The 128,323-nt window shown below is 56.8% G+C and overlaps 17 protein-coding genes and 1 non-coding gene across 40 annotated transcripts in view; 9 read left to right on the forward strand and 9 right to left on the reverse strand.

Annotated features, from left to right (window-relative positions):
• Nucleotides 1–2,235, forward strand: part of Lst1 (leukocyte specific transcript 1) — a 2,908-nt gene extending 673 nt beyond the window's left edge. Inside the window, exons 2-4 of the mRNA XM_021655844.2 lie at nucleotides 651–752; nucleotides 1,099–1,121; nucleotides 2,011–2,235. Coding sequence (XP_021511519.1) covers nucleotides 651–752; nucleotides 1,099–1,121; nucleotides 2,011–2,160 — 275 coding nt within the window. The 3' untranslated portion in view covers nucleotides 2,161–2,235. The remainder of the gene's footprint in view (nucleotides 1–650; nucleotides 753–1,098; nucleotides 1,122–2,010) is intronic.
• Nucleotides 2,236–14,988: 12,753 nt separating this feature from the next.
• Nucleotides 14,989–16,618, forward strand: Aif1 (allograft inflammatory factor 1). The gene is made up of 6 exons (XM_021655894.2): nucleotides 14,989–15,143; nucleotides 15,295–15,356; nucleotides 15,441–15,507; nucleotides 15,803–15,844; nucleotides 16,033–16,195; nucleotides 16,438–16,618. Exons 1-6 carry the CDS (start codon nucleotides 15,131–15,133, stop codon nucleotides 16,520–16,522), a joined length of 432 nt encoding a protein of 143 aa, XP_021511569.1. The 5' UTR covers nucleotides 14,989–15,130; the 3' UTR covers nucleotides 16,523–16,618.
• Nucleotides 16,619–21,002: 4,384 nt separating this feature from the next.
• On the forward strand, nucleotides 21,003–36,083 carry Prrc2a (proline rich coiled-coil 2A). Its single transcript, XM_021655897.2, is given in 32 exon segments — nucleotides 21,003–21,183; nucleotides 22,815–22,989; nucleotides 23,435–23,612; nucleotides 23,931–24,030; nucleotides 24,118–24,190; nucleotides 24,285–24,428; nucleotides 24,602–24,753; nucleotides 24,932–25,011; nucleotides 25,146–25,288; nucleotides 25,560–25,650; nucleotides 25,762–25,972; nucleotides 26,298–26,772; nucleotides 27,072–27,262; nucleotides 27,397–27,688; nucleotides 27,972–28,182; nucleotides 28,360–29,311; nucleotides 29,313–30,205; nucleotides 30,503–30,771; nucleotides 30,966–31,096; nucleotides 31,312–31,441; nucleotides 31,546–31,631; nucleotides 31,832–32,065; nucleotides 32,207–32,335; nucleotides 32,449–32,520; nucleotides 32,788–32,955; nucleotides 34,300–34,379; nucleotides 34,475–34,685; nucleotides 34,853–34,951; nucleotides 35,055–35,267; nucleotides 35,405–35,499; nucleotides 35,594–35,684; nucleotides 35,772–36,083. Coding segments are annotated over 31 exon segments (6,447 nt in total). The 5' UTR covers nucleotides 21,003–21,183; nucleotides 22,815–22,877; the 3' UTR covers nucleotides 35,913–36,083.
• Nucleotides 23,107–23,237, forward strand: LOC132648457 (small nucleolar RNA SNORA38). Its single transcript, XR_009586856.1, has one exon. It is a non-coding gene; the product is annotated as a small nucleolar RNA SNORA38 (small nucleolar RNA).
• Nucleotides 36,084–38,118: 2,035 nt separating the features above from the next.
• Bag6 (BAG cochaperone 6) lies at nucleotides 38,119–52,811 on the reverse strand. 10 transcript variants are annotated; one of them, XM_021655854.2, is made up of 26 exons: nucleotides 52,552–52,811; nucleotides 51,769–51,889; nucleotides 49,318–49,435; nucleotides 49,027–49,223; nucleotides 48,735–48,788; nucleotides 46,714–46,788; nucleotides 45,109–45,347; nucleotides 44,643–44,772; nucleotides 44,065–44,262; nucleotides 43,639–43,891; nucleotides 43,327–43,404; nucleotides 43,111–43,218; nucleotides 42,869–42,981; nucleotides 42,699–42,786; nucleotides 42,006–42,349; nucleotides 40,971–41,262; nucleotides 40,656–40,825; nucleotides 40,428–40,481; nucleotides 40,203–40,305; nucleotides 39,996–40,120; nucleotides 39,706–39,852; nucleotides 39,537–39,596; nucleotides 39,289–39,432; nucleotides 39,104–39,211; nucleotides 38,562–38,708; nucleotides 38,119–38,281 (listed from the first exon to the last, which is right to left on the reverse strand). In XM_021655854.2, exons 2-26 carry the CDS (start codon nucleotides 51,874–51,876, stop codon nucleotides 38,186–38,188), a joined length of 3,549 nt encoding a protein of 1,182 aa, XP_021511529.1. In that variant the 5' UTR covers nucleotides 51,877–51,889; nucleotides 52,552–52,811; the 3' UTR covers nucleotides 38,119–38,185. The 10 variants fall into 10 exon arrangements, with proteins under 10 accessions (XP_021511529.1, XP_021511526.1, XP_021511525.1 ...); XM_021655851.2 differs by lacking the exon at nucleotides 52,552–52,811 and adding an exon at nucleotides 52,378–52,543 and having other exon boundaries at nucleotides 42,699–42,783; XM_021655850.2 differs by lacking the exon at nucleotides 52,552–52,811 and adding an exon at nucleotides 52,378–52,543.
• A 3,776-nt stretch (nucleotides 52,812–56,587) lies between these two features.
• Apom (apolipoprotein M) lies at nucleotides 56,588–58,984 on the forward strand. The gene is made up of 6 exons (XM_021655896.2): nucleotides 56,588–56,811; nucleotides 57,082–57,236; nucleotides 57,505–57,584; nucleotides 57,847–57,945; nucleotides 58,111–58,209; nucleotides 58,875–58,984. The coding sequence occupies exons 1-6, from the start codon at nucleotides 56,698–56,700 to the stop codon at nucleotides 58,898–58,900; spliced, it is 573 nt and encodes a 190-aa protein (XP_021511571.1). The 5' UTR covers nucleotides 56,588–56,697; the 3' UTR covers nucleotides 58,901–58,984.
• A 142-nt stretch (nucleotides 58,985–59,126) lies between these two features.
• Nucleotides 59,127–61,806, reverse strand: C16H6orf47 (chromosome 16 C6orf47 homolog). The gene has a single exon (XM_021655832.2). The coding sequence runs from the start codon at nucleotides 60,698–60,700 to the stop codon at nucleotides 59,825–59,827; it is 876 nt and encodes a 291-aa protein (XP_021511507.1). The 5' UTR covers nucleotides 60,701–61,806; the 3' UTR covers nucleotides 59,127–59,824.
• A 1,068-nt stretch (nucleotides 61,807–62,874) lies between these two features.
• On the reverse strand, nucleotides 62,875–65,642 carry Gpank1 (G-patch domain and ankyrin repeats 1). Of its 3 annotated transcripts, none has more exons than XM_060369034.1 (4): nucleotides 65,400–65,642; nucleotides 64,668–64,831; nucleotides 63,654–64,248; nucleotides 62,875–63,441 (listed from the first exon to the last, which is right to left on the reverse strand). In XM_060369034.1, exons 3-4 carry the CDS (start codon nucleotides 64,244–64,246, stop codon nucleotides 63,000–63,002), a joined length of 1,035 nt encoding a protein of 344 aa, XP_060225017.1. In that variant the 5' UTR covers nucleotides 64,247–64,248; nucleotides 64,668–64,831; nucleotides 65,400–65,642; the 3' UTR covers nucleotides 62,875–62,999. The 3 variants fall into 3 exon arrangements, with proteins under 3 accessions (XP_060225017.1, XP_060225019.1, XP_060225020.1); XM_060369036.1 differs by having other exon boundaries at nucleotides 63,654–64,350; XM_060369037.1 differs by having other exon boundaries at nucleotides 63,654–64,353.
• A 222-nt stretch (nucleotides 65,643–65,864) lies between these two features.
• Csnk2b (casein kinase 2 beta) lies at nucleotides 65,865–70,863 on the forward strand. Of its 2 annotated transcripts, none has more exons than XM_021655892.2 (7): nucleotides 65,865–66,002; nucleotides 66,585–66,664; nucleotides 67,224–67,326; nucleotides 68,340–68,455; nucleotides 68,810–68,885; nucleotides 69,005–69,194; nucleotides 70,644–70,863. In XM_021655892.2, exons 2-7 carry the CDS (start codon nucleotides 66,593–66,595, stop codon nucleotides 70,732–70,734), a joined length of 648 nt encoding a protein of 215 aa, XP_021511567.1. In that variant the 5' UTR covers nucleotides 65,865–66,002; nucleotides 66,585–66,592; the 3' UTR covers nucleotides 70,735–70,863. The 2 variants fall into 2 exon arrangements, with proteins under 2 accessions (XP_021511567.1, XP_021511568.1); XM_021655893.2 differs by lacking the exon at nucleotides 65,865–66,002 and adding an exon at nucleotides 66,191–66,330.
• Nucleotides 70,864–71,862: 999 nt separating this feature from the next.
• Ly6g5b (lymphocyte antigen 6 family member G5B) lies at nucleotides 71,863–72,222 on the forward strand. The gene is given in 3 exon segments (XM_021655876.1): nucleotides 71,863–72,020; nucleotides 72,022–72,116; nucleotides 72,119–72,222. Coding segments are annotated over 3 exon segments (357 nt in total).
• A 2,505-nt stretch (nucleotides 72,223–74,727) lies between these two features.
• Nucleotides 74,728–78,285, reverse strand: Ly6g5c (lymphocyte antigen 6 family member G5C). Its single transcript, XM_021655875.1, has 2 exons — nucleotides 78,168–78,285; nucleotides 74,728–74,870 (listed from the first exon to the last, which is right to left on the reverse strand). The coding sequence occupies exons 1-2, from the start codon at nucleotides 78,283–78,285 to the stop codon at nucleotides 74,728–74,730; spliced, it is 261 nt and encodes an 86-aa protein (XP_021511550.1).
• A 4,774-nt stretch (nucleotides 78,286–83,059) lies between these two features.
• Nucleotides 83,060–98,177, reverse strand: Abhd16a (abhydrolase domain containing 16A, phospholipase). 5 transcript variants are annotated; one of them, XM_060369038.1, is made up of 20 exons: nucleotides 97,929–98,177; nucleotides 96,965–97,021; nucleotides 96,305–96,371; nucleotides 95,788–95,874; nucleotides 91,389–91,474; nucleotides 89,633–89,706; nucleotides 89,352–89,465; nucleotides 87,003–87,117; nucleotides 86,811–86,912; nucleotides 85,547–85,610; nucleotides 85,267–85,316; nucleotides 84,973–85,096; nucleotides 84,669–84,773; nucleotides 84,428–84,491; nucleotides 84,095–84,259; nucleotides 83,947–84,009; nucleotides 83,783–83,859; nucleotides 83,597–83,695; nucleotides 83,472–83,518; nucleotides 83,060–83,365 (listed from the first exon to the last, which is right to left on the reverse strand). In XM_060369038.1, exons 1-20 carry the CDS (start codon nucleotides 98,088–98,090, stop codon nucleotides 83,282–83,284), a joined length of 1,806 nt encoding a protein of 601 aa, XP_060225021.1. In that variant the 5' UTR covers nucleotides 98,091–98,177; the 3' UTR covers nucleotides 83,060–83,281. The 5 variants fall into 5 exon arrangements, with proteins under 5 accessions (XP_060225021.1, XP_060225022.1, XP_060225023.1 ...); XM_060369039.1 differs by having other exon boundaries at nucleotides 97,959–98,174; XM_060369040.1 differs by having other exon boundaries at nucleotides 84,095–84,151; nucleotides 97,929–98,172.
• A 2,484-nt stretch (nucleotides 98,178–100,661) lies between these two features.
• On the forward strand, nucleotides 100,662–113,530 carry Ly6g6f (lymphocyte antigen 6 family member G6F). 3 transcript variants are annotated; one of them, XM_060369044.1, is made up of 6 exons: nucleotides 100,662–100,794; nucleotides 102,531–102,860; nucleotides 102,937–103,200; nucleotides 104,531–104,686; nucleotides 111,010–111,132; nucleotides 113,137–113,530. In XM_060369044.1, the coding sequence occupies exons 1-6, from the start codon at nucleotides 100,734–100,736 to the stop codon at nucleotides 113,334–113,336; spliced, it is 1,134 nt and encodes a 377-aa protein (XP_060225027.1). In that variant the 5' UTR covers nucleotides 100,662–100,733; the 3' UTR covers nucleotides 113,337–113,530. The 3 variants fall into 3 exon arrangements, with proteins under 3 accessions (XP_060225027.1, XP_060225026.1, XP_021511524.1); XM_060369043.1 differs by lacking the exons at nucleotides 111,010–111,132; nucleotides 113,137–113,530 and adding exons at nucleotides 104,841–104,907; nucleotides 105,051–105,255; XM_021655849.2 differs by lacking the exons at nucleotides 100,662–100,794; nucleotides 102,531–102,860; nucleotides 102,937–103,200; nucleotides 104,531–104,686 and adding an exon at nucleotides 110,863–110,917.
• Nucleotides 106,817–108,792, reverse strand: LOC110560144 (lymphocyte antigen 6G6e-like). Its single transcript, XM_021655912.2, has 3 exons — nucleotides 108,346–108,792; nucleotides 107,615–107,740; nucleotides 106,817–107,507 (listed from the first exon to the last, which is right to left on the reverse strand). The coding sequence occupies exons 1-3, from the start codon at nucleotides 108,404–108,406 to the stop codon at nucleotides 107,284–107,286; spliced, it is 411 nt and encodes a 136-aa protein (XP_021511587.1). The 5' UTR covers nucleotides 108,407–108,792; the 3' UTR covers nucleotides 106,817–107,283.
• Nucleotides 113,531–114,725: 1,195 nt separating the features above from the next.
• On the reverse strand, nucleotides 114,726–118,166 carry Ly6g6c (lymphocyte antigen 6 family member G6C). The gene is made up of 3 exons (XM_021655840.2): nucleotides 117,232–118,166; nucleotides 115,646–115,756; nucleotides 114,726–115,343 (listed from the first exon to the last, which is right to left on the reverse strand). The coding sequence occupies exons 1-3, from the start codon at nucleotides 117,284–117,286 to the stop codon at nucleotides 115,129–115,131; spliced, it is 381 nt and encodes a 126-aa protein (XP_021511515.1). The 5' UTR covers nucleotides 117,287–118,166; the 3' UTR covers nucleotides 114,726–115,128.
• Nucleotides 118,167–118,191: 25 nt separating this feature from the next.
• Nucleotides 118,192–121,779, forward strand: Mpig6b (megakaryocyte and platelet inhibitory receptor G6b). 4 transcript variants are annotated; one of them, XM_060369052.1, is made up of 6 exons: nucleotides 118,192–118,438; nucleotides 118,717–119,058; nucleotides 119,189–119,279; nucleotides 119,578–119,681; nucleotides 119,787–119,884; nucleotides 120,001–121,779. In XM_060369052.1, exons 1-6 carry the CDS (start codon nucleotides 118,381–118,383, stop codon nucleotides 120,079–120,081), a joined length of 774 nt encoding a protein of 257 aa, XP_060225035.1. In that variant the 5' UTR covers nucleotides 118,192–118,380; the 3' UTR covers nucleotides 120,082–121,779. The 4 variants fall into 4 exon arrangements, with proteins under 4 accessions (XP_060225035.1, XP_060225033.1, XP_060225036.1 ...); XM_060369050.1 differs by having other exon boundaries at nucleotides 120,065–121,779; XM_060369053.1 differs by having other exon boundaries at nucleotides 119,808–119,884.
• A 656-nt stretch (nucleotides 121,780–122,435) lies between these two features.
• Ddah2 (DDAH family member 2, ADMA-independent) lies at nucleotides 122,436–125,371 on the reverse strand. 2 transcript variants are annotated; one of them, XM_021655833.2, is made up of 7 exons: nucleotides 125,137–125,371; nucleotides 123,969–124,327; nucleotides 123,748–123,847; nucleotides 123,559–123,632; nucleotides 123,340–123,459; nucleotides 122,843–122,992; nucleotides 122,436–122,729 (listed from the first exon to the last, which is right to left on the reverse strand). In XM_021655833.2, exons 2-7 carry the CDS (start codon nucleotides 124,263–124,265, stop codon nucleotides 122,613–122,615), a joined length of 858 nt encoding a protein of 285 aa, XP_021511508.1. In that variant the 5' UTR covers nucleotides 124,266–124,327; nucleotides 125,137–125,371; the 3' UTR covers nucleotides 122,436–122,612. The 2 variants fall into 2 exon arrangements, with proteins under 2 accessions (XP_021511508.1, XP_021511509.1); XM_021655834.2 differs by lacking the exon at nucleotides 125,137–125,371 and adding an exon at nucleotides 124,470–125,117.
• Nucleotides 125,372–125,646: 275 nt separating this feature from the next.
• Clic1 (chloride intracellular channel 1) overlaps nucleotides 125,647–128,323 on the reverse strand; it is a 7,045-nt gene continuing 4,368 nt past the window's right edge. Inside the window, exon 6 of the mRNA XM_021655867.2 lies at nucleotides 125,647–126,034. Coding sequence (XP_021511542.1) covers nucleotides 125,873–126,034 — 162 coding nt within the window. The 3' untranslated portion in view covers nucleotides 125,647–125,872. The remainder of the gene's footprint in view (nucleotides 126,035–128,323) is intronic.

A 128,323-nucleotide genomic window follows, 5' to 3' on the forward strand; every position in this document is an offset into this window, starting at 1 on the left:
GTTTGAGAGTGGCCAAGGCTGTAACAGACACTGGGGGGAAAAAAAAGGCAGCCAGTGGTGGTGCACAGCTCTAATCCCAGCACTCAGGAGCCAGGCAGATTTCATGAGTTCGAGGCCAGCCCGGTCTATAGATGGAGTTTCAGGACAGCCAAGGTACACAGAGAAACCGTGTCTCAGATAAAGAATAACAACAAAACCTCCCAAACCCCCAAATCTCTTAGAGTATATTTTCCTGCACCTAAAATTGTTGGAGGATGGTGGAGCCCTGGCTTTGACCCCAGAGCCACATAGAACAGGTGTGGTCGTACATACTTGTCAGCTTAGTGCTGAAGGGGTGCAGGCACCAGGAGCAGTTCAAGCATGGCTGCTGCATAGCGACTGTGAGGCCTCCAGGGACACCTGAGACTGTCAGCATAGCAGGGAAGAGGCAGAGGCAGGAGAGGCAGGAGGGGGCGGCAGGGAGGGGATGAGGGTGGATACAATCAGGAGACTTTATTATATGAATGTAATTGTCAGAAGAAGACCGTGGGTGTGGGGAGAGGAAGAACAGGCAGAGAAAAGGGGGGAAACTAGAGCAGGTGTGACACTTACATTTAACCAGGGGTTTGGGGAAGTGAGGGGAGAAAGGCCTCTGGCAATCACCTCTCCAGGCCTTTATCTGTACCTGCTGTTTGGGAGCGTGGGGCTGGAAGGGCTCCTCCTGCTGCTCGTCATTGTCCTGTTCACCTGCCTGTGCCGGGTCCAGCAGAGAGGTAAGCCCTCCCACAGCCCTCGCAGCCACCACAGCCTGCCTCCACACCTCTCCTGCGCTGGGTCCCAGCAGATTCTGGGAGGGAGAGAGGGAAGGAGTGTCCCAAAGGCCCAGGCTTTGGGCGTGGTTCCCCTGGCAGTCAGCAAGTGAGCATGGGGAACCAGTGGTTTGTGGAAGGCTGGGCTGGTGGGCTGGGGAATGGTGTGTGTGTGTGTTCTGGAGCTGGGGACCTGGGGTGGGGTGCTCTTCTGGGGTGGGAGATCCAGTGTGGATGAGACAGTTTGGGGTGCCATTCTGGTGGGGGGATGCTGGGTGGTCATGCTGAGTCACTTCTTGTTTTCTTCTAGTGAAGAGACTGGAAAGGAACAAGGTGAGTCTGGGGGCGAGGGGAAACCCAAGTGGGGAGCGGAGTGAAGAGGGAGGTAGGAGGGGGGAGAGAAGCAAGACAATGGGACAGGGAGGATGGTGTTTATCAGAATATAAAGCAACTCCAGGGGAAGGACCGAGAGAGGAAGAAGTGAGAGAGGAGTTCCAGGACAATCAGGACTCCATAGAGGGGCCCTGTCTCAAAAGAACCACAGCAAAAACAAGGAGAGGGAAGTGGTGTGCGTGGCCAGCAGCGCGGCCAGTCAGCAGCCTCGAGCGTGTGTGGAACCCTGAGCTTGGTTCCCAGAACAGCACACAGCCAGAGCGGTTCACAGCTGAAATCCCAGGCAGAGGCAGGGAGGTCATGTCAAGTGGAAGGCTAGCCTTAGCTACATGAGACCCTGTCTCAAAGGAGGGGGTTCTGAGAAAGCGTTTGCTGCGGCCAGGCGTGGTGCCTTGTACTTGGATCCGGGGCTCTGTGGGGGTTGAGGCAGGCAGGACGTGGGGGCCCTCTGGCCAGCCAGCCTAGTAGAAATAGCAACTCCAGTTTTAGGGAGAGACTCTGTCTCAAAAATAATAATAATAATAAAATAGATGTTGTCCAAGCCTCATCTTCCGGACTACATATGCAAGCTCAGACAGTCACACTTACGCCATATATACAAAGAAAGAAAAACAGAAAGAAAGAGACGGGGCTGGGGGGGGAAGCACAAGAGAGAGTAAGAGTGAGAGAGTAAGAGTCAAAGAGCATCAGCGGCGAGAGAAAGGAACGCTTGGATGAACAGGAGCTTCAGAAACAAAAGGAGACAAGAAAAGCGAGGAAAGGCGGGGGCTGGGGCGGGGAAGGGCGGAGGGCAGCGCGCCCCGGCCTCAGCACAGTCCCGCCCCGCCAGGCCCAGATGCCCGGGCAGGAGCTCCACTACGCGTCTCTGCAGAGGCTGCCGGTGTCCAGCGGTGACCTCACCGACAGAGAGGAGGGCGAGGGCCTGAAGGACGATCCCAGCACCGACTACGCCTGCATCGCCAAGAACAAGCCCACCTGAGCCCCGATGCCCCCCGGCCCTGGGCGGGTGGTCGGAGCCGCCCCGAGTTCCCCCAGTAAAGACTGTGGCTCCCGCCTCCGCGTCGGCTTCTCTGTGCATCCAGCCGGAGGACCACCCTCCCCCGGCCCACGCTCCCACGGGGCGGGGCGGCAGCCGCCGCGCGGGCAGGGCCTCAGGGAGCCGCTGGGCAGCCTCTGGGAGCCCGGGTCAGCTCCGACAGGCTTCTCAGTCAGCGCTGAGGCCGCCCGGACTGCGCTGGGCCGCGCCGAGCCGGCCCGCGGGGAGGGACCGCGCACAGCGCAGTGGGGGGAGGAGCAGGAGGGAGGAGCCGGCTAAGGATTTAGCCACTGCTGCGCTCTTGGGCGCGCTGGAGGCCGCAGACCCCGGGGCTGGGGAGGAGGGGGTGTTCCCGCGCGGCAAGGGCCTGGGGAGAAACGGCAGGGGCTGCTCAGAGGGTGAGGCTGTCCTCCCGCAGTCTGTCCCCCATCCCGCCGCTGCGCCGACACTCACATCACAGAGAGAGCCGAGGCGTGGAGGGCCGCCCGCCCGCGGGAGGATGCTCGCGTGGGCTGCTCCCCTGGGGCGGCGGCTGGCCGAGGCGCTGCCGCAGGACGCGGGGAAGGGTCGGGAGCTCAGCGCTGCGGACAGCCCCTAACTCGCAGGACCACTGTGGCCTGGGGTGGCACCCCTCACCTTCCTCCAGCAGCGGGGTCCCGCCGCCACGCCCAGGCCCCGCACCCCCACCCTGCACACTAGATCCCGGTGTCTCGGCTCTGGGTGTTGTGGGAGCAGCTCTGCCCTGCTGTCCCTGGTGAACTGGGAGGCACAAACAAGGAGGCCACGCGGCCCCGGAACTTCGGGGTCCCCCTGCTCATCGCCATCCCCGGGGCCACTTTATCTCGGTACCATGTGACAGAGCCAATGGCCGTCTTCCCTCGGCTGGCATTGAAGGAGCAGGGCAGGAGGGCAGTGGCGCCCTCCTGGGCACGAATCTCGGGGGGCTGAGACACCCAGAGAACGCAGGACCCTGGGAAGAAAGCAAACATCCAGACACCCCCGGCCAGTTATTCCGAAAAGAAAAGCGTTTGGAGGACGCTGCCGCTTCCCTTCCTCGCGGGCCAGGGGAGGTCGAGGCAAAGGCCGCGGTGCCTCGCTCAGCCCTTCCTCTTCGCTAGCTTAGTTTGCTCGTTTTCTAATCCTTTCACCTGCCGTCCCCGGCCCCGTACAGCCATGCCCTCTAGAGACCCGCTCTGCCCTGTCCCTCCAGGACCTGGGAGCGGGCGAAGGAGGAGCGGCAGTCAGGGAGGCCTCCCTCCCGCACTCCAGGCTTTCTGCCGTGGCGGGAGCTGCTTTTGCTTTGTGTTAGGGAGGGTTTGTCCGGTTTTGATTTTTATCTTGCCGTATTAGGGCTTTAAGCTGGACCTCACAAATGCTAGGACCCGCTCTAGCCGAACCACCTCTCCAGCTTCCGGTACAGTTAGACCTTCCTGGGCGCCATTCTACGACAAACCATTGTCCACGCTGTATTTCCCTCGGTTAAGAAAGTATTTTACTAGACGTGTGTGGGTGTTTTTACCCGCACGCTAGGCCTGGGCGCTGTAACTACTGAGCCACCCCTCCATTCCCCCTCATCACAAAGCTGAGATGACCTGGAATTTCTGATTCTCTGAGGGCTGGATACAGGCATGCGCCCCGGTGCGCAGGTTGTGCAGGCCTGGCATCAAGTCCAGGGCTGTGTGCTTGGCGGGCAAACACCCCACCACTGATCCACCCCCAACCCAAGTCTTCTTAGCCCCGACCTTCACCGTGTAGCACAGGCTGGCCAGGAACCTCTGGATTTCTAGTTTCATTCATTAGCAGCGTGAATTCCCAGGTGACGGTACAGCGAGAGTTGGCTGAGAGCCACCGTGTCCACACCGATGAGCTAAGCCAATCGTTTCAAATCTGTGGTTCACCTTTTTAAAGCCAGGTACATTTGCTGGTCATACAAACGCAGTGGTCCTCAAACTAGAGAACACTTTGAAATTATCTCAAAAACTGTTAGTTTGGGACAGAATCCCACGATGGAGGCCGGAGCTCACTATCCAAGCTGGTCAACTCACAGGAGTCCACCTGCCTCTGGGATTATGGGCTCCTTGCACCAACACCACCCGGCTTGCTTTCCTTTCTTCTTCTTTTTTCTATTACTTTTCAAATTACATTTTTATTTGTATATTAATTACAGTTTATTCACTTTGCATACCCAGCTGTAGTCCCCTCCTTCATTCCCTCCCAATCCCATCCTCCCTCCCTCATCTCCTCCCTGCCCCTCTCTAAGTCCACTGATAGGGGAGGTCTTCCTCCCCTTCCATCTGACCCTAGTTTTTATCAGGTCTCATCAGGGCTGGCTGCAATGTCCTCCTCTGTGGCCTGGCAAGGCTGCTCCTCCCTCGGGGAGGGGGAGGAGGTCAAAGAGGCTGCTACTGAGTTCATGTCAGAGACAGCCCCTTCCTTTCTTCTTAAGGCTAGGGTCTTGCTGTGGTGTCATTGCCGGCATGATCCCCAGTACCGACATGGTGGCTCACAGTCATCTATAACTCTAGAACTTTTTAGAACTTTTAGGGCACCAGGCATACATGTAACACATAGACACAAATGTAGGCAAAATACTCATGCACATAAAATAAACTAAAATAAAAAATTATAGTAGCAGGCCAGGCATGGTGGCTCGTGCCTTCAGTCCCAGCACTCAGGACGGAGAGACAAAAGGATCTCTGTGAGCTTGAGGCCAGCCTGGTCTACATAGCAAGTTCCAAGACAGCCAGGGCTACACAGAGAGACCCTGTCTCAAACTACACCCCCCCCCAAATCATAGTGGCTCTGTGTGGATGCTTACACCTATAATCCCAGGACTTGGGAGATGGAGGCAGGAGGATCAGAAGTTCAAGATCATCCTGGGCTACACACTGACTTAATTTTCCCGAGACTTTATTTTTTAATTTAAAAATATTTATTTTTATGTGTATGGGTGTCTTACCTAAATGTTTGCCTGTGCACCACATGCTTGGTGCCTGTGGAGGCCAGAAGGTGGCATCAGGTCCCCAGACCTGGGTTACATGGTTGCTAGCCACCACCTGGGTGCTGGAGTTGAGCCTGGATTTATGGGAGAGCAGCTGAAAAGGGAACTTCCAGCTCTCTCTCTGCAATGCCCCCAAGTGGCTTCCCTTTCCTCTTTCTTCTCCTGAGAGCTGGGCGTATCCTATTGTCAAATCTTCTCTGACCTCTGACTCGTCACTTTCTTTTCCTGCTTCTCAGTTAGGCATCACTTCCAAAAATGGGCGTTTTCTGCTGCAAGCTTCACCTTCATCGTTGGGACTAAAGGTGTGCGCTACCACTTAAGCTCTTCTTTACCTGAAACTTGCTCTGGACCAGGCTGGCCTTGAGCTCAGATCTGCTTGCCTCTGTCTCCTGGATTAAAGGCGAGTTTGTATCCAGCCAGATCACACAGACCTGGAAGGTCTTTGGATGTGATCTCTTGCCAGAGCAGCCGTGATCTAAATTAAAATTCTCGTACAAGCAGCCAGTGCTTTTAACTGTGGAATGATCTTTCTTTCCATACCCTATGTGCTAATTTTAAAAGTAGCCTGGGCTTTTTGAGGTCCCGTCTCTCACATAAACAATTAAAAAAATACCTGTGAGCATAATATGATGATATAAGCCTATAATCCTGGCAGTTGGGAGCCCAAGTCACAAGTACCTCCAGCGTTCGAAGATCAGCCTCAAGTGCATAGAGAGCTGTAGGGTACCCAGGATAGCACAGTGAGGCCCTCAGTCAGAAAAGAAGAAAAAGGCCAACAAATCAACTGTCAATCAGTAGAGCATTACCAAGGGCCAGCTCACGAGAGAGTTACAGAAGAGCCTGAGTATTTCCCAGCATTCCCAGTGTTGACCATCTTGGGTCTGCGAACTACGGTTTGAAAAGCGCCGCATGTGCCCAACAAACGTAGCTTTTTATGTTCTCCATTAATTGAAATCAGTTTCAGTAAAAAAGAACATGAACTTAGACTTAAGTCCCTCAGACTTTATATTTGTGTCCTTCCTAACAAACTTAACAATCCAGTAGACTCCAGACTCTGTATGCATCCAATTAAACCCTCAAGACAGAAAACCAGACTGGCTAGGTGGCTTAGCTGGTCCAGGCCCTTGCCACACAGCGTGAGGCCAAGCCCGGGCACCCACGGAGCAACAGGAAAGAATGGGCTCTCACAGGCTATTCTCCGATCTGTGTGAGCCATGACAGGTGTGTGCGCCACCCCCAAAAGAAGTTGATGTGATTTTAGTAACTAAAAATGTTGAAGAAAGAACACCAGCTGAGGATGTGGGTACAAGCCTGATCTCTCAGCACCCAGAGGGCGAAGCGGAGGGGACTGAAAGTTCGGAGCCGGGCTGGGCTACACAAGCCAGGGCTACGGGATGTAACTCAGTCCTAGCACTTGGCAGGTGAGCGTGAGAGCCAGTTCAAGGTCACCCTTGGCCGTGTGCGGGAGTTTGAGGTCAGCCTAGGCCACTGGGGGCAACAAACAGAAGAAGCTAACCCTAAGCTTCCTTCGTTTTCAGAGTCCATCTGATCTCAGGGAGAAACCAAGTTCAAGGTCCCTGGGGACTTCCTGATAGCTGAACAGCTCCTGTTTAAAGAGACAGTTGCCTGCGTCCAGACTTGTCAGGGAGACATTGTCTGAGCCGAGCCATCTCAGACAGCTTCTCCGTCTTGCTGGCGGGTCGGCTAAATTCCTGTTCCCAGCCCCAGAACCAAAGCCTATCCAGATTGATGGGAACTCCCTTGCCCCCCCCCCCCATGCCCAAACACGACTGGAAGATGCTACAGCCCTCCCCGCTGCTGCCCCTTACTTTATGCTTTCATCCTTTAAATATGCCAAAGGCGTCCCTCCAGGGGGGAAGTCCCGCCTCCGAGTCTGTGCTGCAGCCCTGACTGATCAGTGGTGGCTTTTTTACAATATTTTTTAACTTTTAATTTCTGTTTTCCGAGACAGGGTTTCTCTGTGTAATAACCCTGGCTGTCCTGAACCCGCTTGGTAGACCAGGCTGGCCTTGAATTCAAGGAGATGCGCCTGCCTCTGCCTCCGGAGTGCTGGGATCCCAGGCAGGCCCCACCATGCCTGGTGATTACAATAAAATTTTGTCGTTTGCGTTGATCTGGTGTTTGCATTATGTTGGCTTTAAATGGAGCCCACAGCAGCTAGAGACCCTATCTCAAAAACAACACCGATGGCCGAACTCAGAACCCCAGCCCTTCCATCCCTTTTTCTGGGGCCTTTTGGTTTTATGAATGTCAGAAATAGCCTTTTTGGGGTGGCAGGCGACCAAGCAGGTACCCGTCAGCGCACAGTGCTCAGCCCCCGCCAGGCAGCCACTGCGGCATCTAAATCCCAGCCTCTTCCCTTCCTCCTCCTACCCTCACACTCCGGCTCCTGAGCAGACCCCGGTCACCTGGATCGACCGCGCTGAGGGCGAGCAGCGGCACCGGGCCATGCCTCCGGCTGGCGACGGCACAGATGGGGTGCCTGGGGCGCTCTTAGCAGGGACAGGCCGTCTGGCCCGAGCGGGTTGGTCACCCATTGCAGACCCCAGGAGCCCTCCCCGAGACGCGGGGCTCCTTCCCCGCCTCGGTGCGTCCCGCCCAGCCTGGCTCTCCCTCTGGGGCTGCCCTATAAACCGGGCAGCCGCGGAGCGAGCTGGTGGTGGGTGTGAGGTTACCCAGGACAGTGTCCGGAAGCTCCACGAGCAGGGGGGAGACCTCTTCTCCCGGCAGCGTTGCCAGGGGGATGCGTTGGGAAGGAGCGTCCCGCAGAAACCGGCTTGACTGTGCCCCCTGCTGCTGGAGCACCAGGAAACCCCTCCATTGTTACTTCACCCACCGGTTAATCACCTTGGCTTGTCTGTTCTGGTTTCTGAAGTCAGGGATTCTCTGTGTAGCAGGCCTGGCTGTCCTGGAACTCGCTGTGTAGACCAGGCTGGCTTTGAACTGACAGGGATCTGCCTGTCTCTGCCTCTCCAGCGCTAGGACTAAAGGCCTGTCTACTTAAACGCATTTATTGGGAACTACAGAATGACCTCTGTCTTCCACAGGAACAAGCGGTAGACATCTTGTTACCCGTAACTCCAGGCCGCACCGGTGCCGGCACACGCTGGCACGCGCCTCACAGGCCCGGGAGGGGACGGAGCCCCTGGAGGAGAGGCCTGCCAGCAGGCTCTGTGCAGACCGAGGCCAGCCCACCACTCACGCTGCGGCTTTTATTTCCTTAAAGATTCTATATGTTCGTTTGCGTGCGTCCACTCAGGAGTGTGTTACGGCACTCGTGTGTACACGTGTGAGAAGACAGCCCGTGGGGGGGGTGTCACACGGGCCCCAAGGACAGAAGGCAGGCCGCTGGTCTCGGCAGCAAGCACCCCATCCACCAAGCAATCTCGCTAGCCCGCCTTCTTCTTCCTTCTTCCTCTTCTTCTTCTTCTTCTTCTTCTTCTTCTTCTTCTTCTTCTTCTTCTTCTTCTTTCTTCTTCTGTCTTTTTGGAGGCAGGGTCTCTCTGTGTGGCCTCAAGTGCTGGAATTCCCAAGTGCTGGAATTACAGGCTTACACCACCGAGATCGGCTAGCGCCATCTTTTTTCTTAATTAATTTATTATTATGTATACAGTGTCTATCTCCACGTGCACCTGCACGCCAGAAGAGGACGCTTGATCTCGCTGTAGAGGGTTGGGAGCCACCACGTGGTTGCTGGGAATTGAACTCAGGACCTCTGGAAGAGCAGCCAGTGCTCTTAACCTCTGAGCCGTCTCATCTTTCTAGGTTTGGTGTTTTAGGAACATTCTCAGCTTTCCGTGTGTGTCGCCTGTGTACAGGTGCATGCCTGTGCCCACGGCGGCCAGGAGAGGGCGCCGCCAGACCCTCTGGTCCCCGGGCTCCGGACGGTGTGACCCGCCTGTGGGGGAAGCCGCGCTCTGTAGCCCCACCCCGCGCTGTAACCTGTACCCGCGGGGCCCTTAACCCCACGTTTTAAACTAATACATTTTTTCGCTTTGTGTCTGTGTGTAGCTCTGTTCTGCAACAATGTTTCTACGCTGCCAGGTGCTTCCTGCGGTGAACGGGCACCTGGGGCTTCCTGAGGCAGAGGCAGGCGGATCTCTGTGAGTTCGAGGTCAGCCTGCGGTCTGAGCCAGCCCAGGACAAAGCAAACAAACAAACAAAAGATGCCGACCGGCTGGGAGCACTTCCCGCGCCAGCTCCCTCCCAGCCTACCCTCCCGGCCCCCCGGACAGCTCCCCCACCCCTCTGCCCGCCTGGGCAGCTAAGCGGAGGGTGCGGGACCCAGGCGCCATGGGCAGGTGTGTGCTGCCCCCTGCTGGCCGCGGAGCCTGAGACCCGGGGAGCTGTGGGTCTTCACGGGGCTTCGAGTCCACCTTCTCCCCGAGCCCCTCGGTTCCCAGCCGGCGGGGCGAGCACTGGGTCTCCACAGGGAGACACAGCGGCCCTCTGACCCGAGACGAGGGCTCTAGTCTCTCGTCTTTCCTCTTGCGTCTGGGTGTTTTGTCCCAACGTCTGGCAGGTCACCCGTCGCCCGGTGTCCACAGGGACCAGCAGAGGGCGCGGGATCCCTCAGGCTGGACTTAGAGGGGGCTGGGAGTTGCCGTGCAGGTGCTGGTGGTCAGACCCGGGTCCTCTGGAAGAGCAGAGGGCTGTACCCACCCCTCTCCCCTCCCCCTCCTGGGCTGGAGATGCTGCTGCTCTCCCCTCCCCCATGCCACCTAGCATGCCGACCCTCTTGCTATGGCTTCTGGAGACATCACTTGTCCGCGCCACTCGGGTTTCTGTTGCTGTGATGGAGCACCGTGACCACGAGGAACTCGGGAAGGTTTATCTGCGTACAGACCCTGACTCTCGGGGTCCGGAGGGAAGCCAGGGACTCAGGCAGGCAGAAGCCTGGAAGCCGGTGCAGCGGCCATGGGGGGCTCTGCCGCCGCCTTGCTCCCCACGGCCTGCCCAGCCTGCTTCCTTACGGAGCCGGGGACCGCCAGGCCCCACCCACAACGGGCGGGGTCCTCCCCATCCATCCCCAGTTAAGAAAATGCCCTTCAGGATCGTCTGCTGACAGGTGATCGGCAGGCATTTTCTCAGTCCAGGTTCTCCTCTTGCGTCAAGCTGACAAAGCCTTCCAGGGCACTCCATCAAGAGTAAATCATGTGTACTCAGGAGCAACTTTCATTATCTCTGAGACCTTCTAGGGACTTCAGTCATCTTTTGCTTTTGCTTTGTTTTGTTTTTTGAGACAGGATCTCAACTTTGTAGTTCTTGGCTGGCTTGAAACTCTTTGTGTAGACCGGGCTGGCCTCGAACTCACAGAGATCTACCTGCCTCTGCCTCTTGAGCACTGGGATTAAAGAACCACCACACTCAGACTTCATTTCTTATTTTAATTAATTAAGATACATCCCACTCTGTAACACTGGATACTTGAAAGTTGAGTATGTAGACCAGCTTAGCCTTAAATTTCCAGTAACCTCTTGAATTAAAAAAAAAAAAAAGTTATTGGGCGGGAGAGATGGCTGAGAGGTTAGTAGCACTGGCTGCTCTAGAGGACCTGGGTTCAATTCCCAGCACCCACATGGCAGCTCACAGCTCTAACAGAGGATCGGACACCTTCACACAGACATACATACGAGCAGGCAAAACACAAATGCACATAAAACACATGTAGGTAAATCATTTGAAAGATTAGTTCTGGGGATCAGAGAAACAGCTCAGCCAGTGAGTGCACTGGCTGCTCTTCCAAAGGACCCGGATGGTCCACAGCAGCTCACACCCTCTGTGACTCTGCTTCAGGCATTCACCACCCTCCACTGGCCTCTGGAGCAGAAGAGGCGCGCGCGCGCGCGCGCACACACACACACACACACACACACACACACAGAGAGAGAGGCAGGCCAAGACTCCATACACTTTTTCTTTCTTTTTTTTTTAAGATGTATTATGTATACAGCGTTCTGCCTGCATGTGTGCCTGCACACCAGAAGAGGGCACCAGATCTCACAATAGATGGCTGTGAACCACCCTGTGGTTGCTGGGAATTGAACTCAGGACCTCTGGAAGAGCAGCCAGTGCTCTTAACCTCTGAGCCGTCTCTCCAGCCCCCATACACATTTTTTAAAGTTATTATTCTGAAAGACCAAAAGATAGCAGCGATCGTTAACACTATGTAGAGTAGGCGTGGTATAGCAAGAGCTACCTCGCTGCATTCTTTCCCGCCTTCCAGTTCCGGGGGGGTACGTGACTTGGCTCACAATCTGCCTTCCCGCCTTCCCTGTTCTGGGTACGTGACTTAACTACGGCTTTGTTCAAACCACCCAATCAGAACCCTGTAACTGCTTCTCGCTTCTGTAACCGCGCCTCCTGCTCCCGAGCCCTATAAAAACCCGTCACCCTAACCGAGAGGCGCGCAAGTCCTCCGATAGGCTTGGTCGCCCCGGGTACCCGTGTATCAAAATAAACCTCTTGCGGCTTGCATCCGAAGGCTGGTCTCGCTGTTCCTTGGGAAGCGGGGTCTCCCCGTCTAGATAGGCTCCTGGCAGTCTTTCAATTCAAGACAAGCAATGGTACTTTGTCTTTACTAAAACTGATCTTTGAAGTCAGGCATGGTAGCGCGGGCTTCAAATCACAGCACGTGGGGAGCAGTGGCAGGAAGATCAGCTGTTCGCGGTCGTCTTCGGCTACACAGGGAATTCCGGGGCAGCCCGGGGCTACCTGAGGCCCTGCCTCAAGGTGAAAAGACAGAGACGGCTGTACAGCTTTTTCTTCACAGAGCCCTGGAGACCTAGCCCACGGGCTGCGCGGCCACTGAAAGGAATCTCGGCAGGCGAGTGCCTCAGAGGAGGCTTGGGCTGCGGTGACCTGTCGGAGCAGACACCCAGTGTCACCGTCCTACTGTGTCCCCGCCCACTCCTCCAGAGCCCCAGACCACCTGGAAGCCAGACACACCCTCGGTGTGGTCCGGTGGTCTCCTGGGCAAGGGGGAGGGCTGGACAGGGAGAACGAAAGGCAAATAGAAGACTCTCAGGACAGACACACGCGGGCACACACGCACACACGCGCACACGCACACACGCACGCACACACACACACACACACACACGCACACACGCACACACACACACACACACACTCTCTGGCCAGTGCACTGTGGCAGCACAGCGGCCGGCCTTAACTCTAGCCATCTCCCCTGAAGAACACAGAACCACACAGCAGCCCTTAGCAACAGAAAGCTCCAAGCTCACAGGGTTCTAACAGCCCCCCTCCCATCCCAAGCCTCTTCTGGTACATTTGGGGTTTTTTCTTAAATTTATTCCTTCTGTGTCCGTCTGTCTGTCTGTGTGTAAGTGCATGGCCAGCGGGGTTGAGGTGACTTGTGGACGGGGCTTGGCTTCTGGCTCAGGTCTTCTTGCTTGGCGGCAAGCGCTGTTCCTCACTGGGCGGTGCCCTCGCCCCTGCTTTTGTTTCCAGGCCCGGCTCAGGCAGGAGAACCGCCTTAAGGCTGCTTGACACTCCGGACTCCACCTCCCCAGTGCTGGGAATACAGTCCTGCACCGCCATGGCTGCCTTCACCTCTCACTACGCTCCGGCCTGCCCAGCTTCCGTCTGGCTGCGCCTGCAGCTGCCCCAGCACAGCCCGCCAGGCAGGCTGCTCTCGCCTCGGGCTCTTGAGCTTGCTGTGGCTCACACACTCCCCACACTAAGCTAAGATAGACAACCTCAGTCACTCTCTGGGCAAAGGTCCTAGAACCCTTGAAGTTTCCTGCCTGATAAAAGTTCACAACGGCATCTTCTGTCTGCAGTAAGACTTCTAACTGGGTTTCTGTAACCTCTGAAAAGTACCTGACGGTAGGAAGGTTGTTGTCAAGGGCGGGGGGGGGGGGCGGCTCTCTAACTTACCACCTAACTGGTCCTTAGCCAACAGCTAATGATTTAATGGGCCATCCCAGCTCCCAGCATGATGACACCTTAAACACCCAAAAAGATGGGGCAGAGAGTGTCCAGGGAGGCTAGCACCCACAGGCACGGGGCATCTCAGTGCTCCTCTGGCTGCCCTGGTGTTGATGCGTTACAGCGAAGCAAGAAGCAATAAACGTGGGAGGTGATCTGCCTCACGGATCACCAGATCTGAGGAGGGTCTTGGAACGTTCTTGATTTTTATAGCTGACAGTCCACAAGCACAAGAGGCCTGGACTTGAGGCCAGCACCTTGGCCTGAGGCGGTCTTGTGGGACCGAGGTCCTGCTCGGGGAGGGTTGGCAGGCAGCGTCAGAGCTGACCTCACTGCAGGTGCTCGCTCGGCCAGTTTCCACCAGGAACCGGGGAAGCACACAGCGTGGGAAGAACCCCCCATGAAGTGCCGTCATGAGGGAACTGGTCCACCTCCTGCAGGCCATCCTCTGACCTCTACACACACCCTGAGGCATGCACACACAGGCAGACCTAACAAGCAGAACGTAAACTAGAAGAAAAACTGTGTTTTCTCCTTTTACTCACATATCTCTTGCATCACTGAGAGTCAGTTTCTCAGAGCTCTCTCCCTTGACCGTGTCAAAACCTGCCCTCAGCATTCGGTGCTATTTCTAAGACCCCAAGAGCAGACTTCTCGTTTGCTGGTTCCCAGGCCTAGCAAGGAGCCCTGCAAAGAGGAAGCACCCAGTCTTCGCCTGTTGCAGGAACATGGCTAGAGAGCTGTCCCCACCAGACACTGAGAGCACGTTGAGGGCAGGGCTGAGGAGCTGCCGCGAAGAAAGGCAAGAGGCCGGAGTTTCTTCCAGCATCTCCCTCCAGCTCGGAGGAGCAAGGCAGATATGGCCTGCAGTGCAGGGGGACAGTGTGGGGGAGGGGAAAGCAGGAGAGGCCTCTGACCACACCAGAGGCACAGCCCCTGCCTCCCCTGCCATCCCAGACTGAAGGGGAGAATGCTACCCCTGGGGACGCCGTTTAGTTTAGATGACAGCCCCTGCTCTGTCTGCGGTGGACGTGGGAAGTGGCTCTGTCTGCTGTCCCTTTCGGTCTCACTTTCTGATCCTCCAAGTATCTCTGTAAATTCTCAAGGCCTCTGGAGATTCTCCCAAAGACCTCAAAGCAGGTGAAACCGCAGGGCAGCACAGCCCAAAGTCCTTCTGAACGAGTCTCCATGTGTCCGGGCGCTCCTCTGCAGCTCCTGAGAGAGACGTTTCTGTTTCCAGGCCTAGGTTCAGCTCACCCCACTCCTGGAGCTGCCTACACACTTCAGGCTCCACCTTCCACAGAAAGCCAGGCAGCCCTTGCCACTGTCTGTCTTTACCAGCATCATGAAGCCTGAGGAGATTTCAAGTGACAGCCCCGCCCCTAAGCTGAGGATCTGGAAAAGCCTTGTCTATTGCTGCTTTGGTTTTGCTTCAAGACAGGTTCTTAGTATGTAGGCCTGGCCAGTCCCCCCAGCCTCAACCTCTCTCAGGTACTGGGGCTGTAGGCCCTGGGGTACCGTGCTTGGACGGCTTCCCCCGCCCCCGCCCCATCCTGGTGCCCTTCCACATCTCCTGAGGGACCCAAGTCTTTCTCCTATGTACAAGCTGATCTTTTGGGGGAAGTGTGTGAACTCCCTGTGGAGCAGGCCTGAGGCAGAATGGCTGCTTGAACTCAGACAGCTCGCCCCAGAGCAATTTATCAGGACGTTATTTTCATCTCCCTTTGAAGCCGTCGCTGCCCTCTCCTGGGGTGCTAGTGTCAGCAGAAGTTGGTGGGGAAGTGATGCCTGGGAGTTATCTAAAGAGGCAATTTGTGGAAAGGGGAAGTATGAGTGAGGTCCCAGAAGGGACTGGAGGAGCTAGTGGGGAGAAGAGCCAGCGGACAGAGAGACGACCCGTCTCCTAACACCACCAGCGTCTGTGGAGACCCGAGCCAAAGCATGGATCTGCAGGGTAGGGAAGGTGGACCACACAGAGGCATGAGCCAGCACGAGGCCGGCCTCTGGGCTGCGGAGCCAGGAGGCCTGGCGGATCTCAGAGGGCGGCACTTACATGGGGGGAGGAGGAAGGGAAGGGGCAGGTGGTTAACCTCTGGGCCCCTCAGGAGGAAAAGCTTTTGGACTGCGGAAGGCCCAGCAGGAAGAGTGGCTGGATGGGATCAACAAGGTAAAAAGAAAGAAGAGAGAGGGAGAGCCTGGAGGGGCCCCAGGCCGAGAGGGGTGACCCTAGCTCTTATCTGCCCCTAAACAGCAATTCCTCAGTGACCCCAAATACAGCAGCGATGAGGATTTGCCCTGCAAACTGGAAGCCTTCAAGAGTGAGGACTGTGGTGGCGAGGGGAGCCGGGGGCTGGGAGCACGGGGTGCAGAGGATCACAGAGCAGAGCTGGTGGAGGAGGGAAGGCTGCCTCTGTGATTCTCCCTCCTGTCTGCGCGGTCCTTCCCTGCCCTCCCCATCTCAGCACCCCCATGGGCTCCCTCACAAGCCTCTACCCCTACTTCCTCCGCCCGCCCCTCCCCCACACCTTCCCTGCTACCCTGGCACTGGTCAGCCACCTCTTCCTCAAACCCCCATCAACAGCACTTACTTGCTTTGCTCTTGTTCTCATCCAGAGAAGTACATGGAGTTTGACCTGAATGGAAATGGAGATATCGGTGAGAAATGGATGATTGGGGGGGTGGGGCCCTAGCAGGGAGGGATCCTCGGAGGGATCCTCTACGAGTTCTGTGCACAGGAAAAGGTCCCACCACAGTCAATAATACAAGGGTGGGTACATGGAGGTACAAGACGGCGGGTGGGGGGAGGGATACCCTCTTTTCCCACCTTGATTTCCTACCTTCAGATATTATGTCCTTGAAGCGAATGCTGGAGAAACTCGGGGCTCCCAAGACCCACCTAGAGCTAAAGAAATTAATTAGGGAGGTGTCCAGCGGCTCCGAGGAGACATTCAGCTACTGTGACTTTCTCAGAATGATGCTGGGCAAGAGGTCCGCCATCTTGAGAATGTGAGAGTCCAGTTCCAATGACCTCGGACTTCCCTGTCCTCTCTGTCCCTAGCCCCGGCCTTGTCCCCCGCAGCCACCCTTCCGTCTTAGAGACTCTTTCAAGATCCTTCCCCATCCCCAGCCCATGCGCAGCTCTGGTCCCCTCGGCTGGCCCCAGCACTGTGCTCCCTGCCCCACTCTGCCTCCCCTTCCTCACTCTTCCAGCCTCCCTTGAGTGGCCATGGTGTCTATGTCTCTTCCAGGATTCTGATGTATGAGGAAAAAAACAAAGAACAGCAGAAGCCAACGGGTCCCCCAGCCAGGAAAGCTATTTCTGAGTTGCCCTAATTAGAGGCGAAGGGGCTTCTAATGACAGCAGCATGGAAAAGAAAAAGTCATGAGCCAGAGCCAAACTAAATAAATGATGCTCCCGCACCAGGCTAAGACCGCCTTGCTTTTATTGGGGGACCCCTAGCCTGGATCTAGGGGAGAAGGAAGCATCTCTGAGGGGAGGGCAGTCAGCCCAAATAATCCATCCATCCAATACTAAAAGGGTTTGCTATGGTAGACAGCGCTTTGTACTTTAAAAGTCTTCCAGAGTTTTAAGACAGCTTTGACCTCAAAGGATATAGGCAGTTGGTGGCACACGCCTTTAATCCTGGCACTTAATCTCTATGAGTTCAAGGCCAGCCTGGTCTACAAAAGGCCAGCCTGGTCTACAAAGAGAAGCTCTGTCTTAAAAAAACTAAACCAAGCCAATAAGAATATAGGTGTGATATCTGTGCAGGCTCCTGGGAGCTTCATGAGGAGTCAAGGTCATCTTGCCCAAGTCTTCATCTCAACATTTGTGACACTGACAAATCCTTCAGCCTCTCAAGCTTTACTGAAAGTAGAAATGACAGCTGAGCTGTTTGCTGTTTGTTTTTTTGGGACAGGGTTTCTCTGTGTAGCTTTGGCCATCCTGGAACTCTATACCAGGCTGGCCCTGAACTCAGATCCACCTGCCTCTGCCTCACAAAGGCTGGGATCAAAGGCGTGCACCAGAGCGGCTCTGCTGGGAGCTAAGCTGTTGTACTTGTCTGAGCCCTGACTGAACAGATGCTTGGAAGAAGGAACCAGCACCACTGGATGGAGCGAGGGTCTCACGACCCTGTACAGCTAAACAGGACATTGGGATCCTTATGAGGAAGAATGACAGAAGTCTGGTTCAATTCCCAGCACTGCCAAAAAGCAAAAGCCCTGTCTACTAATGAAGGGAGGAGGCATGTATCATGTATCGGAGGCCACCTGGGCATATACAATGTCTAACTGATAGAAATGGTGGAACAGCCAAGCAAACCAGCCAGCCCAAACTCTCTGTGCAGCACAGACTGCCCTTCTGCTTTAGTATTGAGGTTACCGGCCGAATCAGCATCCTTTTGTTCTCCCCAGATAATTACCCTTGCCAGCAAGCTCTTTAAGTGCCCGTCCTGGCTCATTTTGCCAAGGGGCGCCCTCTAGTGTAGAAGTCTCATGCAGGCAGGGGAGGAATGGGGATTCTTCAACCCTTGGCAGCGGCTGGAGCCGCAGCTTTTGCAGGTGAGCTAGACTCTCCAACCCTTGGAGCAGGCAGTTTCCTGTCCTGCGGTCTTGGCGGTTGTCTGTAACCGTGAAAGCCGTGACTGCGGCCTGCAGACTCTCCTCTCCGCTTCTTTTATTCCTTTAGTTATTACTTTACAAATATGAACGCTTTGCCTTCGTGTAAGTCTATGTCCACATGTGTGACCGGAGCCTGTGGGGGCAGAGAGCGAGCAGCAGATCCCTGCAGCTGGAGTTACAGACTGTTCTGAGCTACTATGGGGGTGCTGGGACTTGAACCCTGGTCTACTGTAAGAGTGTGGCAAGTGTTCTTAACCTCTGAGCTATCCTTCCAGCCCCTCCCCCCCTTTTTTTTCTGAGGCAGCATCTCAGACCAGGCTGTCCTGGAACTCCGGAGACCTGCTTGCCTCTGCTTCCTGAGTGCTGGGATTCACGGGTGTGCCACCAGCTCCTCTGTTGTTTCAGTCTAGTCTTCCATCCTTCAGCCTCAGCTCTCCATCGTTCTCCTGCTCTTCCCCTTGTGCAGCCCACATGCTCTTAGGCTGACCTGCTGCCTCCTCTGCAGTTGTCCGGCAAGCTGCCGTCTCAGCGCTGCTTGCTTCGCGCTGCCAGCTCAGCCCCCACCACCGAAAGCAGGCAGGGGAAGGTCATCAGAGAGAAGGCTTTAACTGGGCCCAGGGTCCTAACATCAAGGAGGGTACCACAGCAGCTACCCTGGCATCTCCCAAGTGAGCCAGACGTCGGCGCTTACACACCCAGGAACGCGGCAGCGCCAATCACAGCGAACCCCTCATGCAAACATCTCAAACTGTAAAACTGACAGAACTGTCCCTTCAGCAGTAGTCTCAGCAGCACCTCTGCTGGGCCACGAAAGGTGGCCCTCTCCTTCCGGCCTGTGCGGAAACAGCAGAAGGTACTGTACACTTATGGGTGCCTGTGCAGTAAAAAGCTCAGTACAAGCTACGTGAACTGCCCCAGCCGAGGCTGTCCCTGCAGGGGCTGGTATGCTCAGCTGCCATTATCCTTTCTCCACTGCTGTGGAGTGTTCAAAAGAGTGCATGTTGCAAAGAGTGGCTGTCTCGCTTTGACCAACTTCCTCTCAAGGAAGCCAGTGAACATAGGAAGGGAGGGTCCAACGGGCACCATCCAGGCAGCAAACTGTCCCATGCTCCAGTGTCTTGTTTACATGGCAATGGTTAGAACGTTCAGGTGCTTACCATAAAACGTCAAGAAATCATTGTTAGTAGTTTATAACAACTTTAACAGATTTTAACAGTACCTAGCGCCCACTGCTGCATGAAAGGTGGTTCAAGATCACAATCACAGGCTAATTCTTAACTGTGTTCTGTTAACTTTTCATATTCATTGTCCCTGTCGGACAAGTGATTCCTTTATTTACCTGTATCAGCCAGACACAGGCCTGCCAACCTTTGCTTCTGCTCACTTGTCTTCTGGACCTGAACTGTATATACCCTTTGAAGACTAAGATTTGTATCATATTTCTGTGTATGTGCATGTGCAAGAGAGAGAGAGAGAGAGAGAGAGAGAGAGCGGAAGGTACATACAGAGGCCAGAGGACAACCTTGGCTATCATTTCTCAGATGATATCCACCTTGGTCTGTGTGTGTGTGGCTTTGAGATGGGTTTTCTCACTGGGCTTAGCCTAACAGGTGAGGCAGGCCCAGCGAGTGCTAGGGGATCCATGTGTCTCCTGCTTCTGCAGCACTGGAATTACAAGCAGATGCTAAGTTCTCCGTTTCATCCCTCTCTTTTCATACTTCTTGAAGGATTTTTTTGTTGTTTGTTTGTTTTTTTGTTTTGTTTTGTTTTGTTTTGTTTTAGAGCACTATTCCTCTGCCTCTGCAATATCTCATGCGTGTCTCTGGCACTTCAAACTGTTACCGATGGTCGCTGGAGAGACAGCTCAGCACTTGCTGTTCTCTCAGAGGACCTGGATTTGAGTCCCAACAATCTGGGAGCTCACAACCACCTGTAAGTCCAGTTCCAGGGCACCCAACACGCACTGGGAACATCTGATTACATGCAGATAGACATCACACCCCTTAAATACAAATAAGTAACATCTGAAGAATGTTTTTCTGGGGCTGGGGAAATGGCTCGGAGGATGAGGTACTTGCAGGCATGAGGACCTACGTTTGGATCTCACGGCGCTTCACAAGTGCCTGTAACTCCAGCACGGGGGCACGGAGAGGAAGATCCCTGGCTCATTGGCCAGTCCACCTGGAATCTCCGCTCACCCACCCAACTATCCGGGTTCACTAAAAGAACGTGTCTCAAAAAATGAAGTGAACCGTCCGGGGGAGACCTCCGGACGTCAACCTCTGGCTTGCACAAGCATCCACGGAGCCGGTGCATAAAGGAATTAACAAGAAAATGCTGAATGGGTAGTAAGCCTGGTGAGAGGCGAAGGACTAAGAACTAAGAAACAAAGGGGAGGCAGGTACGACCGGTAAAACCGAAATTCACTGTGGAAAGAGCAACGTGTCAACAACATTACCCATAAAAACCCGTTTTTTAAAATTACAGAGCATGAAACTAAATGTCCACCTTAGTTCTTGGCTGCTAAAATCTGGAAGCGTAGATCATTCCTGGTCTTTGTTCCAATTATTTGCATATATTATGCAAATGTCCAGAACTGCTAGAAGGCCTCCTCAGCGAACGCCCAGGATTCCGCCTCCGGACCCTCTCATTGGCTTGCCTAGCCACTCATTTGCATGACGTGATTTGATCACGGGAAGCCCCGCCTCCCGGACGCGTTCAGCTCTCCCGAAAGGACGCCGGCCCCAGAGTCTCCCAGGGTCTACGTAAGCTCCGCCCTCGATCAGCTCATCCCTTCGGTTCGTCGCAGGCCTTTCGGTCTTCTCCGCTGAGAGCGTCGGGGGCCCGGCACCGTTTCCCTGCGTCTCTCTCCGCGGCCATCCTTCCGCGGACGCAGCGCGCATGCGCCGCCCCTTTCTCCCACCCTCCGTCGTGTAAATTCTGCGCCCCAACGGCCCGGCGTTCCGCCCGGTCTACGCGTCTCAACTGCCGACGCCGCGGCGCCTCCCTAGCCAACCGGCGTCCTAGCGTCTGTAAGTCCCTCCCCCTTATGCAAATGCAGTCCGCACACCCCGCCTCTATTTTTAAAGCAGGGACGGCCCTGAAGTGCGGAGGGACGCGGAGAGCCGGGTCCCGCCCTCTATGCAAATCAGGGGGCGTGCCCGGTCGCGCAGGGAGGCGGGAGGTAGGGGGTGCTCCCGGGGGCGGCGGTTGCCCGGATGGGCCGTTAGTCGGAGCCCAGCCGCGGAGTGAGCGAGGGAGACGGGAGGAGCCGAGCGCGGCGCCATCCGCCGCCATCCGCCCCCGCCCCGCCGCCATCCGCCCCGGGGAGCCTCTCAGCCCGGGTCCCGGACCCCCGCGCACCCGGCCAGGTGAGTCTGGTCTAGCCGCCGGGCGCTGACGCCCTTTCCGGCGCGGGGCGGCGGCGGCGCCGGCGGCGGCGGCGGAGGAGGCGGAGGCGGCGGGCCGGGGGAGAAGCTGCCATCAGCCGCCGCCGCCATCTTGTCGTCCTGCCGCCGGCGCGCCCCTCCCCCTCGGCCGGCGCCGGCCGCTCCCAGGCCGCCGTGGAGGGCCGGGGCCCGCCCGCAGCCCCCGCAGCCCCGGCCTCCGGGCGCCAGGCCGCCCGCCCTGGCCGCGCCGCGCGCCCGGGGCCGCCCGTCGACGTCCCCTTTGAGGCTCTGTCGTGTTACCGGACCCGTCCTCCTAGCTCCCTGCGTCGAGGCGCCCCCGTCCCGGCGCCCCCTTCGCCCCGCGCCTCCGCCCCTCCGCGTTCTCCAGGCGGTTTCCTTTTCCCGGCTAGCCCCGTGGCCTCCATTCTCTTTTCCTCCCGGCCCTCCTGACACTGCCCCACTGCAGCCTTGCCCAGCCGCTCTCTTCTGATTCAACTCGGCTGCCCTGCCGTCCCCCTCCCCCCTTTCCATCTTCGTTTCGCGGAGGCCTCCTTAGGCGCCCGGAGAGCAGCCCCCGGCCTGTAGTCCCGGCCTGTGGTGAAGTTCTCTCCCCGGCCGCGGCTTTCCTCCCAGGCCTCCAGGCCTTCTTCCTGTCTCCCAGCGCTTTTCTTCACACCGCTCCCACCCACTGATGAGTGCCTGGTCACTCGAGAGTGCTCCTAAGATGGAGAGCGCGGCCTGCCCGGGGAATAAGGGCTGCTGAGGAAACAAAATGACTGCTTAGGGAGAGGTCCGACGAGGACAGAAAACCGAGTTGGTTCTGGTTTGGCCTTCCGCGGCCTGGCCCGTGGTTGCAGGGTAGTTCCATGATGCTTTGTCTGACCTCCGTCTTACACAGGATATACCGGAGTCCACTAGTTTTTGTTGTGGTTTTTTTTTTTTTTCCCCTGCGAGCAGAGCCGTTTCCAAGAGCCGGGGAGGGGGCAAGTTAGGGACGGATGGAGTGTTCTGCTCACAAGCGTTTTGTTTTGCCTGGGAGTGTGTGGAGCCCCTGTTGTTTAGTGAGGCCCATTCTGGCACCAGCCCCCAGCCTGGCAGAGCAAGCTCATAAAAATCCTTAAGCTCCGCTTGCCTTCCTTCAGGCCTCCCCAGATGGGACGGGAAGCTGCTGGGAATGGGCCCTGGGAGCCAGGGCCCTGGGGTGTGATTAGGGAGCTGGTGTCTAAGGGGCTGGCAGTCTGAAGTTCGCCTGCTCCCTGGAGTTATGTACCTCATTCTGGTTCTCTCTGGGGTTCGGCCGTGGTTGTTCAACTTTATCATATATCTCTGAAATTATTTTGGAGTGAAAGATGATTGCTCTCAGAATAGGAGAGAAGCTGCTGCTGCTCAAAAGTGGCACAAAGGATGGAGCTTGGTTTTTATTTGCCTTTCTTTGTCAGGATCTGTCAGAAAGGGTGACTGCCTGTGGAGGCTGAGTGCAGTGTGGTTAAGCTTGTAGTCGTTTCCACAAGCTAGAGAGCCGCCACACACCATTCCCCAAAGAGAGTGAAGAGGGCTTCTAGGCTTTTGTCTGCGGAGGAGGCAGAGCCTGAGCTGCCCTTTCTGGCCCACAGGCACCGGCTCGTTTTGGGGGAGGTGCCTGCAGGACCCAACGTACTCAATGAGCTTCCAGCGCAATGTCCGATCGCTCGGGGCCGACTGCCAAGGGGAAGGATGGAAAGAAGTATTCCTCGCTCAACCTGTTTGATACGTATAAGGGCAAGTCCTTAGAGATCCAGAAACCCGCCGGTGAGGGTCTTGCAAAGACGTTCCTAATGTTTCCAGGCTGAGCGTGCACGGGCTTAGGCTTTAGAGCTCTCAGCAAAGCCGCTGACAGGCCAGGAACACTGGGTAAAACACCAGTCATCCTCCTGCAAAGGCGTGTTTCTGGTTGCCTGTCCTTGGACACGTAAGAATCGGAGGCAAAGAAATGTGGATTTGGAAAGATCTGGGGCCAGCTTGCTCCCCGCAGGCCCAGGATCAACCATCCCACACAGAAGCAGGGATTAGAATGTATCTCCCTTTTCCCAGGAGAGTGTAGAGATTACTCCTGAGTAATGGAATGGCTTCTGAGAAAAATGCACAGTGAGAAGCTAGTAGGATATTGAGGACTGTCCACATGGCTTCTGTGGATGGGAGACTGTTAGTTCTCCTTGGTGAGGCATTTTTGACCCTTTCTCCACCTTTTCTTCAGTTGCCCCTCGACATGGCCTGCAGAGTCTCGGAAAAGTTGCCATTGCCCGGCGTATGCCACCCCCAGCCAACCTTCCAAGCCTGAAAGCCGAGAACAAAGGCAATGACCCCAATGTCTCACTAGTGCCGAAAGACGGAACAGGATGGGCAAGCAAACAGGAGCAGTCCGACCCCAAGAGGTAGACAGCGCCTGGGGCCTGAGTGATGAGGCTGTTGTCTTTACTTGGGGAGTATGCTAAGGCGTAGTCTGCTTCCGCCTCGGAAGAGGCAGGGAGTCGCCTGAGCCCTCGTTTGCTAGATGACAGAGGTGAAGCCTCGAGCACTTACACAGGTGGAGAGAGCGTGAAGCAGCGGGCAAAGCCCGTCTGGTGGCTTACTTTGTCCTAGTGTTTGTAGATGGGAGCGACAGGCTAGGGTCAGTTCCAGCTTTTACCGTTGGAGAGCTGAGGGAGAGTCACTTCACACTGGATAACCTTTCCACCCTGCTGTGCCCCCAGTTCCGATGCCTCAACCGCTCAGCAGCCGGAATCGCAGCCACTGCCGGCTTCACAGACGCCTGCCTCCAGCCAGCCGAAACGACCCCCACCAGCCCCCGAGGTACCTGGAGAGCTAGAGGGGTTAGAGGAAGAGTGGCGTGGCGCTTGCTCTTCCCCCTCACCACTACTGTCACCTCTGCTTCCCCAGAACGCTCCTTCGGTTCCAAGCGGGGTAAAGTCCTGGGCACAAGCCAGTGTCACCCATGGAGCCCATGGAGATGGTGAGTGCAAGAGTGAGTGAGTGAGTGGGGCCCTTGGGTGGGAGGAGCCCTGCACACCTAGATCCCCAGTCTGCTTTCACCCTCATTGCAACAGGTGGAAGGGCATCAAGCCTACTGTCGCGATTCTCTCGAGAGGAATTTCCGACCCTGCAGGCGGCTGGCGACCAGGACAAGGCTGCCAAGGAAAGGGAGTCTGCCGAACAGTCGTCTGGGCCCGGACCAAGCCTCCGCCCCCAAAGTGAGTGGCCACCTGTTTGAGTAAGTGGCTGCCTCAGGACCAGGATAGTGCCTGCTCTGAGGGAGAGCTCCATGTCGTGGGACTCACCTTCCTCTCCCATCGTTTTTGATGCACCCCTTTCCCCAAATCAGTAGTAACGTTCCTCTTCCCCTCTTTGTATTTTCCAAATACAGATTCTACCACTTGGAGGGATGGAGGTGGGCGTGGCCCTGATGAGCTGGAGGGCCCCGACTCCAAACTTCATCATGGTCATGATCCCCGGGGTGGGCTGCAGCCTTCGGGCCCACCCCAGTTCCCTCCCTACCGCGGAATGATGCCGCCCTTTGTGAGTTTGGCTCTCTTACTTGGAGTGGTCGCACTGGAAGCCCAAGTGTTCAGAGTCAGGACTTAGTCTTTGGAAGACTCAGAAAGTAGAGCCTAGTGTGTGTGGGGGGAGATGGTGTGCTCACGGGGCTTGCAGGCTGTTTCTCCATCCCAGCAGCTGTTGTTGGGCCCTTTTGCAGATGTATCCCCCATATCTCCCGTTCCCTCCACCATATGGACCCCAGGGGCCTTACCGTTACCCGACTCCTGATGGGCCCAGGTGAGCAGTCAGTTGGATTCTGGGTTGTTACTGGGGGCAGGGTAAGGCTGCTTGGGGAGAGGTTCAGATTGGCCTGTGATTGTACTACATGTTGTATCTGACGCCCTCCCTCTCTGTTTTTCCCCAATGCACAGCCGTTTTCCTCGTGTGGCGGGCCCCCGGGGCTCAGGGCCACCAATGCGCCTTGTGGAGCCTGTGGGCCGGCCTTCTATTCTTAAAGAGGATAACCTCAAAGAGTTTGACCAATTGGACCAGGAGAATGATGATGGCTGGGCAGGTGAATATAAGTATTTCCATCTTAAAAAGTAAAACCTGATGAAGAAATGGTGGGTCATGTGAGAGAAAAGCAGATGTGCAAGGGCTGAAAGAGGGATGGATGGGTGACAAAGCTAAATGTCGGAGTCCTGAGAGGAGTGAGAGTGACAGGACCCAGGTACTGATGGCTGAGCCTCCTGTTCCAGCCTGTTTGCTGCTGTGTTCTGGGAAGGTGGCTGAGGCTGGAGAGCAGACCAGTTTGTCTACTTACTGTCCATTTTCTTTTACCTCAGGGGCCCACGAGGAGGTCGACTACACTGAAAAGCTCAAGTTTAGTGATGAGGAAGACGGGCGAGACTCTGATGAGGAGGGAGCTGAGGGCCAGTGAGTTAGGGCACCAGGGGAGATGAGGGCCCCGGTTTTACTCGTGGTGTAATGAGAGTCCTAGAAGGGCTAGGTGCAGCTGCCCTTAATTGTACTGTGATCTGCCTACAGCAAGGATTCCCAGCCAGCTGCTGGAGAGGAACCTGAAGCAGATGGCAAAAAGGGCACCTCCCCTAGCACTGAGCCGCCCCCTCCCAAGACGGCCTGGGCAGAGAACTCTCGGCCTCCAGAGACGGAACCAGCACCTCCTACGCCAAAGCCTCCCCCACCTCCACCTCACCGGGGTCCTGTCGGGAACTGGGGACCCCCTGGGGACTACCCAGTAAGTACCTACAGTGAGGGTGAGAGGGCCAGCTGTGGGAGGGGCTGCTGAATAACTGAGGGTAGTAAGTAACAGGAAGCTAGAGCAGAGCCATGCTGTATCTCAGAAAAGCTTGGGAACCTTTGGTTCTCGGGGGTTGGAGACATGAGGGCCTGGGAAGGAAGGCTTTCATGTTTAGGTCGCTGAAGGGAAAAAGGAACAGAGGTAAGGGTGAAGAATTTGGTCTTTGGTGCTGTAGCTGTGGACAGTGTGTTTGATCTTTGAAAGAGGTGGCAGAAGGTGTAGTGACTGACAGGCCTGGCCTGCTGGGTTTGCCCATTGCCAGGATCGTGGGGGTCCTCCCTGCAAGCCCCCAGCACCCGAAGATGAGGACGAGGCATGGCGGCAGCGTCGGAAGCAATCTTCCTCAGAGATTTCTCTGGCAGTGGAGCGGGCACGAAGGCGGCGGGAGGAGGAAGAACGGCGCATGCAGGAGGAGCGCCGGGCAGCCTGCGCCGAGAAGCTCAAGCGGCTTGACGAAAAGTTCGGGGCGCCTGACAAGCGACTCAAGGCGGAGCCGGCCGCCCCACCTGCTGCCCCTCCTGCCCCTGCTCTGTCACCTGCGGTCCCTAAGGAACTTCCTGCAGCTCCAGCTCTGCCGCCAGCACCAGCCCCGACACCAGAGAAAGAACCCGAAGAGCCAGCACAAGCCGCTCCTGCACAGCCCACCCCCAGCCCAGGAGTGGCCGCAGCTCCCACTCTGGCGAGCGGTGGTGGCGCTGCCGGTAGCGCCAGCAATGGCAGCTTCGAGGCCAGCCCAGGTATGGAGGGGACACTGGGTGGTAAAGATAGTGTCGGTGGAAGAGAGCAGTGCTTTATTTCATTGAGTGAGCTATGGGTCGGGGATGTCTGGAGGAAGAGCCAAAGACCGTTCTTGTAGAACAAGACTTTCCTGTTTTCTGCCCTTCTTGTTTCCCGGGGGTATCACGGGGATAAGAGTATTTTCGTGGGTCTCGATGGGCGTTTCCACAGCTGGTGTGTGATTGAACCTTAACTGCAGCTGGGCTTTCTGGGATAGTGACTTCTGTGATGGACCCCGTCACTTTGTTCTTCCATGCAGTGGAACCTCAACTGCCTTCCAAAGAGGGTCCTGACCCACAGGAAGAGGTTCCTCCACCCACCACACCCCCAGCCCCCAAGGTGGAGCCCAAGGGTGATGGAGTCGGTCCTGCTCGGCAGCCTCCCAGCCAGGGCTTGGGCTACCCCAAATACCAGAAGTCATTGCCGCCTCGCTTCCAGCGGCAGCAGCAGGTGAGCTCAGACTCTCCCTCTCCACTCTGTTTGCGTCTTCACCATCCTCAGGCCTGTGTTTGCCTTAACTTTTCTGCTGATGCCTTTGGGTGCGTGCTGTGGCGCCCTCTTCCATCCTGTCTTGTTTCTGACAGGAGCAGCTCCTGAAGCAGCAGCAGCAGCAGTGGCAGCAGCAGCAAGGCACTGCCCCTCCTGCCCCAGTGCCCCCGTCACCACCACAGCCTGTCACCCTGGGAGCTGTACCTGCCCCACAGGCGCCACCCCCGCCCCCCAAAGCCCTGTACCCAGGGGCTCTGGGCCGGCCGCCCCCAATGCCTCCAATGAATTTTGACCCCCGCTGGATGATGATCCCTCCTTATGTGGACCCCCGGCTTCTCCAGGGCCGCCCTCCTCTGGACTTCTACCCTCCTGGTGTGCATCCCTCAGGTAAGGGTCCATAGGCACCGGGGGCCCCCTCAGCCCCAGATAGCCAGGGAGCCAGCTGGTCTCCCCAGTCAGCACTTAGGGGTCTGTGCGCATAGCCGTGGGGGACAGGTAGTAAACAGTGTCTCACGCTTCGGTGCAGTTTATTTGCATGAAAGCCAAGTGGCTGCCTGTTTTCACAAGACCAAGCCCGCACATAAGGAAGAGGAGGTGCTGGTTGCTCATTCAGAGAAGGTGTTTCCGATGTGGAAGGCTTGTGGTTGGATGATTTTCTTGTTTGTTATAGGCCTGGTTCCCCGGGAACGCTCAGACAGTGGGGGCTCAAGCTCAGAGCCATTTGAACGCCATGCACCCCCTCTGCTACGGGAACGAGGCACCCCACCAGTGGACCCCAAGTTGGCCTGGGTAGGAGACGTCTTTACCACCACACCCACTGATCCGCGCCCTCTTACTTCACCACTGCGCCAGGCAGCAGATGAGGATGACAAGAGCCTGAGGTGAGTTGCTGGGAGGAGAGTGGTGGGTTATCTGAGGTGATAGGGTTGAGCCTAAGGTGAAGAGACAGATGTAAACCGCCCAAGAGGGAGGGAGTTTCCAAGTCAGGACTCAGCGTGGGCCTCTCTTGGGTTGGTGGCCCCCTCATCCTCACAAACTTCTTTTCTGTTTCTCTTCAGGAGCGAGACTCCTCCAGTCCCTCCCGCACCACCGTATCTGGCTAATTACCCAGGTTTTCCTGAGAATGGAGCTCCTGGGCCTCCGATGTCTCGCTTCCCTCTGGAGGAGCCAGCTCCCCCTACACCTCGGCCACTACCCTGGCCCCCGGGGAGTGATGAGGCTGCCAAGATACAGGCTCCGCCATCCAAGAAGGAACCCCCCAAGGAGGAACCGCCACAGCCGTTGGGGCCAGAAGCAGGCAGAAAGCCTGGCCGAGGAGGAGGTGGAGGCCAAGGCCCACCGCCACCACGAAGAGAAAATCGTACGGAGACTCGCTGGGGCCCTCGCCCGGGCAGCTGCCGCCGCGGAATCCCTGCAGAGGAGCCAGGTGTCCCTCCTCGCCGAGCCGGGCCCATAAAGAAGCCGCCGCCGCCTGTGAAGGCCGACGAGCTGCCTGCCAAGTCCCTAGAGCAGGGGGATGAGACCCCCAAGGTCCCAAAGCCAGACCCACTCAAGACGGCCAAGGGGAGGGTGGGCCCCAAGGAAACGCCGCCGGGGGGGACTCACTCTCCTGCGCCGAGGCTCCGCAGGGACTATTCCTATGAAAGAGTAGGCCCTTCATCTTGCCGGGGTCGGGGCCGAGGCGAGTATTTTGCCAGAGGAAGGGGTTTTCGGGGAACCTATGGGGGCCGGGGTCGGGGAGCCCGGAGCCGGGAGTTCCGAAGTTACCGGGAGTTCCGAGGAGACGATGGTCGCGGGGGTGGAGCGGGGGCACTGAACCACCCCTCCGCCGCCCGAGGCCGCACTGCCAGTGAGACGCGGAGCGAGGGTTCCGAGTACGAAGAGATCCCCAAGAGACGCCGCCAGCGCGGCTCCGAGACCGGCAGCGAGACCCACGAGAGCGACCTGGCCCCCTCCGACAAGGAGGCCCCACCACCCAAAGAGGGGGTGCACGCTCAGGTCCCTCTGGCGCCCCCCGCCGCCAGGGGCTCCCCTGTCTCCAGCCCCCGCCCGGTTCTCCACTGCCCGGGGCGGGCGTGTCTTCACGCCGAGAGGAGTGCCGTCGCGCCGGGGCCGCGGTGGGGGGCGGCCCCCTCCGCCGGTCTGCTCGGGCTGGAGCCCTCCTGCCAAGTCCCTGGTTCCGAAGAAACCGCCGGCAGGTCCCCTGCCCCCGAGCAAGGAGCCTTTGAAAGAGAAGCTGATCTCGGGGCCCCTGTCCCCCATGTCCCGAGGCAGCAACTTGGGCGTCGGCACGGAAGATGGGGAGCGACCCCGGCGGCGGCGGCACGGCAGGGCGCAGCAGCAGGACAAGCCGCCTCGATTCCGGAGGCTGAAGCAAGAGCGAGAAAATGCCGCCAGAGGAGCCGATGGCAAGCCCCCTCCCCTCGCCCTTTCAGCCTCCGCCCCCGGACCCGAGGAGGCTCTGGCCACGGTTCCCCCGCCGCCTCGACGCGCAGCTGCTAAGTCTCCTGATCTGTCAAACCAGAACTCAGACCAAGCCAATGAGGAGTGGGAGACGGCGTCAGAGAGCAGCGACTTTGCCAGTGAGCGCCGGGGCGACAAGGAGACGCCCCCAGCAGCACTTACGACCTCTAAAGCCGTGGGGACTCCGGGGGGCAATGCAGGTGGGTCCGGACCCGGCATCTCAGCCATGTCTCGGGGAGACCTGAGCCAGCGAGCCAAGGATTTGAGCAAGCGGAGCTTCTCCAGTCAGCGTCCAGGCATGGAGCGGCAAAACCGGCGCCCAGGCCCCGGGGGCAAGACTGGCGGTGGTGGTGGCGGTGGCGGTGGTGGTGCAGGCCCTGGGGGACGGGCCGGCCCAGGACGAGGGGACAAGAGGAGCTGGCCCTCTCCCAAGAACCGCAGGTGGGTATGGCAAGGTGCTCGTGTTCTGGGCTGGGGGTGGACACCGGGGAGCTGGGGCCCTCGGGGTGTGTCAGCTTCAGGAAGGCACTGCAGACCCTCTTTCTTGCTAAGGTTGGTTGGCGGAGGAGCTGGCCATCCCCATGCCTGTTCTCTTCCCACACCTTTGTAAACAGACTCTGGAAAGTTTTCTCGGGAGAGGACAGGGTGCCAGTGGAGAAGCTGGAAAATAGATGCTTGACTTGTAGGGGACAGACTAAGCGTTTAGTGAGCCTGGAGCTGATGCTCTGCTTTCTCCAGCCGGCCTCCTGAGGAGCGGCCCCCGGGGCTGCCTCTGCCTCCGCCACCCCCCAGCAGCTCTGCTGTCTTCCGCCTGGACCAAGTGATCCACAGCAACCCTGCCGGCATCCAACAGGCTCTGGCCCAGCTTAGCAGCCGCCAAGGAAATGTAACTGCACCAGGGGGCCACCCAAGGCCTAAGCCTGGCCCTCCCCAAGCCCCTCAGGGCTCCTCCCCTCGGCCCCCAACCCGTTATGACCCCCCGAGGGCCAGCAACGTCATCAGTTCTGGTAAGCTGGAGGCAGGCGGGTGGGAATGACTCGATCCCCAAAGGTCAGGTGCTGGAGTGGGTAGCAGAAGTTTGGTCTGGGGGCCCTGCTGTTGGGGTTCTGCAGAGCTGGACAGGCTGGGGGTGGAGCTGGGAGAGTAAGCTAGGGTCAGCGGTAGAATGAGGTAGATGCTGACAGTTTTCCCTTTTCCCCAGACCCCCACTTCGAGGAGCCAGGGCCGATGGTGAGGGGGGTGGGCGGGACTCCCCGGGACTCTGCCGGGGTTAATCCCTTCCCCCCGAAACGGCGGGAGCGGCCTCCCCGAAAACCGGAGCTGCTGCAGGAGGTGAGGGATGGGGCTGGAGATTGGGCCTCATTGCACTCCCACCTTTGAAGGTTCTTGGTGTGCTTTCTGTGTGCTTCTGCATTCTGTTGTGCTCTCACCCAGACTCCCATTAGCGACACCCACTTGCCTCCCGTGTGTGTCTCCCCTGTTGCTGCTGCTCCTCGCTCTGCCCCGGCTAATTTGCGTTTTGCCCTTCTGGGTTTTCTCACCTGCAGGAGTCGGTGCCAGTTTCTCATAGCTCTGGATTCTTGGGCTCTAAGCCTGAGGTCCCAGGCCCTCAGGGAGAATCCAGAGACTCGGGCACAGAGGCCCTGACTCCCCACATCTGGAATCGTTTACATGCTGGTGAGCCAGGCTGCTGGAGGGCAAGGGTTGGCATGAGGCGTAGTGCTGGGCGGTGGCCGAGCACTGTTGTCACTGCCGGCCTCACGGTGGGTGTTCTCCTCCAGCCCCGAGCCGGAAGAGCTATCAGCCTGGCTCCATAGAGCCCTGGATGGAGCCCCTCAGCCCCTTTGAGGACGTAGCGGCCACAGAGGTGCGTGCACCCTTGAGGAGGAGGTGGCCTCGAGGCCGGGCCTTTGTGGAGTGCTGGTCTGTCTTTACCGGTGGGAATGGGTGCTGCTCTGCAGGCGGTGGGCAGTGTTTCTCCTTGCCTCGCTCTGGGGCGGGGGGGTGTGCTCCTGTGGGTGCAGGTGTTCTCTGCTCTAACCGCCTGGTTCCCTGTGCACTCCTCAGATGAGCCAGTCTGACAGTGGGGTGGACCTGAGTGGAGATTCCCAGGTGTCATCGGGTCCCTGCAGCCAGCGGAGTTCCCCTGATGGGGGACTAAAGGGGTCAGCAGAGGGACCTCCCAAGCGGCCTGGAGGACCCTCACCCCTGAATGCTGTTCCTGGGGAGAGTGCATCTGGCTCTGAACCCTCTGAACCTCCCAGGAGACGGCCACCTGCTTCCCATGATGGGGACAGAAAGGTAAAAGAGCGAGGGTGGATGAGGACTGTTGGTAGAGCTCGTGCCTGGGTCTGTCTGTGTGTGCCTGCCCCTCCTTTGCCTCTTTATTGTGGTATTTCTTGGTTTGTTTCTTTGTCACTCAACCCTTGTTCCCCAATCTAGGAGCTGCCCCGGGAGCAGCCTCTGGCCCCTGGTGCCATAGGCACAGAACGCTCGCAGCGCACAGATCGGGGCCCAGAGCCAGGCCCCCTCCGACCAGGTTCTCAAGTTGAGTTTGGCACTACCAACAAGGTCTGAATGGGCTATACTGGACGTGTTCTGGTTGGGTATGGAGAATGGTGAGAAGTAGGTTGGAGGTTTGAATTGTGTTATAATCTCTCCTCCTCTGTTTCCCCATGTTACAGGACTCAGAGTTGTGCCTCGTGGTAGGGGACACCTTAAAAGGAGAAAAGGAGTTGACGGCATCCGTCACAGAGGTAGGTGGAGGGCCGGGGAGTTGTGATGAAGGCAGTATCTACCACAGTGGTTCTCTCCTTCCGGATGCTGTGACTGTGACCCTGTGGTACAGCTCCTCGTGTCTTGGCAACCCCCAACCATAGGTTATTTGGTTGCCACTTATAAACATTTGATAGGGGACCCACTTGAAAGGGTGGTTCACCCCTTAAAGGGGTCGTGACCCATAGGTTGAGAACCACTGACGTGGACCGTAAGGCTTCGATCTTGACAAGGCTTCTTTTGCTCAGGCCATTCCCATATCCAGAGACTGGGAGCTGCTCCCTAGTGCTTCTGCTTCCGCTGAGCCACCGTCCAAGAGCCTGGGTGCTGGGCAGTGTGGTCCAGAGCCCAGCCCTTCAGGTCAGCGCTTGTACCCTGAGGTCTTCTATGGCAGCCCCGGACCTCCCAGTTCCCAGGTAAGCCTTTTTTTTTCTTTTTTTTTTTTGAGCCAGGCCTGGAACTTGGTGTGTAGATTCACCTGCCTCTTCCTTCCAGGCTGAGATTAAAGATGGCCCCACAGCCGTGGTTTCTTTGTTGTAGTTGTTTTGTGTCTGTGCCAGGGCACGTGCTACCTCTGCAGGTGGAGGTCAGAGGTCAGAGGGCAACTTGGTGCAGTCCTCCCTCCACTACTTCCGGATTCCTGTAGACCAGGCTGGCCTTGAACTCAAAAAGCCCTGCCTGCCTCTTCCTCCCTGAGCACTGGGATTGCAGGTGTGTGCGCCACGGCCCCTGGCTCTCCCTCTGTACCGGTTCTGGAATGTCAGCAGCGCCTGTCTTTACCTGCTGAGCCCTCTCACCTAAAGTTGGTCACTTATAAAACGTGTCACTGTTCCAGGTTTTTCCTGCAGTGGTTTTTTTTGTTGTTGTTGAAGAGGTTTTTCTGTGCATGGGTGTTTTGCCTGTGCGCATCTGTACCATGCGTGCACAGTGCCCTCGGGAGCCAGAAGAGGGCACTGGCCGCCTTGGCCCTGGAGTCTCGGGTGGTTGTAAGCTTCCGTGTGGTGCTGAGGATAAACACGATCTTCTGGAAGAACAGCTAGTGTGCTTAATTTCTCTAGCTTTTTCAAATTCTGTGTGCGCAGCGGGTGCGTGCACAGGATTTCAGGTGCTCACAGAGGCCAGACGTGTCTGCTCTTTCAGGAGCTAGTCACAGATGGCTGTGTGCCTGTTCTTAACTGCTGAGCCGTCTCTGCAGCCCCAGTCCATGCCCTGTTCTCATTTTGTCTTGAGAGTCTGGCCAAGTTATCCAGACTGGCTTTGAATCTGATGTTTGTCAGCTTTGACGCCTGCCTTTCTAGAAACTGAGATTCCGCTGGGCTCCGTTATTACTTTTTACTTTTACCCTGTCGAGGCTCGCTTTCAGGTAGGTGTTCTCCCCTTGTTTAACCCCAAAGAGAAGTGTTCTTCACCGTCTTGTATATTTCTCAGTATTCTTATTTTAAGATTACTTATTACATATACAATGTTTTGCTTTCACGAGTGCCTGCGCACCAAACAGGGCCGCAGATCTCTCTTTGTGAGCCATCAAGTGTTGGTGGGAACTGAACTCAGGACCTCTGGAAGGCCAGACCTCTGAGCCGACTCCAACCCCCGCCTGTGTGTTTCTCAATCTCGTTGACAGCATTACCCATCAGCTGTGCGAGATGAGACATGAGGCTCCTGTGCCAGTAGAGCCCTCTGACACTGTGCTGTATCCAGCCCATGCCAGCTTCTCTTGACCAAAGACACTGGACTGTTCCCACCTTGCTTTTCTCCGGCAGGTCTCTGGGGGTGCCATGGACTCTCAGTTGCATCCCAGCAACGCAGGCTTCCGCCCCGGGACACCGTCGTTGCAGTACAGGTGACACTGGGTGCCTGCGCCTCCAGCGGGAGTGGGGGAGGTTAAGGCATCACTCGCGCCAAGGAGTAACACCTCTCCCCCCAACTTGTTTTCAGGTCACAGCCCCTGTATCTGCCCCCAGGTCCAGCCCCTCCCTCGGCGCTGCTGTCTGGGGTGGCCCTCAAGGGCCAGTTTCTGGATTTCTCAGCACTGCAAGCCCCGGAGCTGGGGAAGTTGCCTGCGGGGGGCGTTCTCTACCCACCACCGTCCTTCCTCTACTCTGCAGCCTTCTGCCCCAGCCCCCTGCCTGACCCACCCTTGCTTCAGGTATGAGCTGGGCAGCTGCTAGGGCAGCAGAGAGGCTGGTCTTGGCCGACTTGTCCTGTTCTCGCTCTGTAGCCCAGGAGAGCCCGGAGTTAAGTCATTGTGGAGTCCGGATTACAAGTAGCTGTCAAACCCACCTGAGAACTGACCTTTCCCCCGTTTCCCAACAGGTCCGCCAGGATCTGCCGTCCCCTTCAGATTTTTACTCTGCTCCTCTGCAGCCTGGTGGCCAAGGGGGCTTCCTTCCCTCGGGGGCCCCTGCTCAGCAGGTACTCTGACCGTCCCACTCCCGTCATGTTCCTTCTCTGGTTCAGCCTGGATTTCCCCACGCGCCTCCTGCTGCAGTGAGCTCACTGGGATTTCTTGTTGCAGATGCTTCTGCCTGTGGTAGACTCACAGCTGCCAGTGGTGAACTTTGGCTCCCTGCCACCAGCGCCACCTCCTGCTCCACCTCCTCTTTCTCTGTTGCCTATGGGTCCTGCTCTCCAGCCCCCCAGCCTGGCTGTGCGGCCCCCACCTGCTCCTGCGACTCGGGTCTTGCCTTCACCTGCCAGGCCCTTCCCCCCTAACTTGGGGCGAGCAGAGGTGAGGTGTAGGGGATTCGCACTTTCAGGTTTGCTGGGTTGGAACAATGGCTTGGTGGGAGGGCTCGTGGTCGGCATGTCCGAAAGGACCTATGGTTCAGACAGGAAGTTCATAGGGTGAACTGGTTTTCTCTTCAGCTGCACCCAGTAGAACTAAAGCCTTTCCAGGATTATCGAAAGCTGAGCAGCACCCTTGGGGGTCCTGGGTCATCGCGGACTCCCCCATCCGGAAGGTACGTAGGGATGGAGTGTAAGCTCTGCATCTGGGAGTTTTCTTTGAAGCCAGGGCAGGTCTAGGGCTTGCGCTAACCACCTTTCCTCCCTTAGGCCCTTCTCTGCTCTCAATTCCCGTCTCAAGGCTCCACCTTCCACCTACAGTGGAGTATTCCGGACTCAGCGCCTGGACCTCTACCAGCAGGTGAAGGGAACTCTGACCCCAGCCTGAGGCCGGGCTCCCCTCTCCGCCACTCCCGGAGGACTGCTGACTTACTCTTGCTTTCCTTAGGCTTCCCCACCAGATGCCCTGCGTTGGATGCCGAAGCCTTGGGAACGGTCAGGGCCACCTTCTCGAGAAGGGCCTCCCCGAAGAGCAGAGGAGCCTGGGTCCCGGGGGGACAAGGAGCCTGGATTGCCCCCACCCCGCTAAGGGAGTTCCCCTTGACCCCATCCCCGGGGCTTGTATATAGATTATAAATATATAAGGGGGAGGGGTGGGTGGGGAGGGGTGTGGGTCTGGAGCCTCACTCCCCTCCTCTCTTCCCCTAGTCCCCTATCCCTGGGGCCGTTTGTTAAAAAAGAATAATAAAAGAATTTAAAAAAAAAGAAGGAAAGGGAAAGTCCTGGGGGCCAGGTAGCTGTAATGATGTCTGCAGTAGGCTTGATAAGCTACCTGTTAATGACTTCAAGGTTCCAGAGTTAAGGAATTTGGGATAGACTCAAATAAGAAAATCTGCTTGTACCTGTGGATGAGGCCAGTGGGTACATGTTTTAGTTAGGGTTTCTATTGCTGTCTCCATGGCAGCTCTTAAAAGGGAAAGTATTTAGTGGGGGCGGGGGTCCATATTCGTGGTGGGAAACACGGCAGGCAGCATGCTGGAGGATGGGTGCCGCGTCCGCGTCTGCAGGCCGCAGGAAGACGGTGCTGCTTGGCCTGCGCTGCCCAGTGTCAAGGCCACCCCAGTAACGGAAAAAGACTCCTAACGATCCCTGTGAGCCCGTGGGGACCGTTTCCACTCAGACGGACCCGCCGCATCCATCCCGCTCCTTAGCCCCACAGGCTAAGGTGAGACGCGGTCAGGCCACCTGCAGAAGCCCCCAGTTTTGTCAGTCTGGAGCCTGTTTAAAAGCCTCTTTGGAGATCACCGCTTTAAAACCAAAAGGCATATATCATATACTTTAACATACAGTGGCATTAAGATAGACCCTGCCATTCCAAAAGGGAACATAGGAAATACTGGACCACAGAAAGAAAATCGCCAGACTCTGCCTCCAGTGTCTGGCGTCAAAGCCTCTTCAGCAGCACACTTTGGTGACTCCTGGGCCCGTTCCATTCACTCCCTGTTGGCAGGTACCCCACGTTTTGCCATCTCCAACACGCAGGCAATCTAGGCTTCGCTTTCACAGCTTTACACAACGACCTGTAGGCCTCCATGCAGAGGACCCCACTCTTCACACGCCCGGAGGGAGATTCCAGAGGGCAGAACCAAATCTGCGACGTTCCACTGCTTGCTGGGGCCGGAACATGGCTTTGTTCCGTTACATCTTTACCATCTTCCTGGTTTTGATAGTTTCCTTCACTGTCTGGAACGCCAGAGATGTGCCTGCCTCTGTCTTCCAGAGTCTGGGATTGAAAGTGTGCCCTTAAGCTTCTTAATTCCTTTTCACAAGTTGGGGGTTTAGCTGGGTGGGGTCTTGCCGAGCCGCCACTCCCTTTATTCCACCTAGCATCTGGCTGTTACCTGCTTGCACTTTCTCATCCCCCTTTCTGTCGGGAGTGGTTGGTTTGTCCTTGCTCAGCCGGTTTCCTTTTCAGTATAGATCTGCATAAGCGAGGACACTAATAACCAAGCAACATGGTCAACACAGGCTGTCAAAGCCGTTAATCCATGTCTTAAAATTTAGGCTCAGGAAGATTTTTTTTTTTTGGACAAGGGCAGAAAACCACATCCTTCACTAAAATGCCACAAGAATGATCTCTATGCCACAGATTCATCCCAATATTCTATGAAACTTCTTGAACCAAACTCCCACAATTCAAATCACCCTCAGCAACCACTCACCTGCTCCTAACACGGCCCATTAAGCCCCACTTTTAAGGCATTCAGCTGCTTTCCTAATGCAAAACCCACATTCCTCCCAAGAAGCTCCCGGCCGTTTGTCAGCAGGGTGGCTGGCATGCGGACATGGTGCTGCAGAGCTACATTTGTCCAGCCAGGCAATTTGTCCAGGGACACTTGAACAAGGTCCCACCTGACAATGCCACTCCCCATGGGGCCATTTTCAAACCACTTCGGTCCCATACTGAACTCGGGTGCTCGGCAATGAGGCCTTTCCAGCTCCAGACAGCCGAGGTGGAAGCTGCGGAACTCGGGAGGCGGCCTGAGCTTAAAGCGAGGGCAGTAAAGTTAGCAAGTGCACTCTTGGGAGCACGGCACTGGGACGCGAGACGCTCTCTAAGCGCCAGCCACACCGATAAATGCACGTTTCTGCCAGTACTTCAAGCACATCTTCACAGTAAAGCACTGACAGGCTTGCATCAGTCCACAAGGAGTGCGATCTGTACCCGTAGCTGGGTTCCCAGGCTTTATCTCAAGCAGTGTGTAAGAAGGTACTCCTCACTACCAGACAACGGAGCCAGGAAAATCCGACTTTTATTTCTTAAATACTGTGAAGGGGGGGGCTGGTCCCCTGGTGAGAAGGCTAGGGGTCATCAGCAAACGCCCGGTGGGCGTTGGGGAAGCGTTGGGGGCTGTAGTTGGGATCTTCCTGCAGTCGTTTCTGGATATCAGACCGGAGCTAGAAAGAAAGCACAAGCAGGGCGAAGGAGCCCTGATTTAGCCCTGAGACCCCAACCAGCGTGAAGACCAACCCTCTGCGAACACTTCCCCCAGCAGCCATGCTGGCGAGCCCAATTAGAGATTGCTGAGCCTTCCCAAATGCCACAGTGAAAACCCTGACGTCAGTCAGCGGGCAGCCCCCACACTACCAGTTCATCTCTGAATACATCCAGGGAAGCAGGAACCTGGCCCAACCCCTCCCAGTAGACCATCCCTATTCTGCTGCAAAGTGGGGGCACCTGCTGCCTGTAGCTCTCCTGAACCTCTGGTGCCTCCAGGTCCCGGCTCAGGCTCTCGGGGCTTGTCAGGGGCCGAGCTCCGGCTGCCTTAGCTGCCCGGCTTACTGCCTCTGAGAGTAGCAGCTGGGGGCCCTCACCCTGCATTGTCTGGGGGACAGGTTGAGAGGGAAAAGGGGATCAACATGAGGCCCAGCGCACCACCCAGTTCACCCTTTCCGTTAGGTAAGCAGTGTCTAACCAGCACAGGGAGCAGCCTGCACGCAGTCCGGACAGCAAAGAAGGCACCAGCAGGTCAACTTGGGATTCGAGCTAGCTATTCTTCAAGGCATGGGCCACCTTAACAGACCCTAACCACTTGGGAGATGACAGGTGAGAACCAGAAGAGCCCGAAAACAGAAAGGTGAAGGCCCATGTGGTCACATGGGCCAATCAGGAACAAGCCTGACTCCCAAATAGGCTTCCTAACTAGATGAAGACTGAACTAGCAAGCAAAGGCCGCTAGCTCAAGGGTACCGGAGAGAGACCTCCTAGCAGAGACCAACCTTGCGTCTCTTGGCAGGCATACCACTGAGGTAGGCATCACTCAGGGGCGGCTGAGGTTTCACCTTCCGCTGGCTCTGAATGTCCTGCTGGATAATAGGGACCCATTCCTGGGGAGGAAAGGGATTAGAAATAATTCCCACAACTTACAGCTCTTTAGCCCACTGGATCACCTCCTGCCACTTACTGGGGGGACTGCGGCTGCCCAAGGTTCTGCATCGGCGGAAGCTCCATCCTGCTCCTCTCGGGAACCTCCTTCAGGAGCAGGGGGTGGACCCCGGGACATAGCTTCTTCTGCTGTTGTTCCAGGAGCTGGGGAAGCATTCTCTCGCTGGAATGGAAGGCAGACGCAGAAGGTCCAGACTTGAAAACCTTTTGCCCCAAAACCCCTTTCTTCCAGCCATCTACCCCCATCCCCTGGCCTCTCAATGGTACCTGAGGCTCAGGGGAAGTTCTCTCTGCTCCCTGAACTTCCATTGGCTCTTCAGGAAGTGCCTGTGAAATTGGTCAAACAAATGAAAGGGGCCGTGGTGGGCAGTGTCAGCCCAGTCTAGCTCTTTCGTTTCCTCACATCCCGACCCCAGAGCCTATCAAGTTCCCTTACCTGGGGGGGATCGCCGACTCTGCGCACATATCTGAGGATGGCATCAGGGCCCACAGGCATGTGCTCCAAGACCACCTGAAGCCTCAGTCCCATCATTGTTGTCAGCCAGCTCACCAGGGACGGGTTCACGCCACGAGACATTCGACGCTGAGAAAAAGAAAGCAGAGTTAGCATACACCTTCAACCTGCTCGTGCAATCTTGCACATCCAGGGCAACAGGTGGAGAGTCAGAGAAGACAATAAAGACCACAGACACAGAACAAAAAAGCCTAAACTTGGGTGTCACTTACAATTCGGCCATTTATAACAGCAGCAAGCTCCATCTGCTGGCCCCCCAAGCAGTGGAGGTTCAGGGCCAAGCACTCAAACAGGCCCTGGTTACACAGCTCCAGCAACCGGGCTCCAAAGCCACTGTCTGCAGGGAGGACATGAGAGGCCCGTGTCTCCGGCAGTCCTGCCCAGCCACCGCACCCGTCCCGGGCTGGGCCCCGCCTCACCTGTGCAGTGCAGGACATGGGCGGCGATGCTATTAAACTGCTCTTGGAGAAACTCTAGGTTTGTCCGGATGATGTCCACACCTGGCTGGACCTGCACCAATGACTGAAACAAGAAACACAAACACCTCCACATCAGGGCCTCAAGGCTCTAGAAGCCAAGGCAGCAGGGAGCCCAGCTTCCCCACGCAAACCTAGACAGGAAGAAAATAAGCAACGGGCACTCACGAAACTCTCCCGCACATACTCCTCCAGCCCGGTGATCAGGGTGTGGGTCGCAATCTGTAGGGAACATGCCAGGTCAGGTTCACCCACAGCCTTCGACAGCCTTAGCCCTGGCCCCCGAAGCCCAAGCTTGAGCGGAAGCCCAGATTTCACCAACAGACAGGACTTCAGCCAGTGTTAAGGAATGGGGTGGAAAGGAGGACCGCTCTTGGGCACCGGGCCTTCGCTTACCCGGATGTTGCTGGGTGTTGGCTCCTGGCCACCCAGGTAGTGCTGGTGGAAGAAAGAGCGAAGCTGCGGCTGCAGCCGCTGCAGTGGCTGGAAGTGGCCGTGCAGAAGCATCACCACGTCCACCATGGAGAAGTTCTGGCACAGGAGGGAGAGCAGAGCTCCAAAGAACCCTAGGGAGAGGGACAGCGTGAGCACCCCCTTCACCTCCTAGCCCAGCCCCACACGCCATCAGCTAACCCCACCTTCCCAGGGGAGAGCGGCCGCTACCTCCCGTGGCTTCTACTTCCCGAGCCTGTAATACCCCATTTTGCTTACCAAGGGCCCCATCAGCCCCAGGCTCAAAGATGTTGCTGGATCCACTGAGGCGCTGGATGAAGGCAGCGATGCTCTCGCTGCTGCCAGCCCGAGCCCCCAAGGAGCCGAGGAGGGAGCTCAGCACCCCCTGCACCACGGAAGTGAAGAACTCTGGCGGCAGGCTCTCGGGACCCAAGCCTCCAGGACTCCCTGCTCCACCAGAAGGGGACCCTGGTTGGGGTGTGCTCTGCTGTTCTGGGGCAGGGGGCGGGGGTGGTGGAGGCGGAGGGGGGGGAGGGGCAGTCTGTGATGCCTGGAACAGAAGACAAAGACCACAGGGTGAAGAACAGAAAACTGCCTCGCAGGCACAGAACAACAGGCCGGGAGAAGAGAGAGCGACAGACTCTGACTTGACTTCAAGTAAAAAACAACTCGTTTATCACTGTGTTCAACGTTTACGGGCATTTTGCCTGCCTGTGCGTCTGTGAAATGTATATGCCTGGTTCCCATGGGGACCAGAGAGCATGCTGCATCGCCTAGAGCTGGAGTTACAGAGGGTTGTGAGCCACCATGTGGGTGCTGAGAATAAACCCAGGTCCTCTGTAAGAGCAGCCAGAGCCAGCTCCGACTGTAACTGTTTTCCCCCCTAGACTGGGTTTCTCTCTGTAGCCTGTCTTGGAACTGGCTCTGTAGAGCAGGCTGGCCCCGAACTCACAGAGAACCACCTGGGTCTACCTCCCTGAGTGATGAGACTAAAGGTGTGGCCACCGTATCTGACCTTCTTAAGCTGGAATGCGGGGGGGGGGGGGGCGCAGACACTCAACAGAGTGCATGACAGCAAACAGCGGCTGCCCCGCTCTGAAGGATGGGTTAGAGCACAATCAGCATTCACCCACTCTCCACCGCGGCATGCGAGCAGCACCCACAAGCTTCCAGGCCCCTCTCCCGCTAATGTCTGCCATATTCTAAGAGCTGGGACTCCGTAGCTACGGAATGGCAACTGGACCACTGCACTACCAGGCTGGGACACAAACGGGCAGAAGGGCAGCCACTCACCTGCAGGAAATCAGTCATGCCTTGGAGAAAAGCAGGAACACCGGGCATTGCCACAGTGATGGTGGGAGAAGCCATGCCAGGCCCGCCAGCCCCTGGCCCTGCAGGCCCTAGCAGGTTCCCCAAGAGCTGAGAGAACTGAAGGTCAGCGGCAGAGGGCTGAGGGGGTGGAGGCTGGGCAGGGCCCCCAGGGGCAGGGCCAGCTGTGGTGGCTGTGTTGGTAGTGCCAGCACTAGCTGAAGCAGTAGCTGGAGCTGGAGCTGGAGCTGGAGCTGGAGCTGGGGCCGGGGCCGGAGCTGGAGCTGGAGCTGGAGCTGGAGCCGGAGCCATTCCTGGAGTCCCCTGAGCTGTCAGGAACCAAAAACAGTACATTTGGACAAAAACCAGATTATAGTTGCCTCATTCTGGTCTTTCCAGCAGGAAAACAAGAACTAAGACATTCTACGAGGACTAGGAGGGACCAGTGAGCAGGATAAGGAGGGTCAACAAGAACAGTGGGACAGATGCCCCTTGCCCCAAAATCTTACTCAGCAGCCCAGGCTAACTTAGAAGTCTATAGTCTATAGTCCAGGATGTCCTTGAACTCAGGTAACCTCCAGTCTCAGCCTGTCAGGCTCTGGGATTACAAGTGTGCACTATCATCCCCAGGGGCAGCTAGAAATACTGAAGTCTGATCTAGGGAAGAACAGGACTCACCCACAAGGACAGGCTGCATAAGAAGTTGTCCCACGAGGCCACTCACCATCTGGGCCAATGAAGTGTTTGTGCCCAGTCCAGTGCCCTGCTGGGGACAGAAGGGCTCAGTCTTGTCCTTCCCACAATTCACCAGGATCTTCTCACAGCTACTTTTCCCAACCCTTGCTCACCAGAGCCCCAGAGACTGGAGGGCCCCCAGGATGGGAAGGCCGAGCCTGTGGAGGAGTGGGCCGGGCAATCACCACCCGAGTTGGCGCTGTTGGGAAGCCAGGCACCTGCTGTCCTGTGGACGGCAAAGAGAGAGAGCTGAGGGTTCAGCCCGTGCCTGGACGAAGACAGCACACCCACGAGCTGGGCCCCGCCTCCCACGAGCTGGGCCCCGCCTCCCGAGCCACCCCTTCCATGTCATTACCTGCGGCCGCGGAGGCAACAGCTGCCACCATGGCCTGATGAGTGATCTGGTGGGCGACGGCGTGCATGAACTCAGGGGGCAGGGAGGGCAGCTGGATGAGGGTGGAGCCTGGGGGGTGGGTCTGATGTAACCTTGAACCTGACCCCTTCAGCCCACCCACTCAGCCCTACCCCTCTCTCTAAGCAGAGCTCTCAGCTCTGATGACCTCATTCTTACCCAGGGTCTGTCCGTGACCAGGAGGTCCTAGGGGACCGGTGGGAGCACTCGGGACACCACCAGGCTGTGCTCCAGAATCTGAGCAGCGAAAACAGACAGAAAATGTCAACATGGCAGGGCCAAGGCATGGCTGCTCCCTCCTGAGATCTCATCTACCCTCTGGGCCTCCAGAAACCCTGCCCTTTACCCCACTGCAACAGAAGGCTGTGTCTCAAGGACAGCGCGCCTCCCTCCTGCTCCTTTCCACACGGCAACTGCAGCGCTGGCCCTCCCGCCCCTGCCGGCACCTCTGGAGGACTGTGCCTAACTCGCCTTGAATGTTCATGTGCATCATGACCACGGGCTCCACGCTCTGGTGGGAAATCCGGATGACCCGGGGGTGGCTGGCAGCGGGTGGTGGAGCTGGCCCCGGTGGGGGAGCTCCTTCGGCTGATGAATCAACAGCGGTAGAAGACGGAGGCAAGGATGAGGCCTGGCCAGAGCCTGGAGTTGCCGCCTCTGCACTGGGAGCCGTTGGAGGCCGAGCCCCATTGCCTGTCATGGTCACAGTAGTCCCCACATTGATCTAGAGAGACGGACAGGCAGACGTGAACGCCCTGAGAGGCACCTCTGGAGACTCGACCTGCTTCCCCACAGGTTTCTTCCCCAGTCCTGCTTTCTGGCCTCCCAGCAGCCGCCTGGGTCACCCTACTCTAGCATGGTCCTCTGTTCCCCTCCACCCAGGCCCCCTGAACCCACCTGAATGGGAATGGCCGCCTGCTGGAGCACCATGGGCGTCGTGTAGTGAGACATGGGCCGCACCACATGCAGGTGCCGTGGCGGTGCACAGGCCAGATTGCAGCGCAGATCAGACAAGGCCACGAACGTGTTGCCCAACAGCCGCAGGCTCTCTCCAACCAAGTTGATCAACCTCTGGTCCTCCTCACGGCCCTCATGCTGTACCCGGGTCAAACCCAGAGAAGCACAAGATTAAGAACAGGGACGATGCCTTCTGAAACTATGCCATGTCCTCTGTCTTTGGAAGCTTCTGCATGGACCAAAGCTTTTGAAAGCAAATTTCAAGTAATTCTATTCAATATAGAGAACAAATTGTCTACAAAACCCAGCAAGGGTTAGGTAACCGCCTGTTATTTTCCACTCTGCACACTTCCTGAATAACTACGGACACACCAGGCACAAAGCCTGCCACCGTCCTCACCCCAGAAGGTCGTATCGAGAAGGGCTCTGAGCTAACTCTGAGGACAGGGGAGGGCCGTCTACAAGTCAACCTGCTGCTTCAAGCTCCGAGAAGGGGAAAAGGCCATCAAGAGGCTCACGTTGTTGTTGTAGTCTGTGGTGGCAGCAGCGCCCAGGACCTCACAGTAGCGCTGCAGGAAGGGCTGAAGACGGCGCTGCAGGCGCTGCAGCTCCTGGAGCACCTCCACATGCTCTGCAGGGGAAGGGTGGCTGTGGGAAGAGCAGGGTGATGAGCTGAGGCTCTCCTCAGAGAACAGAGGGGAGAAAGCAAACTGTTCCATTTCCCAGCACAGTCCTGTGCCCAGGAGGCAAGGAGCTCCAACCAGAGAGGGCCTCCGCCAGCCGCAGCTCCAGAAGCATCTGGTCGCCCTGCATCAGAGACCTAGTCCTTCTGCCGGGCTGCCCGCCCTCACCGCCCTTTGCCCTCCTAACACCACAGCCCTAACGCCCACAGCAGCCACTTTCCTCCCTCATCCTGCCTGGTCCTTGCACTGCACCACGCCCACTCCTCCCGCCAAGTCCCCAAGGGTTCCCTGCATCTCTCACTTGGGTGCATTTGTCTCTGGCGCAGGTGTTGGGCCTGCTGGAGCTGGGCCAGAAGGGGTAAGCTCTGGAGTCTGAGCTGGGGCACGGTCCTCCATCTCCTCTGACTCCATGGGCTCTCGAGGAGGTGCTTCACCTTCCACTGGCTCTGATGTTTGTGAGTTCAAGGCTCCTGCCTCCGAGGCCACAGGTGGTGTCTGCGGGGGTGGCTGACTGGCCTGTGCTGGGGTTCCCCCTCGACACTGAAGGTGGAGGAAGAGTCAGGACAGCAAAGGCAGGGTGAAATTACTGCTGCTGAGGGTTATGCAGAGCAGAGAAGTCAAGAGTAGAGATGCTGCCCCACCCAGACTTCCTGAAGGCAGGGCTGTGCAGTCCTGTGACTAGCAGAAATTAGATGCACAGTAAGCACCTGTAACATTTACAGAGTAAGGACTACGTGTTCCTAACTCCCACAAGGACAGGAAATGGTCACAGGTTGCAGCTATAACAAAACTGATAGCTAGATACCCCAGTACTAAGCAGGACAGTGAAGAATTTTGAAAATTAATTTATTTATTTACTATTTATACATATTTCATTATAGGTGATTATGAACCACCATGTGGTTGCTGGGAATTGAACTCAGGACCTCTAGAAGAGCAGCCAGTGCTCTTAACCTCTGAGCCATATTTCCAGCACCCTAAAAATTTTAAATTTAAAAATAGTGGCATACCATCTGAGGAGCCATCATCTTGGCCAAGCTTTCCACTGTCCCTGTGCAGAGAGGCACAGGACAACAAGACAACACCGTTCCATGAAGGGGACAGGCCACTGTGGCTGTTTTGGTGTGTCTCATCCCTGCCCCCAGAGGCACTGGCATCGTCTCTGCTCCTGTGCCCAAGAAGCTACTGATGATGGCCGGTATTGATGACTGCTACACATAAGCCAGGGGCTGCACTGCCACCCTGGGCAGCTTTGCCAAGGCCACCTTTGATGCTGTCTCCAAGACCTACAGCTACCTGACCCTTGACCTCTGGAAAGAGACTGTTCACCAAGTCTCCTTATCAGGAATTCACTGATCATCTTGTGAAAACCCACACCAGGGTCTCTGTTCAGAGGACCCAGGCTCCAGCTGTGGCTACCAAATAAGGGTTTTTATACAAAAAAATAAAGTGAATTAAATCTGAAAAAAAAAAAAAAATAGTGGCACATGCCTTTAATTCCAGCACTCAGGTGGCAGAGGTAAGAAGATCTCTGTGAGTTCAAGACCAGTTCTACAGATTTATTTCCAAGACTGGGCGGGGGGGGGCACACTACTTCTTTAAATGAAGACTCTACGACATTATCTGGTAAGTCTGAAAGGAACTCTTCAACATCTGGCTTCAGGACTGGCGGCAGCACAGAACAGTGGCACACACCTGTAAGCCACGCTTGAGTAGCTTGTTGCAGGCCGGCTGCAACAAGACAGCCTCACAAGCACACTTTCTCTGCCTAAAAGAACAACTACAGACAAAGCCCCAGACAAGGAAAGCAGATTCCTGCAGCCAACGTGGATGTGGCCAGAAATGCTCCTACTGCAAGGCCAGGAAAGGACACACACGCTCTGGCCCGACGGCCTCGCCCACTCACCTCCATCCGGGACAGCAGGGTCTGTATGTCCCTGATCATGTGCTGGGCCATCACCAGCCGCACCCGGGGCTCACTCTGTAAGACAAGACGGTCATCAGGGCGGGTCTGAGATGAAGTTGTGAGCTCCACAACATACTAACCCAGCCCTCAGGCGTCTCCTTGGCTGGGCCCTCCCCCCCTCATGGCCTCCTCCCCAGACCCCCTTCCCGGCCTCCCAGGCCCCTCATGGCCTCCTCCCCAGACCCCCTCCCCGGCCTCCCCCCTCATGGCCTCCTCCCCAGATCCCCTTCCCGGGCCTCCCCCACTCATGGCCTCCTCCCCAGATCCCCTCCCCGGCCTCCCCCCCTCATGGCCTCCTCCCCAGATCCCCTCCCCGGCCTCCCCCCCTCATGGCCTCTCCCCCAGATCCCCTCCCCGGCCTCCCCCCTCGTGGCCTCCCCCCTCCCCGGCCTCCCCCCTCGTGGCCTCCCCCCTCGTGGCCTCCTCCCAGACCCCTCCCCGGCCTCCCCCCTCGTGGCCTCCTCCCAGACCCCTCCCCGGCCTCCCCCCTCGTGGCCTCCTCCCAGACCCCTCCCCGGCCTCCCCCCTCGTGGCCTCCCCCCCAGACCCCCTCCCCGGCCTCCCCCCTCGTGGCCCCCCCCCCAGACCCCTCCCCGGCCTCCCCCCTCGTGGCCTCCTCCCCAGACCCCCTCCCCGGCCTCCCCCCTCGTGGCCTCCTCCCCAGACCCCCTCCCCGGCCTCCCCCCCTCATGGCCTCCCCCCAGACCCCCTCCCCGGCCTCCCCCCTCGTGGCCTCCTCCCCAGACCCCCTCCCCGGCCTCCCCCCTCGTGGCCTCCCCCCCTCGTGGCCTCCCCGGCCCCCCAGGCCCCTCGTGGCCTCCCCCCTCGTGGCCTCCCCCCTCGTGGCCTCCCCCCTCGTGGCCTCCCCCCTCGTGGCTCCCTCCCCGGCCCCCCCCCTCGTGGCCTCCCCCCTCGTGGCCTCCCACCTCGTGGCTCCCCCCTCGTGGCCCCCCCCTCGTGGCCTCCCCCTCGTGGCCTCCCCCTCGTGGCCCCCCCTCGTGGCCTCCCCCTCGTGGCCTCCCCCTCGTGGCCCCCCCTCGTGGCCTCCCCCCTCGTGGCCCCCCCCCTCGTGGCCTCCCCGGCCTCCCCCCTCGTGGCCTCCCCCCTCGTGGCCTCCCCCCTCGTGGCCCCCCCCCCTCGTGGCCTCCCCGGCCTCCCCCCTCGTGGCCCCCCCTCGTGGCCTCCCCGGCCTCCCCCCCTCGTGGCCCCCCCCTCGTGGCCCCCCCCTCGTGGCCTCCCCCTCGTGGCCTCCCCCTCGTGGCCCCCCCTCGTGGCCTCCCCCTCGTGGCCCCCCCTCGTGGCCTCCCCGGCCTCCCCCCTCGTGGCCTCCCCGGCCTCCCCCCTCGTGGCCTCCCCGGCCTCCCCCCCTCGTGGCCTCCCCCTCGTGGCCCCCCCCCCTCGTGGCCTCCCCGGCCTCCCCCCTCGTGGCCCCCCCTCGTGGCCTCCCCCCTCGTGGCCTCCCCGGCCTCCCCCCTCGTGGCCCCCCCCCTCGTGGCCTCCCCCTCGTGGCCCCCCCGGCCTCCCCCCTCGTGGCCCCCCCCCTCGTGGCCCCCCCCTCGTGGCCTCCCCCCTCGTGGCCCCCCCCCTCGCGGCCCCCCCCCCTCGCGGCCCCCCCCCTCGCGGCCTCCCCCTCGTGGCCCCCCCCCTCGTGGCCCCCCTCGTGGCCCCCCCCCTCGTGGCCCCCCCCTCGTGGCCCCCCCCCTCGTGGCCCCCCTCGTGGCCTCCCCCCTCGTGGCCCCCCCCCCTCGTGGCCTCCCCCCTCGTGGCCCCCCTCGTGGCCTCCCCCCTCGTGGCCCCCCTCGTGGCCCCCCCTCGTGGCCCCCCTCGTGGCCTCCCCCCTCGTGGCCTCCCCCCTCGTGGCCTCCCTCGTGGCCCCCCCTCGTGGCCCCCCTCGTGGCCTCCCCCCTCGTGGCCTCCCCCCTCGCGGCCCCCCCCTCGTGGCCCCCCAGGCCCCTCAGCACCTGAACCGGGGCCTGCTCCATGTTGATGTGAACGTCCACCGCGGAGCCGTCACTCTGGGGAGAGCAGGAAGTTGCTCTGGGAGAAGCCGCAACCTAAGGCCTCCGCGACCCACACTGCCAATTCCTTTCCTGGCCCAACCCCTCTTCCTTGAAAACTGAGGCCAGTACAGGTCAGAGTGTTCCCAAACCCAATGCAATCACTCAGAGCACCCAACTCCCAAGCCTGCTACAGCTGCCATAATCAGAAGCTGCTCTTCCCGACCAAACCCTCCCGCGAGAAACACAGGCTCACAGGAAGATTGAAGGTTCCAACCATGACATAGCTGTTGGCATTCCGGTCATGAACAGAGGCCCCAGGGCCCCGAGTGCCAGAAAGGGATCCCCCACCATGAGCAGCTGAGGCAGACCCTGTCCCAGAAGACACTCCAGAAGGGAGCTGGGTCTGAGGAGGAGCCCGTTCCACCAGGTGAATAACCTTTCCCCCAACATCTGCAGAAAAAAGAGACACACAGCAAAACTTGTAAGCAGGTGAAAGCACGGCCTCTGCAGCAGCCTTCACCTCAGCAGGCCCCTAGCCCCTTACTGTATTCCTGGAGCTTCTTATCATCTTGCAGAACCCGGCCCTGGTAGATGAGCCGTTGTTTCTCGGAAGGGATGCTAACAGAGGCAGCTATATGCTCCTTAAACTCCTTTACATTCATCTGAAAGGAGAGTCAGGCATTGAAATCAGAAAACTAAAGAACGTAAGAACAGAGAGGGATGGCTGACTTTAGGAGCAGAGGTCAAAAATCAGTATCACTAGCCAACTCTATCAATAGGCAGGGATTTACTGAGTCAAGACAAAACAAAACAAAAAAAACAGACAATAGGTGTGGGGGGTGGAAGGGAAGTCACCAATAAGAAAGAAACAAGCAAGCCAGCAAGCGAGGCAAGCTAGGGAAGTGGCTCAGTGGTTAAGAGCTCACCCTGTTCTTAAAAAGGACCTTGGTTCAATGCCAGCACCCACACTGGGCAGCAGCTCACAGCTGCTGGTAAATGCAGCTCTAGAGGACCCAGGGTCTCTAAACTCTATGAGCGTTTGTACTAAGAAGCACATAACCTGCACACAACCAATACATAATCAAGAAGAAAAATAAGTGGGGCATGGTGGAGTGGGCCTCCAGCACTTGAGAGGAAGAGGCAGGTGATCTCTGTGAGGTGGAGGCCAGCCTGGTCTACATAGTGAGTTCCAGGACAGTCACAGCCATGTAGAAAGACTCTGTCTCAGAAAAGAAAAAGAAAAGAGCCAAATAATAAATAAAATAATAATATATCTTACAACAAGGCAAGCCTTTCTCATTCTTCACTTAGTATCTAGAGAGATTGGTGATGCTTTTCTAAATTTAAAACCATAGCAGGAAGGCAGGCTCCGTGGCACACGTCTTTAATCCCATCATCATTCAGGGAGGCAGAGGCAGGCAGATCACTATGAGTGCAAGGCTAGCCTGGGGCCAGCCCGGTCTACAAAGCGACTCTAGGACAGCCAAGGCTACACAGAGAAACCCTGTCTTGAAAAGCCAAAAGCAAAAAAATAAAATTAAATTAAAAAAAAAAAAAAAAGGAGTTCACAGTTCTAATTTTAAAACTAAATACAGGTGGGCACTATGGCACACACCTCTAAGCCCACAGACAGAGGCAGGTGGATCTGATTACCAGGCCATACAAAGCGAGACCCTGATTTAAAGCACAAATGAGAGGCTGGGGAGATGGCTCTGTGGTTGACAAAACTTGCTGCTCTTGTGCAGGTCCAGAACTCAATTCCTAGACCCACAAAGTGGCTTACAGCCATCCGTGACAGAGCAAGGACTATGACTCCCTGACTTCCATAACAAGAGGAAAAGGCCACAGGTTGCAGGATCTCATGTCTTCGCCTTTCTGGGCACCACTAAGCACACATATGGTGCACATGAACACTAGCACACAAAACACTAACACATAAAAGAAAAATAAAATCTGAAAACTGAAAACACCCCTCCCCCCAAAAACCAAAAACAACCATCACCACCAATGCTTAAGTAGTACAGGGCTGGGAACCAAGGCCTGGAAAGATTAACTAAAGAAGAAGGTCAAAAGGGAACACAAGGTTATAGACAGTTCAGGAGTAAGTACTTTGTGCTAAGTCCTAGGTTCAATGCCCAGCAGGACACACACACACAAAATAAGGAAAAAACAACAACAACAACAACAAACCAATGTGACAGCACACACCTGAAACCCTAACCTTGGAAAGCAGAGACAGGAGGATCACGAGCCCAAGACCATCAGTTCTAACACATATTGAACTAAGTAAGACCCTAATCTTAAAAAAGGGGTAAAAACAAGTCAGGTGTGATACACAAACCCACTGTCTTAGCACACATTAGACAATGGAGGCAAAATGGTCAGGAGGTTAAAGCCACCCTGAGCCATGAGATATTGGTGTCCTCACACCAAAAGAGAATGTTCCTAATTAGACAAGGCCCAGAATTAACTATCACATATACCTGTGTGTGGTTTTTAAAATATATGCTTCAGAAAACCAAGAAAATGACTTGCTCATGATTGCGTCTCAAGAATCATGCAGTAAAAAGCAAGGATAATTGTGTTTACACGGCTCTAAGCTCAAGAGACTGAAATTCTGCCTCAGACATTGGCAATTCTACTTAACAGTGTGTGGAAGCAGGTTTCTGGAATTTACAGACGTAGCCTGCGAATGATTTGTTTAAAAAAGAACAAACACACTGTACTTGTCTGAGGTCACTGTGTTGAGTGTCCGGTCCCAAAGGCCAGAGCCATGTGTGTCCCTCTGAGCTGGGGTCTGCCCAGGATAGGCAGAGATTCCTCCATATTTCCCTTCTTCACTGAGTTCCATCAAGGTGAAGACACGCAAAACAAAACCTGCCTCACTCAACAAGAACATCAGATGTCCTATGCGGTAAGGGACAAAGGAGTCACTGACAAGAAAATCAGGCACCAGCCAAAGGGGCGTCATCTCTACAGAGCACTGCTGTCTCACCTGGGCCCCCACAATAAACGTCCGAGTCTGGGAGTCCAGGGTCTTCACCAGTACCTCCAGGCTGGCAGGCTCCTCCATAGCGGTACTGGCACTATCACTCGGCTCCATGGCCGACAGCTCTCTGAGGAAGAAGGGGGGGGGAATGGTTCGCTGTCGCTCGCACTCTAGTTCATACTCCCGGAAGCCTCCCTGGATCCAATCTCCGCCCCAACCCCTTAAAACTTCCCCATACACAAGCACATATATTCATCCTCGCCCTCATTGCCCCGTTTTGACTCGGGGCCACAGGAAGAGAAACACAAAGGGGCAGGAGATCGGCGGCGGCATCGGGAGATGAAGGACGGGAGGTGGGAGGGGCTCCACAATGCCAATCACAATAGGGAGAGCCAGTTGGGCTAGGAATCAGGGAAGCAAGCACGAGACCGACCGGAGACCAGTGTCATCACCGGTCGCGACCGAGCAAGCGCCCGAGGGATCGGGAAATCCTAGGACAACGCGAGCGGGGGGAGGGTCGCGCTGGACTCGGCGAGGAAAGTGGCTCCGCGCACGCGCGCCCACCACAATCGAACCCGCCTAAATCACCACAGACCCCAGGCCGCGGACACTCACGGGAGGCTGGACCGGCTCGCTGACAGCCCCCTCCTTCCGCCTCCGCCTTCCGTCGGTGTTTCAGCGACACGACTCAACCGACACCGGGCCAAACACATACAAACACACATACACGCACATACATACACACACAGCCCACCACCCTCCGCTCCGCCCCCGACGTCCCCACGGTACCGTCACTTCCGGTCTCCCCCAACCAGGCACTAAAGGCCACTTCCGTTTCCCCGATCGTATTTGGGGCTCTCGAGGCGGTACTTCCGGCTTCCCCAGGCTCCCCCCAATTTACTTTTGTGGGGCGCGATGAGAGAGTCCACAGCCCCAAGCAGTGAGTTTCTGGGGGGCGAGACGGGCTGGGGCCGGCCTAGATGGGAGGGAGCCGACCACCCCGAGGAGCCGCCGCCGCCGCCGTCGCCCGGGGGACCGCACTGCGCCTGCGTGAGCCGCGCGACGCGTGCGCACACCTTAAGTGGCTCCCCGCCCCCCCCCCCCCCCCCCGGGCTGGGTGCGTTTGTTCCGTGCGCGCGCCGGGGCGCTGCACGGCCGAGGCAGCTGCCGCGAACGCCTGACGGGAGCGCACGGCGCGGAATGCCGGCCCCTCCGCGAGGAAGCCGCGGACGCCCGTGTGGGGATGGGGGCTTGCATCGAAACGCGGCCACGGTTGGACGGCCGAGAAAACGCTCAGGCACGACCCTGGCCAGCTAACCGCGCTGGTCCTCTCGCCGGCCTGCGCTTCCGGAACTGCTCTTCCCCCTGGACGGTTGGGGGCGTTCCGCGGGCCGAGTTCGAGCCTCCGTCCCGGGCGTGCTAGGCCGCTTGCGTGGTCTGCGGACCCTGGGTGTCTTAATCGGGTTTTGGTTGAGAGCGCCCGAGGCAAGGCCGTGTTTTAGAACATCTAAGCATTCTGGTTTTCTTCTCGACACATTAGGCTTCTAAAAAGTTTTTGTAAAGGGGGCTGGAGAGATGGCTCGGCGGCTAAGAGCACCGACTGCTCGTCCAAAGGTCATGAGTCCAATTGTCGGCGACCGCATGTAAACGGATTCCCTCTTCTGGCAGGTGTAAATGCAGATAGAACACTCATATACATAAAATAAATAAATCCTATAAAAAACAGTTTTGTAAAACAACAACAACAACAAAAAAAAAACCTTGTGCCTTAGGGATCGGATCAAAGGATAAGACTTCAAAAAGGTGGATTGAAAGACCCGGGGAGTTAAGCAGGGTTGGGTGGTTACTGTCTGCCCTCTTCCCCACTCCTAGAATGCCGCACTCAGGAGAGTTCCAGTAGGCCTTGCTTTGTGTCAGCCAGGGAGAGGAAACTTACATACTATCTCACTGTGCTGTCCTGGATTGCCTGGAGCTCAGAATGTTCCCCACCCCATCACCCAGGGCTGGGATTGAAGTGTGGCACCCTGCCAGACTATATTTAAGGGGTTTTGGAGGTGATTTTTGGTTTGGTTTTCGAGACAAGGTTTCTCTGGACTCGGTTTGTAGACAGGCTGGCCTTGAACTCTCAGCGATCCTCCTCCCTCTGCCTCCCTGAGTGCTGGGACTAAAGGCTTGCTCCACCACACCCGGCTTTGTTTTTGTTTTGTTTTGTTTTGAGACAGGGTTTCACCTTGAACCTCTGGTTCTCCTGGAACTCACAAAACTCTACCTGCCTCTGCCTCCTTATGCTGGAATTAGATATCTTAACCCTTCTTTGTAAACACTTTTTTTGGGGGATGGGCGAGGTACCTACCCCAGCACAATGTGGAGATGAGCGGAGAAATATCCCTTCCACCTTGTAGGGACCCGGGGATCAGAGTCAGGGCCTCAGGCTTGGCTTGGCATCTGGCACCCTCACGCGCTGAGCCAATTCCCTAAACCCACATTTTAGCTTTGTTATTATAAAAATTTCACCGGCTTAGGAGGTAGATCAGTTGCCTGGCAAACCCAAGGCCTTAGGTTTGATTCCTTGCCTCCCCCACCACACACACACACCAAATCCTAGCATTACCACAATAGACTATTCATGCCTGTCATCATCCTTTTTCTGATTGTTTCTAAGCAAGATAATATTGTAGCCAAGGGTGGCACGAATGCCAGTCATTCCTCGGATTTCCCAGGACTGAAGACCTGCACCATTATTCCTTTAAATAAATCACAAGCTCCTAGCATGTCTCACTTCTGAGGAGACTTGTTTCTAAAAACAAAAAAAAAGAAACAAAAAAAAAAAAATGGAGTTTATTTTTATATGTTTTTTAAAAGTTGGAGTTTATATTTTTTAATAATTTTATTTTATGTGCATTGGTGTGAGGGTGTCAGACCACCTGGAACTACTTATGGACAGTTGTGAGCTGCCATGTGGGTGCTGGGAGTTGAACCCAGGTCCCTTGGAAGAGCAGACAGCACTCTTAACCACTGAGCCATCTCCCCAGCCCTTAATGTTTTTTTTTTTTTTTAAGATTTGTTTATTTAGTATGTATATAGTGTTCTGCCTGCATGCTAAAAGAGGGCATCAGATCTCATTATAGATGATGGTTGTGAGCCACCACGTGAGGTTGCTGGGAATTGAACTCAGGACCTTTATTAAGGGCAGCCAGTGCTCTTAACCTTTGAGCCATCTCTCCAGCACCCCAGCCCCCTTATTTTTATATATGTTTAATCATGGCCTTAAGGCAGGGAGACAGGCACTCAGGAAAAGGACACAGGTACTGGCTTCTCAAGAGCGTCACCAGACAGAATTTTTTGAGACAGCTCATAATTTATGTAACTAAGCCCCGCCTCTCACTGCATTGCCAGCTCCACAAAGCACCATGCAGTGACTGTTGACATTGCATTCAGATCTTGACAATCTATTATTTAAAAATTATTACCAGCAAATGCAGTGTGCGCTTTGCAGATAGGGGATATTTATTTCTGACTTGGTGTTCATGTGATCTCATTTACTCCTCTGAAACTAAAAAGTTGCACATGGGGCTGGAGAGTTGGCTCAGAGGTTAAGAGCACTGGCTGCTCTGCCAAAGGTTCTGAGTTCAATTCCCAGCACCCACATGGTGGCTCACAGCCATCTAAGGTGAGATCTGGTGCCTTCCTCTGCTGTGCAGGTAGACATGCAGGCAGAGCACTGCTTACATAATAAATAGACAAAGAGTTGCACATTCCACAGATGGAAAAAAAAAAGAGAGAGAGAGATAACAGTTAAATCAATTGTCCCAGGAGCCTGGGAGTGTGGGTCATTGCTGCCACTGAGCCTGCCTGGCCTGCATGAGGCTCTGGGTTTGATCCCCAGCATCAGGAGAAAAAAACCTTTCCCAAGTCTACCAAGTAGATGTGTTCCCACAGCCAATCGTCAAGTTAGGATTTCAGCCTGTGGGCAACACTAGTGTTAATGCTTTTTAACCATTAGAGTCTAATAGAATGTCCTCACTAGTGAGCTGGGCATAGTGGCGCACACCGGTGATCCCAGCACTCTGGGAGCAAAGGCGGGCAGAGCTCCATGAGTTCAAGGCCAGCCTGGTCTACAAGCAAGTACAGGACAACCAAGAATGTCTTCACTATTATTGAAGTCTGAGTAAACACGTGACTGAGTCCACGTGTCGGTGAGCTTTTCCGTGGTGTGTTCTTACTGCTCCCTACAGTGAGCTCAAAAGAGGAATCCAGCCTGGCGAAGCGGAGCACGCCTTCAATCCCAGCACTCCGAAGGCAAAGACAGGCAGAGCTCTGTGAGTCCAAGTTCAGCCTGGTCTACATAGTGAATTTCAGGACAACCAGAGCTACACAATGAAACCCTGTACTAAACCAAAAAGAAAGAAATCCACCTTGCCCCAACAACTGGCTGGTGCCTGTTCTAACACCTATCAGCTTGTAATGCAATGGGTTGTTTGCAAAGCTGTTTTTCCATTTAAAAAAAAAAAAAAAGTCCCCCTGGATTAGCTAGTTCCTGGCAAACAACGGAAATCCCAATATTTGCCAGGTGAATGAATGAAAGACCTAATCCAGTCACTTCAGCGCTGCATAACGCAGCACAGTCCCATCTCAGATACAGTCAGGAAGACATCTACTGCAGGGCTCAGCTCTCCTCCTAAGGCCTCAGAGCCACTGGACGTGCCAGGGTCTACTGTAGGGTAGTTCCATCTGAAGAGGGTGAGGAAGGCCCCAACAGTGTAGCTGATCCAGGCTTGGGTTGGAAAACAAGGTTGGAGTTACTTATTAGCAGGTTCAAGGGTCAAGGGTCGAGGCGGGGGGTGGGGGGCTGGAAGCAGAGTGGACCGAGTGGGCGGCAGAGATCAGCCAAGGCAGCCGTCCCCTCACCCCGAGCACCAGCTCTCTCCTCCTGAGATGTTCCACCAAGTTTGGGCAGCTCTGCTCTACCTCTATGGCCTTCTCTTTAACTCCACGTACCAGTGCCCTGAGCATGGCCACCTGACAGCGCTGGGAGTGGACGAGACGCAGGTACGGGCTGAGGCCCACAGGGAGAGTCTGAGGTAGAAGCTGAAAGTCTTGGGTGGGTAGCTCAGGATGACCAGAAGGCATGCTGGGAAGGGAGGGAGGCAGAGGTTGTGTGGAAGGCAAAAGGTGAAAGTCACCGGTGGCTCCTCGTTACAAACGAGCAGGGCCGCCGAAGCCTCTACCCTGTGCCTTGCTTGAGTGATGGGGTCTCGGGTGGATTTTGTGATGCAGCGATACGTAACTCATCCTTTTGCTCCCTTCCTGCCGCTCCAGTCCCCAGAGCCCCACCTGGGCCTGTGGTACTTTATTGCGGGAGCAGCCCCCACCAAAGAAGAGCTGGCCACGTTTGACTCGGTAGACAATATTGTCTTCAACATGGCCGCCGGCCCTGCCCCAAGGCAGCTCCAGCTTCGGGCTGCTGTCCGAACGTGAGTGTGAGAACACCCCTGGGCATGTTCTCTGCCCGAACCGTGAGCAGTCACCCCACCCAGAGCCGGGCTCCCACCCACTTTGCCCACTCAAGCTGACCGCTTTACAGGTCACTTTCTGGAGGCAGAGCAGGGCCTAGCTATCTCTTGGCAGCTTGAAACCCAAAGAGCGAGGGTGTGGGAAAGAGTAAGATGGGATAAACGAAGGCTGGTGCTGTGTGGTTCGGATGACGCCCCATCTTTCTGCCTTGCCCCACCACCTCTGCAGGAAAAATGGGGTCTGTGTGCCCCGGAAATGGATGTACCGCTTGACTGAAGGGCAAGGAAACACAGAACTCAGAACTGAAGGTTGGTTCCCACCGGCCCTCCCCTTCCCTGTTTTCCCTGAGCTGTTCCCCTCATAATTGAGGGCTGAGCCTGGGGCCTCTCGAATGCCAGGGAAACATGTCATATTCCCAGGCCCTTTCTAAGCTTTTTGTTTTTGAGACAGCGTTTCACTGGGGTGCCTGATGGTTGCTGAATGTAAAACCCTCCTGCCTCAGCCTCCTGGGATCACTTCCTGGGATGACTGCTTGGATCTGTCTCTATGATCCTCTCTTGATCCTGACAGGCCGCCCTGACATGAAAACAGACCTCTTCTCCAGCTCATGTCCAGGAGGGATCATGCTGAAAGAGACGGGCCAGGGTTACCAGCGCTTTCTCCTCTACAGTGAGTGGGGGACAGGGCAGGAAGTGCCCAAGGGAACTGGAAGGCTGAAGAGCCTCGCCTGCTGGGGCCCTGGAATGCCCTCCCAGAACAGGTCTTTTGGGATGTGGGAGGGCGCCAGTGAGAAGCAGGAACACTGACTGGCCTGGCTGCTCCCTGTCCTTCCAGACCGATCGCCACACCCTTCGGAGAGGTGTGTGGAGGAATTCCAGTCTCTGACCTCCTGCTTGGACTTCAAAGTCTTCTTAGTGACTCCCAGGAATCAAGGTAAGGGGTTGAAGTCTCCCAGTAGAGGGCTGGGGTGACTAGGTCTCCTGTGGAGATTGTAAGGAGCTCTGTGCACCGTCAGCAGAGGCCAGGGCCAAAGCTAGGCATCCGAACAGGTACCCTGACCCCACTAATTCTTCTGGGCTATGATGCCACCAGAAGGACTTGGCTAAGAGCTGTGGAGTCACTTGTGGAGACCAGCAGGGGCTCTGGGAGTCTCTGAGAGGCTTTTGGCCCACACTTGTAATGTCAGCACTCCGGGGCAGAGGCAGAGGAATCGCCACAGCTCTGAAGGCAGCCTCTCAGAAATTAAAATGAAAAGAGGGAAAAGATAGGTTTCTGATCTGCAGCAGTGTCTCAAGCTCCCTCACTCGGTGACCCTTTAACAGTTTCTCACGTTTCGGCAACTCCCAACCATGAAAGTATTTTGTTGCTTCCTCATAACTGTTAATTTTGCTGCTTTTATGAATTGTAATGTAAACATCTGATATGCAACTTTTGTGAGAGGGTCCTTTGACCCCTCAGAGGGGTCATGACCCACAGGTTGAGAAGCATGGCTTTAGACAAGAGGGAGGAGAGGCCCAGATCCAGAGAGGAGGCGACTCTTACCCCGACTCCCTGGACTTCCATCCCATCCTCTCCCTCTCTCCCTCCTCCCACCACAGAGGCCTGCCAGCTGTCCAGCGAGTGACCAGACCCACGGTGGGAGCTGAGCCTGGAGGGGGAGCTGGGGACCCTCACCCCGCCCACGGATAATAAAGATGATTTTCCAGTCCTCATCGTCTGGGTTTTGTCTGTAGGCATCAAAGTTGTTTCTCCCTCCTGAAGAATGAAACCTCTACCACCTAGCGATCCCCCCACCCCACCCACACACACACACGGTGTTCGGCACCAGGAAGGACACTGAGCGGCACCTCTCACATTGTACTGGTATATTTAGGATTTAGTGTGGCACATTTATTGCTGAGTGAGCAAATCCCTAGGCCGAGTGGAGATGGCAGGCGCTGTGATAACCTCCACTGCCCGTTAGAACCGCCAGCCCTTCCGAGCTGGTCCTCCGGCCAGTAGGGCCCGCACCACCCATGTCTTCTGGGTCCCATGGAGTATCAGACCCTCCTGGCAAGTGTTACAACCCCTGTAGCCCCTTCTAGAATCCCAGCTCCTCCTACCTCACAGCCCCACTCTCTTCCAGATGGCTCTGGTCCTTGAGCCCAAGGGACAGACGCCATGGATCTCCCGTCACCTCTTAGTGCAGAGATCTCTGTCCTGCTTCTGGCCTAGTCCACCCCTGGGGTTGGAAAGGACCCTCTGGCCTTCATTCTCTACCATCGCTTTTCTTGTCTTTGCTTTTGAAAAGTGGAGGTGAAAATTTTAAGAACTGGTGGATAGATGTAAAAGCAAGAAATAACCATAGCTGGTGACTCCAGGGTGATGCCCACTGTCCATCACTGGACACCCTAAGCAGCCCCTCGCTTGTATGACAGGGGCCCCTGGGCCTTTGTGCTCCTGAGTCTCCCTCCCCATCCCTGAGGTCACTGTGCTTACAATCGGGTTTCCCCACCTTCCTCCTAAAGGCCACACCACTATCTTCACCCTTTGCCCCCGCCTCACCCAGTCACAGCACCCTTCCCGGACCTTCCCTCTGTTCCTCGGTCTCCCTCCCCTGCCCCTCACTCTCCCAGCCAGCGGCCTCCTCATCCTCGGCAGGTTCTCGGAGGCTGACAGCCAGCACCAGGGCCTGCAAGAGGCCAAAGAGGCAGGCAAAGTGCAGGGGGTGGGCAGTGAGCAGGCTCAGCACAGCATGGAGCCCGTGCAGGGCAGCCAGGAAACACAGCAGCCCGTGCAGCCAGAGGCCCACAGGTCCTCGAAGGCCCAGGGCATCCAAGACAGCTCGAAGGGGCCGGGAGCACAGAGCCAGCAGGGCGGAGGCCAGGAGCTCCAGCAGGTGCAGGGTCAGGTTGGTAGAGATCTGCAGATACTCCTCTGGGTCCCGCAGGTGATGTGAGGGGGCCCCTGGCTCGCCCCGCAGCCAACGCCACAGCTTCTGCCGTCGACCAGCTTTCTCCAGTGGGGCTTCTGGTCCAGCGCTGTCTAGTCTCCCTTGAGGGGACATTTCAGGGTTCTCCATGCCACCTGAATCCACAGGGTCCCATTCCGGTTTGGGAATGGCTCCTCCAGTGTCCAGTCTTGCAGGCTCTTGAACGCTAGAGACAGTCTTGTCCCGCCTGAGCCTGAGGGAATCCGTTCTTTTGCTCCCCAGCTGATCCTTTCTGGACTCTGAAGAGGTCCTAGGGGTCTTCTGTATCCCTGAATCCTTGCTCTTCAGAGGCCCCACATCTCCCATTGACTCTGGGGCACTGTCCCAGTCGCTCCCTGAATTCTCGGGGGAGCTGTCCACCCATCTGGGTTCTGGGGCAGGCGAGTCAACCTTTGCTGATTTCCTGCGGCCCCAAGGTCGAGGTAGCCAGCCACCAAGCCGTCGAAGGAACATGACTGGGTGTAGAATGAGCTCCCCGAATCTGCGACCACCTCCTGACTCTGCTTAAGCCCCTCAGGATCGCCTCAGAAGCCAGAATCTGTTGCGGTTCAGAATAGGTGTCTGCTTGGTGGGACCCTCCTCGGAATTCAGAGAGGCCTCACGCAGCAGCCCCAAGTATGGTAAATGGCCTGCTTCCTTGTCAGTTCAGGGGCAAAGAAATCCATTTGCCTCCCCACACACTAAAAGACTCGAAGGGCCTGACAAGGCCAGGGTCACCCCCACAATGTTCTGTGTTTTCAGAGTTCTTCCCCAGCAGTCGGCACCCCGATTTTCACTCACCGAGGCCACACCCCGAGGTGTCCCACAAAGGGGAGGGGTGGTGCTCCATCCAAGCAGGAAGGAAGGTGGCCCAGGGTCCTTCGGTCCTAAAGTTGAGGAGCCTTAAAGCGCTGCTGCCCAAGGGAGCTCAAAGAACAGGAAGCCTCTGTTGAGAGGAAGACGGGATGGAAGTGTCCAGCCAACTCCAGTTCGTTACATGCATCCCTTAACTTGGGAAGCGATCGTTCCACAAAGTGGCCCCACTGTCCCGTGAGGGCGCAGCTGAGACGCGGCCTCCGCAAGGTCAGAACAGAGATGTCCTTGGAGATCGCAGTCGCGAGGCTCAGCGCCGGCCTACCTGGGGACCCAGGCGCCGGGTGTTCCGCACGGCGGGTGGCTCTGGGGCCCAGCGTCCGGGGAGCGGCCTCCTGGAGCCCTGGAGCCCGGAAGCAGCTGTACCGGCCGCGAGGAACCGGCGGGGGCGGAGCCCCGCACCTCGTGAGGCGGACCGACCGAACGACCTCCCCCGCAGCCTCCGCGATCCACTAGCGCAGGCGTAGAGAGAGGACCACCAAAGCCAGAACCTGAATACAAGCCCGAGGCTGGGCTTCCCCATCCAGGGCCTTCCACCTTGGACTCTGATTCGCCAGCAGCTCTTGGTCTTTATTTTGGGTGTCTTTCTTTCGGTTTTTGAGACAGGGTTTCTCTGTGTAGCCTTGGCTGTCCGGGAACCAGCCCTGCTAGACCAGGCTGGCCACGAACTCTGAAAGCTTCTTGCCTTCTTGGCTGGGACTAAAGCGTTTGCCACCACCGCCCGGCTTTGTTTTTAAAGACAGCCATCCTATCCGTGTAGCTCAGGAAAGGCCTGGATATGTATAGCCCAGGCTGGCTCTGCTGCTTTTGCAATGCCGGGCTCCTGGCTGCCCTGCAGTTCTGCACTCCCCATCATTTCCCACCTAAGACTGGATGTAATTCTGGTCCAGAAAGGTAAATAACAGGAGCCGCTGACTTAAGCAGCAGCCCTTTGCCCTTCCAGATAGATACTTGAAAGCTTTCGCGTTCCTAGCACTCTGTATGAGCATCCTGGAGTGGAGGTGCCAAGTAGGAAAGAGAAATGTAGAAAAACACAACATGCTGCCTGGTTCTCAGGGCATGAAATGGAGTCTTAGGACCAGGATGCAACTCTCCGTAAGCAGACACGGAGCCCCAGGCTGCATCCCCCTTACTGCAACAAAACCCAGTGTGGTGGTGCACATGCCTGTAATCTTAGTGCTCCAGAGGCAGTTGGGTCTCTGGGTTCGAGGCCAGCCTGGTCTACATAGCGAGAAACTGTGTCTCAAAACAGAAGAAGGAAATCATCTTAAATTTCGTATCTGGGAGGTCGGAACTCTGGTGCCAGCTAAGATGGCACACTGGTTGGATGACGTTAGGTCACCCTGGCCAATCAGCCGGACTTGCTGGTGGGTTTTGACATCCCTCTCACAGGGGTCACATGCAACCACAGCTGGCCTCCTCACACAGTTCAGAAATCAAGGGTTTGTGGTGTCTGTTTTCAGCACATAGCAAACTTACTTTAAGACACACATCACTGAACTGACTGGAATGGCCAAGAGACCCAGGAAGAGGAGTGTATTGCAGAGCTGGGGCAATTCCCTGCTGGGGGGGTTGAAGGAGCAGGAGGAGCGCAGCCAGCGGGGCGGGAATTCTGTGTGTGTGTGTGTGGGGGGTTGAAGGAGCAGGAGGAGCGCAGCCAGCGGGGCTGGGATTCTGTGCCACCTGCAGCTTGTCCTTTCGGCTCAGGTGAGAGTTCATGTGACTCTCAGATCTGCTCCAGTTCCCTGCTACATCATGTAGGACAGTAAAGAAGCCACAATGAAGGACGTTTATTCATCAGCCTTTTCTCTAAGAGCACAGCCCAACAGCCAAGGCCGGAGGGTCTGGAGGTCCAAGTGGTCTAGGTGCGGCGGTGACAGGCCAGGGCCAGGCTGCCCAGTCAGAAGTCAAGGTTCATGTAGAGTCTCAGGTCCCGCTCCCAGGCTCTGTCCTTCTCTGCTCGCTTTCTGTTCTCCCTCTGACTCAGGGTGGAGACGCGAGGCACCCTCTCTCTCCCGGACACCGCGCGGGTGTCCCCGGCCGGGAAGTGTGTGACTCGTGGCTGGGGCGTGCATCTGTAGCCCAACCCTTCCTGGTCCCTCTTGAGGACGGTGGGAATAGGATTGGCACGGCCTTCGCCCCGGGGTCCTAGCCCCATCCCTGGTTCCCAGCCACCCCTCAGCAGCAGCCTGAAGCCAGGGCTGGAGGCGGGCACCCCAAGGGCAAGGCTGGAGGGCTGGGGACTCCTTGACAAGGACAGCAGGTGAGCTGTAGATGTTCGGTGGTTAGCGTCCTCAAAGTGGGCACCGCAGTCCTCACAGAACTGGGCTAAGCGGGGAGGCCTGCGGAAAAAGAGAGGTCACCGGGACGAGGAGAGACCACGAGGACCCCAGGGCCTTCCCAGTATGAGGCAAGTACTCTACCACCACGCTACACCAGCCCCTCTCCGCTTGTCCAGAAGGGACTATCTGCAGACTGTTGGGTGGGCCTCCCGCTCTGGGGAATGGTGGGCAGAATACAACGAAGACGGCATGAGCTAAGGCTCCCTCCTCACCGGCTTGGGCTCTCGGAGCTCCTTGTCTCTCCGTGACTCTCTCTGACCACGCGAGCCACCTCAGGGAAGCCTGCCTCTTCAGCCAGCTGAGCAGCATCTCTGCCTCCCAGCTCACACACCCCTACCCAGGCAGCCCCGCGGCCCAGAAGGTAGCGCACAGCAGCCTCCTGGCCCGCTCGGGCAGCGCACATCAAGGGTGTCCACCAGAAGGCATCGCGGGCGTTGATGTTCCCGCCAGCTCCCCCTGCCTCCCGGGGCTCCAGCAGCCGTCGGAGTTCTGTCAGATCCCCATTCTGGGCTGCCAGCAGGATGCACTGCGTCCTCTTGTCTTCATCCTCAAGGGGTCCTCCTGGTCTCGAGACGCCTGCTGCCACCCTTCTCCTCTTCCTCGCCCTCTCCCTCACAGGTTCAGGCCTCTGGGGCTTACAGGAAGTGCTCTCCTCATCCGCGATCAGCCCCTCATAGAAAGCCCGGGCTGCAGCCCCGTCCAGGGCAGGCTCTGGCCTCTCACACTGTGACTGGCGCTGCCCATCCTTCCAGAGGTCGCTGTTGCCAGTGGCTGGAGTAAACGTGATGAGGGGGGGTCTGGACATGGCTTTGGGGAGACGGAGGAAATGAAGACTGGGCAAAGGATGTGGCGAGCAACCCAAGCTTTCAGGCAGCCACTGTGGTGATGACCAGCACCACCTCCAGGGGCCTGCTGGGGTGAGAAAGCAGCCTAGAACGAACACAGGCCTCCCACCCCAAAACTGACCTCACAACCTAAGATTCTGCAGAACCCTGGAATACCAGACCCTGCCCTCGATGTTAACAGAAGTTCATGAGGGCACCGTAGACACAGCTGTGTGGAATGCTTGCCTCAAATTTGGGAGGCTGGGTACTATCTCTAATATAGGAGAGAAACAATATTCTACCAGACAGCTGTCTAGGGGTCCTGCATTACACGCCCACCTCCCTACAAACAAAAAACAGCAGGCTCTCTCCAAAAACAGTTTTCCATCCTGTAACACATACCGTTAGGAAATATCAGCTCCACCTTTCAGATCTTGCTCGATCTTAATTAGGGGTCTCCTTTTCCCAGATAAAAAACAGGCGTGACATTATTCCCAGAGGTTTTGGGAGGGGAGGGGAAGGTGTCGCACTGTCACTTCCGTACCACAAAATGGCGCTCTTGTAACCTGTAAGAGTTGACACAACCAAATAGCCATAAGGACGCATGCTCAGCAGCAGCAGCAGCAGCAGCAGCAGCAACACCACCACCACCAAACCCCACAAGCTTCAGTTTCCCGCGCTGGAACCTTTCCAAGAATCCACATAAAGCTTCGCGTGCCCGGACAGCGTGAGGACCCGGGGTGACCTGCCGGTTGGGGTCTTGCTTTTACATAACGCCCCCACAATGCCCTTCGCTACCGTAGACGTGGTGCCTCCCGCTGCAAGCTCCTTTCCCGGGAGGAAAAGGAGGCCTTCCTGGGAGGCCACGCTCTGCGTTAGGAAAGGTCCCGGGCCAAACAGGGAGACTGTGGCATGCTGAGGAGCTGGGAGATGAAATAACAGCCCGGTGCCCCTCTCCACTACCCTGAGCAGGTTTCGGAGAACACACTTAGGGCCCGCAGCAGAACGCCCCACTCAAGCCCTGAGGAAATGGGCAAGTACAAAGAGGCGAGAGGCAGAATGGTTGGAGCCACCTCAGGTTAGCGCGCAGGGCAGCCTAGCGCAGCCCAGGCACACCCGACTTAGGTTCCTCACCACCGAGCCACGCCTCTACGCCTGCCTGAGCCCGAGCGAACTCTGCTGCGGGCCTGACAGGAGGACCGGGATCCGGTGGGTTGGCCTGGGACGGGGTCAGTCCCCGGGGCGGCAGGGAAGACCGAAGCGGAGCGATGAGGGAGCGCAGCAGGGACGAGCAGGACCGCCGACGCCAGCCCCGCAGCCCGCTGAGCCTGATGAGCATTAGACTATATTTCCCAGGCTTCCTGGTCAGGAAGACGCTGTACTCGGCTTCCGCTTCCGGTGGTTCCTCCGTTCGCCCCGCCCCCGGGAGGCTGCCGCTATGGCTTCGCGACCCCAGAGTCGTGCGCGGGGCCTCCTGGGATTGGTAGTTCATCTTCCCTTCAGTTCGTCAGTGTCTCTGTCCTGATGGGACTCCATCTCCCGACGTCCACCGAGGTAGGGGGCGGTTCTTAACGCCTGCGCATTGCCCTATTTCCCTCCCCCTTCACCAGTCTCCACTTTCCCCCTCCCCACTTCGCCTGCCGCGGCCGGGTCGGCTTCCTGCGCTGTAGCGGTAGCTGCTGTTCCTTCGAAGTACAACTCCCCTTCCCCGCCCCAGTCCCAGTCCCCGTCCGGCCGGTGAGTCTGGGGTTGTCTCCGCGCCGAGGCGCCCGTGCTCTGGGCGCGGCGCTCGGGTCTGTGCTCCTAGATGTGGGGGCGAGGAAGGAAGTGACCGGGTCGGTAGCCGGAGGAGGTTGGGTGGCCTGCGGGGAGGAGGCGGCTGGTGGGGACGGGACGGTCGTGGATCGCGCAGGAGTGCGGTGCTCTCGCAGCCCCGCGAGGGCGGGAGAGGCCGGTTCTGTGGGGAGGATGAACTTCGCAAGGCTCGGGACGGGCGCCAGGAGCGTGCGGGCACCTGCGGTGGTGGGGAGCCGGAGCCGACGGCCCTGTCGCCGCTGACGCGGGGGTGAGAGGGCCTGGCCTTCAGGATCGCCAAGAACTGGGCTAACGCTAGTGGATCGGGACCTGTCATTTTCCTGGAAAGTGATGCCGCTCATTCTCACCACGCCGAGAGGGGGCTGGGGTGAAGAAGGGAAGCTTGGAGAGGGGTGCCTCAGAAGCGGGGATCCTTTAAGCCTCCGTGGTTGGGGAGAACGCGTGGGGGCAGGGAAGAGACCAGAAACAGCCTGGTCTCCGCTTACTTATGCTCTTCTTCATCAGACGTAAAGATGAGTAGCTCTGAGGAGGTGTCCTGGATTTCCTGGTTCTGTGGGCTCCGTGGTAATGAATTCTTCTGTGAGGTGAGTTTTAGCTTCCCTATTGACCACCTCCACTTGCCCTCGATGTTTTAATTTGTGTTCTTTGAGATCAGACTGCGATCGAGTTCCCTGTGCAGTCTAGACTGGCCTTGAACTACTCCTGGCAATCCTACTCCCTCCGTTTCCTCCTGAGTGCTGGGCTTCCAAGGGTTTATCAGTATGCATGGCTAACAGGTATCTCTGCTGGTGACTGTTAGGAAGACATTTCATGTTAAAAGTTCTGTACTGTCCAAAGCACTGCGTGTTAACATGGAAAACTGTAAATGCCTTTCAGAAACTAAACTGCTTAGCCTTCATAATTTCCAGATCTTCAGTTCAGAGAGTCCACTGTTCCCCAGGAGATGGCAAATCCAGTTCCCAGAGAGGAGGGGCAGAAGTGCCACAGCTGGTTAGCCTCAGATGAAAAGAGCCTCAGTTTTTGAGAGACCCCCTGCAGGACTAGGGACAGGGAGCCAGAGGAGCAGACGTGGCAGCTCTTGAGCCCCCGTGAAGGAAGGGGGTTCCTGTACCAGTTCAACCCCTAGACTTCCCTGTCTCGCAGGTGGACGAAGACTATATCCAGGACAAGTTTAATCTCACTGGCCTGAATGAGCAGGTGCCTCACTACCGACAAGCTCTAGACATGATCTTGGACCTGGAGCCTGGTAATGTGCCGCTAGGGTTTCGGCTGAGCGTGGGGTGGTGAGAATATGTGCACATGCGTGTTTGGAGCCTGGTAATGTGCCCCTAGGTTTGCCGCTGTGTGTGGAGTTGGTGAGAATGCGTGCACTTTGTTTTGGTCTCTGCTCACTTCTTGAATTTCTTTCTTTTTTTTTTTTTTTTTTTTTGTTTTTTTGAGACAGGGTTTCTCTGTGTAGCCCTGGCTGTCCTGGACTCACTTTGACCAGGCTGGCCTCAAATTCAAAGAGACCCGCCTCCCTCTGCCTCCCAGAGTGCTAGGATTACAAGCACGTGCCACTGTACCCAACTGGTTTTTCAAGACAGGGTTTCTCTGTGTGACCTAGAACTCACTGTGTAGTTCAGGCTGGCTCCCAACTCACAGAGATCCACTCGCCTCTTTCTCTCCCCTGAGTGTTAAGTCAAAGGCATGTACCACTACTGCCAGGCTTGCTTCTTGAATTTCCAAATTTCCTTTTGACTCTCCAGCTCTCCTATCCCCAGATCCTTCCGTGCTTGCTTCTGTGTGTCCCCCTCCTCTGTCCCTTCCATGCACCACCCAAACTGGACTGTTCACCTGTCCTTCCTGCCGTGGCCTTTGGGTGGGGGAGCTGTGGCACGTGCAGCAGTGCTTGGCTTCTTCCTTGTCCCATTCCCTGCCTGACCCTTGCCTGGGCTCCATGCTCTCTGAGAGTAGCTCAGCTCTAGTTCATATGACAGTTTTGTGTGCTGCCTCCTTCCCCTTGCTGGTCTGCAGTGCCACCCTCTGCATTTGTGTGTTTGCATTTACGTAGCATGAAAGCAGAGAAGCAGGCATTGACTGCAGAGGTGTGGAGAGGAAGCAGTGTGAGTGGCCTTGGGTGTGTGGAAGACTTAGAAGCCCAGGTTTCTGGGTCAGATGTATGGATAAGAAACAGGTGCTAGATAAAGCGTAGGCGCCACCTTGGGGTAAGGTGGGGTTACCTAGGAAAGCGAAACAAGTGGCCACCCCACCTTTCAGATGAAGAGCTGGAAGACAACCCCAACCAGAGTGACCTGATTGAACAGGCCGCCGAGATGCTTTATGGATTGATCCACGCCCGATACATCCTCACCAACCGAGGCATTGCCCAGATGGTGAGGCTCTGCTCCTGCCACTTGGGAGGCAGGAAGGGAAACAGGTGCACGAGTCAGAAGTCACGCTTCACGCCTGCCAGGGAGTCTGCCAGAAGAGCGGGAGAAGCCCCTCTGAAGTGGTGTTTTAGGCAGGGAGATGGAAGCATGAATAGGAAGGAGTTTGCGGGGAACAGATAGAAATGGCTGTCACGCTTTGCCTCCTGTCTGGCTCAAGAGAAGGCAGTTGGGGAGTCTGAGAGCGTCTTGACCGAGAAGGGGCTTCTAGTCAGAGATGAGAGGCGTGGGGGATGGTGGAGCGAGTGAACGAGAAGGAATTGCCTCTTCACACTCACCAGTCCTTTCCACCTTGTACAGTTGGAGAAGTACCAGCAGGGGGACTTTGGCTACTGTCCGCGAGTGTACTGCGAGAACCAGCCGATGCTGCCCATCGGTGAGTGCTGAGGGGGGCGCGGCTCTGTGTGGCAGAGCAGCCGGGCTAACCTAGTCGGTGCCCGAGTCCTGGGGCAAGGGGGGGACCGCTGTGCCACGGGCGCCGCTCTCTGCCCCCAGGCCTTTCCGACATCCCGGGCGAGGCCATGGTGAAGCTCTACTGCCCCAAGTGCATGGACGTGTACACGCCCAAGTCGTCGCGGCACCACCACACAGACGGCGCCTACTTCGGCACCGGCTTCCCCCACATGCTCTTCATGGTGCACCCGGAGTACCGGCCCAAGCGGCCCGCCAACCAGTTTGTGCCCAGGTGGGGAGCCAAGACTGGCTCAGAGGCTCAGAGAGCCATCCGAGGTCTAGAGAGGGCTGAAGAACAAGCGCAGGCCTTTGTCGAGGCCTGTCCCAACGGCAGCGCTTCCTCCTGTGGGGCGGCTGGGGAAGTGGCTTCCCTGCCCATGCCTCCCTCCTCCTATCCTTCATCTATCCGTCTACCTCTGTGGTTGGTTGGTTGGTTTCTCAAGACAGGGTTTCTGTGTGTGACACCTCTGACTGTCCTCAAACTCAGAGAGATCCACCTGCCTCGGCAAGATTTTGTTTATTATGTCTTCAATACTCCATCTGCATGTACACCTGCAGGCCAGCAGAGGGCGCCAGCTCACTGTAGATGGTTGTGAGCCACCATGTGGTTGCTGGGAATTGAACTCAGGGCCTTGGAAGAACAGACAGTGCTCTTAACCTTTGAGCCATCTTTCCAGACCTCCTAGCAATATTTTTAAGTACATGGCACTTGACTGTTTAAGCAGTGGCTGTTGCTGTGGCCATGTTGGCTGTTCAGCCTTTTCCCAAAAGTTTCCGGTTCTGTGGTTCAGCATGACTTACCATCGTGGTGTCTTATTTTTACTGTATGCCAGGAAGGATTCCATTTTGTACAGGTACTAATCTGTACTCCTTAAATGTGAAATTTCAAGTGTGGTTTGAGGGGTTGGGGATTTAGCTCAGTGGTAGAGCACTTGCCTAGCAAGCGCAAGGCCCTGGGTTCGGTCCTCAGCTCTGGGGAAAAAAAAAAAAAAAAAGACAAAACAACAACAAAAAAGTTGGGTTTAACTGGCCTCATGACTGCTAAGCTCCTACTCTTCCTGACTGTACTCTCAGTTTGGGTTGTTGTTTGGTTGGTTTGATGTGTGTGTCAGGGATGGGGTAGGGAGCATTTAACAAGGTCTTCGATGGCTGAGTTGGTTTTAAGCTGTAAATGAGACTATTTACCTGGCCTGGAATTTGAATTTTAGTGGATGTGTAAGTTTTTTTTTTTTTTTTTTCAAGACGGTTTCTCTGTGTAGCCTCATGTGTCCAGGACTCGCTTTGTAGACCAGGCTGGCCTCAAATTCACAGTGATCTGCCCGCCTTGCTTCTCTGAGCCCTGGAACTAAGGCTATGCGCCACCACAGCAGCTTAGCGCGCATTCTTACAATGGGCATGGTGGCGTATCATGGAAGGCAGAGGCAGGTGGATGTCTGAGCTCGAGGCCGAGGCTCTCTTACAGAGGAATTCTGTCTCGAGAAACCATCCCTCCCCCCAAAAAACAAAAACCAACCAACCAAACAACAACAAAAATAAAAACCAAGGAGAGACAAGTTTTCAGGAGCAGGGAGGTTGGGGGACTCCCGAGGGGCCGAGGCGGGGGTGGTGGTGGGGTACTGGCCCCTGGCAGGGTAGAATGCTCACCAGTAGTGCTCACCTGCCGCCCCGACCCCCCGCCCAGGCTCTACGGTTTCAAGATCCACCCGATGGCCTACCAGCTGCAGCTGCAGGCCGCCAGCAACTTCAAGAGCCCCGTCAAGACGATCCGCTGATCCCGCCCCGCCTCCCCCGCCCGACGCCACCGTCTCCTCGCCGACACCCTGAGGAAGTCTGGTTTTTAGTGTAAATTAAAGGAATTGTTATTGTGGTGGGAACATGAAATAAAGTGGAAGAAAAGGCCACGCGCTCGTCTGCTGGTGTGCGCTGCCGGGGCAGGCTGAGGAAGGGAAGGGGCTGTGGTGTGGACTCACCCCTGCGTGGGGGTGAGCAGGCTGAAGAAGGCCTCGGAGGCTGCTGTCCTGGCTTGGCTATGTGTGCTGTCGGGCTTCAGGAGAAGGACCCCTTTCGCTGTTAAAGGAAGCGCAGTCCTACGTAAACAGCTGCAGAGGGGGCGAGAGCCCCGGCGTCCACTGCTCTGAGGTGTCTGCTGTCTGCCCCTGGCTGGGAAGGTGGCGCAGTGGGAGGCTTCCCTCCGGCAGACCTCCCCAGCACCTCGGGGATCAGCCCTGTTGTGCAGGCGGAGAGCAGGTGGTGCCAGACACGGTCACTAACCTGCAAAGACCAGGTTCTTCCTGCCGACCGAGGACTCCTCCTGTGCTCAGTGTCAGGCCTCAGGCGGGAAGCAGCCCTGTCCTCACAGCAGGTGCTTACACGGCCTGTCAGAGGGTGAGCCGGGTGGGTGGGAGTTGCTCGTCCAGAATTTCGGGGTGAAGGCCTGTGTGCCGGCAGGCGTGCTGGCCTTGCCGGGCTTTGCTGTGGGAAACAGTAAGCAAGGCCAGGGTCTGGGAGGAAGGGGGAAACTGAGTCCTGAAAGGGCAGAGCCGGGACCTGCCCGCACCTGAAAGGGAGCAAGTCCATGTGTGCCAAGCTCCGGTTCCCGCGTCCACACCTGCCGCTGTGCCTCTTAGAGGCCCTTCCCTGGGCTGCGTTTCCACAGCACTGTCCACAGGACCCTGCCGTGCATGGGATCGCCATCTACCGGCATGAGCCAAGTGCAGGGTGGGGACTCAGTCTTCTCTGCAACACGAGGGAGGGTGTGCGGGCCACACACGTGCAGACGAGTGAGGGGATTTTTCCTCTTCTGAGATCACAGGGATAAAATCAGGTCTGTGGATGCTGGGAAGTTAGGTTTGGGGACCGTGGGAAGCTTCTGATGGGCTGGAGCTGTCCCTTCTCCAGGCATGAAGGTTCGCTTCCACATGCCAGGCTGCGGACAGCACAGTCCCCTCCGCCGCCGGGAGAGACCCGGCACCTTCCACACACAGTACTATTACGAGGCTGGCTGCTGCCCGTACGGTTACTGCAACTCCTGGTCCTCCCCGGCCCCAGGACTGCGCCCGAGTCCCAGACACTGCTGTTGTGCCAGCCCTGAGCCTCTCCCTGGCCCTGGCTGCCCTCCGTGCTCACGGGGGCTCTGAGGGCCCGGACCCTCTCACCCGCCCCTGGAGCTGGGCTTGTCCCTTGCCCACCTGCAACAAATATACCTGTTCCTCAATAGTTCGGGACTTCTAGAATTAGAAGTTCCCCAGGCTAGACCCTGACTCGTTCCCCAGATCGGGCTCTGTCCGAGAGCCTCTTCCTTTGAGCAGCCCAGCAGCCCGCTCTGCTGTCCCCAGACGCCGCAATCCTCCGGTCCCTGTGGTCTCAGGTCTCCTCTGTGTGGCACCGGGATCCAGGCACTGATTTGGCTTCCTTCTCTTCAAGAACCTTAAGCAGGGTTTCCATGTAGGCTGACCTGAGAATGGTTCCCACAGTGTCGTCCTGTACCCTCAGACTGGTTCCCACGTACCGCCATCATGTAGCCTCAGTCTGGCCACGCGCCACCTCCAAGCCTCAGTGCCAGGCTTCAGCAGGAAGGGCAAAGGTGGGCTCTTGTGCAGATTTCCCAGCATGGCAACCTATCTCTCCCCACCATCCTGGTCGGCTGTCTGACCTCATCCCTTCACCTGACTGCGGGGGTGGAGCAGCTGTCACCTTCAAAGCTGGAACACTAAAGCCACGTGCTGTGAAAAGGGACTCAAGCCTGTGACCACCTGTGCTGGTTCCTTTCAAGGGTCCAGGCGCCCCGCAGCGCGAGCTGCAGGCTGCAGGTGTGGGATCTTCAGCATCCTCAAGTAGCCTCAGTCCTCAGCAGACCTTGAACTTTGTTCGTTTGTTTTGTTTTTCAAGACTGGGCTGGCCTCAGACTCCCAGAGATCCACCTGCCCCGCCTCTGCCTCTGAGATAGATTAAAGACTTGTGCCACCGGGCCTGGCTGACCTTGAATTCTTGATCCTCCTGCCTCTACCTTTCAAGAGCTGGAATTAAGGTGCGTGCGGCCACACTGTACTGACTGAAAGCTTTTGGCCAAGCCTGGTGGCACACACCTTTAATCCCAGCGGAGGTAGTCAGTCTGTGGGTCTGAGGCCAGCCTGGTAATTCCGGGACGGACAAAGCTGCCAATTTGTCTCAGAACAAATAATAAACTGAAAATTTTCAGGCCCTCCCAGGTGCTTTGTGCTTTGCTCTGACGTCACCAGCACTTTCAGGTGAGGCAGGCAGGCTCGGGCCTCAGCCCAGTACAAGAGCTCTGCAGAGCAACAGGCGTGCTCCCTCTCCCCCGCCGCCTCGCAAGTCGCCCCGTAGTCCGAGGTGGGTGCACGCACAGGGACAAACGGACACCAGGCTTTGGGGTTTAGTCTGGCCTTGGGTCTCACTCTAGTCTGTGCTGGCCTCGGTCCTCCTGCCTCTGCCTTCTGAGAGGTGGAGTTGGGCACAAGCCGCCATGCACAGCTGCCTGTGGTAGGGCACGCCACAGTCTTAATGCTGGGAGCCTGAGGAGGGAGGCCAGCAGGGAAGGGGCGTGTGGCGAAACCCACACTCACTCCCAGATTTACCCCGCTCCAACTGGTCGACCTGGGAGCCGGGCTAGGAAGGGGCTCTAGCCCCGGAAGTCAGAGCAAGGCTCCCTGGAGTGACGGTGCTGGAATGTTGGTTTCTTAAACACACACACAGAAATGTGAGAATGCGATTGATTTTGTTTTAGTCCCAGGTGTGGGATGTGGGCCGCTCCTCAGCAGCTGGACTGATTTGCCTCCTGCTATTGCAGAGCTGTGATTTTGCCACCTGCAGATAGTTTCTGCGCCTGCGTGATGTGATGTTTGGAATTCTGGGTTTTTTTTTCAGAGGGTTCATAAATGCTAGAGCCCCGAAGTGGGGGCCCTGTTGGTTTGTTGTTGGCTGCGCTTTGTTAAGTTGGTGACACCCCTAGTCAGCAGGAAGTAGTCTAACAGTACCCTAAGATGTTACCACCTTTCCAGCCCCTGGCATTTTTTTTTTTTTTTTTTTGAGACAGGGTTTCTCTGTTCTGGACTCACTGTGTAGACCAGGCTGGCCTTGAACTCACAGCGATGCGCCTGCCTCTGCCTCCCTGCATGCTGGGATTAAAAGCCTGCAATACCACGACTGACTTCAAACTCCTGACTTTATTCAGAGATCCCTTTCCTTTCCTCTCCATCCTTTTTCTCTCTTAGTCCAGTGTTAGGTGGTTGAAAGGGAAGAAAAGGGGGTGGAAGAAAGAACCCACAAAGTAGGAAAAGTTCAGCTCCAGTTCCCTTGCTTCCTGGGCCTTCTGTCCCTCCTCGCGGCTCTCCCTTAGTGCTCATATCGCGTATTCTGCCTGTGTGGCCTGTGGGCCACACACAGCTCTGGTCTGACAGCGTCGACTAGCCAAGCCAGCCCTCGCCAGGTAAGGGCAGCCAGTCCCTCTTCAGCTTTCTACAGCTGAGTCAGAGTTGTCCAGCCCGGGCGGTAGAGACACCCAGGATGGGGCAGTCTGGCCCAGCCCCAAACCTTCACCTCCACCAGAGGAGACAATCCGAACACTTTGCATACTGGTCTGTTTGGGGGCAACACCTGGGGACGTTGGACAAGAGAGGGGGCTGGACAAAGTGGAGCTGGGAGAGGCCAGCTCGGGGTCGCTGGCGTGAGAGGCAGGGAGGCAGAGGCAGGGCTCAGATGGACATCCCTAGCGGCTGGACGCGGTGGCGGCAAGGGTTCCTGCTGCCCTAGTGCACAGCGGCCTCTTTGCTTTTCGGATTGTTGCAGAAATCCAGGCAGCAGCACTGACAGAGTATCCGGAAGCCGGACACCGGGGAAGCTCGGGTGTAGGAACAGTCGGACGTCTGCTCCCGCCTCCTCAGTCGCTCGCCTCAACGTTAAAACCGCTGCCCGGGCAGGGGTACCTCCCGGGTCCCCCACTCAGAAGAAAACCCCCGAAAACTGGCTGGGAATGCCCAGTGAGCCTTCAGCGATGGCCCTTGGAAGCTGTGCATGGAAGGTTTGAAGGATGTGACGTGGGGGATGGTTGAGGGGAGTGCTGAGTCAGGGCTCTGGGAGAGCAATGGGGGAACAGCATCGTGGGCAGTGACGAGAAAGCCGTGGAGTGCGGTGAAGGCCGGGCTGCAGAAACAGAACGGTTGTTTCCACTGTAGAAGACGGTAGAATGGGAATGTGCGGCTCAGGGACGCAGGCACGAAGTTCAGCTCGTAGCATCACGGGGAAGGTGGCTCAGTGGTCAGGGCTGCTTACTGCTCCTCCAGAAGATCCAGGGAGCTCGGGCTACGGAGACACTGTCTCCAGAGAGCAGATAAAGTGTAAACAAGCCAGGTGAAGCCTAACACCTGGGAGGCTTCGTAGCGGCAAAGCGCTTGCCCAGCATCTCCGGCCTGGCTCCGCCCACAAGCAGAAGAAGGAAACTGTGGAAGGGAAGGTCATCAATGAAGGTGGCGTCTGACACTGACTGTTAAGAGTGCTGTCCCAGCTGGGTGCAGAGCACACACCTGCAATCCCAGCACTCAGGGAGGCAGAGGACAGCAGGGCTACACAGAGAAATCCTGTCTCAAAAGCAAACAACAAAAACAAACAACAACAACAACCCCCCCCCAAAAAAACAAAACCAAAGCCAAAACCAACCAAACAAAGAACAGTGTTCCTAGCCAGGTTTTGTGGTGCACTCCTGTGATCACAACACTCAGGAAGAAGAGCAAGAAGCAAGAGGATCATAAGTTCAAGGCTAGCCTGGGCTACACACTGTGATTCTGGCCCTAAAATAAAAGAAAATAGAGCCCTTTCTGGAACGACTGCTAATTCTGACAGCCTGTGAGATTCCGGCCAAGCTTTCCATCCTTCTGCGCTGGCTCTTTCTGTTAAATGGGGCAGCCCTGCCCACGGCAGAGGGTACCTCAGCTCTGGCATGCCTCTGTCTAATCCACACGGAGCGTCTATCAATCGAAGAAAGGTAGGGGGTTGGGTGGAAGCCGAGGCCGGAGGGAATGCCTGTCATCTAAGCTGGGAATGAGGGCCTGGACTTGAGGAGAGCGCTTTGTTGAACCATGCTGACCTAGGAAGAAGTGTGGGTTAAACTGCCTGTTAAACCAGTGAAGCAGACAGGGTCCTCTGTGAGGCCAAATCTCTCTAGGAACATGAGTCCTTAAGGGTCAGGAAGACTGGGCGAGGAGCAGCGTGTGTGTGTGTGTGTGTGTGTTCATGTGTGTGTGTGTGTGTGTGTGTGTGTGTTCATGTGTGTGTTCATGTGTGTTTGTGTGTGTTCCAGGAGAGCCCCTGACAGCAGGGAGACTGACGGCTGAGGGCAGGCCTCTCTGTCACACCGGAGGGCCGCCTGACTTCACAGACCTCACTGAGAGGCTCCGCTCTTGTCAGGGGTGGTGCTGTCCCTTTAACCCTGTGCTCAGGGCCAGGGCTGGGCAGATCTCCGAGTCTCAGACCAGCCTGATCTACATAGCAGCAGCCACAGCCAGAGAGAGGTCTTTAAAAAGTTATCAAAACAAACCAAAAGCATCAGAGTTCCATTCCACGTTACAGCCCGAAGAAACGCTTTCGATTAGTGTGCATTTGGAGGGCTAGCCTGTACCCAGCCCTCCGTAAGCCTAATTTACATTTACAGATGAAGCTGAGCCACCCAACCGACCTCAGAGTAGCCTTTCCTCTGTGACTTAGTTAGCCAGCATCTCACACCGTCAGATTAAAGTCACAAGCTCCGTGTTGTCTTTTAAACAGTCCATATCTGCCCGCTAGATCTCGCTATCATGGCCTCACCTGGCCTTCAGCCGTCCTGAAGTGCTGGGATTGCCACTTGCTTTCTTTTCCTCTTCTTCTTCTTCTTCTTCTTCTTCTTCTTCTTCTTCTTCTTCTTCTTCTTCTTCTTCTTCTTCTTCTTCTTCTTCTTCTCCTTCTCCTTCTCCTCCTCCTCCTCCTCCTCCTCCTCCTCCTCCTCCTCCTCCTTCTCCTTCTCTTATAAGTTTAGGAGTGTTTGTTTGTTTGTTGACTTTGATTTTGCTGTTTCGAGACAGGGTTTCTCTGTGTAGCCCTGGCTGTCCTGGACTCACTCTGCAAACTAAGCTGACCTCAAATTCACAGAGATCCATCTGCCTTTGCCTCCCAGAGTGCTGAGATTACAGACGTGTGCCACTGTCCTGGCTTTAAATCTAGGTTTCTGAGAGTTCCTCTGTGTAGTCCTGGCTGTCCTAAAACCTGCTCTACAGAAAAGGCTGGCTTCTAACTCAGAATGATCCCCTTGCTTCTGCCTCCTGAGTGCTGGGATTAAAGTCATGTGACCCCGCCACCAGGCTTGAACATGCTGTGGTGTTCGGAGGTGAAAACAAGAGCCCACGCAAGACAGGGAAGGTCTGTGTCCTGAAGACAGGAGTCCTCAGGTAACCTCACGCTCCACGCCTTAATCTGCGTCCAGTCCCTGGACAGGCTCAGTTAAAGGCAAGCTACTGAAGGTCCTGTGGGGTCTCCCCCAGACTGCAAGCATGCACAGCGCCCTCTTCCCTGGTCCTTGGTCCACACCACGTGTGAAGAGCCCAGGCCTAACAGCAGGTGGTTTAGTGTGTAGAGGCGTGGCCTCCAGCTGAGGCCAGCCACCGAGGTCAGTGTCATTCCGCCCCATGGGTCCCAGCTTTCTCTCTCTGCTTCCACTCCAGCCCTCTGTTGTGTGTCACACTTGGAGCTGGAGAGGGTCCCTGGGGGTCTGCCGAACACTCGCTGACATGGCAGTGAGGCTGAGTCCCCAGAGCCCTCCTCTGGGGGACCATTAGTCCTTTGCAGTCACTGGACATTCCGTAATAGCATGGACAGCTGCCCATGATGTCATGCCTGCCGCTGGCTTCACCTGTGCGTCCTGGACACAGGCACCCAGACCCTTGGAGAAACCAGTTTCCCCACCTAGCTGGCCTGACCACCCCTCTGACCCTTTGGAGCAGTGGTTCTCACAACCCCTTTGAAGGCCAAATGACCCTTTCACGGGGCCACATATCAGATGTCCTGCGTATCAGCTACTTACATTATGACTCATAACAGTAGCAAAATCACAGTCCTGAAGCAGCGGTGGGATAATTTTATGGGTGGGGTCACCACAACATGAGGAGCTGTGTTAAAAGGGGCAGTGTTAGGAGGGTGAGAACCCTGCTCTGGAGCCGCTTACCAAGAACCAAGTTCCCCAGGGCAGCTGTAGAAAGGACAGCAGACAGGGCTGGGCTGGCCCTGTGGAGACTCAGGGGCCCCGGAGTCCAGCTGGCCGCAGGGCCTACCATGAAAAGCATGGCTCCCCTCCAGCCTGGGCTTATGCTGATGGGAGAGAGGCTGGCCAGGAGGTGGGGGGAAACACTCTGAGGTGGGAAACAACCCCGGAACAGCCAGTTCTGGTGTCCTCAGCCCACAGCCACTCTGGGCCCTAATAGCCCTAATAGCCCTAATAGCCTGGCCTGAGGCAGGATTTGACCTGTTCGTTTCCTTTTCTGGTGCTCTGATAAAATCCCAGACAAATGTAAGGGAGGATGTAAGCAATGTGAGGGAGAAGCACTTATTTTGTGTACTTTATTTTTATTTATTTGTTTTGTTGTTACTATCATCTTCATTGGCACCACCGTCATTATTGTTTTTTTTTCAAGACAGGGTTTCACTGTGTAGCTCTGGCTGCCCTGGAACTCTTTATAGACCGCTGGCCTCGCAGAGATTCACCTGCCTCTGCCTCCCAAGTGCTGGGGTTCAAGGGTTGCGCCACCACGCCCAGCAAAAGGGTTTATTTCAGCGCGTTATTTCCAAACACGCATCCAGCGTGGCAGGGCAGACACATTGACAGGAGCCACATCGTAGCTGAGTCAGGAGCAGAGAGCAATGGATGTGTGCATCCATGGTCATGCTTGCTCACTGAGTGTTTGTGTGTCCGCGTATGTACGCACACACGTGAATGTGGGTGGTCCTATCTGACCATGAGGGCTAGCAGAGGGCGCCACAACTGCTGAGCTGGAGTTTTGTTGCCATCATGAGCGAGCAGCAAGTTCTCTTAGCCTCTGAGCCATCTGCCCAGCCTGGCCTTTTTCATTCTTCTAGAGTTCAGAGCCCCTTCCTAGGGAACTGAGCAGCTTACCTCCACTAGTGAAGATAATTCCCCACTGAGGCTGCTCCAGGCCTCCGCAGACCGTGTTGAGCTGACAGTTAAACCACGTGCTGTGCGTTCCATACTTCCTGGCTCAGTGCATCAGGTGCTGGAGATGCAACCGTGCAGAGACCCTGTTCTCCCTGGAGGAAGTCTAACGGGGAGACAAGGCAACAAACACTGATGAGGGCAGAGTGTCAGGTCCTGAGCGATTGGGGTGTGTGTGTCAGGGACCTGAGCAATGGGTGTGTGTGTGTGTGTGTGTCAGGGACCAGTGAAGCAGGACTTCAGCAGAGGGGTGATGTGTAAAGTCTTTACACTGGAGAATAAAGGGTTAAGACTGGAAGCCAGACTGAGCCTGTCATTCCAGCTCAGGGGATTACAAGTTCAAGACTTGACTGAGCTCAAAGTGCGCCTGGATGATGTAGTGTAAAGTCTCAAAATAAGCTGGCTGTGCTGGGACACACCTTTAACTCTGGATCACTGTGAGTCTCCGGCCATCCTGGTCTACTGAGGGAGCTCCAGGCTAGCCAGGACTGCATAGTGAGCTCCTGTGATGGATGGGTGGGTGGGTGGATGGATGGATAGATATAGACAGACAGATGGACAGACAGACAGAAAGAACAGAGGAGGAAGGAATGCCAGTTGTGTGGCAAGGGCTGGGTTCAATCCCAAGCACAGGGCGGAAGGCAGGCTAGAGCGAAATTCCCACATTTCGCCAAAAGATGGCGACAAAGGTTTTTGGAAGAGAAGTGAGGACTAGGCCGGTAGAACATGTTTAGTGTTTGTTTGTTTGTTTTTAAATCAGAGCAGTTCTCGCTCTGTTCTGTATCCCTATCTGACCTGAGTAGACCAGGCTGCCCCAGAACCGACCCTCCTGCCCCAGTCTCCCTGCTCTGGGATGACAGACAGGCGCCACCACCCCCAGCGTCACGGCAGGTTCAGAGGGAAAACTGACGGGCGGGCGGGCGGGCTTGGTGTCAGGGCACCGTGGGGAGAAAGAAGCAGGACAGACTTGCTCAGAGGAGTGACCAGGTCCCACGTCACCTTCGTGGCTGCCCCGCTGAGCTTGGCTGCGGTCGGTGCGCCTGGTCTCTGCACCCACAGACTCGGTGTCCACGGCGGGCTGCACCGTCGGCCCCCAGCAGCTCCGAAGGGGACTGGCATGGGCACAGGGGTTTGCAGGCAGCGCCAGCGGGCACTCAGCGATTGATGCTGCATCCCCAGGTGGTGCCGCAAGTTTGTCCTCGTGTCAGGCCCGGGGACAAAGGGCTGGCTGCCAGCGCGCTCCTTTCCTTTTCCCCAGGAAGGCTGCAGGCTTGAGAGCTTTTCTTTTACAAGCCACGTTGAGCTACAGGAGACACCCCCTGCCCTAGAGTCTGATGTTTGAGGCAGGATCCTGCCATCCAGGCTCCGCCTGCTGTCAGGACATCAAAAGAATCACCACATCCCAGGACTGTGGGGAAAACCAACAGGGAAGGAAGAAAGATGCCTGAGCCTGAGAATGGAACTGAAGGGGTGGGAGGACTCGGGGAGTGCCTGGCACCCACCGATGCAAGATGCGAGTGACAGTGTGACAAAGGAGCACACAGTGACAGAAAGCGGAGTCCTTGAAGAGTGCACAGGGCATACTTTTACCTGACCCGCTGCGGGATGAAGCTGCAGAGGCTGAGCTCCTCTTGCAAAGGGAGACAGGGAGCCACCCTGGAGGTCAGGGCCTTTTGACAAGCCGGGAGTGGACACAGCCCTGGGATGATTGAAGGGGACTGTGGACGAGCATTTCTTTGGGGTGTGGTCTAGAGCCCTGTTTCTTTTTAGTAATTTCTTTTCTCTTTTTGAGACAGGGTTTCTCTGTGTAGCCTTGGCTGTCCTGGACTTCCTTTATAGACCATGCCGTCCTCCAACTCACACAGATCTATCTGCCTGCCTCTGCCTCCCTGAGTGCTGGGATCACAGACATGTGCCTGGCTTCTTTTCAGTGATTTTTAAAAAGTTTGTGTGTGGATGTTTTATTACAGGTCTGTCTGTGCACAGGATGACCAGTGTCTGTGAAAGACAGAGGAGGACGTGGAGTCGTAGGCACTGTGAACCACCAGGTGGATGCCAAGAACCCAACCCCGGGGGGTGTGGAGTCCTCTCCGGCTCCTGTCAGCTGCTGGAGCTGCCTAGTGAGGGTCTGGGCCCTGAAGCCGTTTCTATGACAACCGCTTCCCTGCCGGGGTTTTCCTAAGGTAAAGAGGGCTTTGTAACACATGACCACACCCAGGCTGAGTGACAAGGAACACCAGAAGGTAAACAGCATCTGAGGACAGGACGTGTGACCTCACAGACCCTGAGACACACACACAGGGGCAGGCCAGGAGAGCCAGCTTCTGTTAGGGAAGTCACCCAGAGAAACAGCCCTTAGCTGAATGTGAAAGCATGACTGTTCATAGGATCCGAGAGACAGATGGACAAATGGAGACCCTGCTTTCTGGAATAGCTGGGCCTCCACCCTCAGGGCCCTTGCTTATTTTTGACAGTTTCGGAGGGAACATGTGCCCCTTCTTGGGTCTTGGAGTAAATCTTCAACCTACCCTGGAAACAGTGCAGGCCTACGCCCTGGTCAGTGGCTAGGATAAGGTGTGTTCTCGCTCAGGGACCGGGCCTTTTTGCTCAGTTTCTCCCCCCTGCCCCCCAGCTATCCTTATAGAGACTTTCTCTCCATGGCCTGGCTCTCCAGGTGCCTGGGTGTCAGGCCTGGCTCACTTGGTGTCCAGAGCAGCGGGGCCCGGAGCCCCCAGAGCTGGAGCCTGGGTGTGCAGGGTGAGAAACGGCAGACGGCTAGTGTCTGCTGGAGTTATGGGATAGGAGCTTGGTCTCCGGTGGACTGCAGCCCTGGGTGGGGTGGTCCAGAGTCCACGCGGTGTGCATCCCTCTCCATCCCTCTCCCCTCCCATCAGATACCCAAGGCTCCTCTCCCTCTCTACCTTTTAGGAGGGAGTGGGGTACCAGTCTCTATGGCTGTCTAGGAGCGGGGAGCTCTTGGGTCCCAAGGTAGGGGACATAGAGGGTCCCTTGGCTGAACAGACTAAGCTCCAGGACCTCAGCTTCCCTGGCTTTGGCTGTTGTTTTGGATGGGGTCTTGCTATGTAACTGTCTGACCTGGGACTCACTCTGTCCGACAGACAGGCTTTGAACTTGGTTTTGCCTGGCTCTGCCTACTGAGCACGGGGAGATCAAGGGTATGTGCCCTGCGCCAGGCTTCCAGGGTAGCTGCTGCTGCTGCTTTCTCTTCCTCCTCCTCCTCCTCCTCGGTTTTTCATGACAGGGTTTCTCTGTGTAGCCTTGGCTGTCCTGGAGCTCCCTTTGTAGACCGGCTAGCCTTGAACTCACAAGCCACCTGCCTGCCTGTTTCCCTGAGGGCCGGAGTGCAGGTGTGCAGCTCTAGGCCGGCTCTCAGGGCGGCTTCTTGCTGCTCACTTTCCACCATCTGCCTCCTGGGCAGGGCAGCAAGGGCACCAGTGCCAGCTCTCCACCTACTGTCTGCCAAAGGCAGAGCTTTCAGAGACTATGGCTGCCTCCCCTTCCAACCCCAAACCTTCGCCACATCACCGTCAGTCTCGGCATCATCATCATCTTCATCATCATCTTCATCATCATCATCATCATGATGGGCATTGGTGTTGTGCCTGCATGTCTGTGGGAGAGTGGTGAACCCTCTGGAATTGGAGTTAGAGATAGTTGTGAGTTGGGTGCTGGGGCTTTGAACTTGGGTCCTTGGGAGGAGTAGCCAGTGCTTTTAACCACTGAGCCACCTCTCCAGGGCAGCCCTCCTCTCTGGGAAGATTCAGCATGCCGTCACTGAGCCTCTGCCCCATGGTCAGAGGGCCCTGCACTGGGGTCGGAGGCCACACAAGCCAGCCAGACATCTGGAAAATCACACAATCAGCCAGACAGTAGAAAAAATACGTTTTTATTAATTATTAGGAATAGATCGTTCATTTAATGCAGGGCGTGTGCTGGGGAGAGCTAAGTGCTTCCTGTGGAAGAGGGAACGTGCAGGAGGACGGCGGCCAGAGCGCCCCACTGTCCGCACCAGCATCAGCAACGCGGAGAGAGCGCCACGGGAGTGTCCCTCACGCCCTCCATCCTGCCCTCCCGGCAGCCGACTGTGGCCCCTAGAGGTGCCAGGGCATCTGGAAGTGCTGGGCCGGGAGGGGGGTGCAGTGTGTGGCTTCAAAGTTGAGCAGGTGCTTCCGGGCCTGCGGAGGAAGGGGCAGGTAGGTGCAGGGCGCCTTCCCCCGGAACCCCGTGACTCTGGGATCCACGCTCCTCCTTCGGGCCTCCCCTCACCCGCCCGGAGCTCACCAGAAACAGCGCCAGCTGCCGCCGTCCTTCCGCACTCATGTCCTCCCCTGCAGAGAAGGGGCCCTCAGAGCCGGGCGGGGCGCCCCTTCCCGGCCCCCCAGCCCCCCCACGCCCAGCCTCCTTACCCACACTCCAGGGGAAGCCAGGCCCGTGCTCTGCCTGGTAGGAGCGCAGCACAGACACGCACCAGTCCTCTTCCACCTCGTAGCGACTGTAAATGGAGGCTGGGGGAAGGGCGGCCATCAGCAGGCCGTCTGTCTGTGCCAGGCCCTGCCCACCAGCCCCCCCCCCCCCCCCCCCCCGCTGCTCACCTTCCTCCAGCTGGGAGGAGGCCTCCAGCCACTGCCTCACCGCTCTGAGCCCCTCGTCCACCATCACTCGGGGATACCTTGGGCAGACAGAAGGTCCACGTCACTCCCCAGCCCCACCTCACTCCTCCCAGGGAGCACCGAGGCACGTGCTCCCCAGCTCTCACCGGAACTGCAGCAGCTTGAGCAGGAGGTCATTGCCTCGGTTGGACATGATGTCCTCAGGAACCCTGCGGGCAGAAAGAGTTACCCTGGTTTGGAAGCTGGGCCCGTGGTGGGCACAGGGGGAGGGGACGGCAGAGCCCAGGCACTCACGTGGTGGTGATGATCTCGTCCTTGGTTCTCCGGATCAGCAGCACGGGGCCCTGGAACCTTCGGAACAGAGCGGCAGGGACGCAGAGCTCAGACAGCCAGGCCACAGCTGAGGCCCGAGTGACCCGGTGTGGCCCTGGGGCAGCCCCTTCTGAGCCAGGCTTACCCCTTCATTGAAGGTCATGAGTGAGCAGACTCAGGGTCCCATAGACCTGGGGAGGACTGAGCCAGCTGAGGTATTGGCAGGGTACCTCGGGCCATGGGCCTCCAAAGGACCAGTGGCTGCCCTCACCTGCACACACACCTGGGCACCCCAGGGGGCCTAGCTGCCCTCACCTGCACAGCTGCTCTGAGTTGTTGAGGTTGAGATGCTGCCTCACAGTCCTGGTCACCAGGGCTCCTAGAGTGGGACCATGGAGAACAGCCGATTTGAAGACCTTGCCTAGCATAAAGGTCCCCACTGGACAGGGGAGGCCCTGCTTCTCAGCAATGGGGTGACCATCTGGGGTCCCCTCAGGAGAGTCCCCTGATCTGGCCACTCCTCCCCTGGAAGGACAGGCATGGGAGCTGCACTCACGCCAGCTGTCCGGCATGACCTTCAAGGCCAAGGGCACCAAGTCATCGAAGGAGGCATCCAGGATAACGGCACTGATGTCTGGGTAGGACATGGCTGCCCACGTGGCTGCAGCAGGGAAGGGAAGGGGATGGGGGGGTCAGAAGAACAGATGGGCACTTTCACGCGGGTCCAACTTCTCCACATCCAACCTCTCTCCGTAAAGCCTCCACCCTTGGGAGCCACCAGCGAGTGCCTGTGGCACAACTCCTGGGCGGGGACAGGAATCTGTCGGGGGCCGTCGGGGGCCAGCAGGGGTGGCAGGTACCCGTGAAGCCTCCAATGGACCAGGCGTAGATGGCAATGTCCTGGGGCTGGAAGCCCAGGCGGTGGATGGCAAACTGAACCACCACATCCATGGCGTTGGCCTCATTCTGCGGGAATGGCACCCCCTGCGGGAAGACGGGCAGAGCAGGATGGTCAGTGGAAGATGGCTCGCCGTGCAGCCGGGCTCCTGAGCCCGGCACTCAGCCCCCCGGCACAGGGAGGCCATGCACAAACAGGCAGCATGGCGGCCAGAGGAAGACACGGGGACAGGACAGGTCTCCAGAGAGGGTCTCACCGTGCTTCCTGCAAAGCCAGGATGATTCCAGCCCAGGACGGAGTATCCAGCTGTAACACAGACGGTAGAGAGCTATGACTGCACGCGGTGGGGCCGGGGGTGGGCGGGACAGCAGGACAAGGACAGTAAAGCCACGGGCAGCCCAGGGTGAGCCGAGCGGGAGTGGACTTTTCCTCAGAAGTGAGAGGCGTGGCCCACACCCGGGTGAACGGAGGCCACGGTCGCGTGGGAGGGGGCACATCCGTCCAAAGGACAGAGAGAGGGAGTGAACCATGCCTACCTTCCAGGGGCGTGGAGACACAGCCCACCTCATAGAATCCTGCATTCCCCTCACAGCAGATCACCTGGGGAGGGAACGGGAGGGCTGGGAAGGCGCTGGTTGGGGCGGTTTGTGCAACAGGGCCCTGGGGGGGGGGACCACCGAGGCCAACCTCAAGCCACGAAGCAGTGACCACAGCCCCTGGGATGTCACCAGGGAGACCTCTGAGAGGGTGGGATGTGGGGGTTTGGGGACAGCTGTGTGTGTGTGTCCCAGAGCGCAGGCTCCAGCACCCGTGATTCTCCAGTGTGCAACATTTTCCCCTCCCAGTGCACTGCCAAGCTGAAGCTCAGAGATGGCGGCAGGGGCAGTGCCAGCTCCAGAACCCGGCCCTCTGAGCCAGGGCCGCCGTAGGATAGAGTGCTGGGGCCTGGGCCTGCAGCAGCACCCGCTGCCGTCCGTTGCTGTGGGACAGGCCTCCTGCATCCTTGTTAGGTCCTGAACTCTGTGGCAATCGCCCTAGACTTCAGGTCCTCTGCTCTCAGGGCTGGGACGAGTGTGCACCACGCCTGGCCTTGTGTGCACACCAGGCAGGCTCTCTGCTGCCCATGCTCAAGTCACCAATCCCTTTCTGTCTCCCCTTCCTCCTATGACGTTCTGATCTCTCAACCTTTACTCCTTTTTCCAGACACGGGCTGGCTGCAGACTCACTGTAGCCAAGGAGACCTCACTGTGTGTGTGAGCACGCACGCACTACAACATGCGTGTGGAGGTCAGAAAACCTCCACTGTCCCTCCTGGCCTTTGACTGCGAGGGAGCGTCTTCTTGATACTGTGCTGCATGTGCCGGGCTGGCAGAGAGCTTCCAAGGATGCTCCTGCCTCCCACCCCACGGGGGCGCTGCGATTACAGCGTCCACCACGCCAGGCTTCAGGCACTTCCATGGCGACCTCTTCACCCACTGACCCATCGACCTAGGCCTGGCTTTGACCTGCTGATCCTCTCGCTCTCACTCCTGGGATTACAGGCGTGCAGTTCTCCTATGTGTGTGTGTGTGGGGGGTGGGGGGCTGGGGAGGAAAGCTCCCGGCATGCTGCGTGTGTATCCACCCAGCAAGCCCGGCCCCAGCACCCCCTCTGCCTTCTCCCCTCCCCCGTGCAGAGGTCCTGGGGGCAGCCGCAAGGTGGAATTAGCTTTAATGAGGTTCCCCAGGGAGGTTCTAGAGCACTGGCCCCAGAGTCTCTGCTGTCCTCTCCAATCCCCTTTGGCTCCCTGTCCCTTCTCACCAGCTTCTGCCCTTGGGGCTCAGCTGTCCCCCGCCGGTCCACAAACATGGTGTCAATCTCGTTACCATCACAGGCCAGCAGTTTCGCCCGACGCCCGTTACACTGAGCAGGGGAGACGCAAAGACCTGGTCATGAGGGGCAGGAGGCCACCTCCCGTCCGAGGGCAGGGCCAGCCGCAGGCAGGGGCCTCACCTCCTCCACCAGTCGGGCCTGGCCCTGCAGCAGCACAGGCATGAGGGCCTTCTGGAGCAGGTACACAGAGCCTGGGTACAGCATCCGGCGCCCCAGGGTGTGTGCCACCAGATAGCTGCGGGGAGACAGGTTAGTGAGCCCAACCCAGCATGGCCCAGGGTCTGCGCGCAAGGGCCGACATTTCCCCTCAACACACGGGAGCCGGCATTTCCCAGCTCTGCTGTTACTGTGAGGCGTCCACTCGAGGACTTTAGGAACGGGCACAGCTCAGTGGCACGGTGCTTGCCCAGCATGTGTGAGCCCCCCCCCCCCCGTTTGAGCCCCAACATTATGAAAACAACCCAACAGCATTTTGTATTGTGGCCCAGGACAAGACAGTTACACAGATGTCCCTAGGCACACAAAGGCTTGTCTCCTGAAAAAAAAAAAACAAACCGTAAGTTGGAAACAAGAGGCTGCAAATGCGTTTGACCCCGCAGCAGGGGAGCCGACCCTCCTCACGGACTGTGGCTCACACAACATGCTGCCCATCGCAGGGTCAGACAAAGAATCCCAGACCCAAACTCTACTATGCCAATGACTGCGTGGGGGCAATTCTGAGAGTTTTATTTACTGGCTACAGTAAATAAATGTAGTTTTCAGCTAGGCACGGTGGTGCACGCCTGCAACCCCAGCACTAGGGAGGCAGAGGCAGGCAGATCTCTGTGAGTTCAAGGGCAGCCAGCTCTACACACACACACACACACACACACACACACAAAAAAAAAAACCCTGTCTCAAAAAAAAAGTAAATGCAGTTATCAAATATTTTGTTAGTGCATAAAAATACAACTTACTAAAAGTTGTCAAGGGCCAGCAAGGTGGCTCAGTGGGGTGAGGTGTCTGCCGCCAGGCCTGACAACCTGAGCTCATTCACGTGGCGGAAGGAGGCAACTACCAAGTGAGCCCTGGCATCTGAGCGCCCCACACAGGCACACATGGGCCACGTCTCGGCCGCACACAGGTGACAGCTGCTCAGCGGTGCACCGCTTGCCGCTATGCACAGAACCTGTCCTGTCCCCAGCACCACTGAAAACAAAACACTTACGGTTCGTGAATGGCTAACGTGACTGCAGACTGACTAACAGAGCCAGGTACCTGACTCCTGGCGCATGGGAGGAGCAGGAACTCGGGGCAGCCTCAGCTATACCACAGGTTTAAGACCAGGCTGGGCTGCATGAGGACATGTCTCAAAAAATGAAAATAAGACTCAGCAACAGGTCAAGCTCTGTAGCCTGGAAGACACTGACCTGGATCTCACTCAGGGCAGAGATGTGACTGCCATGCTCACAGTGACAATACTGCCACAGCTGCCCAAGGAGCTCAGCCACTTCACGCCCCGAGCATCGGCCTGCATCACCCTGCTAGCACCCTCAGAGGCCTCGAGTCTGGTTTCCCTTTGGACCAATCCGGGATGTCAACAGCCAGAGCCAAGTCCATCCCTTCCTTGGTGCTCACTCCCTATATCTGTACGGATGAGTATTCAGCAAGGCCAGGAGGCGTGTGTGAGCCTAAGGCTGGTCTAGCGCCATCAGTACCCATGACTGAGTTCTCTGGCAGCAGCTAGAACGGCAGCCTGTGGTTGAACAGGTATGCCCCAGCCCCACAGACTCGTGTGTGAATGTTTGGCCCGTGGGAATGACACGTGTCACTGTGGGGGAAGGCTTTGAGGTCTGATATGCTCAAGCTGGGCCCAGTGTGGCACAGTCTCCTGCTGCTGCCTGTGGAACTCTCAGCTTCTTCTCCAGCGCCAAGTCTGCCTGCACGCCGCCATGCTTCCCGCCGCCATGCTTCCCGCCATGATCATAACAGACTAAACCTCTGAAACGGTGAGGCAGCCCCAGTTAAATGTTCTCCTTTATGAGAGCTGCCGTGGTCATGGTGTCTCCTCACAGCAGTGGAACCCTAGCTAAGACACAGCCATTCCCGGTGTTGCTGGTTCTCTCAACAATCCCAGTGAGGCAGGCTATTGAGATGGAGAAACTGAGGCACCGTGGGAAATCAAGGAGCAGAGGGCCCAGGACAATCACACAGCAGCACAGGAGAACCTGTGGCCGTAATGGCGAGGGGCTTTCTCTTCACGCAGTGCCTGCTGCCCCCTTCAGCTGCTAAGAGCTTTGCACCAGCAGACCCATTGCCATTCGGGGCCTCCACATGGCCCCATGAGGCCTGAGCCCCACAGAGCCTTTCCCCACAGGAGACACGGAGACCGCACAGCCCTAGGCCCCCGGACGACAGCCACTCCACACAAAGTTCACAGGCCCGTGGCCTTGGCCTGCGCCCCCGCCTCCACCCAGCCCGGTCTCCCACCTGGTGATCTGACAAGGCAGCTTCTTGACCCTGTTGAGAAACGTGTCTGCTGTGCCCCGGTGCAAAGGCTCTGGTCGAAGCAGGGCCACACCCCGGCCACCACGGGACCCCTTCCTGAGGAAGAGAAAAAGGTAGCGTTCAGAGCCAGGAGCAGCAGGCTAGCCCCAAGTTGTCTGGAGGATGCGGAAGCAGCAGTGGAAGGCAGAGGCCCTCAGAGGGGTGAGGGTGGAGGGGTGAGACCATGCCAAGGAAGGGCAAGAGCCAAGTAGCTGCTGTCTCACCGGCTGCTGGGCTCTTCCCAGTGGAAGTCGACGGGCCAGCTCCTGAAGTCGAAGTTATAGTTGGCCAGCTGCCTCTGTGGACAGAGGAAGGACGGAGGACTGAGAACTATGGGGAGGCCAGCGCCCTGTCACGTCCACAAAGGAAGATCTACTGTGACCACAATATCGGGACAAGGCAGCTGGCCCCACTCACCTGCCCAGCTCCAGAATTTTTAACCCTGCCTTCCTGAAGATCTAAAGCTGTGGTAGGGTGCTTGCTTAGCATGCAAGATACCCTGAGTTCAAGTCCCGATGCCGCCAAACAACTGTTAAAAAGCCAGGCATGGTAGCATGTGCCTATAATCCCAGCATTCAGAAGCAGAGGCAGGGGTACAAGTTGGGGCTAGCCTGGGATACAGAGTGAATTTAAGGCTAGCCTCGGATGTGGAATGAGATCCGATTTCAAGGTCAGATCATGGTAGCACATACTGTGACTACCCAGGAGGCAAAAGGATCAGCAGAAATACCAGGTTAGCCTGGGCTACACAGCATGAGCCTGTTTAAATAAACAAAACAAAACAAAAATTTCCCTGCAGTCAGGGAGGCAGGTGGACCTCTGTGAGTTTGAGGCCAGCCTGGTCACAACACTACAAAGAGAAACCTTGTCTTGAAAAACCAAGACAAAAACAAAAATAAACAAACAAAAAATCTCCCAAACACAGAAACATCTAGGGCTGATTGACACCAAGTGCAGTCAAAGCCTGGGGGGAGGGGGAAGGTACTGGCTGCTTCCACTACCCTCCCCACCTGGAGCAAGTTCCAGGACAGATAAGGCTACACACAGGAAAAAGAAGAACTAAAGGAATCCTCCAGCAGACCTAACTGATGGATGAGGCTGAGCGGAGGCGGCCCAGCCCACGCTGGCTCTGGGCGCACAGGCCTTTTCCTCCCTGCCCTCTCCTCGGGATGGCCACCCCGTGAGCCACGCGTCTCCACACACTCGGTGGGCGGTCCAGTGCACCCTCGTAATCCACTGTCCTCCCCACACCCACAGCATCAAGGTCTCTATTTTGAGAATTATTTTTAATTTTTCCCCACAGAAATGTTTTTGACATTTTCAAAAATAACTTGACTAAGAAAGAACAACCAAAAAGAAGCTGCACAAAAATGTAAATGACAAAACAAAATAAAGTGAAAAGGCACACTTCAGCCAAGCTCGGCTCTGAACTATGCCCAGATCTGGGTGCAGCCACTTCCTCACTCTGAGAAAGGTCACTTTCCACAGACTAAAACTGAGGGTCATTGTCCCGCCTCCTGTGGTGCCAAGAGGGATGGAAAGGGCGTGAGCAGAGTGCACAATGCCTCACAGCTGGCCGCAGAGCGAGATGGCACAGCCCCAAGCACTGGTGTGGCGATGGTGGCCAGGGCTGTTTGATCCCTTCAGAGGAAGGGCTTTCTGAGGCCCCCCAGCCTCCCCTCATAAAGCACCACCCTGCACGGACAGCAGCCTGGCACAGCTCGGGGCTTGGAGCCCTGCTGGCTCCACCCTGCTGGGCACAGGACTGGACGCACCTGCCCATTCTGCTCCACCCCCAGAGCTAGCACAAAGTACAGACGGCACCGCGGGGGCTGCTTCTGCGTTTGTCTAATTCTCGAGCATGGGAGTGGAGAGGGGAGGAATGTTCGAGCAGAAGGTCCACTAGAAGTAGGGACGGCAGTTTGCCATGGCCTGGGTTCAGGGCAGCAGGGCACACACTGCCCTTCCTGCCCTCCTCACCTTGTTTTCTGCAGACTGGTTCCGGTGTGCGGCTTCCAGGACGGTGATGAACTGACGGTACTGGGGGTTGGTCCAGCGGCCGAGGCCTGCAGAGAGGACCGGAAAGGCATTGGGGAAGCTGGGACGCCAGAGGCCTCGGAATTACGGGAAGACTGGAAATGGGCAAGCAGGCCCGGGAAGGAGAACAGAGGAGGAATCAGGGCCTCTTCTGTGAGAAACACAACTTCCTCTGTCCTCCACACAGCAACTGGCTGCACAATTCATGTCCTGAGTCTTCAGTTTTGTGTTATTATATTAATAATAGCAACTATGGTGTTTGTATGTGTGTGCCTGAGTGTGCGTACAAATGCCACGGCAGGAATGTGGAGAGCAGAGGACCACACTCAGCCGTCAGTTCTCTATTTCCACTGGAGGATCTGGGGACGGGTTCAAGGTGCCAGGACTGAGCAACAGCACTTTTACTGCTAAGCCACTTCATCAGCCCTCTGGTTCTTCGCTTGCTTGGTTGCGCTTGTTTTCCGAGACAGTCTCCCTATGTCACCCCAGCTGGCCTGGAACTCATTACATCATAGTCTGGCCTGAGAGATCCACCTGCTTTAGCCTCTCGGTCCTGAGAGTCCACGCACCAGCACACATCTGCACCTCCTCAGTTTATCTTGTTTCCTTTCTGAACAAGTGTTGAGCCTGTGCCCACGCTGGCCTGCAATTCAAATTCAGGCCGGAATGGGGTGGGACTGGGAGGAGCGAGGGTGGCGTGGTCAGCAATTCTCCTGCTTCGGCCTCCAGAGCGTGGGGCCGGGCTGTTTCCTCTGTAAATTAGCAGGGTGTATATCTTCCCCTGTTTTGGCAGTCCTGCAACCTTGCTGCTCCCCTGCTGACAGTGGCTTCCTTCCTTCCTCCTCAGCCATCCCCAAGCTTCTTTTCTGCATGGTGCTAAGCCCCTGTGCCACGGCTTTGCCCACAACTATTTCCCCACCATCACCCCTCCGCCTGTCCACTGACCCTGGCATCCACACTGACACCTCTCCTCCCCCCAACCCACACTCCGGGAGGAGGCTGGAGCTCCAAATTCCCCCTCCCTGACCCGGCAGGTGCTTCGTGCCAGGGACCATCCTATCCACGGGGACAGGCAGGAAGTAAGAGCCAGCTCCTGGCCCTGACGTTAGCACTGCGGGTGGGGCTGGGGAAAGACTACGAGCCAGCAGAGGTCAGAGGCGTAAGTCCTCCTCTGGAAGCAAACTGGCACTCCACAGCATCAACACAAACTGGCACACCACAGCACCAGCACAAGCTCGAGAGGAGGAAGCTAGCTGAGAGCGGCCGGGAGCACTGAGGTTGCTCACGCCAGAATGTAAGTGCAGCAGGGTGTGACCCCAGTCACCCTGGGCTAGCCAGTCAGAGATACGAGGAGGAGGCGGCCATGGCTCAGGGGTACAGTACTAGCTTCTCCTCCAGAGGACACAGGTTCAGTTCCGAGCACCCACGTCAGGTGACGGACAAATGCCTGTAACTCCACTTCCTTGCTCCGTGACATCCACTGGCCTCACAGAGACTCTGCACACATGATACACAGAAGCAAATTCACACACATCCCACACATTAACAAAAAGTGAATATACAAATCTTAAAACGGGGGAACGGGGGGGGGGGAGTACGGAGCTAGAGAGACGGCTCAGTGGTTAGGAGCACATACTGCTCTTCCAGAGGACCATTTGGCTTACACCCCCTGTAACACTAGCTCCAGGCACACCTGACTCCTCTGGCCCTTCAGGCACCTGCTCTCACGCACACACACCTACAGACAGGCTCCTGCAATGCACGCACGCGCACACACACACACCCCTACATAGACACACAGATATACATCAGTGACTTTTGAATGTAAAGTAAACATGTAACTATCACCCAGGTCCAGAGAACAATGGGGCTAAAGAGATGGCTCAGTGCTTAAAAGCAGCTGCTCATCTTGCAAAAGCCCAGAGTTCGGTTCCCGGCACCCACATCAGCTGGCTCATGACAGACCGCTCCTGCTCCAGAGGATCTAGCGACCTCTTCTGGCATTCACGACCCCACAGACATGCACATGAAACTGAATCCCAGGAAGAAGAAGACCACTGGTGGCACCCCCGCAATCCTTGCACCTGAGAGGGAGAGGCAAAAGGATCAAGTCTGAGCTGGCTCAAAAAAAGAACAGAAGAGGCCAGCGAGAAGGCTCAGCTGCTGAGGTGCTGCTGGCGAGCCTGACAGCCACAGATCAATCCCCAGAGCCTACAGGCCAGAAAAGGAACTGACCCGTCGAGTCTGCGTGAGTGCACACACACACACACACACACAGGCAAGAACTTAAAAATCCAGTAAGTTTTAAAAAAAATTGGCGGTTTCTCAGGAAACTGGGACCAGTTCTACCTCAAGACCCAGCTGTCCACCCCTGGGCATTTACCCAAAAGATGCTCCACCACAAAACAAGGACAGTTGCTCAGCTGTGTTCACAGCAGCTTCATTTACAAAAGTCAGAAACTGGAAAACGCCAGCTGTCCCTCAAGCTAAGAATGGATAAAGAAACTGCAGTACATTTACACAATGGAATACTACTCAGTTATTAAAACAAGGACATCATGACATTTGCAGATAAATGGATGGAACTAGAAAAGATCATCCTGAGTGAGGCAGCCCAGACCCGGAAAGACATGCATGGTCATACAGTACAGGAGAACCATACTACAAACCATAAACCCAAAGAAGCTAAGTACCAAGGAGGCCCAAGGTAGAGCATGTGACTCATTGAGAAGGGGAAACAGAACAGACATTGCGGGTGGGTGGGGGCACTGGATGGGGGTGGGGACAGGAACAGGAGGGATCAGGTCAGGGAAGACAGAGGGAGGGACAACTGGATGGGGCGGGGGCATGTCTGGGAAGATCTAGAAACCTCGGCAATGGAAACTCCCAGGAATCTACGCAGATGACCCTAGCTAAGATCCTAATGATCCTAGCAACAGGGAATATAAAGCCTGAACCAGCCATAACCAGGAACCAGGCAAGACTGTCAGTGGCAGGACTGGAACACCAACCCAGCCACAAAACCTCTGCCCCACAATTTGTCCTGCCTACAAGATGTGCAGGGGTAAAGATGGAGCAGAAACGGATGGAGAGGCAACCAATGACTGGTCCAGTCTGAGAGCGCTGCCATGAGAGGGAGCCCACCCCTGGCACTGTTAGTGATATATCGTCTGCTGCACTTACAGACGGGAGCCTGGCGTAACAGCCATCAGAGCAGAACAGCTACAGAAAGCCACGTCAGGCAGAGCTTGGGGAATCCTGTGGAGGAGGGGGAGGAAGGATTGGAGGAGCCAGAGGGGTCAAGGACACCACAAGAAACCTACAGAACCAACTAGCCTGGGTCCATGGGGGCTCACAGAGACTGAACTGGCAACCAGGGAGCATTCATGGGACGGACAGACATCCTCTGCACATGTGTAGCAGTTGTGCAGCTTGGTCTTCACGCGAACTCCTAACAGCAGGAGCAGGGGCTCCTCTGACTGTCGCCTGCCTTTGGATCCTTTCCCCTACCTGGGCTGCCTTGTCTAACCTCAATAAAGTGCTTCTAGTCTTACTGCAACTTGATATGCAGGATGGGTTGACACCGTGGAGGCCTCCCCCTTCCAGAAGAGAAAGGGAAGAGTGGATGGGGTGGGGGCGGGGGCTGAGCAGAGGGGTAGGAGGGAAAACTGTGCTTGAGATGCAAAGTAAACAAACAAACAAAACCAGAGCCACCTCCCAGCGGGTCTCCACAGCTGGTAACCTCTGCAAGAACCTCAGCCTTCTGTCTTCTGGGCCTTCTCACTCACACTCACACTCACACACACACACACTCATGTGCACTGTTCCGACCTTCACTTACAAACTTACGCCAGAGCTAGAGTCCCACTGTGTAGCCCAGGCTGGCCTGGGACTCACTCTTCCTCCGGCTGTGTAGCCCAGGCTGGCCTGGGACTACAGGACGGATGCCCAGTCTCTTGTGAACTCTTACAAGTGGGATCTGACAACGCGTCATGATGTGCTCATGCGTATTCAAGTCGCAGCCTCCGGTGCTGGCTCCAGCCCAGAATTACTGAGGTGGCGTTTTTGTGCATGTATGATGTATGCCACCTGAGGCGAGCTCACACCTTAGATCATATATGCTGTGTTTTTGTGCATGTATGACGTATGCCACCTGAGGCGAGCTCACACCTTAGATCATATATGCTGTGTTCATGTGCGCGTATGACGTATGCCACCTGAGGAAGGGCTCGCACCCTAGCTCACGCCTAGTTGTTCCCCACAGGGCCCGGTCCCAGGCTATGCCTGCCAGAAGCTCTTCTCACTTCTGCAGTCACAGCTGCAAGCTAGGCCCGGCACCTACCTCGGAGGCAAGCCACCCCTGCCAGGAGCAGCAGCAGCGTCCCGGCATAGTGAGAGAACGGCACCACTTTGGACAAACTCAAGTAACCTGGGAGGGAAGAGCGGCAGCATGAGAGGCGCTCGCTGCACCGCCTCTCGGCAACTCTCCGCAGCGTGCCCACAGCCTCCACCCCACCCCTGTCTTGGACTGGCCCTTCTCTCAGAGCAGTAGTCCTCAACCTGTGGCACTAACCCTTCCGCAAACCTCCATCTCCAAAATTATTCATGTTACCATTCTAACAGCAAAATTACAGTTATGAAGTAGCAACGGAAATCATTTTACGGTTGGGGGTCGCCACAGCACGAGGAACTGTGTTAAAGGGCCGCAGCATCAGGAAGGTTGAGAACCCCTGCCTTGCCTTCTGGTAGAAGAGGGGAGTCAAACCATCCTCACGGGACCCCCTTCCTCTCTGGGGAGTGGATTCACCTGCCAGTGGCTTGCCCACTTTGTCCCCCACCACCTTCGGAAACACACTGACCTTTCCTGTACAAGTAGAAGAAGGCGAAGGGAGAGGAGTAGTAAGAGATGGACCAGAAGACTGAAGCCTGCAGCAGACACAGAGAGCGGCCATCAGTACGCCTGTGCACACGCTGTTTGCCCTTCCCAGGCCCCGGCTCTGAGCAGAACCCGGGCACCAGCACGCTAAGCAACCGCTCTGTTTGTGACACCATGCACACAGTAGGGACACAACCATCTGTTGCCAGGGAGTGTGTCCAAGCAAAATGGAGGCGGGTGTAGTTTTATCGCACTGAAAACAGCAACCTCTGTCTAGCCACCGTTGGCCCCGCTCAGGAGTCCCAGGCTCTGTCCCTAAGAGATATGAAAGCGTCCCCACAGGAACTCTGCCAGGCAGAACAGCTGTCTCCGCAGCCAAAGAGGTTAGTTGCCAGGGAGGACAGGTCACTGGGGACCGCAGGACTGAGACCTGCAGATGGTCCCCAGGGCAAACCCATTATCCTCGGGCTCCAAGCACTCCAGAAAGAGCTTATGGTACGTAAGGGGCCATGCCCGCCATACGCACTGGGGTGATGCTGCTGCTCCGTGCAAGTCTGCAGCACAGAGCCCGGGGCACCCCCACCTTCTGGGGTGCCGCCTTCTGACAGGAGCTACTGAATCAGGGATGCTGGAGCTGACTTACCAGCGCCAGGATGCTGTCGGCATGCTTCTCCAGGGCACGAGGCTGATAATACGAATCCTGCCAAAACAGATGGCCTGTTAAGGCTCCTGCCAGTCGACAGGCCCTTCCTCCCTTCCTGAAGCCCTAATGTGTGCCACCTGGTTCTAATCTCTGGCCATTTCTTGGGCATCGACTGACTTTGCTTCCCTAACCTGACACTGTGCCCGATTCCTCACCTCTGAACCTGAAAACAATCAGAGGGTGCTGGCCTTGGAAGCAAAAGCAAAAGCAGCACTGGGGAAACTGGCTCTTTTTTTCCCCAAAAAAAACCCGTATATAAATATGACTGTGTGTATATGCGGAGAGGGAAAGAGTGGAAATGAAAGACTCCATGACGATTCTAAGAGGGAAGAAATAGCATCTGAATAAGATGATTGGGGAAGAATGTGGCTAGGTGTGGGCCTTTGGAAAGGCTCCCAAACACAGTTTGCAGCCGGTAGGAGGGGAGAGACTCTTCAGGGAGCAGACCACCACACCTGCAGTGTCGGAATGCAATGATCCTGGTCTGCAGGCTAGGTTTGGGGGATGCAGGGGGCAGTAAGTGGACACGGCAGGTAGAAGTCTTTTTGAAACTGAAAAGTCAGGTTAAAGAGAAAGCCAGCGGAGCCCGGGAGAGGAAAAACAAATCGGGAGTATGTGGGCAAAAGCCGTCGGTGCGTGCAGGGGACTCCGGACTCAACTGGGACCAGCCATGAACCCTGGATGGGCAGGGCCGGGGCCGCGGGGTGGGAAGAGCAAGCACTGGGGAGGGGCCGAGAGGACGATTCCTCCAAAGCCGTCAGGGGAGGCGGCGGCCGGCCCGGCGTGGCTGGGAGCCGGGAAGCGCCCACGGCGGACGGCGCGACCGCCGCTTGACACGCGGCCTCCCCCGTCCCCGACAGTGGGCGCGCCCGGGAGCGCAGGCCCAGCGCGCTGTGGACCGTACCATGCTCTCAGCCGGGGGGAGCCGACTCACCCAGGAGCTGGAGGCGGGGGCGGGGACGGCAGTGGGAGTCTCCGGGACGCCGGGCGCGGCCCGATCCGTGTCCCTCTCCCGGTAGATCTTGTAGAGCCGGGGACCGAGGACGCAGCTCAGCAGCTTCGCCATGGCCCCGGCTCGGGCCGCTGTGCCTCGGCCTCAGGTCCCCGGCGGCCCCGCCCTCGGCCTCCGAGGCGCCGCGTGCGTGCGTGACGTCAGCACGTACCGGCTCTGCTCCGTGGCAGGGTCCGGTGTGACATTCCTCGCCCCGAGAGAAGTGTTCCGCGTGGTTGGACCTACGGAGCAGCGGAGGTCAAGAATTAGTGCGCGGCGTTCTCAAAGTCTAGAGTTTAAAAAAGGAAAAAGTCCCGGCTGAGGCAGTTATGTTAGGCTCCCGGTGGGATTGGGAGGAGGGAGGGGCTGGAATCAGGCTGTAAAGTGATTAAATAAATAAATAAAAGTCCCGGTGTGATTAAATCTTTTCCCCCCCAACCCTTACTGTTAGGATGCTGGGTGAGAAAGCCCTGGGCTCGTCATCTGCCGGGTGTGGCGGCGCTCGCCTTTAGAGACAGGTGGGTGTGTTGACAGCTGGGTCTCTTGAATTCCTAGCTACCATGGTGTTCATATGTAGTGAGTTCCAGGCCAGTTAGGGATAAAGAGAAACCCTGCCTCAAAGCGCAAGGTTAAAGGCATGCGTCACCACTAGACAAAAAATTTTCCCCAACTTTTAAAATTAAGTTGTGTGTTTGTTTCCATATATGCACACAGCCTGCATGTCTGAGGGGTTTGGATGTATGCCATTGGCAGAGGATGTTTCTCTTTTTTTTTTTTTTTTTTTTTTTTTTCGTGACAGGCTTTCTCTGTGTAGTCTTGGCTGTCCTGGACGTGCTTTGTAAACCAGGCTGGTCTTGAACTCTTTTTAATCTTTTCTTTTTTTAATTCATTTATTTATTATGTATACAATATCTGTATATATGCCTGCCCGCCAGCAGAGGGCACCAGATCTCATTATAGATGGTTGTGAGCCACCATGTGGGTGCTGGGGATTGAACTCAGGACCTCTGGGAGAGCAGCCAGTGCTCTTAACCTCTGAGCCATCTCTCCAGCCCTCAGAGAGGATTCCATGACACCTAGTACTGATTCCGTCATGTGGTTGTTAATGTCACCCTTATGCACATCTATAATGAAAAGGAGCAAGCCAGGAAGCAGGCCTCCTCCTCAGCGCCTGCCTCTGGGTTCCTGCCCTGCTTTAGTTCCTGTCCTGACTTCCTTTGATGATGATAGAAGCCCTTTCCTCCCCGAGTTGCTTTGGTCATGGTGTTTGATCACAGCAACATCAACCCTGAAAAGACATTTTATTAGGGCTCCTCCACCTCTGTTTTGTCTGTTTGTTTGGGGACAGGGTCTCACTATGCCCTGGCTGTCCTGGAACTCTGTGTGTAGGCCCCAGCGCTGGGGTAAGGGCGTGTGCAAGCACGCCTGCCTTAGTTAGTGTCTGCTGCTGTGATGGAACACCAGGACCGAAAGCACTTGAGGAAAAGGTTTGTTTCATCTTCCGCTTCCGAATCACAGTCCATCAATGAAAGGAGTCAAGGCGGGCACTCAGGTAGGGCAGGATCCTGGAGGCAGGGGCTCCTGCAGAGACTATGGAGGAGTGCTGCTCACTGGCTTGAGTAAGCACATAGCCTTCTTTCTTGTACTATTCAGGACAACAGGTCCAGCCATGGCACCTTCCATGATGCAGAGCCCTCCTACGTCAATCATCAACCAAGAAAATTCCCTTCGGACCTGCCTGCTGGTCAGAACTACGGAGGCATTTTCTGGATTAAGATTCCTTTTCTCCCCACAGGGCCTTAATGTGTAAAGTTGAAATTTAAAAACTAGCCAGCACATTGTATGTGAAAGTCAGAGGACAACTTGGGATAGTTCAGTTCTTTCCTCCCACCCTGTGGAGCCTGAGGACTGAGCTCAGATTGTTAGGCCTGTTGGCAAAGGCCTTTACCCTGGGAGCCATCTCACTAGCCCAAAAGAAAGTAATGCCATGGCTGCGGTTATAGCTCAGTGGCAAACAACTTGCCCTATATTTGAAATGAGTAAGTAGCTGTTCAGAGTGACACAAGCCTGTCACCTCATACCTTGGGAGGGGGATGGTCAGGAATTCAGTGTCATCTTTAGCTATACAGTGGGTTTAAAGTCAACCTGGACAACTTGAAACCCTGCCTCAACAAAACAAAACAAAAAGCCAAATGAACAAAAGGCAACTAACTAAGTAAATGATGCATTACACACAATTAGAAGTTTATAAAGCCCTGCCTAGAGTTTGGGCATCCATGAATAATCCAGGTCCCTGCTCTGCTGCTCCTCAGGCCTCCTGGAATGGTCTCTGATATGCCAGGCAACCACGGGAAGAGTCATTTGAGCTCATTTAGGGCCTAGGTGTACAGTTCTGTGCTGGGCATGAAGGAGAGTCAGTAGCCATGGCCGACATCTCGAGAGAGACGAGAAGCTGCAGAAGGCATCTAGGCTGAGGAAAGGCAGACATCTGGAATTCCCTCCACACTAGAGCAGCTTGCACCAGGGCCTGACTCCAGGAGCTGAGAGATGGACGTCCCCTTTCCCCCAGACAGGCAACTGAGTTTTATCTCCCCACATTCTCCGTCCCTGCAGAGGCCGAGCGGCTCCAGCCCAGCGAATGTGGTCTTTATCTGTGTGCTGTGCTTCCTCCCAGGAAACACCAGGCCTTTGGAGCAGGGAACTTGGCAGGCTCTCCCCATGGCAGTCCTGCTCGCCCTCCTGCTTCTGTTCTTCTGTGGGCACCCCCAGGCCAGGGCAGGTAAGGGCCAGGAGGGTGGAGGGGTTCTGCAGCTGTGTGGACAGGGGGAGGCATGGCGGCTGCTTCTTAGCGCTCCTGGACAGGCACATGTACCTTGTTTGAACCCTCTGTGCCCTTAGCCCTGGGGGACCCCGAGGTACTTCGGGCCTAGGTTCTATACAGTTTCCTATGTTTTAAAAAGATGAACATTGGGTCTGGAGGTGGAGCTCAGAGTGCTTGCCTAGAACACACAGAGTTCTCGGTTCATCTCCAGCCAAGGGTTTGAAACCTGGCCTGGTGTGCCATGCCTGTAGCCCCAGAACCTGGGAGCAGACAGCAGCAAGATCGGGCCATCCAGGTAATCCTCAGCTACACAGTCAGTTTGTGGCTGCGTTCGTGCATCCTCTAGGACATTGCCCTGTCCATGAGGGCGTTTCCAGAGAGGTTCTGTTGTTGTTGTTTTCTTTTCTTTTCTTTTTTGGGGTTGTTTGTTTGTTTTCTCGAGACAGGGTTTCTCTGTGTAGCCCTGGCTGTCCTGGACTCACTTTGTAGACCAGGCTGGCCTCAGACTCTCAGAGATCCAGCTGCCCCTGCTTTCTGAGTGCTGCGATTAAAGACGTGTGCCACCATGCCCGGTTTCCAGAGAGTTTTAAGTGGGGAGGGAAGAATGTGGCGGCACCACCCAGTGCACTGGGGTCTGAGACTAAATAAAAACAGGGAAGGACAAAGCCCATTAGCCAAAATAAATCTTACTTCCAGGAGGACAGAGGCAGGCAGATCTCTTAGTTCGAGGCCAGCCTGCTCTACAAAGTAAGTTCCAGGACAACCAGGGCTACACAGTGGAACCCAGTCTCAAAAACAAAACAAAACAAAGACAAACAAACAAACAAAAACCTTGCTTTAGCCAGGTGTTTTGTGGAATCAATGAGAAAGCCACAGTAGCCCAGGCTGGTCTCGAACTCTCAGCTCAGCCATTCCTCCTTCCTCTGCCTCCTGAATGCTGTGATCACAGGTGAATGCCACCACACCCTCTTACAGCACCGCTTATTTTATTTCTGTTTGTTTGTACTGCTTTGTAATCGCCTTGGCTGGCCTGGTGCTTCCCAAGCGCTAGGATGCGCTACCCACATACCCAGGTATGTGCTGCCATACCTGGCTTAGCTTCCTTTAGAAAAACAACAAACAAACAAGCAAACAAACAAGCAGGTGAGTAAGTGTTTGAAGAAGTTAGGGCTTTCGCCAACTGTTGCAGCCCCCTTCTTCTGTCCTGACCCAGAGCGGCTCCCAGGCCAGGAAAGATGGAAAGCCTCTGCACCCTTCTTCACCTCCTCTCCCCCACTCTTCCTGGGACTCGAGTGTCCCAGCGCAGCTGGGGATGACACTGACCTCTGATCATCCCCGCTCTGGGTGCTGGGAGCACAGGTGTGCGCCAGCACGGGTCCGTTTCTGGATTTACGCCCTGCTGGGGCCCAAAGCCAGTGCCCCGAGCCCGCTAGGCAAGCGCGCGCCCTGGAACCCTGAGCCACACTCCCAGTCCTTGAGAGACTGGGTATGAAACCCCAGACCTCGGGGAACACTTGACCGCGTGAGCCTACCCCAGCCTACCTCCTTCGCAGTCACTTGATAAACGATAAACGTGCTCTCCAGTTAAACCAGTGGGGGGGGGGGGGGAGGGCGGGGGGCGGTAGGCGGGAGAGAGGACAAAGGCTCGCTGAAGGCATGGCCGGCTCTGGACCGACCCCACCGCTTCTCCGCAGACAGCATCCAGCCCATCTATGTCGCCTCGGGGGACTCGGTGGAGCTGCCCTGTCCTTCACCGCCTGCCCTGCGCGGGGGCCAGCTCCTAACCTGGTTCCGGAGCCCCGCGGCACGCTCCTCCACCATCTTGGTGGCTCAGGTCCAAGTAGACAGGCCGGCCTCCGACCTCAGGAAACCCGAAAACGATTCCAGGTTCAAAGTCCTCGGGAACTACTCCTTGTTGCTGGAGGGGTCCCGGGATGAAGAGGCCGGGCGGTACTGGTGCACAGTGATGGATCAGAGCCACAAGTACCAGAACTGGAGGGTGTACGACGTCTCGGTGCTCAAAGGTGAGCTGGGTGTGAAGAGCCCTCCGGACCCCGGGAAGGCCACACGGGAGACTGAAGGGTCCTTCTCTCCTGCCAGGAGCCCAGTTCTCTGTGACGTCTCCAGACGGCCCCTCCTGCTCTGCCCTCATGTGCTCCGTGGTCCCCGCCAGGCGCCTGGACTCCGTGACCTGGCTAGAGGGGAGGAATCCCGTGAGAGGGCACGCTCAGTACTTTTGGGGCGATGGGGCTGCCCTGCTCCTGGTGTGTCCCGCAGAGGGCGTTCCTGAAACCAGGGCCCGGAGGCTGAGAAGCATCCGCTGCCTTCTGCCTCAGAACAAGAGACTGAGCTTTAGCCTGGCAGGTAAACGGAGGGAGGAAATGGAGAGGGGGTATTCTCTCTAGCACGTCTCTCAGAGCTAGGGAGGGAGGCAAATCAAGCCAGTAACGTGAGGGTAACTTTGCAATGGGGGAAGGCTTCACCCAAATCTTTCACAAACCAACATCCTGGAGGAACAGACCCAACCGAGACCGGCGGCTTCGGCAGGGTGTACCCCTCTTTAGACAAAGGTTCACTAGCTGTGAAAACAGAGACCAGCTAAGTAAACTGCTTGCAACACAAACATGGGAATCCAAGTTTGAACTCAGAAGTCTCACAGGAGACTCAGTCACAGTGATGTGTGCCTGTAGTCCCAACAGTAAGGGGACGGGGACAGATGGACGCTGGGGCTCTCAGCCAACCCGCCTGGCCTGCTCTATGAGCCCCAAGGCCAGTGAGAGACCTTGTCAGGACCTCTGCTGAGGAACACCAGCCCTGGCGACCGGCCCACACGAACACACACAGGCATGCACACACTCAAGAAAGAAATCGGCGGATCCAAGCAGGGCGTGAGAGGCAGGAGGAGGATCAGAAGTTTGAGGGTAGCTTTGGCCATTTGGTGAGTTCAAAGCCAGCCTGGGTTACATGTTGACTCCTCTTCTAAAAGAAAATAATCAGAACAGAAGAAATAGGCCAGATTCTAGAATCCGAGCTCTCAGGAGGCGGAGGCGGTCAATGTCTGAGAGTTAGTGGCCGGCCTGGTCTACACAGCAAAATTTAAGCCAACCAGGGCTGTACAGAGGGGTTCCGTTCCCCTCTCATCCCTGGCCAAAAAAAGAAAGACAAGAAATAGGCCAGTATAGGAGCCAAAGCATGGTGACACACACCTGCAGTCCCAGGACTCAAGAGGCTGAGTCAGGAGTTCAAGGCCAGCCGGGACTATGTGAGACCCTTTTCTCAAAAACAAAGAAAAAGAAAGAAACACACTAAGCTGTTCTTTCTGTGGACTTTCCCATGTCAGATAGGAAGTACGCAGGGGTTGCTGGGGCGCTGCCTTCTGAAGAAGGGGTCCCAGATACCGTAGTATAAAGGCCTGTTGAAAGGGAAGACGGAGCAGAATGTATAACTGCTATACAAAATAAAAGGCCTTATACAGAGAACGGTGCCCCTAGATGGAGAATAACCCATTTTAAGTCAGAGAGAGGAGCAAAATGGCCATTGTTTCCGAGAGAATGAATACGTGAGTGGCGGGGGATAGGGAAGGAAGAAGGGAAACTGTAGAGCCTTCTTTTTCTTGTCTTCCTTCCGTTTTCACGTGTGTGGCATATTTGCGTTGCGGGCCCTGCCTATCGTTCTGGCTCTGCTGTCATGGAAGCTTCCACAGAACCTCCTCCCGCTGCCTGTGCCTCTCTCCCGAGCTGGGATGTGTCCTGGATCCTGGTGCTGTTGTTCACAGGAGGCCAAGGCGTCGCCATCATAGCCCTCAGCGCTGTGCTCTGGAGGCGGAGGGCCCGGGGGTCTCAGGACAGAGGTGGGTCTTTTCCCAGCCAGGGCCCCTGGGTGTGAGGCAAAGGGTTGGGTTCACTTCTGGCCTCTGCCTGCCCTCGGGGAGGGGTGGCAAGGACCACGCCCCTGAACCGTCTGGGGACATAGTGTCTATGCGTCGCATGGCTTCTTCTCCGCAGAGCCCCCGGTTCTTCACTTCAAACCTGAAGTCCAGATCTACGAGAACACCCACTCGGCCCGCCTTAGGTAAGGTGGGTCGGAGGCTCAGGCCCCGGAAGGCCTGAGCATGGGAGGTCGGCGCCTGGAAACGGCTGGATTGCCGACGGGGCCCTGGTTCCTGAGGAGGTGCAGTGGCTCTGACACAGCCTTTTGCTTTGTAAACCCTACAGCCCACCCACCCACAAGACCAGGTGATCTTGGAGACATCTGCTTCCGAAAGCCCGACCTGTGACCCTGGCACCTGAGGATGTCCCTGAAAATCTTGGCAAAGGGGCGGGGCTGAGGGCATGGCTCTCTGTCCTCTTGGCTTCCAGCAGCCGCCATGCTGGAGGGGCCAGAGGTGGCAAAAGGAAGGGAGTAACATCGTTCTATGAAACGATGAAACCTACAAAAATGGTGTGGTCTCCTGTCTTGAAGCAGCAGCCGGGAGAGGAGTGACTCGGAGTGAGAAGTTTTGTGGGGTCTGGAGTCCCTGATGGCAGGAGGGACAGGGAAGCCCAGAGGAGTGGTGGGGTGCCTGTCTGAGAGGCTGAGGCTGCGTGTGGGGGAGGAACAAGGAAGAGAGGAGCCGACTCAGACGCTGAGTGGGGAGAATGGAAGCCCTGAAGGGCAGAAGTGGGGAACGGAGAAGACTTCAACAGGCCTCCAAGTGCAGCCGGACCTCCCCGCCCTGTGTTCTCACAGAGAGAAGTTGAGAGGGAACAAGACCTTTAATCAGGCCCCAGACTTCCTCAGATGGAAGAGGAGGGATGGCGCCCAAGGAGAAATGCCTGTTGGCAGCCCCACAGGGGCGCTCTCCTTATCCTGGGCACACAGGCTCCTCTGCTGGCCTCTATCGGCTGGAGCAGCTTATCACGCCTGCCTCCCTGAGAGCTCTGCCCCTTGCACCCATGGGTCCCATGCTGTCTCTCTCCCTGGGCAGAGGAAGCATTTACAATAGCTGACAGATAGGTCCCAGGGGAGTGAGTACTTCCAGGCTGTCTGAACAGAGGGCCGCCTGGGCCAGTGAAGCGGAAGAGTACACCAATGCTCCAGAAGCAAAGCAGCTGGACCCTGGCCTCCAGGAGCGAGCTGGGCTCCGGGCCACGCCCTCACACGAGGCCCTGCCAGGTTCTCCTTTTGACTCTTGGCTCAAGCTTGGCTGTCAATAGAGAGAGCAGCTTTCCTGGAACCCTTGCCTGCATCCTTCATGCTGCAGCAGCCTGAGCAGGAAAGAGGAGACAGCTACGCAGATGGTGGCTGGGCAGGGGGCGCCGTTCAGGGACAGTTTGTTCGTGTGTGTGTGTGTGTGTGTGTGTGTGTGTGTGTGTGTGTTGAACACATACAAGCGTACATGTGCTCACACCAGAGTGTGTGTGGAAGGCATCAGACTTCCTGCTCTATCCCTCTGTATCCTGTGCTTTGGGAAAGGGTCCCTCAGTAAACCCGGAGCTGGGCTGGTGGCCAGCAAGCCCCACAGATCTTCCCGGCTTTGGTCCCTCTGACCCCCAATGGCAGTGGGGTCACAACACCCCGTGTGGCTCTGCGCAGCTCTTTATCTTTAAATCTTTGCTCGTGCTGGCGTTCTGCCTGCATGTCTGTCTGCACACCATGCTGTGTGCAGAGCCCTGGGAGGCTGGAGAAGGGCGTGGGCTCCCGGGGACTGCAATTGCGGATGGCATGAACCACCACGTGGGTGCAGGGAATTGAACCTCGGGTCCTCTGCAAGGACAGCCTTAGTCACTGAGCCACCTCGCCAGCCCCATGCCAGCTTTTTGAGTGGCGCTGCCACGGGAGGAGACCGGGTCCTTCCGCTTACACAGCACATGTGGGACCCAAGGAGCCGCCTCTTCTGCCCTCTAGAGTTCATTCTTAAGGCGCGCCCCTGCGTGTTTCAGCCCCCAACGCGTGACTGCAGAATTACCGGCCTCGCAGACAGCACTCTTACTATGCTTACATAGTATTTATTTATTTTGGGGTGGTGCAGGGGATTGAACCCAAGGCCTTGGGTATGGCAGGCAAGCACTCTATCACTGGGCTACATCTCTACCCATTAGCCCTTTTATTAACTGTACTCCGTTCTCGAGACCCTGGGGTACCAAGTTACATCTTTCCTCAAAGTGCTCTACCCCCCAGCAGCCCCAGCACCACTTCCGTCCCTTTGCCTGGGCTCAGTCAGGGCAGCTGACCTGGGACATCTAGAGGAAAGACAGCAGGGCTTTCTTATGAGGCGAGGCTCCCGACACAGGCCTGCAGGAAGCAGAACTCCAGCGGTAGCCATCAGGTCTGTGGAGGGGTCGGGTTCGATGGCTGAGGGTTTTCACACAAAGCCGCACCCTTGAGCATGTCTCAGAAGTCTCTGTGCAGGTGTTTCCGAGTCCTCGGTGACTCAGAGTCCTGGGCTAACCGTCCTGGACTCACAGGCTACAGGAAGATCTGTACCCCCCAGCCGAAGAAGGCTGCCAGGAGTAGCAGGGCGGCTAGAGGGAGGCTTGGGAGTGGCTGGGAGGCTGCGGTGTTGCATAGATCCTGCTCACAGCACCGGTGCCGAAGAGTATAGGCCTGCGACCAGTAGGTAGCACGGCCCAGCAGAGGGCACTGGGCCCTTGGGAGGCAGCCTTTCCTTTCGATGACCTCCTCACTTCCGTCTGTGGGACAAAGGAGGGATGCTGAGGTTGGGGTGGCAGGAATGGCAGAGAAGAGAGACGAGGAGCCACCCCAAGAAGGGCTACATCGGAGCAGAGATGGTACATACCCAAGGTGCCAACACTGATACCACACACCTCATCTTCCTGACACTCCTTGGGGACAGGGTAGCAGGGCTTGGCAAAGCTGCAGGTGTAACAGTGGAGGTGCCCTCTGTCTGGGGAAGTGGCGAGACCTGTTGGGTCAGCCGAGAGCAAGTCAGGGAGAAGGTAAGAGGCAAAGCCCAGACTTCTGGGGCACACAGAGGGCTGAGCCACAGAGGAGGGAGAGCAGGGCCTCAAACAAAAGCAGACAGGGAGATACAATGGTGAAGGAGGAAGAGGGCATGCCGGCAAAGAATCAGGCAGAAGGGAGACGGATGCAGTGATCAGGAGAGACAGACAGGAACAGAGGCCAAGAGAAACAAGCCAGCAGAGACTGGTGCAAAAAGCCAGACGTGAGCAGGAAGGGGAGATGCAAAAGTTAGCTACGTGGTGCCAGAGACAGAGGAGGAGGCAGGAGCTGTCATTGACCGCGGCACTCAGCACAGAGCCACATGTGAGAGGCAAGGGTAGAACAGACAGGTATTTTCAAATCCCCCCCCCCGGCCTTTTGAGACAGACTTTTACATAGTGCAGGCTGGCCTGGGAGTCCAGATCCTCCTGCCTCAGGCTCCCAATGTCCTAAAATCTCTCCCTCTCTCTTCACCTCCGCCAGCTCCCTTCCCATTCTCTATCCCAGCCCTGACACAAGCCCCTGCCCCAGCCCTCTGCCCTTGTGGATTCCCCAGCCTACCCTTACCCGGCACCCCTGAGAAGAACAGAATGCCGAGGAAGACGAGGAAGGCGCTGGACGGGCCCATGGTGGGACCAGCTCAGCCGTCAGAGAGAGTATGACCTGCCAGAGCACACCTAGTCAAGACAAGGAGGAACCAGCAAACAAACAGAGCAAGCAGGAGAATCTGGGGTGTGGAGAAGTGAGACATTCGCCCGCCTGATGCAACACCCCTTTCCTACACCTGAGCCTCTAGCTCCTGGCCCGCTTGCCTTGAGGGTCTTCTTGCTGTTTTCTCAGTGTTTGCTAACTCAGCCGTCTGCCTCTCTGGAGCTGTGTCTGGCGCCTTCTCTCCTGCTCTCCTCCCTCCCTCCAGCTCAAGCTGTTCTCCTTTCTCTTTGTTTTCGTCTATCCCCTCAGAGCTCAGCTTGCCTCTCAAGGTTCCACTCTGACCCCTTCCCTGCCCTAGATGTTAGAATTCTGTTTGACCGTGGTATCAACAAAGCCCACCCCCCCCATTCCCACACCCCACCCCACCCACAAAGTCCAGCTGTGGGGGGGCCTGCCCCACCCAGCTCACATCCCTTTGATTTCCCCCCCCCAAAGCTTCACCATGCTACCCCATAATTATCCCTCCTGGTTTTACTATGTTGCCGGAAAGAATTAATCAGGAGCTAGGCTGAAAGGATGTCTGTCCTTCCTCTGAGAAGAAGCTGGAGATTGGTCAGGTTTCCGGGAGAAGGGCTGGCATTAAGGAAGGTTAGGGATGAAGAGATTGGGTGGGGACAGAGAGTCTGGGGGGTTCTCCAGCCCGAGGGCAGCCCAGGAAGAGGGCGGTCGGTGGGCATCTCAGCCTGACGACCCCACAGGTCTGTTCTGCAGATGAATCCCATCAACATTTAGCATATCAAAAATTAAACCGGGCTGGTGAGACCATTGCGTAGGTAAAGGTGTCTGCTGTGTAAGTGCAGGGCCTGAGTTTAAGCCCTGGCTCCAACACACACCAACTGCCCAGAGCCGTAGCCTGGCCGCCACACGTGCGGGACGGCATCTGTTCACCTGCGCTCATGAAGACACACAAATAATGCATTTTATTAACTCATTTAGGGGCGCTTTTCTTTTCTTTTCTTTTTTTTTTTGTGGCTGGCCTGGAAGTTACTGTGTAAATCAGTAAATCAGGTTGGCCTCAGGCTCACAAAGATCCTCCTGCCTCTGTGCCTGGGCTACCACAAAGACTTTCTATTTTTAATTATGTATACGTGTGCGTGTGTGTGTCCGCGTGGATACATGCTTGTGAGTGCAGGAGCCCAGAGGCCGGACGCCGGATCCCGTGGAATGGTGGTTGCTGCCGTCCACCGTGGGCACCGGGAAGAGGCTGCTCTGAAAGAAGCAAGTGTTCGAATCCGCTGTTACCTACTTCTCCAGCCCTAAATTTAAAAATGAAAACAAAAACCCAAACCAAAACAACCCAAACATTTAAAGAAATTAAGGGGGCTGGAGATAGCTCAGTAGTTCAGAGCACTTGTTGCTCTTGCAGAGGACGCAGGTTCGATTCCCAGCACCCACATGGTGTCTCACAACCATTTGTAACTCCAGCTCCAGGGAACGCATTCTGGTGCCAGGCTCGCCTGTGAGGCACGCTACATGTAGGCAAAGCATCATTCACATAAAATAAATCTTTAAAGGAAGCCAGTTGTGCTGCTCATGTCTATAATCCCAGCACCCATGGGGTGGAGATGGCAGGGTTGCCATAAATTTGGGGCCAGCCTGGACTACGTGCTGAGCAAACAGGCCAGCCTAGGCTATGTGTAAGACTGCCTCATCAACCACACACACACACACACACACACACACGCATGCACAATAAATATATATAATTCAAAACAATAATCAGGACATTTAAAAATGATATTGAAGCCAGGCATGGTGAGTCATGTAGTCCCAGCATGAGACGCTGAGGCAGGAGGGTCAAAGACAGCCTTGTCTCAGAAACAACATCAGCTAGCGAAATAAATAGCTTGGTCTAGTTTGATTCATTTAACAAATAAAAAAAACCTTATCATATGTTAGGAAGATGCAGTTTTGTGAAAGGAATAATTACCACCCAGGGGCACAGAGAGGACTGCGCTCTCATTTCCGAGATTCCATTCCTGCTGGTTGTAATCAGAGGTGTCTGGGTTTTCATAACCTACTTCTGCATTCCATCTGGAGTATGGGTGAAGGAGAACCCTCAGGTGCAGAACTGGAACAGGAAGACCCTTGGGGGGCTTCTGGAGGGACTTAGGGTCCCCCGGAGGTTCTTGGGGCCACTGTGCTGGAGCCGCTGCTGGGAATGGGGGAGTTTGGGGCTTCAGAGGACGCTCAGAGTCACCCCCGGGGGCCCCTCCCTGGCCCCATTGGGGCCCTGCTGCCTTCCCAGGGAGACTCTTTCCTCGCTTTTTATTGCCCTATAAAGCTCAAGGCAAGGGGGATATAAGGCTGGCAGAGCACAGCCTGGGAGGGGGTGGGCGGGAGGGAGAGGAGCGCCTGGCTCAAGCACACGAGATGAGCCCCCAGCTGGTCTGGATCCTGCTCAGCGCCCTGCTAGGGGCCGCTCTGGGTAAGGACAGGCTCTTCCGCTCTGGCACAGGCCGCCCTTCGCTGCGCCAGGACCCCTCTAAGGGCCGGTCCGCACCTCTTCTTTTCTGCCAGGACACCGGACGCGGTGCCATGACCTCGGTGGAGGCCCCAGCAGCTCCTGCCAGCAGACGGTGATCACCTGCCCCGAGGGCGAGCGCTGCAAACCTCAACCCAGCCCGGGACAAGCCAAGCAACGTGAGTCCGCCCGCTTTCAGCCAGCCCCCTTTCTAACCCGCCGGCTTCCACCCTTCCCGGCTCGGCCGGCTCTGGGCAGATGGTACCACTGTTGCAGCAGAGCCGTCTAGCCCCGCTGCGTCCTGGCGCTGTGCCTTGAGCGGCGCACACTCCGCAGGCTCCCGCTTCCCTCCTTTTCTAGAGGAACCGCATAGGCCCTTCCTAGGGAAGAAGCTGTCTCCCAAGACCGAAGAAGACCCGGAGCCAAAACGTTAAACCGTTTGGTTTGGCAGGAACATGACGAAAGAAACGCACAGAGTTCCCGTTTGTGCCCAATTTCTACAGAGGCTAAGGTGCCAGGGTCATGACCAAGACCGGAAAAGGACAGCGCCACACTAACTGCCTAGACTTAGGTTCGGTGGGATGCTCGCTCGCTCCACGATCGGAGCAGATAGCCCACTGACTTCATGTATTTATTTATTTTATCTGTTTTCTTTGGTTTGTATTTTTGGCTGATATGGTTGGCTGGTTGGTTGGCTGGTTGGCTGGTTGGTTGGTTGGTTGGCTGGTTGGCTGGTTGGTTGGCTGGTTGGTTGGCTGGTTGGCTGGTTGGTTGGTTGGCTGGTTGGTTGGCTGGTTGGTTGGCTGGTTGGCTGGTTGGCTGGTTGGCTGGTTGGCTGGTTGGTTGGTTGGTTGGTTGGTTGGTTGGTTGGCTGGTTGGTTGGCTTGAAACAGGATCTTACTGTGTAGTCTTGGCTGGCCTGGAACTCACTATATAGCCCAGGCTGGACTTGAACTCACAAAGATCTACTTCTACGTCCTGAGTGCTGAGATTAAAGGCAGGTATGAGTCACCATGCTTTGCTTAAAATGATTTTTTCTTTCTGTAGATTTTAAAATTTGTTTTATGTGCATGAGTATTCTCTTGTATGCAAGTTTGTGTGCCTCAGGTGTGCCTGCTGCCTGCAGAGGTCAGAAGAGGGGTAACAGCCTCTGGACCTGGAATTATGGGTGATTGTGAGCCACCAAGTGGGTGCTGGGGGTTGAACCAAGTCTCGTGGAGGAGTGCTGAGAGCTCCGAACCACGGAGCCGTCTCCTCAGCCGCGATTTACTATTATTCTGGAAACGTCTATTTTTATGTAGGAGCGTGCATGGATGCATATGTGTATGCAGCATGTATATATGAATGTGTGTGTGTGTGTGTGCGTGTGTATGTCTGAGTGTATGACACGTGCGTAGGTGCCCTCCGCAGAGTGTACAGTTTCTGGAGCTAGAGTTACCGTGTTTGTGAGCCTGATGTGAGAACTCGGGTTCTCTGGAAGGCAGCAAGCATTCGGAACCATTGGGCTAGCTTCCCAGCTTTATATATGTATATGTATGTATATATATTTTAACTTATTTTTAACACAGGGTCTCACATGTCCCAGGCTGGCCTCAAACTTGCTATGGCTCCAGGGATGACTGTGCCCTTATGATCCTTTCTCCACATGGTGGGCATGACCACGTCCTATTTATTTTGGTACTGAAGGTCGAATCCGTGCCTTTTGCACACGAGGCAAGCATTTTACTAAGTGAGCTACAGTCCCAGCTCTGTTTGGTGTCTTGTTGGGACAGGGTCTCGATGCATAGCCCAGAGCAGCCTTTAACTCAGTGTGTTGAACAGACTGTCCTTGAACTCCTGCCTCAGCCTCCTGAGTGGCTGTGTTACAGGCATGCCCCACTACGCCCAACTTTAGTTTTACTTACTTCACGGTGCTGGTTATTTTGCCAGGTTGTCCCTTTTGCATTTAGCTGCACTGTCCCCTCGTTGAGGCTGAGGCAGGAATGGCCTGGGCTCCTGAGACATCACGGCATCGCTGCCTAGGGCAGCATGTTGGCTCCAATCCCTTTGTTTCAGGGGAGGTGCCTGTCTGTCTGTCTGTCTGTTTTGTACTTTTGGAGGGGGTGGTATCCCTTTGAGTCCCTGGAAATTGCACCTCTTCTCTCGTGGACGGCAAGTTCAACACCCCAGTGTCGTTCTTTCAGCCCTGAGCCAGCAGCGCCCGGCCTGTGTGGCCACCCATCAAGTGGGCGTGGAGCCGGTGGGAGATGTCACCGTCACCACGCACACAAAGTGCTGCTTCGGAGACGTGTGCAGCAGCAGCGCCGTGGCCAGCCCTGCGACCCCTTTCTGCATCGTGGCGGCAGCTGTCACCACCCTGGCCTGGCTCTTGCTGGGGCTGTAGAGCGGACAGTGGGGCTGACGGAAGGGAAGGCACTGAGGCTTCGCAGGAGTGAGCGACTGAACAACCCAGAGAAGACAGGCCCTCCACCGTGTGCCATTAAAACTTACGGACTATTCTAGAGCTGACTGTAAAAGTCCATGTTTAGTTAGTTGTTTGTTTTTGTTTTTTGAGACAGGGCGATGAGATTAAAGGCAAGCGCCACCACAGCTCGGCTGTTTGGGTTTTTTTGAGACAAGGTTTCTCTGTGTAGCCCTGGCTGTCCTGGAACTCACTGCGTAGACCAGGCTGGCCTCGAACACAGAGATCCTTCTGCCTCTGCCTCCCAAAGGCATGCATTACTGCTTCCTGCTTCTATGTATCTTCTGTTGGGAAGGAGGCTGAAGGGATAATATGTGTGTTATCTGACTTCTGACTCAGCTAACAGCCCATTATCAGGCCTAGCAGCAGTCCTTAGGCATGGAGACGCTGTCCTCAGTGGCTCCTGGAACCTGCTGCCAGGGAGAGCCTTCCTTCCCAAGGACGGCCAGTGAGGGGGAGGTTGAGGGGAGGGTTATCAGGGTTCCATGAGTCCACTGTCTGGCTCGTTTTCTGCACTTCTCGACTCGGCTCCCGATAGGACTGTTTCGAACTGAGAAAGGAAAGCTGCTCTAACCCAGTTAGAGGTGGAAGCAAGAGCCAGCTCCCTGTGGGTACAGAGCTCGCCTCCCCTTTCTGGGCGCCTGGAGCGAGGCTGCGCCTGCTTCTCGGCAGGGAGAAGTCTGAATCTGGGAGAAGGGTTGTTTTTCCACACACTCGTGCCAGTGTGCCTCCTCGGATGTGAGAAGTGACAAAGGCTTGAAAAACCTGCGCTTCCATTTGGCCAGCCCCGCATCTCAGGGAAACGCCCCGAGACCTCTTTGGTAAGGGCCAGGGTGCGGCTGTGAGGTGAAGTTTCCGTGGAGATGGAAACTCCTCCTCCTTTTCCTTTCTTCTCCTCCTCAACCTCTTAGAGTTACCTCCCAAGTGCTAGGATTAAGGAGCATAGGGCCCCTTTTTTCTCTTTTGTCTTTCTTTTCTGCTTTGCTTTGAGACAGGGTTTCTCTGTGTAACAGCCCTGTCTGTCCTGGAACTCTCTTTGTAGACCAGGCTGGCTTTGAACCCAGAGACCCACCTGCCTCTGCCTCCCGAGTGCTGGGATTAAAGGTGTGCACCAGCTCAGCCCCTATCTTTTCGAGACAGGACCTTATGTGGTCCATGCCGTCCTCAGACTTGCTATGTAGCCCGAGGGTGGTCTTGAACTCCTGATCTTTGGCCTCCTCCTCGCAATTGCTGAGATTGCAGAGGAAAGCCGCCGGGCCCAGAATAGCGTTTGTATCTCCTGACAATAACACACATAATTTATTAGACACTGACATTTATTTTCCAAGATGGAAAGAGAGGAGCAGAGGGCTTGGTGAATGAACCCCACGCAGTGAGGTCAGCCGGTCCTTTTGGGGTCAAGACAGTTCCAGATGGAGATCCCAGAGGCACAGCGGCGTGCATCCAAGTAGGGAGCCCTGTCGGTGGCCAGTGGAGGAGGTAGAGTGGTTTAGAAGGAAATGGGGAAGGACTTGGGGGGAACTGGAGGGGCCGGCTGAGGGAATGGAGGGTGGCTAGGAGGACCACTCCATGCACAGTCCCATGAAGTAAATGGGACAGAACTTGGGAAATGATCTTCAGAAAAGGGGAGAACGCTCTGGAAAGCCGCAGCTCTGAGGACATAGGAGGAAAGGTCAGGCTGCGTGGATGGGAGGAGGGCAGCGTGGGGTGAGTCTCAGTGCAACAGCCAGAGGCCAAGGCCAGCCAAGGAGGTGAGGGAGATGAGAGCCAGGGCAGGCATTGGCCTCGGCGCCGGGCTGTTGCAGTTGTCCTTCTCACAGCAGGTGGTGTTGTAGTTCAGGCCTAGCTTGTGGTTGGTCTGGTTGAAGGCCTCCCGGCAAGGTTCCTCCGGTGTGCCACAGCGCAGGTTAGAGAACACCCACATCTTCCCTAGAGGGAGGAGCCAACAGAGAAAGGGTCAGGGGTGGGCACCGGCTTGCCTGAGCCCTCGGCCACTCTTCTTCCCAGAGCTGCTTGGCCCTGTCCCTCTTTCTTCTGTTCAGTCGTCGTCCTCCCTGAGCGCGCCACAGCCCTGCTTGTGGCCCAGCACCCGCGTCGGGGGGCTGTCGCAGCACTCGCTGACACAGCAGACACAGGGCAGCGCCTGGCCCATAACTGTCTCCCTGCTGTAAGCCTCTGTTCTGGCCCTGGATGTCCTGGTCCCACCCTCCTCCCAGGGAAGGGGACCTTACCGAGGTACACATTTGTGGTCAGGCATTTGTGGCCTGGCTCCAGGCGGCAGGACTGGCGGTCCACACAGCCCAGCACAGGGACCTTGTAGCAGGAGTGGCATCGAATGTCAGCTGGGGAGACAACAGGTCAGGGTGAGTCATGGAGGGCGAGCTGAGGTAGGGATGAGGATGGAGAAGTGCCAGTGAGCGGCCAGCGCCTCCCGCCTGCTTTGTTCACGGAGAAGAGCAGGTGAGCGATGCAAAGAAAGTCCCGGGGCGTGGGCGATGGGTGGAGGTACCTGTTCTGTGTGGAAACCTGAATACCTTTCTAAATACCTTCCTCCACCCCAGCCTGTTTGGGATGAGTCAAAGAAACCAACAAAAACACGGGGCTCAGGACGTGCTGTGGGGAGACGCTGGGGACACAGTAGAGCTTAGGGGAGAGGATGAGACGAAGCAGCGAGAAGACATTCAGAAGTGTGGGCGTTGGCATTGCCTTCAGGGCGGGCAGGGAACAGACTGTGAGGAAGCCACCTGTGCCCAGCTTCAGCAGCTGAGTGGCTCTCGGCCAAGAGCTTGGGAGGAGCCGGTCCTGAGTGAGCACTCTGACTACTGTTGTAGCCCCCAGTCTACGGAAGAAGGGGCGACACCTGGGAGACGCACCACTGGGCTGTCTCAGCATCTAACGAAGTGGAGAGGGTGTTTGCAGCAGGTGGCACGCCAGGATTCCTGTGTTGGTTAACTCCAGATTTGAGCATGCAAAGTTCCGTAAAAGAACGGTCTGCCGAGGGTGGAGGAGCCTAGCCTGCCTCCAGGAACCCCATCTCACTTTAGGGTAGGTGTTCCGCCATTTCCTCTCTAGAGAGCTCAGGGTAACTTTCTGATTCCTGGAGGCTGTATGGCCGCTGGGACCACACAGAAGGCTGTGTGTCCCTGGTAGGGCACAGGTGTGTATAACTGAGGAAGGAGAGCAGGGTCTCGCCAGGAAGCACCACTGCTGAGCACCTCTCTGAGAGGGGAGAGGCGGGATGGGATCCTCTAAGTGGACGCTCAGCCAGAGCAGCAGGTGAGTGAAGGCAGGTGTGCTAGATCCTGGGGAACTGCATGCTGGGACTAGCGGGGCAGAGAGCTGGATGTCAGAGTGTCCAGGAAGGGGACATACGGGACATAGTGCCATGGAGCTAAGAAAACTGGGCCAGGGGGATATGGGATGAAGAAAAATGGCAAAGGATACCGGGTCCTTAATGATGGGCAAAGAGCCCAGGTGTGATAGGTGTGTAATGTCAGCACTCAGGAGGCAGGAGGACCAGGGGTTCAAAGCCAACTTTGGCTCCATGAGACTTCCAAAAAGAAGAAAGAAAGAGAGAGAGAGAGAGAGAGAGAGAGAGAGAGAGAGAGAGAGAAGGAAGGAAGGAAGGAAGAAGGCAAAAGAAACAAGTAAAGGAAGGAAGGGATGAGAGGGGTAGGGAAAGAAAGGAAAAGAAAAATGGATCAGGGAGCCCATCACAGGCAGACCTCTGAGGCACTGGAGAGACTAAGCTGGCAGCGTGGAGAGGACTGGGGACCCTCAGTGTGGGGAGGAGTGGGGTGGGGCTGCCGGCACTCACCTGAGACGCAGCAGCAGAGCAGGGCTGACAAGGTGATCAGCAACAGGCGGCTCATGGTGAGGGTCCCCAGTGTCCCCAGTGTCCGCAGCCCCAGCAGCTGGCAGCAGCCTCAGGGATCCCGCTCTGGAGGTGAGCCTGTTCTCCTCAGGATTTATAATCCCCCTGGCTCCTCCCGGGTGCCACCTCCCTCCCGGGTTACACCCAGCTGACTGGAGAAAAAGCCCAGAGGAGGGAAGGGTCTCTCCAGGCCTGGGTAGGGAGGGGAGACGGGAGAGGGAGACGGGAGAGGGTAGCGTTGTTAGTGAGGAACTCCATTTTGGATCTTGGTTTCCGGACCCCCAGCCGAGGGCCCCAGTGCCCTGAGGGGGCATCAGAAAAGCCTCTGTGACTCAAACAGCCGCAGTGTGGGCATCGGCTGGTTCCTAGGAAATGAACAGTGTGATGTAGTCCTGGGTGGATCACCAACTCTGGGTGCCTGGGAGTGGGGAGGGGGAGGCCAAAATCGATGGAACAATGGAGCGGGCTGAGTTAATGTGGGCTCACTCCCCATCCCATCCTCCAGGTGCTGCGAAGCCACAGGGTGAAGGTTTGTGGCATCACGGAGGGTTTCTGTGACGTCATAGAAGTGGGGCTGAGGCTGTGTGTCCTGGAGGGCTACAGGGTGGTTCTTGGGGAGCTCTCACCCCACTGGGCCTGGCTCTGGGAGGAGCACCGTGGGCACCCAGAGGTGAGGTGAGAGCTAAGGTAAAAGCGGAGGTAACAAGGATGCGTTGAGCACCCACGGTTTCAGGCATGCTGTGTTTATTTGGCTCTCACGTGCTTTTATCTCCATTCTCCCGAAGAGGGAATGGGCTCAGGTTAAGCGGCTTGCTCCCATCACCCAGCTACTGTGTGGCAAAGTCAGGATTTGAACTCAAAGGAGCCGAGCTTCAGAGTCTGTGGTAGGGGATCTATGCTAGCTGGCCGCAGACAGCGCGACTTTTAAACGTTTTAAAAGTGTGAAGACTGCAAGTTGGCTCATGTGGATTTCTAGAGGGATCCACGAGTTGGTGGCCTCACTCTTATCTGAGCCCCCAGTCCCACCCCTGCCCTCGGCTTCCCTCCGGTCTTCCTGCTGATTCACTCCCCTCTGACGGCCACATTCCAGCCATGGCCCTGCTCCTGCTGCTGCCTCTGGTGCTCTCAGGGGTGCAGGGGAGTCCCGAGGGTAGGCCGTCCCTGGGAAGTGGGGATGGGTCAAGACAGACAGACCAGGGTCGCCCGGTGTGGGTGTGTGTGTGTGTGTGTGTGTGTGTGTGTGTAGGGGGGAGGGGCTGTTGTGCATTTGTGCATGAGGAAATTCAGAATGTCAGAAGGTCTGGGCAGGGTAAAGACGTGTGTGTGTGTGTGTGTGTGTGTGTGTGTGTGTGTGTGAGGAAGGGGGGGAGAGAGAGCGAGCGAGCGGTAAAGTAGCCTCTGACCGCCTTCCACCCCCACTTTTCCTAGTTTCCCTGAAGGGCAGCCCTGGGGACCGGGTGAATCTCTCCTGCATAGGGGTTTCAGACCCCACCCGCTGGGCTTGGGCGCCCAGCTTCCCGGCATGCAAGGGCCTGCCCAAAGGGCGCCGCCCAATACTGTCGGCCTCGCCGAGCGGCCCTCGAAGCATGTTCCCCCGCTTCTCCGGCCGCCTGCGCCCCCTGGACACTGGCATCGGGCGGCTAGAGCTGCTGCTGAGCGCCGGCGATTCCGGCTCCTTTTTCTGCAAGGGACGCCAAGAGAGTGAGAGCCGCACCCTGCTCCAGGTGTTGGGGGACAAGGCAGACTGCAGTGCTCCGGGAGCTGCCCACGGTAGGGCGAGGCCAGGGGCACACACGCGGAAGAGAAAGCGGGGCGCAGTCCTGTCGAGAGGGAGATCTGGTAGAGCCCTGTGGTCCGTAGCCTGACCTCGGCACCCCTCCCCGCCTCGCGGTTTCCCCAGGGTCCGGGCATGCCAAGGTCCTCATTCCGCTGCTGGGAGTTGGACTGGTGCTGGGTCTGGGCGCCTCGGGCTGGATCTGCTGGCGGCGCAGGTGAGCACTGAGGCGGGGCCTGGCTTAGTACAAGGTGTGGCCAGTGGGGGTGGGGAGAGGCTGGGCAGAACCCTAAGTTTTGCAAAGAGCAAGAAGTATCCGGAGGCCAGCGGTGGGGAGAAGAATGCCAGAGGTCAGCCCCTCGGGTGCTAAGGCTACAGGCTGGAGGACCCGAACGAGCAGGGCAGAAAGCCCAGAGAGAGGGCGGGGCCCGGGCCCGGGCCCGGAAAAGCCCAAGTTGTTTTGCTGGTCGGAGACTGCAGCTTGTTTGCACAGTTCTCATTGGCGCCGCCTGCAGCCGGGGAACCAGTAGGACGGGACTGATGACGCTCCGAGGACTTCCCTACAGGCGCTCGCCCCCGCCCCCGCCCCCGCCCCCGCCTCGACCACTCCCCACCTCTGGTGAGATTAACTGCTCCCCACTTCCCCTCTCCTATCCTAACCCTGAATCCTTGGGTCTGAGGCCTTGCCGGGAGCAAAGTTGGTCATCTTCTCTTCATCCTTCAGCTCTGTCCCTCCCTCGCACAGCTCCGGTCGTAAACGCTGACCCGCAGAGGCCTTTAGACCAGGAGGGCAAGATGTCCGGCCACCCGGACCAGGAGCCGGTAAGGGCCCTGGCAGGGGAAGGAGGCAGGCCAGCATCCTGGAGCGAGGCTGTGGTGGGGCACGCCGGGGGAGGCCAGGCCTTGCTTCATAGCCTGCTCACCTACTGTGGAGACAGGCTGCCCGCAAGCTAAGGGGTCAGATCGCGGAGACCGCACCGCCCGCCCCTCTACCTCCTCCAGAGCCTGCACTACGCTGACCTGGACCGCTCTGTCCTCGGGAGGCCCCGGCGGATGTCCGCAGCCCTTCCTGGTGACGCCCGCACGGTCTACGCGGTGGTAGTGTAAGGGGAAGCCGGCGGTCTTCCAAGCCTTCCACCCCGGCTTCCCTCGTCTGTGTAAGCTCAGCTAGCAGGGGCGGGCACCATGGACAGAGGCCGGTGCGGGAGCCGGGGCACCAGGGTCGGCCTGTAACTGATCAGCTTTCCAGCCACTCCCATCTCTCCCGTCTTTCCTTCACCACTGATGGCCTCTCTAAGGATGCTCAAGCTATCTGTCGCAAATAGGTATTCTGTCTGTTCCCCTCCCTTTCCAATCAAATTTTTTTTTGGGGGGAGGGTCTGTGTCTTGTTTTTTGAGACAGGGTTTCTCTGTGCAGCCTTGGCTGTCCTGTAGCCCTGGTCACTCTGTAGACCAGGCTGGCCTCGAACTCGGAGATCCACCTGCCTGTGCCTCCCGGGTGCTGAGATGAAAGGCGCCGCCCAGCCCAGTCAAGCGTGCTGAACTTTACACCTGCCTCTTTCCTTCCCCACTCCCCCGGCTCCTTGGCTGCAGCTGCTCATCTTCTGTTGCCAAACGGTGTCCTGCCACCAGGCCCAGTTCGCAGGCTTGGCCTTAGATGACCCCTCTTTAGACTCTGGTTTGTTTTGTTGCTATCTTCCTTCTAGACACCCTGCCATTGTTCAGCGCTTCCTCACTCCTCTTCTAGAAAGCAAGCCAATTCTCAGCCCCCAAAGACACCCAGTATCCCCTTCCACCCAGACCGCACACCTAGTACACGCTGTGCCGCTGGCCTCAGGCGCTCTGCACAAGGCATGTGAAATCTGACTCAGTCCTTTGCCCTTCCCTGGCCCTCCTCTGCATTCTCTCAACAAAGCCAAGTTGCCCAAGCCAGAAACTGGGAGTCAGAGGACACCACCCCCTCCTCTCCCACACAGGGGCTTATCAAGCACGCGTGCACACACACACACACACACACACACACACACACTCCTTTTAAAGACAGGCTCTCGAGATTCCGAGGCTGGCTTTGAGATCCTGACCTCTGTGCGGCCATCTTCAGTGCTGGATGCCCTGCCGTGCGAGGCCTGGTCTGTCTTAGTGTCACTGTCAAGTCTGTCCCTGACTAGCTTGCCGCCAGGGTGTACTTTTATCTTCTGCTGCACGGGTGACCCACAGAACCTTCTGATCCTACTGTCCTGGCCTTTGTCTTTGAAGCCAGAGCTTCTCCCCTTATCAACCCCCAGTTCTCTCCCGGGGCTTCAGCTTTGGGGCCATGGGTGCCAGCTTTGGGTACAGGTGCTGCGAGCACCTGGGTGCCTAGTCCTAGGCCTGTCCGTCATTTTCTGGGTACACACGCCCACCTTAGAGAGAGTCTAAGGATTTGTTGGCTTGTTGAAGTAAATCCCATCTTCTGATTCCTTCTTCCTGTTCCTCATCTCCGGCCTGGATAATTACTTATCCTCAGGATGTCATCCAAATGTAGCCTTTTCTGGAATCCCCTCACCCGAAACACCCCAGTCCCCCACAAAATCTGATGCTCTAGAAACCCCCTGGCTTTTCTCATGGAAACAATCCCATCACAGCTTGTCAGAAACTGAGTTTCCTGGCATGAGGAAACTCCCCTTTTTAATGCCACTGTTAGCCTCAGTACCGGAATAAATGAGCATCCCAGAAAACACAGTTTCTTCTTTAGAAGCAAAGGTGGGAGCCGGGCATGGTGGTGCAGGCCTGTAATCCCAGCACTCGGGGAGGCGGAGGCAGGTGGTTCTCTGTGAGTTCGAGGCCAGCCTGGTCTACAGAGTGAGTTCCAGGACAGCCAAGGCCACACAGAGAAACCCTGACTCAAAACACAAACAAGAAAGAAAGGGAAGAAAGGTGGGCTAACCAGGCGCCATGAGCCTGAGTCACCTGACCCTTGGGTAAATTCAGAAAGTGACCCACCCACACACTTGGTCCCTCTCCCCCAGGCCTGTGCTTCCCACAACAGAAATGGTCTCTTGTCCCTGTTTGTGCCTCAGCCCTATGACGGGACTGGGAGTGAGCCAGGAGGCACATAGAGGGGAGTGTTTTTAGAGTCCAGCCCGGCCACGGTGGCGCACGCCTTTGAATTTGATCCCAGCCCTTGGGAGGCAGAGGAAGGGGGATCTCTGTGAGTTCGAGGCCAGCCAGGTCTACAGAGTGAGTTCCAAGATAGCCAGGGCTACACAGAGAAACTGTTTCTAAAACAAAAGTAACAAGAAAAATTAAAGAGCCCTCCTCCCTAGCACTGACCCCGGCTTGAGATTTCAGCCCCACCTCCTCCCTTTCTCCAATGAGACAGCAGCCACAGCCCTACCTAAAAGTCCAGGTTTATTTCATTGGTTTGGCAGGACTCACCCAGTGGCTCCTATCCCTGTCCCATTCTGAGTCCTTCCCTATCCTGGGGCATCTCCAAACTACTACCTACTCTCATCCTCTGTTACCTAATTCTACCCCGTTCCCGGCCAGCTGGAGCCCCAAGCCCAGGCCCTCAGCTGTGAGGGCGTGTGCTGAGCACCAGGCAGAGGGAGCTGAGGCCAGCGCCAGCCTTCTCCAGTTCTGAGCAGGACACGGGTACCAGGGTGACGTCAGAGAGCTTCTGCAGAGCCTGCAGGCAGGAGGACACCGACGGCGTTTTGACACCAGGGCCAGTCCCTGATGGTCCCACCCAGGCTTCTGAGGAAAGGCCCTTTGGTTGGTGGAGCCTTTGCCCCTCCTCACCTCCTGGCTGTTGGGCAGGTCTCCACCTCCGCGGTGCAGGAGGAAAGGAGTGCTGCCCGGCAACCCGGGACGCAGAAAGAGACAGTCGGCAGCCGCGTCGTCTGGGAGGGTCAGGGAGGCGTAGGGGTGATCCGTCAGCACCGCCATTGCCTGGAGAGAGGAAGAGGGTGTTGGCTCCCCACATCTGAGTCTGCCTGACCTAGCACAAAGGGCTTAGGGACAAGGGGCACGTTCGTGAGATAAAGACAGCAAGTATTCAACGCCCGCCGAGTCAGACGCAAGCTGTCTCGGGCCCCTGAGTCACGGCTGCTCCCCACCCCTCCCCGGCTCTTGTCTCTTCTGTGCCCCCGTGTTGACCAGCGTGTCCCTTAGTGACAGACGAACACAGTGAAGACAAGGCTGCGGGCAATTCCCCAGCTAGCCAGCTCCCCCGCCGCCCCTGCCCGAGCCACGCCCACTGGGCTGGCCACGCCCTCGCCCCAGCCCCGCCTCCTCACCCGGACCGCCTTTTGGGCGGCGTCGCTGCTTCCAGCCACCACCGTGCGAGGCCCCCCCATGCCGCAGAGGCCGCGCAGGTGCGAGGTGCCGGAGACGGGCACGGTGGACACGGCGAAGTCCTAGGGAGAGCAGGAGGATTTAGGGGTGCGCAAGGCGCCCAGGTCAAGCCGTGTGGCCCCTTGGCGGCGCGCCCTCCCCGAGCCACTCCGGCTCCTCACCCGGAACGTGTCGGCCACGATCTCGGCTCCTCGGTGATTGGTCCACTTGGAGAGGCCTACGAAAAACTCCCGGCCTGAACTCCGGGAGGATGCGCACGTTTGAAAGCCACAGTGACCTGAGGACGCCCAGTCCCCCACGCTCTGGTTGCCGTGCCAAGCCCCTGGGGGCCTGACTGCCCGCGGCCTCACCCGTGAAGAGCACGTCGGTGCCGTCCAGCGTCGCGTTCTCGTCCGCCACCTCCACGATTCGGAGCCCCAAGTCCTGGAGGGCTTTGCGGACTCCATCAATCTTGGATAAGAGGGAGCGGCCCGAGCCATCCTCACTCCCTGTTTCCCGCCAACCGCAGACGTCCGGCTGCCTCCCCTCGACCTCCCTCCCCCGCACCCCGCGCCACAACCCCGGCGCTCACCTCGGGCCTGCGCGCCGGGCTCCAGGGCCGCGTGATGAGGGCTGTGTCTCCTTGGATCACCGCCGTGTCGCCGAGCAGCGGTCCCAGCGGCAGGCACTCCTCAGGAGGCAGCTCCAGCAGCTGCAGCCCCAGCCGCTGCCTCAGTTTCCCTCCTAGGACTCCATGCTCCCTTTGAGCTTTCGCCAGGTCCAGAGCCGGAAGGCCAGCCCCCGCACCTTCCCCGGATGCCAAGCTCTCGGAGACACCCCGGATCAGGGCATGGGAACAGCGACCCAGCCCCTCCCCCGGCGTCCCCATCCCATGCACACAAATGCCTCTTCCAGACAAGCTGACTTCTTTCTTCTCTTCACTTCACTCTTCTGAGAGGAGAAACAGAAGGGGGTGGGGAGGAGGGAAGCAGAGAAAGACGTGCGAAGAAGAGGAGGGGAGTGTTAAACGCTCCCGGGTTCTTCCCCCTGCCATCTCCAGGCGCCCCTCCCGCTCTGCCCACCCCCTGCAGACCTCCGTGCACTCGTGGACCCCGCTCAGCCGCCTTTCACCGGGGATCTGCTGTAAGAGGCGCCCAAGGAACGAGACTTGGATCCTTAATCTCCCGAACACCTGTTGCCCCTGCTCAGGGGCTCGGCTGGGTCCCTGCCCCGCGCCCCTCCTGGCAGCCGCTAGGATGCGCTCACTCCCCAAAAATGCGGCGGCCCCGCCCCCTTAACCCTCAGCTGCTCGCAGCAGGAGGGACCCGAAGTCCTGCCAGGGACCCGCAGAGGTTCTGAGACAGGAAAAGAAAGCTGGCTAGCGAGCCAGGGCCTGGGCTGTGCGAGCCCTGACGGCCCGGAGGAGGAAGGGGACGGCGCGCACGCGGGAGGCATTAGAGGCTAAGGAGTTAAGCGTCCTCTCTCTCCACTCGGGAACGTCACGCCGCCCTTCCAGCGACCCGGTCTAAACCAGACTTAGTCCCGGAGGACTGGGAGAGGTCTTAAACGAAATCCGGAGGGCGGGGAGACGGGCGGGGGGGCGTGGAACCGCTCACGGCTACAGAACTCCGTTACGCTCAAGTCTACCCCGCCCGAGAGCAGGATGATCGCACACTCCGCCCGGTGCAGGCACGGACGCAGCCCCCCCCAAACTCGCCTCTCCACGCCGTCCGGGAGGACAGCCCCTTCCCCAGACTCACCCGCGGCCACCTCCACTCCCGCAGCGCTGCGATTCCGGCCTTGGCCCCACCCCCGGCGGAGAGTTCGTGGAGCCCGGAGCCGGGGTCTTCTCGCTGGAGACCCTGGGAGCTCGGGCGTCCGAGGGGCTCCGCGGTAGGCGAGCTCAAGGACGGCGGTGGGGCGGGGGCGCGCTGGTCTGGCGGCTCCGGGGCATTGTCTAAGCGGGACGGGGCGGGGCCCGCCGAGGCCACGCCCATTCCGCCCTGCTAGGCCGCGCCCCCTCCTCCGGGACCGCGCGCCCCCCTTCAGCGAACTCCGGCACCGCCCCGAGAGCCCGGGCCGGGCCCCCCAGGCCCCGCGCGCTCCGGCTGCGGGGCTGCAGACGCGACGTGGACCACAGAACAGCATCTCTCGAGGACAGATGCAAAACATGGCAGCCCTGTGCACTGGGCTTAAACCTAAGGTCACTGACCGTTCCCGACTCGCGCCCACTACGCTTGGGGCGGTCTTTGTGTAAGAGCGACGCCAGGTTTTCACTCTGTATTTTATTACTGAAATAACGCAGTCCTACCCACCCCACCCCACCCTAAAAACCTCCGCCTGGTCCCCTGTCCCTTCCCCACGGCTCCCCGCAGCCCTGCACAGAGCCCCGGAGGTCCAGCCCACCGGCTGTTTTGGAGTGTGTCCATTAGGTAGCAACGCGGAAGCCCCGGCGCCTCCGTGGAGAGGGTGGGCGGGGGCCCCTTGGAGAGGCGCTCATTTGAGGGCCCTGGCCACCTGCTCGTAGGCCAGCTCGATCTCCTCGTCGTCTGGACAGGTGGAGGCGAACTCTTCGCGAGCGTAGGCGTTGCTCAGGTACCGGTGCACGCCGCGGAACGCCTCCGGGATGGTGAAGCCTCGGTACTTCTTACACACCACCTGCAGCGGGGAGAGAGGTCGGCGTGTCGGCCCGGGGGACGGCACGCTTGCTGTTTGGGAGCGGGTGGGCTTTCCTCCAGGGTCTGCCGGGTAAACCGCCTCGTCCAGACCGCCGGCGGGGCGGACTGCACTCCCTTCAGACGCCGTACGGCGGTTGTTCTGAGGCAGGGTCTCTGCGCAACCCCGGCTGGATGCGGCCTCGGCCCCGGCCTCAAAGTCGGTCTTCTTCCATTTTCTTTTTTTAATCAAGACAGGGTTTCTCTGTGTAGCCCTGGCTGTCCTGGAACTTGCTCTGTGGACCAGGCTGGCCTCGAAGTCAGAGATCTACCGGTCTCTACCTTCCCAGTGCTGGGATTAAAGGCGTGCACCGCCGTGCCGCAGGTGTGTTTTATTTTATGTGGATGGTGTTTTTGCCCACCTGTATGACTGTGCAGTGTCAGCGGTGTCTGTAAAGGCCACAAGAGGGCATCAGCCCCTCTGGAATTACCGATGATGGCTGCCAGGTGGGTGCTGGGAACTGAACCTGGGTCCTCTGGAAGAGCAGCCAGCGCTCTTAAACACGGGGCCGTCTACCCAGCCCCACTATTCTTACTGATTCCCCATCCTCCATTCCTACCCCCACTCCTACCCCTATCCACACCTTATGCCTCACCCCCACCCAATCTCCATCCTCCACCCCACCCCACCCCAAGACAAGCTTTCTCTGTGTAGCCCTGACTGTCCTGGAACTCACACTGTAGACCAGGCTGGCCGTGAACTCACTTTCTGAAACACTATCATCAATAGCCAGCTCCTCACCAGACCAAGCATTCTGTGGTTCAACTTTTCTCCTCTTTATTAAGAAGAAAAGCCAGGCATGGTGGTTTACGCCTTTAATCCCAGCACTGGGAAGCAGAGGCAGGGGGTTCTCTGAGTTTGAGGCCAGCTTGGTCAATATAGCGAGCTCCAGGACAGCCAGAGCTAAATAGAAAGACGCTGCCTTAAGAAACCAAAATCAATAAATAGAGAGAGAGGTGGGCTAAAGAAACGCTCAGCGCTCCTGCCCAGGTTTGGTTGGGAGCACCCACACTGGCAGCTCCGGTTCAGAGGGTCTAGCTCCCTCTTCTGGCCGCCAGAGGCACCTGCACGCACACGTAATTAAAATGAATATATACAGAGCGACAGAGGCAGAAGCTATGGTTGAGGTTAGCCTTGGGTTCCATTTCCAGCACGTGCGCGCAAACACGCAAACACGCAAACACACACACACACACACACACACACACACAAAGGAAAAGATAATTAACAAAGTGTAACTTTTTTGTGGTGAATTTTGTCTTCTTTTTTCATTTGATTTTCAGGTCATGTATTAACGTGAATTTTTTTTTTTTTTAGATTTATTTATTATTTATACATTATTCTGCCGCATGTACATGCCAGAAGAGGGCACAGGATCTCATCATAGATGGCTGTGAGCCAGCATGTGGTTGCTGGGAATTGAACTCAGGACCTTTGGGAGAACAGCTAGTGCTCTTAACCTCTGAGCCATCTCTCCAGCCCAATGTGAATGTTTTATCTTCAGTTTCAGCTTTTTGTGGGCAAGAACTAATTGAACATCATTTGGTTCTTTTCCCTTTTGGGGGGCTGGTGGTGGTGTTCTTTGAAACAGGATCTGATTCTGTAGTGAAGGCTGACCTTCAACTCACACTTCAGGATTACAGGCCTGAGCCACTTTGCCCAGCTCTTTCACTGCCTGGCGCTGCTCATTATTCAGCCCGTGGTGGGGCCATAGTGGCTCTGTGTTTACTAAATTACACTGTAGCTTTAAGGCTAGGAAAAAAGAAACAGCAAGGCTTGTCTTCCTTGAGAGGAAGTGGGAGCCTAGGCTCTGTACAGAGTTACAGTGTGGACTTGGGAGAATCCTGCTTTCTTTGCTTTTGCTGATTTGGCAGTGATACAGTTGCAGGAAAAGCCTTCCTGGAAGTAACCCTGGACACAAAGAGGCAGGTGCTGCACACACGTGTGTGGGCGCTTGAGTACACACACACACACACACACACACACACACACACACACCAGCACACACAGCAAAACTGGAATGCTACTACTCTTGATCAGACCCTGTATAGCCACGGCTTGTAATTCCCTTAGTTGGGCAACAGCCGCTAAGGGACAGGTTGGGGTCCCGGGGCTGCAGCCAACCAGGGATCCACACGGTGGAGGGGGAGAACCCAGTCCCTGAACCTCTTGTGTTTTCCCACCCCCTTGCAACAAACAACTTCCGCACCTTAGAGACTCAGCCCCCCCCAG

Source organism: Meriones unguiculatus, chromosome 16, assembly GCF_030254825.1.
Source record: "Meriones unguiculatus strain TT.TT164.6M chromosome 16, Bangor_MerUng_6.1, whole genome shotgun sequence".
Lineage (NCBI taxonomy): Eukaryota > Metazoa > Chordata > Mammalia > Rodentia > Muridae > Meriones > Meriones unguiculatus.

What these genes read in the sequence shown, in the direction of transcription:
- Abhd16a (XM_060369038.1), bottom strand. Translation starts at nt 98,090, where the DNA reads ATGGCGAAGCTGCTGAGCTGCGTCCTCGGTCCCCGGCTCTACAAGATC. An exon ending in AACTCAGAGCAGCTGTGCAG is followed by an intron (nt 84,260 to 84,427) that starts GTGAGGGCAGCT and finishes CCTTCAATGAAG; the next exon opens with GGGTAAGCCTGGCTCAGAAG. An exon ending in CTCAAGCTGCTGCAGTTCCG is followed by an intron (nt 83,860 to 83,946) that starts GTGAGAGCTGGG and finishes TGTCTGCCCAAG; the next exon opens with GTATCCCCGAGTGATGGTGG.
- Ddah2 (XM_021655833.2), bottom strand. Translation starts at nt 124,265, where the DNA reads ATGGGGACGCCGGGGGAGGGGCTGGGTCGCTGTTCCCATGCCCTGATC. An exon ending in CACCGACGTGCTCTTCACGG is followed by an intron (nt 123,633 to 123,747) that starts GTGAGGCCGCGG and finishes CCCGGAGTTCAG; the next exon opens with GCCGGGAGTTTTTCGTAGGC. An exon ending in TCGTGGCCGACACGTTCCGG is followed by an intron (nt 123,460 to 123,558) that starts GTGAGGAGCCGG and finishes TGCTCTCCCTAG; the next exon opens with GACTTCGCCGTGTCCACCGT.
- Ly6g5c (XM_021655875.1), bottom strand. Translation starts at nt 78,285, where the DNA reads ATGCTTTTCATGGTAGGCCCTGCGGCCAGCTGGACTCCGGGGCCCCTG. An exon ending in CCTGGGGAACTTGGTTCTTG is followed by an intron (nt 74,871 to 78,167) that starts GTAAGCGGCTCC and finishes TTTAACGTTGAG; the next exon opens with GCGAGCGACTGAGGAGGCGG.
- Mpig6b (XM_060369050.1), top strand. Translation starts at nt 118,381, where the DNA reads ATGGCCCTGCTCCTGCTGCTGCCTCTGGTGCTCTCAGGGGTGCAGGGG. An exon ending in TGCTCCGGGAGCTGCCCACG is followed by an intron (nt 119,059 to 119,188) that starts GTAGGGCGAGGC and finishes CGGTTTCCCCAG; the next exon opens with GGTCCGGGCATGCCAAGGTC. An exon ending in GCCACCCGGACCAGGAGCCG is followed by an intron (nt 119,885 to 120,064) that starts GTAAGGGCCCTG and finishes TACCTCCTCCAG; the next exon opens with AGCCTGCACTACGCTGACCT.
- LOC110560144 (XM_021655912.2), bottom strand. Translation starts at nt 108,406, where the DNA reads ATGGGCCCGTCCAGCGCCTTCCTCGTCTTCCTCGGCATTCTGTTCTTC. An exon ending in GTTCTTCTCAGGGGTGCCGG is followed by an intron (nt 107,741 to 108,345) that starts GTAAGGGTAGGC and finishes CTGACCCAACAG; the next exon opens with GTCTCGCCACTTCCCCAGAC. An exon ending in TATCAGTGTTGGCACCTTGG is followed by an intron (nt 107,508 to 107,614) that starts GTATGTACCATC and finishes TTTGTCCCACAG; the next exon opens with ACGGAAGTGAGGAGGTCATC.
- Ly6g6c (XM_021655840.2), bottom strand. Translation starts at nt 117,286, where the DNA reads ATGAGCCGCCTGTTGCTGATCACCTTGTCAGCCCTGCTCTGCTGCTGC. An exon ending in GCTCTGCTGCTGCGTCTCAG is followed by an intron (nt 115,757 to 117,231) that starts GTGAGTGCCGGC and finishes TTGTCTCCCCAG; the next exon opens with CTGACATTCGATGCCACTCC. An exon ending in GACCACAAATGTGTACCTCG is followed by an intron (nt 115,344 to 115,645) that starts GTAAGGTCCCCT and finishes TCCTCCCTCTAG; the next exon opens with GGAAGATGTGGGTGTTCTCT.
- Aif1 (XM_021655894.2), top strand. An exon ending in GGCTGGATGGGATCAACAAG is followed by an intron (nt 15,357 to 15,440) that starts GTAAAAAGAAAG and finishes GCCCCTAAACAG; the next exon opens with CAATTCCTCAGTGACCCCAA. An exon ending in GAATGGAAATGGAGATATCG is followed by an intron (nt 15,845 to 16,032) that starts GTGAGAAATGGA and finishes TCCTACCTTCAG; the next exon opens with ATATTATGTCCTTGAAGCGA.
- Gpank1 (XM_060369034.1), bottom strand. Translation starts at nt 64,246, where the DNA reads ATGTCCAGACCCCCCCTCATCACGTTTACTCCAGCCACTGGCAACAGC. An exon ending in AGCTCCGAGAGCCCAAGCCG is followed by an intron (nt 63,442 to 63,653) that starts GTGAGGAGGGAG and finishes CTTTTTCCGCAG; the next exon opens with GCCTCCCCGCTTAGCCCAGT.
- Ly6g6f (XM_060369044.1), top strand. Translation starts at nt 100,734, where the DNA reads ATGGCAGTCCTGCTCGCCCTCCTGCTTCTGTTCTTCTGTGGGCACCCC. An exon ending in ACTGAGCTTTAGCCTGGCAG is followed by an intron (nt 103,201 to 104,530) that starts GTAAACGGAGGG and finishes CTGTCATGGAAG; the next exon opens with CTTCCACAGAACCTCCTCCC. An exon ending in CCCGGGACAAGCCAAGCAAC is followed by an intron (nt 111,133 to 113,136) that starts GTGAGTCCGCCC and finishes TCGTTCTTTCAG; the next exon opens with CCCTGAGCCAGCAGCGCCCG.
- Csnk2b (XM_021655892.2), top strand. Translation starts at nt 66,593, where the DNA reads ATGAGTAGCTCTGAGGAGGTGTCCTGGATTTCCTGGTTCTGTGGGCTC. An exon ending in CCAGCCGATGCTGCCCATCG is followed by an intron (nt 68,886 to 69,004) that starts GTGAGTGCTGAG and finishes CTCTGCCCCCAG; the next exon opens with GCCTTTCCGACATCCCGGGC. An exon ending in GCCAACCAGTTTGTGCCCAG is followed by an intron (nt 69,195 to 70,643) that starts GTGGGGAGCCAA and finishes CCCCCCGCCCAG; the next exon opens with GCTCTACGGTTTCAAGATCC.
- Apom (XM_021655896.2), top strand. Translation starts at nt 56,698, where the DNA reads ATGTTCCACCAAGTTTGGGCAGCTCTGCTCTACCTCTATGGCCTTCTC. An exon ending in CCAGCGCTTTCTCCTCTACA is followed by an intron (nt 57,946 to 58,110) that starts GTGAGTGGGGGA and finishes CTGTCCTTCCAG; the next exon opens with ACCGATCGCCACACCCTTCG. An exon ending in AGTGACTCCCAGGAATCAAG is followed by an intron (nt 58,210 to 58,874) that starts GTAAGGGGTTGA and finishes CTCCCACCACAG; the next exon opens with AGGCCTGCCAGCTGTCCAGC.
- C16H6orf47 (XM_021655832.2), bottom strand. Translation starts at nt 60,700, where the DNA reads ATGTTCCTTCGACGGCTTGGTGGCTGGCTACCTCGACCTTGGGGCCGC.
- Bag6 (XM_021655850.2), bottom strand. Translation starts at nt 52,487, where the DNA reads ATGTGTGTTTGTATGTGTTTGGCCCGGTGTCGGTTGAGTCGTGTCGCT. An exon ending in CTGTTATAAATGGCCGAATT is followed by an intron (nt 39,853 to 39,995) that starts GTAAGTGACACC and finishes TCTTTTTCTCAG; the next exon opens with CGTCGAATGTCTCGTGGCGT. An exon ending in GAACTTCCCCTGAGCCTCAG is followed by an intron (nt 39,433 to 39,536) that starts GTACCATTGAGA and finishes CTTCCATTCCAG; the next exon opens with CGAGAGAATGCTTCCCCAGC.